The 139,868-nt window shown below is 45.9% G+C and overlaps 11 protein-coding genes across 11 annotated transcripts in view; 5 read left to right on the top strand and 6 right to left on the bottom strand.

Moving 5' to 3' along the window:
* The first annotated feature begins 23,906 nt into the window (after positions 1–23,906).
* cibar1 (CBY1 interacting BAR domain containing 1) lies at positions 23,907–28,339 on the top strand. The gene is made up of 9 exons (XM_068747434.1): positions 23,907–23,935; positions 24,189–24,423; positions 24,560–24,628; positions 25,162–25,263; positions 25,510–25,515; positions 25,895–25,999; positions 26,210–26,323; positions 26,969–27,088; positions 28,014–28,339. Exons 1-9 carry the CDS (start codon positions 23,907–23,909, stop codon positions 28,122–28,124), a joined length of 891 nt encoding a protein of 296 aa, XP_068603535.1. The 3' UTR covers positions 28,125–28,339.
* Positions 28,340–50,568: 22,229 nt separating this feature from the next.
* On the top strand, positions 50,569–56,732 carry trib1 (tribbles pseudokinase 1). The gene is made up of 3 exons (XM_068746969.1): positions 50,569–51,315; positions 51,915–52,207; positions 54,654–56,732. The coding sequence occupies exons 1-3, from the start codon at positions 50,995–50,997 to the stop codon at positions 55,129–55,131; spliced, it is 1,092 nt and encodes a 363-aa protein (XP_068603070.1). The 5' UTR covers positions 50,569–50,994; the 3' UTR covers positions 55,132–56,732.
* A 15,076-nt stretch (positions 56,733–71,808) lies between these two features.
* On the bottom strand, positions 71,809–72,854 carry lratd2a (LRAT domain containing 2a). Its single transcript, XM_068747432.1, has one exon. It carries the CDS (start codon positions 72,852–72,854, stop codon positions 72,018–72,020), a length of 837 nt encoding a protein of 278 aa, XP_068603533.1. The 3' UTR covers positions 71,809–72,017.
* Positions 72,855–76,645: 3,791 nt separating this feature from the next.
* Positions 76,646–89,830, bottom strand: fam91a1 (family with sequence similarity 91 member A1). The gene is made up of 24 exons (XM_068747310.1): positions 89,691–89,830; positions 88,989–89,073; positions 88,026–88,177; positions 87,196–87,253; positions 85,658–85,725; positions 85,284–85,397; positions 84,862–84,952; positions 84,234–84,296; positions 83,941–84,047; positions 83,644–83,682; positions 82,783–82,895; positions 82,497–82,606; positions 82,168–82,280; positions 82,002–82,088; positions 81,749–81,878; positions 80,030–80,178; positions 79,657–79,791; positions 79,386–79,499; positions 79,186–79,258; positions 78,828–78,974; positions 78,319–78,420; positions 78,097–78,220; positions 77,920–77,989; positions 76,646–77,056 (listed from the first exon to the last, which is right to left on the bottom strand). The coding sequence occupies exons 1-24, from the start codon at positions 89,760–89,762 to the stop codon at positions 76,871–76,873; spliced, it is 2,502 nt and encodes an 833-aa protein (XP_068603411.1). The 5' UTR covers positions 89,763–89,830; the 3' UTR covers positions 76,646–76,870.
* Positions 89,831–91,890: 2,060 nt separating this feature from the next.
* On the top strand, positions 91,891–96,300 carry klhl38a (kelch-like family member 38a). Its single transcript, XM_068746893.1, has 4 exons — positions 91,891–91,989; positions 93,621–94,977; positions 95,170–95,275; positions 95,473–96,300. Exons 2-4 carry the CDS (start codon positions 93,622–93,624, stop codon positions 95,760–95,762), a joined length of 1,752 nt encoding a protein of 583 aa, XP_068602994.1. The 5' UTR covers positions 91,891–91,989; position 93,621; the 3' UTR covers positions 95,763–96,300.
* A 149-nt stretch (positions 96,301–96,449) lies between these two features.
* spire1a (spire-type actin nucleation factor 1a) lies at positions 96,450–112,163 on the bottom strand. The gene is made up of 18 exons (XM_068746892.1): positions 111,752–112,163; positions 109,294–109,325; positions 105,878–106,147; positions 104,529–104,654; positions 103,958–104,029; positions 103,358–103,522; positions 103,189–103,275; positions 102,891–103,020; positions 101,775–101,822; positions 100,875–101,029; positions 100,607–100,688; positions 100,295–100,441; positions 99,872–99,900; positions 98,822–98,959; positions 98,657–98,727; positions 98,452–98,479; positions 98,202–98,365; positions 96,450–98,118 (listed from the first exon to the last, which is right to left on the bottom strand). The coding sequence occupies exons 1-18, from the start codon at positions 112,077–112,079 to the stop codon at positions 97,878–97,880; spliced, it is 2,313 nt and encodes a 770-aa protein (XP_068602993.1). The 5' UTR covers positions 112,080–112,163; the 3' UTR covers positions 96,450–97,877.
* Positions 112,164–114,289: 2,126 nt separating this feature from the next.
* Positions 114,290–115,431, bottom strand: si:ch211-215i13.3 (brain and acute leukemia cytoplasmic protein). The gene is made up of 3 exons (XM_068747668.1): positions 115,305–115,431; positions 114,944–115,065; positions 114,290–114,406 (listed from the first exon to the last, which is right to left on the bottom strand). The coding sequence occupies exons 1-3, from the start codon at positions 115,429–115,431 to the stop codon at positions 114,290–114,292; spliced, it is 366 nt and encodes a 121-aa protein (XP_068603769.1).
* An 831-nt stretch (positions 115,432–116,262) lies between these two features.
* Positions 116,263–120,349, bottom strand: atp6v1c1b (ATPase H+ transporting V1 subunit C1b). The gene is made up of 12 exons (XM_068747073.1): positions 120,218–120,349; positions 119,545–119,612; positions 119,352–119,437; positions 119,145–119,239; positions 118,964–119,055; positions 118,668–118,766; positions 118,267–118,335; positions 117,892–117,984; positions 117,670–117,763; positions 117,306–117,403; positions 117,104–117,227; positions 116,263–116,952 (listed from the first exon to the last, which is right to left on the bottom strand). The coding sequence occupies exons 1-12, from the start codon at positions 120,347–120,349 to the stop codon at positions 116,854–116,856; spliced, it is 1,149 nt and encodes a 382-aa protein (XP_068603174.1). The 3' UTR covers positions 116,263–116,853.
* Positions 120,350–125,275: 4,926 nt separating this feature from the next.
* On the top strand, positions 125,276–129,581 carry azin1b (antizyme inhibitor 1b). Its single transcript, XM_068746984.1, has 9 exons — positions 125,276–125,377; positions 125,508–125,681; positions 125,950–126,122; positions 126,325–126,538; positions 126,647–126,721; positions 127,285–127,450; positions 127,662–127,768; positions 127,955–128,160; positions 128,243–129,581. The coding sequence occupies exons 1-9, from the start codon at positions 125,276–125,278 to the stop codon at positions 128,316–128,318; spliced, it is 1,293 nt and encodes a 430-aa protein (XP_068603085.1). The 3' UTR covers positions 128,319–129,581.
* Positions 129,582–133,733: 4,152 nt separating this feature from the next.
* On the top strand, positions 133,734–137,802 carry adnp2b (ADNP homeobox 2b). Its single transcript, XM_068747480.1, has 3 exons — positions 133,734–133,841; positions 134,042–134,146; positions 134,240–137,802. The coding sequence occupies exons 1-3, from the start codon at positions 133,734–133,736 to the stop codon at positions 136,946–136,948; spliced, it is 2,922 nt and encodes a 973-aa protein (XP_068603581.1). The 3' UTR covers positions 136,949–137,802.
* A 162-nt stretch (positions 137,803–137,964) lies between these two features.
* ggcta (gamma-glutamylcyclotransferase a) overlaps positions 137,965–139,868 on the bottom strand; it is a 2,074-nt gene continuing 170 nt past the window's right edge. The window contains exons 2-4 of the mRNA XM_068747260.1: positions 139,112–139,257; positions 138,900–139,032; positions 137,965–138,824 (exon numbers count right to left, since the gene is read on the bottom strand). Of these exons, the coding sequence (XP_068603361.1) occupies positions 138,699–138,824; positions 138,900–139,032; positions 139,112–139,257 (405 nt within the window). The 3' untranslated portion in view covers positions 137,965–138,698. The remainder of the gene's footprint in view (positions 138,825–138,899; positions 139,033–139,111; positions 139,258–139,868) is intronic.

The raw sequence follows: 139,868 nt of genomic DNA, 5'->3' as shown, positions 1-139,868 counted from the left end.
TTAACGCGTCGGCCGCTGCTGGCATCGACGCTGTAGCTCCGGGAGTCAGGCAGCGGCCTCTTCCTCTCTCCTCTCCCTCTCTCCTCCACGCTGGCATGACTATTTTACAAGCAAGCAGGCTCATTATGGAACCATATGCTTGGTAACGATGAAAGCTGTGGGTGCCCCCCTTGTAAGAGCTGGGATGCTTAAATTATTAAATACACCGTCGAGGCTTGATTCAGATGTGGCAAGCAGCCCAGTTCACTCGTACACACACACACACACAAATGAATAAAGGCGTGAGGAAAAAAACTTCAAACACCTTTTCTATGCATTCGGTGTAATGAACAATGCCTTAATTGAGATTGGCTAATTACCCAATTTCAGCATAATTAATACGCTCCTAATTAGCATATGTAAATGACACATTGCATAATTGAGGATCCCCGTTTTGAATGAGGTGGCTCTAAAGTGAACCCCCACGTTAAAAAAGGTGCAATGTGTCGGAGCAGCCATTAAGAGTCCGACGCCGCAGGCCGTCGTTCGCCACGCGCCGACGACACGTTCGGCGTCACGCAGATGGTTCAGAAGCATTATGGGATGCGGTTGATTATTGTTGATACGTATTTTTGGACACTGATAATTAGGAGCCATTACCTACTTATCACTTTTGTGCCAGTACTTAAGCAGGAGTGAAAACAATCTTGGCACTCGAGAGGCCGCTCTTGCACAAAAGGCAAGCGATGGTGATGTGCACATTCAGCATTCAGCTCGTCTGTGTCCTTGGAGCTTTGTCAGCAAAAAGAGTTCCTGCAGCCAAGACGTTGCAGTAAGACGGTCGTTACAGTTATGATGTGCAAAAAAACGCAGCTCTGGCTGTGGGCACTGGTTTGTCCATATTCTACCGGCTCATAAAGCATCACTGCACCAAAAACAAAGACGCCTGAATATAAATCACGTGTTCCTTATACTGCTTCTAAATGCATTTTCACATTGAAGCATTAAAATCGCTTTTTTTTGTGCTAAATCTGAATCAAAAGTACCGAACATTCTGATTCATTACCGTCCCCCGACCCGGTTTGTACCCGATAGCGCCTCACAACGGGCTGCCCGACCCCTCAGCGGTGGAATGACACGCTGTCCTCCAACTGAGCTAATATTGATTTGGTAGCAAGTGGCAGTTGACTGAGCGGGCCTGGAGGGCAGTAGTAATGGGAGGGTCGGGGGGCATGGCGGGGCAACCGAGCACCTGGATCACCCAGCTGGTAGGGAGGCATACAGAGGACCCCATGTTGGTGTGTGACACACATACACACACACACACACACACAGACCGAGACGTATACACTCTCTTCCTCAGTCTTTCTCTTCAGCTCTCAGTCACTCATACACCCCGGGCGCTGTCCAGACTTGTGGTATTAGCGCTATCAGGACATGGGACTCCATGTTGGATTCAATCAGCAGCATTGTCAGTCAATGGCGCACACACACACACACACACACACACACACACACACACACACACACACACGGGTCACCACTGCATTCTGTTGGACAGAAGGGGAGCATGTCGTCCTTCCAGTGTGATTTCCTCTTCCCTCCCGTCTGCCATCGCCGCTCCCGCGGCCCTGTCAGATTTGCCCCCTCTTCTTGTCAGCAGCCATATGGCTACCCCCCCCGCCACCCCAACACCCCATGTCATCCTCCAGACTCCTTCCCCATGCCTCTGTCCCCGGTTGGAGCTTCAATGACAGCTCTAAGTGCCCCACTCAGCGTCAGATCACTGGGCTTTACTGTCCATCCAGCCGCTGCTGTAAACATTCAGCTCATGTTTCCACCGGCGATGCAGAAGAGCCCTCTTTAATACGCTGGTGGGTAAACACAACGTGACTCTTCACTTCAATGATGTTTTGTCCTGAATTTAACTCCATAAATCCAAAAGAAGCAATTCTCTTTTCATGCTGAACCTTCTTCTGCTTTTATTCCCAGCTAACACCATAATATTTTTCAAAGTTCGAAGTGTATGCAGGACATGTCGTGTTCTTCGTTGTCCTCTCTCTCTCTCGGATGAGACTGGATGCGGCGGTGCGTGTACTCGTGACTTTGTGATTGTACTTTTGCGTGATAGGACGCTGGAAGCATTGAAACACTGCAGTCCACACAGTAATAAAGAGTGTGTGATGGGGAGGGGGGGCTCTAGACCTAAAGACATCACGAGAGAGAGAGAAAGAAAGAGAGAGCAAAAGGGCCCATGCCACCATTGCCGGATGACAAATTTGACATCGAGTCTTAAGGGTCTTAAAAATGTGATAGCTAAAAGCTAATGTCAGTCGTTATGTGGAGCTGTCGTCTGCTATTAGACAGGCTTGTTGCCACCGTCTTGACTCCGAGGAAGATGGGGTGAAGGGGACAAAAAAGAGAGGGATAAAGAGAGCGGCAGAGAGGAGAACAAAAGACACGAATGTTGCTGAACTGAATGTAGAAAGGTGACAAGCTGAAGGCAAACTTTAAACTGCACGGGTCAGCGGTCGTGGCTGCAGGCGCCTCTTAATAACTGTCACCGTGTGTCAGAGCAGGACTGACAGATTGCTGATAACAAGAGCCTTAACTCCTAATGGCTTTCTAACTGGTCCCAGCGCTCAGCAGCAAAGGAGTGGAGTAGATTTCATCCGAGTGTGCCGAAACACAGGAAAGAAGATGTGTCGTAAGAGAAGCAAGAGATGCACCACATCTGCTTAACTGCGCAGAGGAAATGTTCAACGCTTTGGGAAATCAGGTGACTTGGGCTCTCATGTCTGAATGATAAGTATACAGTTTGTTAGCTTAGCTAAAGGCTATGTGTGTGTGTGTGCGTGTGTGAGATGCAGGAAAATGAGATTCTTTTTGAACCTCTTACAGTAAAATAAAAGGGCACCGCGGCATGTTAAGGGTTAAGGGTGTTAAATGTAAGTGCGATTCTAATTTACATGTTTTAGATAGGTGACATGAATCTTTCCTTCAATTTCATTAAAGATGCAAAAATTACACAAGTGAAGCCAATTTCTCAGCTAATTTAAGGAATCCTTCATCCTTGAAATGGTCTTTAACGCATCCGTTGCAGAGAGACTCGGCAAAGGACAAGTTTTAATTAGATCCCGTTTACTGTTCTGTTGGTTCCATTAAAGCTGCCAGTGAAGCCCCCCCCCCCCATCAGTCATTATCGCCCACCACATTCCAGCACCAGCTAATACGTAAAAGATGACAGTAAAACCACTAAAGGTCCGAAGCGCCGGCGTCATAAAGGAAATCGGCTGCTTTATGTTTACTGTGCTTCTGGTGGCTGGGGGGGGGGGGGTGCAGGGCCAGAGGGAGATTGAGGGCTCTAAATCTGGAAGGGTGATGAGGAGGGCATCAAATCAGATCGAATCAGTGCACGCATATATGTAAATGGAGAGAAACTGGACTCTTAATGCATGGATGATTAGCGTCATTATTAATGACAGGGTCCCGTTATGACAGGAGAGCACGTCACGCACACACACAGACACACACCGCAGCGCAAGTAGCGTCCAATCAGCCATCAAATCACGTTTGATTATTGTTACCCACTCTGTCTCACACACACACACGCGTCATGATGTTGACATCTGCGGCTCCGTGCGGACCTTGAAGGCATCGCCGCTGTGGAGTCTTCTCAGAGAGGAAAGTGAATGGGTCGCATGTGGCTGAGCGATGTCTCATCTGTCATCGTCGATTTGTTTGACATTATTGAATCCAGAAATGTCACTTTGTTTATTTCGGACTATTAACCTTTTAGAAACTACAAGCGTTACAAATTCCCCTTGCCTTTGAACAGAGCGGGGGGGGGGGGGGGGGGGGCTCCCCTGTGTACCTGGCCGATGCATTTTCTGCATAGGCTCATAAATGTCAAGGATAAAATACGCAGTGCATCCGGTTACAACGTCCGAGAGGCTCCAGTATTTTACAGCACTGAGTTGTGCACAAACAGAGCCGGGCCTCGACCTGCTGCAGGAGGCGCATCCGAACGGTGTCCCCGTATATAACGGCCTATAAAGCATCACTGACTGTATCCTAACTGTGCATTTACATGATTGATGCATTCTTGTGTGAGGATTGTGAGTTTGGGAAGCAAGACACCCCCACACTCTTACATATTATTATTATTGTTATTGGTTTAGTTGAGATATCGACATGCAGGCAATATACATTGACGGTGTATTACCGACATCCGCCACAGGAGGGAGTGTACTGCTAGGTGAGCACGCCTCACAGCGCTCATAGCAGCAACAGAGGCACGCAGAGCGCTTGTAGAATGCGGTGCAGGAGAACGATGGCGCATGTAAAGATGTTGTTTGTATCTTATGTTACAGGTAAGCAGGCATAACATGTTATTAATAAGCACATGTAAGTTTAGGCAGAGTCACAGAAGGGAAAAGTCGGCCGTTTGTTCCCATTGCGCATGTGTAAGCAGGTATTAATTGTGGTTAGCCATGTTAGCATAGTAGCTAAGCTAAGTGTTTACCTGTGATAGCGTGACCTGCGAGGATGTGAAGTGTGTTTATAATAGTGTTAGATAATTATAGTCTGTGTAACTGGGGAAAGGGAGTATATATATTTTATAATTAAGGGGATTGTATGTTAAAAGGTATTCAGGGTTATGTTTTATACTTTTGCTAGGTGAGCACGCCTCACAGCGCTCATAGCAGCAACAGAGGCACGCAGAGCGCTTGTAGAATGCGGTGCAGGAGAACGATGGCGCATGTAAAGATGTTGTTTGTATCTTATATTACAGTAAATTCATTCCAAGACACACTGAGTCATTTTTGAAGTGTGCAACAAAATTGGGGGCTCGTCCGGGATCAGCGGTGCAACTGGAAAGACGGAGTGAGATTGCAGAGTCAACACAGAAGCCATGGAGCTGGAGCAACTGCAGGACCAGCTGAGTGAGATTCTGGTGCAGTTACAGTTTGAACAGCTACAAGAAGTGTGTTTGCATGCTAAAATCTCCACTGAAAAACAGACCAGAAAGCACACGCTGATCAGATTAATAAATAAAGCGGCTGACACAGCTATTGAAGATGAGGAAGAGGAGGTGGCACATGAGTTTCTGGTCCGCTTAATAGCAAGTGCGAAGGAAGCAAGAGGAAGTGATGGTCAATCACAGGCAGCAAGTGACAGTGACAGTCGAGATGCTACTGCGCTTGCCAACTTACAAGAACAATATGCAGCATTGCAAGTAAGTTTCCAGGCTTCCACAAAGAAAATAGAGGAGGAAATGAGAAAGCTTACTAATAAAGTAAGTAGCCAGGAATCAAGTCATGTTCTGCCCCAACCAGCCCATCACTTAGTTGCTCAGCCACCTGAAGTAACCATAAGGAGAGAGTTTAAAATAAATGGCCAAATTGGAGAAAGGGGCCAGAGAGACAAGCTGTCTTACTCAAACCTGGTGCATCAAATTGACATGGGACTAAAGAAAAATCACAGTGAGGCAGAGATTATTGAAGCTGTGGTTAGGGCCATAAACCCAGGCCTAAATCTACGCGACATGTTGGAGATTAAAGCAGACCTCACTCTTTCCCAACTGCGCACAATTCTGAGAGGACACTACAAAGAGGATAGCTCCACTGACTTATATCACCGCCTGATAAATATTACACAAGACAGTAATGAATCACCACAGAACTTTCTATTCAGAGCAATTGAGCTAAAAGAACGACTCTTAGCATCATCCAGGGAGCCTGGCACTGATGAGCAGTACAGCGCTGAATTGGTGCAGAGGAAGTTTCTGCGGGCTGTGGGAACTGGACTGATGAGTGACAATTTAAAGTATCAGCTCAAGGCTTACCTGGATGATCCAGCAGTCACTGATGATGTGCTGATAGCCAAGACAAATGAAGCAGCTAGCATTGAGTGGGAGAGGCAGCAGAAATTCAAAAGGAGCACCAAAGAATTGAGAGTAAGGGAAGTGAGAGCTGAGGCACAGACAATCCACGAGGCAACAGTGGGAGCAGCAGGTGGGCAGGAACGTTCATGTGCAAAAAGTAAAGTTGTTAAAGTTCAACCAGCTTTGTCTCACACAGAATCTGAGCTCCTGGATGCCATTAGACAGCTGAGAGGAGAGGTGGAAGAAATGAAAAAAATGGTGAATGAGTCTTCTAGGCCTCCTCCCCAGCAACAAGCAAGCAGAAAACGGGGCTGCAAAAACTGCCAAGACAGCAACAGAGGTGAGCAATGCGACCACTGCTTCAAATGTGGACAAAGCGGTCATTTATCCAGGGGATGCAGAACTGGAAGGAGAACGACAGATAAGTCCGGACAGGTTGAGATGTCAGCTAACACGGTGACACCCATGCCAGCAGCACCTGTAGATGAAAGGAAACAGGATAAATTGCCCAGAGATGTTTACAAGCTCATCACTGACAGCATCCAGCATTTGGAGGGAAAAATAGTGACTGGAACGCCGAATACAGCATTACAGAAAAATGAAAGAGTCAGTGTTAACCTTCTCTCCCCAACACAAAGACAAGGCTTGCTCAACCTCATTGGGAAGAAATATATAATCACCTGCCTATTGGATGAAGTGGAAACAAAAGCATTGTGGGACACCGGCTCACAGGTCTGTCTCTTAAATGAGAAGTGGAGACAAGAGAACATTCCACACACCACAGTGAGAAGCCTCACAGAGATAATTGGTCCAGGCATCTTGGATGGAAGAGCAGTGAATAAAACACCAATCCCATTCTCAGGGTGGGTTGAAATTAAATTCAGATTACCCTCTGTAAGTCCGACACTTCTGGAGCTGGTAGTGCCAGTTTTGGTATCTGAAGAAGAGGGGGTGGGAGAAGAACCAATAATTGGGTACAATGTGATTGAACACTTACTGCAGATGGGTATAGACCCACCACGTGCGGTTAAAGAGGCAGTCAGTGCAGCATTTTCTTTTGACAGTAAGAAAAGTGAAGTGTTTCTCAGAGTAATGAAAAATGGAGATGATGGACTCGGGAGTGGCATAGTGAAAGTGGGTAAAGAGAGCATGACCATCCCTGCAGGCCAGACAAAAGTAGTGAAGTGTAGTGTGAGAACAGGTCCACTCTCAGATCCCCAAGATGTTCTCTTTGAACCGTGTTCACTTCCGCAGCTGCCAGAGGGTTTGATTGCAGAACAGGGTGTAGTACACTTATACAGAGGCCCCTGGTCCCGTCTGACTATGCCAATTACAAATAGTACTGCTCATGATATACTGCTGCCTCCAAAAACCATCATTGGGAAAACTCAACCAGTAAAGACAATATACCCTGCACAAACCGAACCAGCGCAAAGACGTGATACAGAGACAATAATCCAGAGTACCACAGAAGTGAACACACTAGTTACAGAAAAGATCAAAGTGGAACAAAAAGACAAACCAGAGATTGGTAGTGGCAGTAACTGGGACCCTCCGGTCCCCCTCAGTCATCTTTCCTTAGCACAGCAACAGCAGGTCAGACAGCTTCTGCATGAGGAGAGCGCAGCTTTTGCTCAGGATGAATATGATGTGGGAACTATACCATCACTGCAGCTTAAGATCCGTCTGAATGACCCCACTCCAGTTACACGAACCTATGTATCAGTACCCAAGCCTCTTCATAAAGAAGTGAAAGAGTACCTGGAGGATTTGTTGAACAGAGGCTGGATAAAGAAGTCTAAGTCCTCGTACTCCAGTCCCATTGTCTGCGTGCGAAAAAAGGATGGCAGCCTCCGCTTGTGCTGTGATTATAGGGAGTTAAACAGGAAGTCCATCCCTGACCGTCACCCAATACCCCGCATACAAGATATGCTGAACAGTTTGATGGGAAGTTCTTGGTTCTCAGTCCTGGACCAGGGAAAGGCCTATCACCAGGGCTTCCTGGAAGAGTCAAGCCGTCCTCTCACTGCATTTATCACACCCTGGGGCCTGTATGAGTGGGTGAGAATCCCCTTTGGTTTGTCGTCTGCACCTGCAGAGTTTCAAAGGTCAATGGAGGAGTGTTTGGTGGGATTGCGGGATGAAGTATGTTTGCCTTATTTGGATGACAACCTGGTTCACTCCAAGACATTTGAGGACCATCTTCACCACCTGAGAAGTGTCTTGCAACGTTATCAGAGTCATGGAATCAAGTTGACACCAAAAAAATGTGAGCTTTTCAAAAATCAGTTGAGGTTTCTTGGCAAGCTTGTTACAAAAGACGGTTACACAATGGATCCTGCAGATGTCGCTCCTGTGCAGGCACTGAGGCAAAGGACACCCACCAACATAGGAGAGCTAAGGAAGTTATTGGGATTCATTTCATATTATCGCAGTTATATTCCAAACTTTTCCCGCATAGCCAAGCCGCTGTATGACCTCCTCTCCTCAGACAAAGCTGAAAAAGGGAATCGCAAACCAGTAGATCGAGGCAGAAAAAAACAAAACAATGGACAGCTGCCATCATCTTACCCAGTTAAGTGGTCAGCTGAACATCACCAAGTACTCTGTCAGCTAGTAGACTTTCTCTCTCAGCCACCAGTGTTAGGATATCCTGACTTCGAGCAGCCATTTGTCTTGCATTGTGATGCTTCACAAGACGGGCTTGGGGCGGTGCTTTATCAGAAACAGCAGGAAAAGTTGGTAGTAATTGCATATGGGTCCAGGACTCTAACTGCACCAGAGAAAAACTACCACCTTCATTCAGGAAAGTTGGAGTTCCTGGCGATGAAGTGGGCCATATGTGAGAGGTTCAGGGATTATCTTTACTATTCTCCACCATTTGTAGTATACACTGATAATAACCCTCTCACATATGTGCTCACCACAGCAAAACTGAATGCCACTACTCATAGGTGGGTCGCTGATCTTGCTGACTTTCAGTTTTCCATCAAGTACCGTCCTGGCCGAGCTAATGGGGATGCTGATGGTCTGTCACGCATGCCTTTGGATATGGAGCAGTACATGCAGACATGTACGCGAGCAGTGGCGCCAGAAGTCATGAGCAGTGTGACTCAGGCAGTGTCTGTTCAGTCGCAGGAACCTGAACCTTGGTTGTGCCCAGCAACCATCAACCAGATATTAACTGGGAACAAAGATGTAGTGATGTCAGCAAGGGCAGATATCCCTAAGACGGTTCTCAGAGAGGCCCAAAAAGAAGACCCTGTTATTGGCGAGATACTGAAATATATTGCCAGTAACAAGTGGCCAAAAGGTGGAAAGCAATTGGACAACAAAATAGCTGCCCTGATGAGACAAAAACAGAGACTGCACATTGCTGATGATGGACTGCTGTACCGTAAAACTATCAGCCGTTCACAGCTACTCCTTCCTAAGAAGTTCCATCAGCTGATTTATAAAGAACTTCATGAAGAGATGGGTCACCTTGGAGTAGAGAGGGTTTTGAATCTCATCAGGGACCGCTTTTATTGGCCTTACATGCAGAAGGACATTGAGCATTATGTCACTCGGGTATGCAGCTGTCTGAAAAACAAGCGCCCTAATAAACCAACCAGAGCGCCACTCACCAACATCGTTACCACCTATCCTTTCGAGCTAGTTTCTATTGATTTCTTGCATTTGGAGAAATGCAAGGGAGGGTATGAATATATCCTTGTTGTGATGGACCACTTCACGCGGTTTGCACAGGCATATCCGTGTCGAAATAAAACTGCCAAAACGGCTGCAGACAAAATATTTGGAGATTTTGTGTTGAGATTCGGATTTCCCACAAGACTTCATCATGACCAAGGAAAAGAATTTGAAAACAAATTATTTGCCAAGCTTCAAGAATACAGTGGAGTCACAGGGTCGCGGACCACACCATACCATCCACAGGGGAATGGGCAGGTGGAAAGGTTCAATAGAACACTATTGGCCATGCTCAGAACTCTACCGGAGACTGCCAAAGCAGATTGGAAAGCATCCTTGGCTAAAGTGGTCCATGCTTACAATTGTACACGTAGCGAGGCCACTGGTTATGCACCTTACTTCCTGTTGTTTGGTCACCCACCCAGGCTTCCCATTGACCTCATGTTTGGCCTCACCCCTAAAAATCAAAGCTCATCCCATCAAGAGTATGCTGAGAAATGGAGGTCGAGAATGGCCGAGGCATACCAATTGGCCTCAAACTCAGCTGGCAAAGAGGGGATACGAGGTAAAACGGCTTATGACAAAAAGGTCCATGGTGCAGAGTTGTACCCTGGATGTAGAGTGCTGGTCCGAAACCTAAATGAAAAAGGAGGGCCAGGGAAATTGAGATCATTCTGGGAAGATCAAGTGTATGTGGTATCGCAGAGAAAACATCAGGACAGCCCATTGTACGAGCTGAAGCCAGAGGGTGGCAAAGGACGTGTCAGAATCCTCCACCGGAACCTCCTGCTTCCATGTGACTTCCTACCAGCCGCAACACCTGACGTACCAATTGAAACACAAAGGAAACGAAAAGGTAAACAAAGACACAGGGAACCAGAGGACAGCTCTGAGGACGAAGAGCAGTGGATATCTCTCAGTGGATCACAACCGAGAGATTATGATCAGTTCCAGAGCCATCTGAGGGCAGACGCTCCCGAGTTCCACCCTGACAACGAAGCAGCAGCAACTGAGGATTTTATCAGTGAGGAGGGAGCAGAGCAACAACTGCCACTGGTTGAAGAAGAAGTGACACCAGAAGGGGTAGTCAAGACATTAAACACAGAGAGTGAAGAGGAGTCTCTCCAGTCTGTTCCCAGTGACCAAGACGATGCTGAGCAGCTACCTGTCAGAAAGAAGAGATATCCTTTTCGTAATAGGAAACCGAGAATGATATTCACATATCACGAGTTAGGGCAGCCTTCTATGTTACATGCCTAGACAGTGAACTTCAAGATAAGTAGAATGATGCTATGCAGTTAACGTAAGGCTGTAGAAGTTTGTTGTGTTGAGATAGAGTTATGATTTAAAACACCGTTTGTTCAAGAGGTGTCCGACATGGAGGTGTACAGTGATAGTTATGATGAAACATGTTATTGAAAGGGCGGGTTACTACTATGTTGAAGTACCTTACTCTCAGCAGAGATGCAGATACCCGTGTACGATGCGGAAGTAGCAGTGGACTGTCATAGTGCACGATGACAGCTGCTGCATTCATGTGACATTAACAGGAGATCGGTGTCATATGGTTCACTGAGGACAGTGCTGCATCTTTATGGACTTATGGACTGAAGAATGCTGACTCCTACTTAGAAGTCATCTGCCTATATGTTATGCATATCAATGTGTGGACTCATAATTTCATAATGTGAACTGGTACTCATAATGTCGGGACGTCATTACATTTTGGAGGGGAGAGTGTGAGGATTGTGAGTTTGGGAAGCAAGACACCCCCACACTCTTACATATTATTATTATTGTTATTGGTTTAGTTGAGATATCGACATGCAGGCAATATACATTGACGGTGTATTACCGACATCCGCCACAGGAGGGAGTGTACTGCTAGGTGAGCACGCCTCACAGCGCTCATAGCAGCAACAGAGGCACGCAGAGCGCTTGTAGAATGCGGTGCAGGAGAACGATGGCGCATGTAAAGATGTTGTTTGTATCTTATGTTACAGGTAAGCAGGCATAACATGTTATTAATAAGCACATGTAAGTTTAGGCAGAGTCACAGAAGGGAAAAGTCGGCCGTTTGTTCCCATTGCGCATGTGTAAGCAGGTATTAATTGTGGTTAGCCATGTTAGCATAGTAGCTAAGCTAAGTGTTTACCTGTGATAGCGTGACCTGCGAGGATGTGAAGTGTGTTTATAATAGTGTTAGATAATTATAGTCTGTGTAACTGGGGAAAGGGAGTATATATATTTTATAATTAAGGGGATTGTATGTTAAAAGGTATTCAGGGTTATGTTTTATACTTTTGCTAGGTGAGCACGCCTCACAGCGCTCATAGCAGCAACAGAGGCACGCAGAGCGCTTGTAGAATGCGGTGCAGGAGAACGATGGCGCATGTAAAGATGTTGTTTGTATCTTATATTACAGTAAATTCATTCCAAGACACACTGAGTCATTTTTGAAGTGTGCAACACTTGCTAGCCCCTTTACGGCTGACCACAGATTATGTGCTGCTGCATTATCCTGCCTCCCAGGTAAGCGGAGACGCACGCTGTGCATCCTCCCACCTAACGGAATCCCAGAATTCCACATCCTTAATGCGCCTTCGGTGGAGTTTTTGTGCACTAAACACAGCGCGATCATTAAATAGCTCATGAATTGTGTGTTCTGCGTAGCAACATATTTGCATACAGCAAACTATGCATTGTTGCATGCAATCCCCCCCACACACACACACACTCCAGCGTGGCTGCTGGGGGGGCTTCGAGCTCATTAAGCGGAACAACGGCAAAGCTGACAAACACAACAAACGACAATGGGATTCACTCAGAAGGGATATTTATTACAAAACAACTCTTGTAAAAGGAGAACAATGAGCTTCTCACTTGACGGTGAAAGAGCCGCACGATGCGTTCATGGACCAACAGGCAACAGCTGGACTTGAAGCAACACGTCTGGGCTAGTTTAGCTGTCTTAAAGGTGATTGAGGTTGCTTTAGCACTTGGGCGGGGGGGGGGGGCAGGAAATAAAAAAATGTTATGCACCCATCAAAAAAAGTCTTTGGATTCAAGCAAAATCTGCAGAACTCCGTCAAAGGGAGTACTTTGAGCAAGGCCTCAGGTTTTTTCTTGGGTTTTCATTAATGTCACACTATTTCCGCTCAGCCACACACACCGGTACAAACCGAGTTTATTAAAGATTGCATTGTGCGACACGTTTGTCGAGCTTTAGGTTAGAAATAATCGCATCTCGCGTAACGGCAAGGTTCTCTTCTGTCTCCGAGACGGATATCAATAAGCAATTAGCTCAGAGGTCAAATAAAGGTGGTGGAATGAATGAGAAATAAAGAGTTAGACTAGAGAGAGAACGTCGCCGGTGCCTTTTGTCCTCGGTGAAACGGTGTTTGTTCTTTTGTCGTGCTCTGGGTATGGAGGAGTGAAGTTCCTGCAGACAGCTGATTCTGACCTTGTACATGGAACTCAGGCCTGGATAGAAACAATACAAAGTGTACAGGAGAGAGAGAGAGAGTGTGTGTGTGAGCGTGCATGTGTCGTGCCTGTGCAGATGTGCACACCACAAGTCAAGTCTCGGCCTGTTTGCCTTTCTTATCTGTGACAAGTGTCTGGTGTGACTGCACCTCTGTGTATATACGTGCATTCACGGATAAGTGTGATGGGTGCTTGCCATGTTTGCGTGTATGCTCCAGCATGTGTGTGTGTGTGTGTGTGTGTGTGTGTGTGCATGTGTGTGTGGCAGAAATGAAAGCCAGGAGTCCCATCTGTTGTGGTGTAATGACCGTGCTATTTGGAGGCAGGAAAGGTTTGGTGCGGGAGCAGCTGGTATCTCGCCCGGTGACCTTTTAGCATTCCTCCTCTCACCATCCGACAGATGTGTCAACTCGATTATTTCAAAAGACTCGGAATAAATACGCGATTGTGCGGGAGCGGCGCCCGCTAACCCGAAGAGCCGACGGAACGCGCGCACACGCGCAAATATAGGTGAAGGTGGACGCAGCTATTAAACGCACCTCCAAGGAGCCCTTGATGCTTAAAGAGCACATGCTCAGCTGAACGCCATTGCAGCCCCCCCCCCTTCCTCGCTCTCTCTTTCCGTTTCCATCATCGGCTAAATAGCTCTCGAGTCGCCGGTATGGGGATTGGTAAACTGGGTACAATGCGGGTGAATTGAATGCCATTGTGGTCCGGGTGCCCTTGGAGCGCCGCTATTAACTGACTATGGTTGGAGAAAGAGGATGGGGGGGGGGTGGGTGCTGGGGTCGGGCGGGGCCGGCGGGGGCCTCAGGTGTTCCTGTGAGGCCGCCAATGGACTCTCATTCCCAGGCGGAACCCACACCGGTCGGAGGGGAATGGGAGTCTGCCGTGCATATTGTAAGTGTGTGTGTGTGTGTGTGTGTGTGTGTGCAGGGGCAGGGGGGCTAATTGACTCACTGAGTGATTGGGGGACTGTGAAGAGGCGACCGCAATCAGACCTGCCCTGATAGAGTTTGATGCCTCCCTAAATAGTTTTCAAATGGAGGAGCAGGTGCTGTTTTCCAGACGCAATCCCCGCCGCCTGAGTGTGTAAGCGAGGCGTGTGTGTGTGTGTGTGTGTGTGATAGCATGTCTGCACACGTGTGCTAATAAGACTGCATCCAGGTGATTGTGTAGGTTTTCTGTCACTGCGTGACCTTTTCTGGTGCAGTAGCCAAGACATGCGGCTGAAGCGTACAAACATATGCAGCACTGTCAGACATTGATTTCGTCTTTATCTTTCCTGATCGGAAAAAATCGCATCTAACTAAAAATCGTCCCTGGGGGGGGGGAATTAATGTTGGGCCTTTTTGGTCCACTGGGTCAGGGACTGTGCGCCGTAAACGTGGTAATTCCAGGACTCCTGTTTTAGTTGCATGACAGCCAGCCCTCCCCATCTATCATCTGCACTGATCTCGCCTAATGGCAGATGGTCGTTATGGGTGGGGGGGAGACGGATTGCCTCCAGCACAGCGTGGCTTCACAGGCACGTTCAGGCAGCACAGACTGCGCGTGTGTTCTCTGGGCGTGCTGGAATATTTGATATCTTATGTCCTCTGATAAACAAAGTCTATTTGGACTCTTCATCATATACCAACTCACCGAGAGAGAGAGAGAGAGAGAGAGAGAGAGAGAGAGAGCAGTGCCACTTTAGGATTTGAAGCACTCAGATGGGAGCCATGAGGACAAAAGCATCAGCAAACCGGATCATTACATGAAAAATGGACACAGTTAGTCTTTCTGCGTTCTTCTCATCAATGTTTTGCTGGTTTAATATATATTTATATCATTAGGAGGAACATCTGTCCGAGTTGAAAGGAAGACACCTTAAATCCCGTTGGAGAATCTGGGTCACTAACCCAGTCACTCACGTAATCCACCCAGACACTCTCCAGATGCCTCGCATGCGGGACGAAGCAGAGACGCCCACAGTTCACTCCAACATTTTGCTGAATTGTTGCATACTATGCATTTTTGCATGGGCTTGCTTAACAGACAGAAATCGCCTTTAAAGATGCACAAAGCCACGTGTGCATCTCGGCTGTCTTTTTTTTTTTTTTTTGCTCCATTATCACAAAACCAGGACTTACCAGTTTATTAACCGTGATGATTCTTGGGGAAAAAAGTAGCTCAGGTTGATTCATTCATCACAATCTGCATAAAGTCGTGTCGATGCGGCGGAGGCGGAGCTCCAGGAGGTCAATAAGTGGTCAATAAATATGGTGCTTACAGGGGCGTTATTAATCACTCTTTCTGACTGTTCATTTACAATCGCAAGAGAGGATGTCAATATTCAACTGTATTTACCACGCTTATGCAGGGAGGTTGGGGGGGAGCTGCCATTACTTTTGGTCAGTTGTTTGATGCATTAGCAGATTTTTCTGGATGTTCGGTCGGCATAATCAATTATTCTGTCCCTAGCGTAGAAGGTCTACCCGCCGAAGGCACACACATGAATACCAATACCCAAAGAGAGGAACTTCAATGCAAAATACTTAAAGGGTTTATGAGAGTTACTGCCAATTATTTTCAGAAAAAACAGAAGCCTGTGGTTTCATCTAGTCCCTCTGAGCAAGTCTAGATCTTGTCGTGAGGACGAGTCGGAATCCTTTTTGATGATTGATTGATTTATAGCCAAATATGTACATATAATTTTAATGTTTAAAAAAAACCGACAAGCGTGTCTGTTCATCAGAAGGTAGCGATGACAAGTAAATGAGGTGACGGGAGCAGAGGTTGATTCTTCTATAGATCACAACTTCCTGTTGTTTGTGGAAGATTCAATTGGACAGCTTTAAAGTTTACAGGAAGTTCCCCCTAGAAGCTAACTCGCCCCGCAGATTAAAATCCAATGCATTTTGGCTACATCAAAGACCAGGAAGTGTAAACCTCCGTCCTGCGTACAGCAACTAGAAAAACATCTAGACTTCAAAATGGTTATTAAGGGCGAGGTGGAGCCTTGATCACAGCGCCGTCCCAACGCTGACTAACCACCATTGTCTTAAAGCCCTGTGCCCTTATTGGGTCCCGGGGGGGGGGGGGGGGTCTGCAGCAGCCGGCGGTGCCCCACGTACCTCACCACCAGCACCAGCTCTGATTTAGATCAGGCCATAAAACTCCAAATGGAGATGGGAGGCGAGTTGCTTAATTGACCTTTATTGGGCTTTCTGCTTCATTTGAAGACTGGATATTAAATTAACTTGATAATTCCGTGCCCCACTCTCACACACACACACACACACACACACACTTTAATATTGCCCTGTAACTTTTATGGTTCCCATTGATTTAGCGCTGCTTTTTATTAACTCGCTTCAATTTTCCAGATTGACACAGACTCACACAAGGGTTTTATTCAAATTACAGGAGTCCGGGCTTATGAGGCCACTTGTATTAAAAAACCTCCCCTGTTCTTACTGTGACATATATATAGGCTGTAACACGGAGATGAGCTGGAATATGAATGGGGGGGGGGGGGGGGGGGGCACAGTGGGTTGCCGGCACCGTTGAATTCGTGTCAGTGGTGGAAATGGAATGATTTGTGTATTTGATTAAAAGAGTGACAGTGTTATACATATACACACTGGTGGGAATTCATATCATAAAGTAAAGATTCCAATGCAGCAACTGCAAAGTGTCGAATAAGGAGAATGCGTGGATCAACCCATTTCTGGGATGTTAGCTGGTAAACAAATAACGAGCACCGTCATACAGTTATGCAGTGCCAATAGTTTAACGTCTGTGTGACATGCCTAAGTCTTAGGCACCTTTCTTTACATGAAAGTAGAATGTCTAGTTATCGCCAGAGTTACCCCTCCAGCAGGTCCTCCAGACACCTCAGGAATCTCAGCCAAATAAATGCAAATTAGCAGAAAATGCACCTTGCTTGGCTGGTTGTGTGGATCCTTCACAATACTGCTGATGTTTAAGTCATGCAGCCATCAGAGTTGAAATTGAAGGTTTTTGTTCTGTTTGTTTTGTTTTTGTTGTGTCTTTTTGTCTGGCCTTTACAGGGGACGCTGAAGGAGCACTACTGCCCTCTGGTGGAAGCAATGGAGCTGACATCCGGTGACAGTGGAGGCGAGAGCTTTCAAAAGGAGGAAGGACTCGAAATAAAGTTAAATAGCTGTTTAAATTTTTTTTAAAGCGTGCTCAATAGTTGACATCATCCCTGTTTGGCTTCTGTGCGACTTCCTCCTCTCCCTAGTCTCCTCTCATATTAACATTTAGCACATATTAAAATCCTCTTACATTCACTTGGAGACAACATCGGGAAGGATTCAATCGCTGCCTCCCTCAATGTTGGCTTGCATCACACAAAAAAAACGAAAGCAAAAGTACCTGAATGGGAAATGAGATGCAGGCGAGGAAGGAAGGCCGGGGAAGGGGAGTGGGAACAGGTGTGCAGTTGGTTGGTGGGTGGGGGGGGGGGGGGGGGGGGGGCGGCAGATGGATGAGGAAAAAAGAAGGGAAAGTCAGATGGCACCTGATGGATGACAGAGAAAAAGGAAATGAAGGAGCTCGAGGAAGCAGAAATGCAGATAGGACACCGCCACACAAATCCAGACGAGTCAAATAGGGACAGGCACACACACACACACTGTCAGTCTGACAAAAAGCCAATAACCTGCCAGCACATTAGAGGTTAATCGCTTCCCGGATGCAGCCCCCCCCCCACCCCACCCTCTCCTAAGAGGATGCATTACCATTTTGTCTGTCACAAATAAGAAAAGAGGAGCCAAAGAATATGAATATTCGTTTACATCTGTCTGCCATTAATATGCATGCCTGAATCCACACCTCAACACAAAGCCAATTTTCCAGCCATCTGGGGGGGTGGCTGGTGGAGGTAATGAATATTCTTTATGAATACGTTTTATTTTGCGAGGTGGCGATACATCATGAGCACGGCGCCATCGTTCTCTACTCTCGCTCGGTCTCTGCCTCTCTGAGGCATCAGGAGACGCCATTGTACAACGTGACGAGTTTAATTAGACTGTATAAAGGAGGGATGGCTGGATGGACAGATGGAGAGATGGTTGGATGGAGAGAGTGGAAAAATACCATTTGCCTCTCTCTCTCTCTCGCTCTCTCCCTCTCTAATAGCAGCCTTAATAATCCACACACCTGCTCTGAACGGTGATGCCGCGGAGAGAAATACGACTTCAGCTAATAGCCATCATGATTTCTGCAGTAACTCGTCTACAGTCCTGATGTTCATTTAATTACCAAAGTGAATTATGACTGAGGCTCACCTCACAGAATACTCATCACTTTCAAAACAGTTTCTATTTTTTTGATCACGCACGCACACAAATTCCTCTTAAGAGAAACTATTTTACCTGTAAGGTCTGGGAAAGGGCTCCATGGGCGGAGTCATGAATTGAACTTTACAATATTTCATGGCATTATGACTATAAACCTTCAACTGCTGTAAAATATTACACAATTACCGAAATGATTTCGGGCACAAGTCCACCAACGCTGCATTGAGGTACCTGTTGCTGATTGAAGGACGCACGCGCGTTAATGATGCCGGGTTATAGCGAATGAGGACAGAGAGCTGGAGTGTGGGATTTGTCAGTCTGCAGGCGCTTTTATATGTCACATGGATGATTTAGATGTCAGCGGCAGCAATACTGTTGCTCACAGGTCCCCGGGGGGGCCTCGGAAGGGTACGCTGGCTAGTGGTGTCCTTTAAAGATTTATGATTGAAGTTAGCCCGCCAGGTCCCCGGAGGATCCCTCGGAGAGAGAGAGAGAGAGAGGCACCGGGAATGACCGGCTTTATGGCAGGACTGGGAATCAATTATGCTAACAGAGGCTAATGAATGCACTTGAGGGAACGGTTCCCTGCACTCAAGGACCATTTTTTCCCATTTGCATGTTGATGGCAGAAGGACAGTAGTCGCCTTTGTCTGCCTGCGATGGAGCACCGAGAATTAAAGCATGTTCCTTTAAATTTACTGTGCATCCTTTTTGTTCTTTATGTTTTTGTGTTGGTTTCATAGTTATATAAAGATACAACATCGTAAATTAAACTCTTTTTCCTTCCTTCTGCATTACCATTCGAGTCTCCTCTTCTTCAAATAGTCTGAAGTCATTTTCAATTAGAGCTCCTCTGCGGTCGGAGGTTGAGTAGGCCTGGAAGTGCTCCAGTTCCTACCCAATGGACACACAAGCCCGGTTCAGGAGGAGTAATGGTGCCGCCATCCAAGGTTAACATGCATTAAAGTCATCTGTTTGCACAGATGGACCCCTGGCAACACTCAATCGCACGCCGCTAAAATGCATTAAAGTAAATAATGTCAGGGCGAGCGAGAAATCACCAAGTCCCGATACGTCTCGGTGAAGTAAAGAAGGCTATGACTATGAGATGCGCTATGAATAACTTATGCGATGATGAATACCGCTTTAAAAGAAAAGCCGGCTGCAGGATCAAGGCTTCTTAAGAACACCGGCGTGGGTTGACGTCCTCGTTCAATTAGGTGATGAAAAGGACACGGGAATAATTCGACACGTGGCGAGGAATGGCTTGTTGAGTTAGAAGATTTGAGACCACCCTCATATTCCACTTGATAACTGTGGAAGTTTAATTTAATGCCGCGTCTCTTATATTAAACCCATCATATTAGATTTGCCGTTTATATGTATATTATCAAATACAGATTTAATTTTCATCTCATCCTCCAATGGCGTCAGTCCTATCGATGAACTAATGAAATGTATTGATCATGTGGAGTTAATTATTGGATCTACCGCACTGACAGCGCTACTGCAGGTTGTTGTTGTTGTTTTTTTAATCGCTCAGTGGATTAGCTCCTGAATTAATTGTCAGACATGCTTTTAATGTGCGCTTCCCCCCGGATCACCGAGATCCTCCGGCTCTGCTCCCCGAAAATGTTGCTCAGACAAGGACAAAGGACAAAGAGCTACAGCGAGGCGGCTTTTAGTGTCTTTGGTCCTCGCCTCTGGAACGTCCTGCTGAAGGAGCTGAGGGCATCTCCATCTGCACAACCTTCAACCTTCATTTAATACGCCAGATTCGATTTTTTTTTACTTGATTTATTTTTCATAGCTTCCTCTGAACCCATTCTCTTATTATATTTTACCATAAAATTCTACTCACCCAGGGTTAGCATTTTTACTTATTCTTATTATTTTAATTTTAATATATTTAATGTATTATTTATTACCTCCGACAAGGAGGTTTTGTTTTTGCTGGCGTTCATCTGTCTGAAGCACCTAAAAAAGATTATGGATGGAGCTTAATGATATTTTCAGGAAATGTTGGGAATGGTACCGGGAACAGATGATTACATTTTGGTGATGATCCAGAAGAGATCCTGGATTATGGATCATTATAATCCATAATAATAATAATGATTATGGATTATTGAGATTTTCAGGGGAGGGGGGGGTCTCCAATTTACCATCGAATTTCATCTGGATCGGATCTGGATTCCGTATATTATCGAGATTTCCTTTTTTTAAAATGGCGGTAATAATAATTTAACAATAATAATAATTTAAAAATGTGAAAATCGGCTTTAAATAAACTTCAATACAAAAAGTTTTTTTTTTAATGCCACAGAGTGTCGTATCTGGGGAAGATAAAGTTTGTGCACAGGCAAACTGTAAGAAACTTCTATGAGTGACGCCATCACTCGGCGGAATAGACAAGCAGACAGGCAGTGTTTCAGGCTCCCACTAATTTGATCTGGTGACATTTTCTTTACCAACTCCTGGGGGGGAGCAGCAGAGTCGGAGTGAGGCATTTAGAAATAGGAGGTGCTGTAGAGAGAGTAAGAGAGGTCGAGATGGAGAGACGGAGAAGGAGACACTAATGAACGCAGACAACAAAGACCCCTAACCTGCAGCTTCAAGTCGCTGGAGACAGAGAGGCTTCCGATTGGGTCAGGAAAAGCACCGGACCGTGTCTGCATCAGCTCGGCCTTCAAGCGACCGCTTAACTGCAGAGGGAGGACTTTGGTTCAAGGTTGCTGCAGTTTGAGGGGAATATCACGGCATTTCTTATTTGAAACAGGAAGAAGAAATATCTGTGACATCTCGTTTGTGTGTGGAGAGAGACGACAAAATATTGTCGTAGACTGAAACCCCACGTTCGCCCCAGAGGAGCCTTCAGTTGCATATAAAAAGAAATAAATTCTGAACTTAAGGATGAGATAAAAGCTATAGAGCTGTAAACTGGGTTTAAGTACACAAGAGAGCTGCGGCGTGTCATTTTGGCACTAGTCAGAGGAATGTCTAGCAGAGGAAGGAGGGAAAGGTTAACCAAAATCAGCGTGACGGGATATTGATTCCTGGCTTGTGCTGCCGAGTGGAAAACAAGATGTCACACTGTTCACTGTCCTCGGCGTCCCTGGAGACGCACGAGTGCACACGCACCTCCCACAGAAAGCCATACGTGTGTATGTGTGAAGACAGTCACACCGGGACTCACACCTGAGCGGGGTGTCAAGACACCCACAAACCCTAGCATGCTAGGGCGCGCGCTCTTGGTTCCCGCCAGTAATTCCCTCCACGCCTGACATATGTCGCTTGCAATCTGCTCGACAGTCCAGACGTGGCTTGGTCGCTATGGCGGCGTGGAGAGCTGCAGACATCAGGCAGAGGCTGAAACAGTAAAGACTAGACAACAAGGTGCGCAGGAGGCTTGGAGGCCCGGCGGCGGCGGCTGGGCTGGTTGCTATACCGCTTCTTGCTAATTGCTTTTTCTGAGACGTTGCCATCTGTTCTTTATCTCAGATGCACATTTTAAGAAGATGCTACTCCTGGATAGATTCACCCACAGCCAAGACAAATAACTGGAAGACTCAACACAGCCCCGGGCTTCTTTCAACACAGCGATCCTGGAGGACGCTGGCTAACAGGCGCCCGCTAAAGTTAAATGTTTAGGAGGCTCTGAATCCAGTCCTGGGCTACTGCCAGAGAGATGTGAATTATGTAACCATGACGATGATGAAGGCAGAGTGGAAGGAGCTCAGACATCACCTGTTAACTAGCTGAGATTGCCTTCTGTGAGAAGACGAGTGGCAGTAGACTGCCATCATGTGGCTGAGTCGTGTAATTACAAGGCAAAAACAAAGGGCTTTGAAGGCTGTCGGTGCTCGACATGCGATGCCTTTATGTTCCTATGATGGCTGTGGGGGACCCCCTGTGGTGGACCCCCTGTGGTGGACCCCCTGTGGTGGACCCCTGGCTCTGGTCCTGATCCGGTGCTCCCAGGGTCAGAGCCCCTACGCTGACCTTCTCTCCGGAATCTCCGGCTTCTTTCCATCACCACAAACTCCTTAGAGCTGAAGTGGTGACTCTAGAGGTGAATGTCAGAGTGAATGTGATTGGTTGTTTGTCTTCCTATGTGTCGGCCCTGTGATGGAACTGGCGACTTGTTCAGGGTGGACGTCTCCCCAGCCACAATTGGCTCCAGCCCCTCTGCTAACCCTACACCAGATTAGAAAGGACAGGAAGAATCCAGGAGCAAGTCCGATTGTTTTATACAACACTATAGAAAATAAATCCTAAACCCACATCAGCTGAACCCGGAAATATACTTCATACCTGATCCTCTTACTATTCCAGGCACACAGATAAATGCAATGGCCGTGTTTTACATCACCAAGCTGTTACCGTGGGATCTCCCTCGCTTCAATCCCATGGATGATTAAGCATGATAATTACGCTTTTTGGACATTTTCCACAGAGGGCCAGACGTGGCAGCTGGTGACATTCATGCATTCCCAAACACAGAGGAGGGAAATACGAGTCCTCCATTCATTTTGGTTATCACGTCTGCTCTTGGCTCCAGCTCAAAAACAGCCAGGCTGTTGCAATGCAGGCAATGTACCTTGATCTATTTGAGGAATTATAGAAACCATAAGAAGCAGACCCCCCCCCCCCCCCCCCCCCTTTTTTTAGGGGCAATATATAGCTCTTATTACCCGGGAAATAAACCACAAACATTATCAAATGTCATTTCAAAACTACTTGTTCGCTTAAAAGGATTTGAACTTTTAAATGCCCATCAAATAATTTGTATTAAATCCTTTAATTCTAGACATTAAATATTTATTTGAATTATATAATTTGCATAGAAATTGTTTTATAAATTGCTCTGTGTGAATCAGCCTAAGTGGCCGTGGATTCCTGACAAACTTCAGCTGAAAGTGACTCATTGCTCCCACAGACAAGATTTGTGTGAGTGTAGCGTTTTGCAGCACAGTGTGTGTCTCTCAGGGCACACGGTGTATTTTTGTATTTTTATTGGTTCAATAAATAAAATAATAAATAATAAAAACAAATAAAACAGTAACACATTTTAATTGACCGAGTCTGTATTGATTCTAGTGTCGCATTCTGCTCTTTCTGTCATATCAGGAAGAGTTTAATGTCTTCTTTGCCAGTTTCTCACTGTGCAACTTTCAGCACAATGTTATGGAAAGTGAGAAAATAATTCCTTCTTAACATCCGTACCTTAATCTGCCTCAAAATGGAACCAACTATTCCTTTAACAAACATCCACCCGTAAAAAAAAATCATCAAAATCCAGTTTCACGTAACCTGTCGGCGGAAGTAACGATAAAATCAAAACATCACTTCACTTTCAAAATCAGAGCCGCCGAAGTGAAAAATGGCTCAATCTCCCAGAATGCACTTCTCGAACGTCTATCAACGGAAATGACGAAGCTTCCATGGAAACGGCAGGTTGGCGTGCTAGCCAAGAGACAGCCGAAACGAACTGCAGCTAGCTAGCGTTCAGTTTGGAACTGGTTGAATACACTTTGCTGTATTTTTTTGTCAAGATGAATCGTATGCCCGATGCGAGTCTGAGGTAAGAGCTAGCAAACCGTGTGCAATCGGTACCGTTAGCGGCGCAGTAACGAGCAATTACACGCAGTAAGCTAGCCGTGATTCGGTAAGAGTAGACACAAAACACCGGAATTGTACCAACTGATAACATTAGCGACAAATCATCGAGAAAAGACACAGTTACGTTACTTAACATTTTAGATGTAGGTTTTTGTTTCAGTCATTGAATTAATACGAATTGACTAATATTAATACATTCTTCACTCCGTCTCCAGGGACAATCAGACAAGAAAGATGCAGGAAAATATCTCCAACGTGGGGAAACATTTTGGGGAGATGTGCCAAATATTTGCGGCCTATGCTCGTAAAACAGCCAGATTGCGGGACAAGGCAGATATTCTCATTCGGGAAATTGGCACGTACGCGGACACAGAAACGCCAAACCTAAAGATGGGTATGAAGGAGTTCGCGGACCACCTGGCCAAAGTTGGAGACTACCGCCAAGCGGAGGTAAAACTAGTGTAGAGATGGTCCACCGTGCGGTGTCTGCCCACTGTTCTTAATACATCAGTGAACGAAGAATATGCATTCTCGGTATACGGTTGTGTGTGTGACAACTTTGCTTTAACCTGAATCTACTTTACAGCTGGAAAGACTTGAAGACAAAGTCATAGAGCCATTAAAAAGCTATGGCGCTGTGGTGAGGCGTAAAAGGGTAAGTGTGCTCAATGATTAGAAATATCAAAAACGTCCACATGCCTGTTCGTGCCACCGCCACACGGGGGCGCTATTGTCGCAGTAATAATCCTCTGGCATGGAGTTTTTTTTTTACATTATTATTACATTAATAATTTACATTATTTATTACATTATCTCGTTTACAACCTTGTTTTTCTTCCACATATCGCGTTGCCAAATGATTAAATTAATCATGTCAACGTGTGTGCTACTGTCACTCACAGTTGCGACCCAAAGTGTAATTAAATCTAGCTCAAATATTTAATAACAAAAAGTGAATTTTTTTTTTTTTTTTAAACAAAGAAAAATTATAAGATGTTTGATGGAAACTTTCATTAACATTACAAACATTACAAAGTTAAGACAACACAGAAATCTGCCCAACAGGTTGGACTAGCTACACCAAACATGAATTGGGTTATATCCTTCAGCATTTTAAAACCTCAAATGTCCACTTCCTAAATAATTATCCATAATTGTTGATTCCCATGTTATCGCGCGTCCATGCAGGAGGATCTGAAGACTACTCAGAGTGCCAGAGGCAGAGAGGCCAAACGGATGGCTCAACTCGAAAGGACCAGACGGAGAAATCCCTCAGACAGGCAGATCATTGTATCCTTATTCTGTTTCACAAATGTCTTCATATCAAAAGTGCTTTGCAAACTCAGCGGAATAACAACCAGATATGTACATTGTTTTTGTGCAGATGACAAGTTTGTTTTTTTGATATTAAATAATGTTGAAATGGAAAAATAAAGTCTGATCCCATTCAATCGTTTGGATCAGGATTTCTGAGCACGAGTTGAATAAACATAGATAGCAGCTCAAGTTCATGTTTCCTTGACCCCGATCCTTCAGTCGCAGGTGTGTCCCGTGTCATCGGTTTATCCACAGTGACCGACGGCCTCAAAGGCGGAACGCATCACAATTCATTTGAAATAGATCAAAGAATCCCCCTTAATGGATGCTCACTTCCCAAATGTCAGCGACAGAAATTTTTATTAGCATTCACACTTTATCAGTTGTGAAACCCGGTATGGAGGTGTTGTAGCGATTAGTCATTGTCGGTCCAGTTCTACACGTCATCATTATCGAAATGAGGCAAATAGCAGCAGATTATTTTCTCATTTTCAGTCTGTGCCTCGGTTTGTGTAACGTCCGGGTGTCAAGCAGCATCCATGCGGTTTGAAAGGAAGGCAGAGCGATCTGGTAACTTTGTGGATTGTCATTTTTCACCCGTCAGGCTGAAGGTGAGCTCCAGAGAGCCACCATTGACGCCACGCGAATCACCAAGCAGCTGGAGCAGACCATGGACGAGTTTGAGAGGCAGAAGATCCGGGACATCAAGGTTTGCTGCTCTGAGATCTCAGTTCATCCATTCAGCGTGTCCGTTGCAGCCGTGAGTGACGGTAAAGCTGTTGACGCCGACGCTTCTCTTGACGTGGTCGATTCAAAATGCTCTCGTTTCCTCCCTTCTCCTTTTCGTGCCTTTTTACCGTGCAGCCATTTGTGATAAATATTTATATTTGAAATATTATCCTTTGTATTCCGCCTGTAGAAAATCTTTGGTGACTTTGTGAAGGTGGAGATGTCGTTCCACGCGAAGGCCGTGGAGATTTATACTTTGGCGTTCCAGAGCATTCAGAACGTGGATGAGGAGGAGGACATGCAGGTAGGCCGTTTGCTCTGCCTCAAAACAGTAATGAGCCCATTTTCATGTTTATTTAAAGCATATATGAATTGAAGTCTCATCATTGATGTGTATTTAAGTTTATATACTGTGCCCTGGGTGAAGCTGACGGCTGTGTATCTATTCCAAACAGTCCCACACTGTTGTGTACCCATTACTCATCGACTCGTTGCTCATGGCCCGCACCCTTTAATCGATGTGCTGACTTTGCTAGCGATCCGTGCAGGATTCAGTCGTCCGCCGACTTTCTCCAGGATGTGGTTTGGTTTTAGAATTCTGAGATACTTTAAGATAAACTGCAGCGAGAAAACGAATTGATCGATGATTCAAAAGTGCAAATCCCTCTTCTGCTTTTCTTTACTCCCCCCTCGCCGTATCATCTGTGTGTCTTTTTCACTGAATCATCCACCCTTAATTCCATTCACACTGAAGGGAAGCCCCTCACCGAGATGAGGCCATTCTTTGGTGACTCGTACAACGAAGCGCGACAAACTGAGTCCTAGCACAATTTATTTTCCACACACTGCTGTGTTATCAGAAGCAAATTGATGGAGCTGCTTTGTTATTAAAGAAAATTCTTTAAAATCATTTTATATTCCTCGACATTGCTTCCATTGTCCTTGGCAGGTGTTCAGGACTTTGCTGCACCCACCTCACTACCAGGCCCGCTTGGAAATAGTGCGAGGGGATTCCAGAACCTCCCTCGATCACACCGGGTCCTTCCTGAGTACATCTGGGACTTTCCAGGTAAGACGCGGAACAAAAAAAACTCAAGTAGAATTTCCTGAAAAGATCCCAGCGTGCTGGCGTTTCTGTTACGGCATTGCATAATCAAGTCGCAGCCTGTGATCACGCTGTCCTTCAATGATCGAGTTTGGTTTCTAAATGACAACACACACACTTTTGATTCAGTGACGCTGCTAGAAAAGCAACTTTTAGGCCCGTTTCCAGGCTTCTCATACATTTACCATGAAAAATAGCTGAACAAATTGTCATAGAAATCCTTGTGACAACTGACATAAAGAGGCAGAGGTCATTTCATTTATACATTTTGTGCAAAAATATAAATGAACGCTTTCACGCGAGAGGCGAGTACAGTGTACAGCTATTCAAAATCTGTTTCCTTGTACAGTAAAGCATTAGTTTCGCTGGCTTTCAGCCACTCCAGTGCTGTTGCTGTATCCCATACACTGCCCCCTAGTGGTCAGCCATTGCAAGTGAAATAAGAGCGAAACCAAGATGGCAGACAGATACAGAAAGGCCAGACTTGTAGCAAATTGCACAGTGTAACAGAGAGAGCAAGAAGATAGTGGAAGAATCACTGCTGTTTAAGTTAGGAGGAGGATGTTGGTAGCAGTGAGGAGGAATGGCTGCCAGAACAGGAAGGGTTAGCAAATGCTAGCAGCAGTGACGGTGGAAGTGAGGATGCTGAGGGAGCCGAGGATGCAAATAGTGGTTATTTCATCTGATGACTTCGACACAGAATGCTTGTTCTCTTTGTCAGACCTCATTCTCTTAACGGTAATTAACTTTGAGCCACGTGTCAGATTTTGCTGCTCGACTTTAACCTGGAAATTCCCTGAAATTGAATTCCGAGAAGGTGCGCAGATCCCACGTATCGCATCTGCCCTTCGCCGTTATAAAAATAGTAACTGTTTATTTGTCGTCACAGCAACAGAGGGCCTACAACCGGCAGGCAACAAGGGAGGAAGAAGAAGAAGATGAGGAGGATGACAATGAAGATGAATCTGAAGAGGAGGAGGAGGAAGATGGCACAGATTAAATGCCATCCTCTTTTGTCATTTTTTTCTCCCCCTGAAATGGAATACAGGAATATCAACAAGCTGTAGGAATGTGTTTTTGTTAATTGTGACGGCAGTATTACCCCGGAGGTGTGTGTAGTCGTGTGATGCCTCGTTGTTAACGGTAGTCCTAATAAAACCAGCCTTTTATTCTCTTAAACTTTATATATAAAACACACAATGCCAAAGTGCGCAGTATACATTCACGTGTGTTTTTAGTCCATTTTATTGTTTTTCCATGTTTTGAAATAAAAGTTAATGTTTTCACATTTTCCGCTGTTCCAGTGAAGTCCTGTTCCACAACGAGCGCGCGGCGTCCAATTTGCATAGACATTGTTTTATAAATCGCTCCGTGTGAATCAGCCTAAGTGGCCGTGGATTCGTGACTCATTGCTTCCGCAGACAAAAGTTGGACGAGCGAGGGCGCTTTGCAGCACAGTGTGTGTCTCTCGGGGAACACGGTGTATCTGCATTATCAGTCAGCGATGAGGCGGCGATCGACGCCGCTGTGTGAGCTGATGGCTCCTATGTCTCTCATCCATGAGTCAGTGGATGCGTTTTTAGCGTTCCTCTGCTGCCCGTGTCGCGATGAATACATCCCTGGACCTTACAGATATTACAGGAAAGTTAGTTACACTAACACAAAATAAATCCAGAATCTTGCAGCCAAAGCAGCTGCAAGAAGTTTGGTAGCTCATTTATATGAGCTACCAAACTTCCCTTTGAGAAGCCCTGATTATCCCAGCGGCTGTTAGATAACAGCGGTGCAGGTGGTGTGTCATCAGCCCTCCGCACAACAACACCTCAATGCACATAAAGGTTAATGTGTATGCAAACAAACACTCACCAGTGTGACTTTGGTGTGCTGTGGATTTGACCGGCCCGTGTTGCGATGAGTCATCGTCTATAAAGTGCGTGTTTACGCCGGTGAGTCACAAACTTTTTCCAATTGCAGATAAACCGTTGGGCTCCACTCCCTGATCGGTAAATAGAAAAATGGAAGGTGACCAGCGAGAGATCTGAAAGACATAAAAAAAACAATCGTGAAGCGAGTTGTAAAGGAGAACAAAGTGTGGAAAGGTTTAGTTATGAATCATGACTTTAAATAAAAGGAAAACAAAGACTTAAAAAGCAAACAAGGATGCCCATACATAGATCCAGATGTGAATGGAGGGGGGGGGGGGGCAGTTGAAAGAGGTCAGTTATGGCCTCGGGTAGTTATCATTGACTCTGACTCATTGCGCCTCGGTGTCACGCCACTCCCATCAGATCCATCAACCTCTGCACACACTGATACAGCTGTTCCTATATTTAGCCGTTTCTCCTTTAGGACGGTGTCACTGATCTTACTTTCTAGAAGCCTGTTCAGATGCCACAGGTTTCGTCTTTCATTAGCATCAAACGAATCTGATAGTGTCTTCATATCTGGTCTTTCCATAAGCACCAATAAAAAAAAAATACACATTGAATCAGCAAAATAAAAGCACCATAAATGCGTTTCTATTTTCTGGTTCATTTCCCTTTAGTCACCACTAGGGGGCGATGCTTATGAATGATGAAAATTGATATGGAGACATTGTGTTCTTTTCAACCTGGAGAGCTGCAGAGTGTGTGTGTGTGTGTGTGTGTGTGTGTGTGTGTGTGTGTGTGTGTGTGTGTGTGTGTGTGCGCATGTAGGTGTGTGTTTGTGAAATACTTGCGGTATCTAGAAAAGCAAACTGATTACAATCTGAAAGGCAGAAAACTCTGGTTTGAACTGACAGATAAAAACATCCGGATGTGTAATGCGTGTTTTTCACTAACGGCTGAATGATTTGAGTCTGGGTTGATTCTACTGCTATTTTCTTTCTGATCTCTCTTTGCCGTCTGTCATATCAGCGAGAGGTTTATGTCTGCTTTGCCACTTTGTCACGGATGGATGTATTGAACACATCCATCCAATCTTAATGGAGCCAGTATCGTTGAAGGAGAACCCCGCAAGAGGTAAACAATCCCCACTCCTCCTTCCTGGCTCATCAGCAGTCATCCCCAGTGTGTGTCTGTGTGTGTGAATATAACTCCTCAATCTTATTGTGCATGTGTATTTTTAAGGAACATTATGAGTGTGCACTTGTGTGGAAGTGCATACCCAGCACATGCATGCGTCTATACGTGTGTGTGTGTGTGTGTGTGTGTGTGTGCGTCAATGTGTGGAATATTAAAAACAGTGCCATGCTGGCGGCTGTTATAAAACCGAGAGGCAGCATAGCCAGAGTGTGACTCATGCACTGACTCATTGACAGGGCTGCCATGGCGTGTGTATTGTTGTGTTTGTGTACGTGTGTGTCTCTCTCACTCTCTGTGGTTCTTCTGGCAGACCCGCTGTGTGTTGCTGGCGTTCTAATAACTCTGAAGCGCCACCACAACCCCTGGATTTCACACCACCAATGCACGTGCATAAGTGAATGTGTGTGTGTGTGTGTGTGTGTGATGTGTCCGTGCAATGATCAGACTCAATTAGACCTCATCATCATGAAGGCGATCTGTTATCCAGCTCTAGATTTTAGTGTTCATTTTACTCTGTTGTTTTTGTTTCCCATTTGGAACCAGCTTTCTTGTTTGCCTCATGATCAACGTACTTATCTGATATGCAATGACCTATTTTCCCAATCTGCGGCTGCACCACGTTTCAAAATGTTTAAACCGTTACCAACCCATAAACAATGAATGAACTGAATACGTCACATCTTTATTCTATGATTTCTAATTCATTTTTGTGTCTCGTGCGCCTCCAGACTGGATTGTGCTTTTAGCCGTTTGCTTTTGTGCGTTCCATCTCAATTAAATAATTTCCTTCGGCCTTCTTCTTTTCACAGACTGGACCAATCAGAGCGGAGCTGGATAATATTGTCTGATACTCCCACACGTTACAAAAATAAAAAATGGGCCTCTGTGAAAAGAGAGAAAGTAGGAAACCAAAGCTAATACATCACAGAGTTAGCACAATGTGACGCACAAACCGCTTAAATTACACAATGGTCATAGAAACCACTAGAAATACAAACCGTTCAAGTATTTTAAAGGATTTTGCATGACCAATGGGCTCATTTGTAATTGTGACTCAAACAGGGCTATAAATCAAAAATGAAAACATGCCCCCCCCCCCCCCCAAAAAAAGATCAGTAATGTATTATTATTAAAAAGTCTCTAAAGGAGGTGTACAATTTATTTCCCATCTGGGAAAAAAACCGCAAAGGTTCACCAAAAGCCAAACGTAAATGTTAAACTTTAACCCTATAACAACCCTCAGAGAATCACATGTGTGTTTCTGGTCACATGTTTGTTATCGACCAGCTACTTTGGTGTCTCTTCCTGACTCTCAGTATATTTCAGCTCCTGCTTATCCTCCCAGTTCCCTGATTTACACGGTGGCAGTGAAGGCAGCATACCTGTTGTCAAGAGCGGTACAGCATCTGACCCGTGTTCCAGCGTCACAGGTACAAACATAAATCTAGAGGCGTCTGTGCTTTAAACAGAGAACCGTACTGTGTGTGTGTGTGTGTGTGTGTGTGTGTCAACCTCATGCTGCAGAAGATAATTCCATGGCGATAGTGATGATTTACCTCACAGGGACTGATAACGATGTCATTTGGATGTCCCTCGTCATAAATAATAAGAATAAGAAGGAAGTGGGAATGCGTGTGTGTCTGTGTGTGTGTGTCTGTGTGTCTGCCCTCAGTCTAAGCCAGGTCACATTCATAGTCTGCTTTGGTTGTGTTTACATCACCAGGCTGAAGTGACTAAATTCAGATGTTTTGGCCTCAACGTGATGCAAATCATTTTGTGTGTGTGTGTGTGTGTGAACCCAGGTTGATTCCAGTGTGTGTGTGTGTTTGTGTGTGTTTATGCAAGCATCCATTACGTGTCAGACTCGGAGCGTTGGCCTTAAACTCTGCCTGCCAACCAACTTCCTCCGCCCTCTGCCCCATGGCTGTTGTTAACGATTTCGAAATCATCTGCTTTCAAAGGAATGGGAAGGAGGGAGGGAAAGAGCGCCGGCTTGCATCTGTGTGTTGCGCAAAAACGGCTTATCGGCCTCGCCGTGTTGTGATCAGCGAGGGAGGCCTTGGGTAATGCCTGATCAGGAGCTTCAGCCTTGGCATGTAGCTCTGTGTGTGTGTGTGTGTGTGTGTGTCCACCTTGTTTTTCTGTCCCTCGTCAGCCCGGGTGGTTTTGGGTCATTATGAGTGTGTTTTGTAAATTCTGCACGGTGAGCACCGAACGTTTAAAACACATTCCTGTCAGCCATGCAGGAATAAAGGACCTAATGGGAGGCAGAAAGAAGAAGACAAGTCAAACGCACGGTCCCTCCTACTTCCTTTCGTAGTAAAGCCAAGTTGGACACAAAGAAGAATGAACACAGTAGCGCCTCAGACACTTCTCCAACTGAAAGCCGTTGCTATTATTCAAATGGCAGCCTCATTTTTATAAGCAAATATGATAAAGTAAGTGTCTCCACTCTGCCAACAGAAACGCTGAGGCTGCTGCAGACTTTGTTTCTCAGGTAAGTTATAATTCACAGGAGAGCGAGAAGCGTCTGAATGCCCACGGGAAGCCGCGGAGAATATTTGTTCATCCCTCTCGCACAACAACGAGAGCATTCTTCTTCTACATTTAACAAAAAAATAATCCAAAACGTCATTTCCCTTAAAAAATCCTCCGCGGAGCGACGTGTCAAGTGTCCCACGGAGGGAGGTGGGGAGGGGGGGGGGGGACGTGTGCTGAAAAGAGAGGATGCAGTTTGTCATCCCCAGTGTGTGTGTGTGGCAATGAGTCCGGCAATGTGTGGAATATTTCAACAAGGTTGAGAAGAGTCCACGAAGAAAGCCGGTCCCTCGGGTTCGTCTCTGTGTCCGTCTCTGTGCCCGTCTCTGTGCCCGTCTCTGTGCCCGTCTCTGTGTCCGTCTCTGTGTCCGTCTCTGTGTCCGTCTCATCCCCGTGTGGACTTCGCTGACCTTTCCGTGGTCCCTCGCTGAGCATCGCACGCCGTTCCAGACAGAACGTAGGCAGGCGGCCAGCTACGGACGTCCAACCCGTCTCACGACGAGACACTCAGACGCACGGCGGGTTGAAGTAAAGCAGCCAAGAGGATACGGGCACAAATAAGAAAAAATAGTGTGAACATGTAAACAAATGCTTTCATCCACACACACACACACACACACTGCGGCAGCCTCTGAGAGACAGCCTGAGAACAAGTCGTCCACTAATGAGGTCTATCCCATGAGGATTTAGTACTGCACAAAGGAATGCAGACTCTGCTCTCATGACTGACCTGCCCTAACACACACACACACACACACACACACAGCGCTGCTCCGCCGTCCGAGAGCTCCCCTCTTACACATGAATGAGAGCTGATAGAGGCCATCCAAGAATAGGACGCCTGTAATCCGGCCGATGCCGCATCAGAAGCCGACACGACTGGGGAATCTGACACTAGTTTGAGACGAGCAGGGCAGAGGAAGGCTGAGAAAACGGAACGAGAAGGAGGACCAAACAAAGAAGGGCAGAGCGAGGTCAGAGAGAGGGACGAGTTAGCGTGCGATATATATCTCAGGGTTCGTTCTCAGGGGGCTAGCACGCGGTTCGGAAGCGAGAGCCGACTCCAGCGAGTTTTACCAGGACAGGCCTGGCGTGTGAAGCAGAAGGCCCCCCCGTCGAAGTCCACCAGCGACGGGGGGGGGCCTTCTGCTAGCTGATAGACGAGAGGCCAAGGGTGTCCGTCTCCGTCACGACTCCCAAAAACGCAAATGAGTCCGAGAGAGAGCGGAGGGACAAAGTAGGAGTTGGTGATGAATCACTTTCTGCGCGTGTTTTGAAATGTTTTTGTTTTTTTACGCCGGTAGTTGCAGAGCCGTCCCAAACTGTTAGGAGTCTCCGTAAATCAGCTGAAAGTACACAAACGGCACGGCGTTCAGACGGCATAAGCAACACTGCATCTTCACGCCGAGATGAATCGGAGGGCGCCGGTGAAGCCGTGGCCTTTGCCTCAACCTTTTGTGTCAGAGGTTATTCTTGTTGAGTAATGCTCAGAATGAAAAAATGAGACTGTGATGTGGAATCTTTAAATCACCCTGTTAGCATTAAAAAAAAGAAAGTAAAGGAAAGGGGCGGGGCCAGTCAGTGTTTTATCTCTCCGGGATGAGCGTTGGGACGTTTCTCTTTGGCTGTTGGCGGCGTGTCTGCTATTTATTCAGCATGGATTGTTAGAATCCACTGATAATATTAAAACTCTAACAACAGGAAGAACATTTTAATGATCAGAGAATGAGACGAGCTCTTTGCTGGAACATCGTTTTCAACCACGGTGGCCGATCCATGTTGATGACGTCTGCAGCACTTTTTAGCCGAGCGGATTGTCCCAGCGACAGGGAAACACGGGCTCCCGCCCACATTTAGACATTCCATTCTTGCTTTAAAATGCATTTAGTCAATGTGGTGCAAAATGGTAGCACGAACTAAACTTATTGTGCACTTTGATGGTGCTAGCGAGGTAGCGTGAGCTCGTCGAACCGAAACACTGCGGCCGAGGTCGATTGGATTCAGAGGACAGTTTGGAGGGATCAGTTCACCTACATTGCATGTTTTTTGGAGAACCCGGTACCTTCTTGCTCTAAGATGGCAATGTTATGAGTTATAGCTATAGATCCAGATATAGATATATATATTTCATGCTCTGTGTGTTGAGATTTATCCTGAGAGTCAGTGTCCATCATCGTACACCCATCCCTGGGAATAAACACCGAGCCTCTGCTACTCGCCGCCGTGTCAGCCACGCGTAGCGCTATGTCACAGCCGCCGCGCATGCTGAATGCCTCGCAGGCCTTTGTTTTGGAAAATGTGGCGAGGGTTGCCATGGAGCTGGTGTTTGATCTATCATAATTAAGCAACCCCCACTGATTGCACAATTCCTCTCCCTGGCTCGTCTCCATGAGAGGACAGCTCCTACTGGACGCCTCGGCAAATGCTAACTGTCGCTTCCTCGGATTGATTTGTCCTTACATGGCCTAACAGGAGCGCAGGAAGGGAAGGGACGGCAGAGCAACGGGGGGGGGGGTCATGTGAGGGTTTGACAAAGCACACTGTTTGAAATGGTTTTGGTTACTGAATATACTCAACACAGCTGATAAGAGTTAAATGATTATTGTTGATTGCACACGTGTGTGTGTGTGTGTAGGTGTGTGCGCGTGTGTGTGTGTAAAGTGAGTGGCAGTAAAACACAAAGCACCATATTTGTCATTTTAGGCTTCCAACAGAAACAAAGTGCTTTACAAACGAGTCCGTAAATGAAGGACTTGGTAATGAGGTTGCTTCTATAATTTGTCCTTTGCCGTCGCGGCCCAGTCGCCGTGGACTGAAGTCAATTAGCCCTGCTTCCGTACCCGAGGGGTGGCAGTCTGGGGTTCACATGTCCCATCAACCTTCACACGGAGGAGATACGGCCGAACCCCCCGGAGATGAAAACTGACAGTTCTGTCCAAGGGCAGGACTGTCCGTGAAGGGTGGACGCGATGGCTAAACAGATGTGGACATTTCATTTCTCTTGCTTTTCATCCAGCGAGGGAAATTCAACGATGAATTCACGTGGATTGAGAGATGGTTTTTCCACAAGATATGAGGAAAAGTAAGGGGATTTCCAGTTTCATGGACACGGGGCTTTCTCAGAACCTACTTTTAGAGTGGCGTTGCTGCGCTCCGGGATAAATTCATATAAAAACCACTGTCATTTTGTGGAATTTAGGCCCTGTTACTTCAGAGTGGACTTTCCCTTCTCCGCTGTGGGAGCACTTTCAATTTTCCCCTCTTTCTTTTTAATCCAAGGTGGTTCAGGAGCGGTATATCCTCCCCCCCCCGCCCCCCGAGGCCGCAACCTGAAACGACTCTCTGATTCAAACACTGGGCATTAAGCATAGAACAGAAGACCACCCATCATCAAACTGCTGGATGTTAGGAGGTCCAACTATAGCGCAGCTAATTCAGACCAGATTTTCAGGATTATTAATGTAACCAATCCGAAAGATGAGATTTCTGAGAATCTAAAGTGCAACCGGACGCGAGCCTTAATGTGTTTTCATAAGCTTCGGGGTTCACAGAGTCTTGTCGTGTTACAGGTCACTAAAAGCATGGAATCAGGTGTGTGAGATGGCTCACAAAGCAAGGTGCTCCTAATTTAAGGGTCTGTTAAACTGAGCTGTGTGTGCGTGTGTGTGTGTGTGTGTGTGCGCGTGAGTCTGATATTTTGAAATGTTGGCTGCACAGTTGAGCAACTGCAGCCCAAAGCAAATAACAACATTCTAAGAAAGGACGGGGGCTTTCAGCTAAAGTTTATCACATGTTTTTCTCTTCGATATTTCACATTCGTGTCATTGGCATCCCGTCTGGGGAGGGGGGGGGGGGCTTGCACAATTTTCTGTTGCATTTGAAGTTGAGCAACACATCGATAGAGGTCAAACGGTTGTGGCACTCCTTTCAAAAGCGTCTGGCCCTGTGATGAACTGACTGCTTGTACCCTTCTAGCAATAATCATCGGGGATAAACCCGGGCCGCCTGACGCACCTACGGAGGATAAATCAAATGAAGGGATTAGAGTTTATTTTTCAGCAACTGATAGCTATGGAGTGTTAGCCGGTGTCTGTTTGTTAGCATGCAGGATTACTCCCGACGTTATGAATGGATTGTGATGAAATTGTTTGACGGGGTAGGGCGTGACCCAAGGAATAATCCATTCACTGCTGGTGCCGATCCGGATCTGAGACCGTTCTGCAATGTCTGACAGAACTTGCACAAGGACATCCAGCAGGCATTAAACATGCAAACTGAGCTGATTCCGTCAGGCGTCACACTCGATGCGTTTCACCATGAGTGAAACCCTGTTTATCTCGAGTCGCCGGTGAACTAATGATGACGTCATTCCAAATTCTAGGGGTTTTCATGGTCAGGCTAAGATTGCCAAACCATCAAGGCGGTATTGCATTGAAGCTCGGTGACATAAGGAGGAAACTGTGGTTTGTGCTATCGTTGTCTGCTTTTATTTATTTGATTTGACCTCCTTTAAATAGAAAAAAGGGATAAATCCCAGTAAATCTGCAGCTGTAAACAAGATTTATTTGAACTCGCACTAAATCCAACTCGACCCTGGCGAGCAGGAAAGCTGAACGCATGTCGAAAGGCAAATATGAAGGGTGACGACACACTGGTGTTTCAGTAACAAGGCAACTCTGTGTGTGTGTGTTTTTGTGCGCTCACGGAGACCTTCCGAGCCTTCCCGGTAAATCCGTGTTGACCAAAAGGGCCGCAGAGGGACTTCACCGGAAAACTCGTGGGTGTGGGATTGCTAATTCTGATTTCTGAACACTGTAAGAACTTAGCCAGGGCAATCTGGCTTCAGCTCCGAGCTGACATTATCCCGGAGCCACCAGAACTATTATCTCTGCCAATGGGAATCCTGTGTTTACTGAGCACGCAAACAGCAGGCAGCACCTGGCACCAGAAGAGATTACAGTCACTAAGCATACATGCTGTATGCCAGCCTGTTAGCCCGTGCACTTCCCCGCGCGGTGACATGCGGATGTCTGCTCCTCTTGTAATCAGGATGTAAGCCGGTTGACTGGATATGGACTGGAGGAGGAGGAGAAGAAGAAAAGGGGACACTGGGAAAACAGATCAGCTCTGGCGGGGGATCAGAGTCTCGGACGAGCCGAGACATCGCCTTTCATAAACCCTCTTTGTTTTTCCTGACATGTTATTTGTCTCGCTCGTTGCATTTCTTCTCTCAGGGTCGCACGCCATACTTTCAATAATTCAACATATGATGCAAAACATGCTCCACATATCACCCTTTGCAGGGTCACGTTTTAATTGGCTGCAGCGCGGCGCTGAAGCTAATGCGCTTCATGGTAATAATGGCCTCCATTTGTCCACTGGTCTCGTCTCGCCCTGCAATCCTTTGTCTGCCGTCCACGATGCCCGGCGGAAACCAGCAACACTGAAGCCTTTCAAATGCAGGCAAATTTGAAATGTAAAAAATGTTTCCTTCTTTTTCCTTTTTTGATTAACGCCCCAGACCACACACTGTGTGTGTGCGTGTGTGTGTGTGTGTGGGGGGGGGGGTATTTTCCCTCTTAATAAGCATGTTTGTGGTGAAAACAAACTGTTTTCCTTTCATTCATATTCATGTTTGCAGTGTGTGTCAAAACGTGCCGCGTCTGAATCGTCCCCAGCAGCACATCACAGAGCGACTGCGCACGGGTGGCAGCTTCAAAGTGAATTCACCTCCTCGCATCAACGTCGCTGGCAATTACACTCGTTAGGAGGCTGAAAGCGAGGCGCAGGGTTTTCTGAGGCTTCGTGCATCCCCGCTGTGTGAAATTACTCTTTTGGCTTTAAGCCACAGCTCAAACTAATTTATTGCACAAAAGTTGTCTTAGTAACAGAGGAATGCAGACATGCCATTTTCCCCTCATATAGCGAAAGGAGCCCCCCCCCTAACTGGTTCTTTGCAGCACTTTATTATCTTTTGTTCTGAGCTTCAGATATTTGACGTTTCTGTGTATATTATTACGTGGATTTGGGCAGACAGGAATGTAACGTTGATTCACTAAAGGGGTGCAGAGACGTATAAAAGCACACCAGTTATAGGAGAGTAACAAATCTCGGTGTTAGCATTAGCATCCAGCCTCAGACTCAGCATGGCCTCTCTGCAACCTCTCTACTTCAGGTGAAAACTCCCCCACACCTTCCAGTCAGTCCCGCCGGCCATTACTTCCCTCCGATTGCCTCCTTAGTAGCGTAACTCTACGCCACTGACTCCGGAGCGAGACGCTTGCATTTCATATATGGCAGCTTGGAACATGTCCTGTCTCCGTTTCATTAACCCGCCCGTCAGTCAATCGTGCAACGACTCCGTAAACATCCCCCGAGCATATTGCGTCGCCGAATGGCTTCTACAGGAAGAGCTTATAACAGAAGGAAGGAGAACAAATGCACAAGGATGAAAAAAGACAGACGAGAGCATGAGCTGGAGACAGACGGAGGAGAGAGGAAGAGAGAGAGAGAGAGACACCGAGTCAGAATTCAATATCCTGAATGAGATGTATGTGGAGATTTCTATCCGGTTCCAGCCAGCGAGGGAGAGTTTGTTTGGGCTGGACAGGATATAAGGGAGGAAGGGGGGGGGGGGGGGAAATCATCTGGACAGATTCATCCCGAATACAGTTTACAAAATCCCTCGTCTGGCGATTGCAGCTCGCCGTCTACGTGCAGAACCTCTTCCTATTAGCATTTATCATCGGTCTAATACCAATCGGCACCTGGAGGACCCTTTGGCCAACACTTCATTCACCACAGGTGAAAATCGGCAAGACTCCCTCCAGCGTGAACCGGCTTGAAAGCGTAACCACGACAACCTTCCACCGATATCTATCTCTCTTAATCCGTAAATCAAAAAACCACGTTAACCTTTTTTTTTGGGGGGGGGGGGGGGGCCTCAGTGGATGTAATTACAGAGACGGAACTGTTCCAAGCCCGAGATGTCATCATGTCCAACAGAATGATGCATTAGTTGTAATAGATATTGTTTAAAACAGCCCATGCAGAACAGATCTCCTTCGTCTCAATGTGAAAATAACTCACTATTAGACGTGCGAACTGTAATATCACAGGAATGGACGTAAAACGTTGAGCGCAGCCCGACGGAGGGCAGGTGAGAGATCACGGTGGTCTACTTTTTGCTGCGCGTGACTTTCGTAGTCGGCGCTCGAAAAGAAAATCACCTTCTCCTCCCTCCAACTGTTTCCAGTTATCTTTCAGATGGTACCAAATATTTACTCCTGAAAACGAAGAGGATAACTTTTCCACCTCCGACGCTATTCCAGGAGACATCTGGCTTGTGTTAGGGGCGCTTCAGTGTGTGTGTGTGTGTGTGTGTGTGTGTGTGTGAGACAGAGAAGTGCATTGTTTCACTGTACTCTCCCATGGGGAAGTCAGCTATAGTGGATTTTGAATGCACACAAGCCACAAAGTATCCTGACAAATAGCAAGAGAATACACACGCTATCGCACACAATGGACCTCCCCGTTGTGTGTGTGTGTGCAGTTCTGCATGTGTAGGCGGATGTTCTTTTTATACTTCACCTCTGAATGTCCACAACACGCAGACACACACACACACACGCATGCAGGGAGAATCCTGCCGGTGGAAAGCTTCATTCATGCGTGCACGGCTAACCTCGGAGGTTAAATATCGTGCGAGCCGTCTTCCTCTTCCTCTTCCTCTTCCTCGCCCGGGGGAGCTGGCTCGGATTCGTCCCTCGTCTGCTCCTCCTCGGTGAGGAGCTTCCAGGCTGAACTCATCCTCCGGACCTCGATTCGGCTCAGTGTGAATCGGGTTCTTGAGTAAAGCCGTTTCGGATTGTTTTCTCCATTGATTCACGTCGTGCGTTTAGAACATCCTCTGCCCAAATGGTCGTGATTTCATCGCCGTTTGTTCTGGTGTCAGCTCAATTCCTTTAAAAGTCCGATTTCGATCATTCTAACGGGGAAGACGGGGTTAGATTTGGAGACCGCTCCGGGTCAAGGTGTGGATGTTGGCCTCTTTTAGCCTCCCCTCCTTAGCATTTTGTCTTCATTCCTCCATCATGTCGTATCCTGTCTTCATATTTGACATTTCACTTCCTTTCACACAACTGCTCTTGATTTGTACGTGTAGAACTTGGTATGTAACAAAAATTAAAACATGATCCACGATTATCTGTTGTGTCATCGCAAAGTCAAATTAGATGTGGTTTTACTGAGGTCAAACTTAAGGATTACGCAGGTAGGAATAGTCAATAAAGATGGAATTTTTGGTTTTATGTTTAATTGTTTTGTTTTTTTAAACACACACCTTCCATAGATCTTCCTCACTCTGATGTGAAATAGTAAAAATCCTAATAAAATGAGTGGCTCTTGGGCCGAGGACGTGTTGATTGGATTCTGAGTCAGACTCAGCGACACATGTGGATTCGAGCTCACAATTAGATCCAGATATTTTGGTTGCTAACTGAAGAACTAACTGCTAATAAAGAGCACATGATTCTTAATGCGAGGAGGAATTTTCAGGGTCAAAGGATAAGGTGGAATCACTTTGTAAATGTGTCTCCGTTCGTCTTCATTTGGCGATCTTTTATCTACTTCTGGCATGAGCTGCAGAAAAGCGGCGTGTGGAATTCAGAACAATCGACTGTCTGGTTGCAGCCTGACGAGGTGCACTTATCTAACCGTTGCCTGTTGGGTGGAACACGTCAAACCCAGATTCATCTTCTGGTAAAGGAGTCACTCAACTATTTTAATGACTTTACTTCCATTAAACAAAACAAAAAAAACAAACATATAAACAGGTTTGGCATGAAAATTCAAATGTTCAAGGATTCACGTCTTTCAATCACCGTTCGGAGGAGGAGGAGGAGCCGCTTCCAGTTCTCCAAGCCTCCGTGGTCTTTGCTGATTTCCAGACATTACCGGATTGATTTGTAGCCTTCAGAAGCTCAGCAGCTACTGCAGAGACTCGAAACTCCCCAAAGAGAGCCGTGCCCCACCTCTTCCTTCTTTCCACGCCGCGAATACTTCGCCCATCTGTTGCGGGCGAGCCTCCGTGCCGGTTTGATCCGTTCTCTCAGATGCACAGCCAGGTGCAGTAAAGAAAGAGAACGTGTCAAAGGAGCTCACAGCGGCACAGAGAGGAGAAAGCGGAACATGCCTGAGGGTGGGAAAACCCTCCAAGGTTTCGCATGGATGCCGTTGAATTTATGAAGCAGCAAGACCCCTGACTGTTCATAATCAGGTAGCGACAACTCCTAACGCCATTAGCGAACTGCAGCATGAGACTGTGCAAAGTTCCTTCTTTGCATGCAGTACTTATAAAAGAAAAAAAACTGCAGTGGCAAGGAAGATTAGGGATGATGTTTCTGGCTGCCATGCTGACTTCAGGAAAAAAACAAAGGGCTTATTCCTGCAACAATCTGCATGTCTGTTTGTGAAGGCATCGTAGGAACGAGACGGCAGCAACAAAAACCACGTCTATTCTATTCTGAAGTGACTACAGTCTGCATAGCGTTCCCAAAACGCAGCCTTCTCTTATTTCAAGGCAGATAAAGAACAAATTCTTGCACCGTTTTTTTTTATCCTCGTGGATTTCGCTTGGCTCCGTTGACGTGACAACAACTTTCCCTTCTCCCTCAGAAGTCTCTTGTTCACGTATGTTATACCATCGCTCGAGCTGGGATTTAAAAAAGGACGAGATCCACCCTTTTCAAATTCACCCTGAGGGGGGAAAATGACATAACAACGCTGCGAGAAAATCAAAAACCAAACATTGAGTCACAGCTTGGTAACTTCCCCAACACCTGAGTCCTGTTTCAACACTGCAGCACGGCTCCTTCTCATCCCGCTGATCCACAGATAATCTCTGCGCGAGCTTCCTGTCACAACTACACAGGGTCTATTATAGTGTGCTCCTGTTGCTCTAAAGCAGGCATTTACACATGCACACACTCCGGATCTTCTTTGTCTGTTAGTTTGATCTTTGGCAAAAGAACAAACTTGCCAAAAACACGCTAGAAATTACAAACACACAAATAGCCCAGGGTTGTAGAAGCAGCCAGGGCATGACAGATCACGCCTCCCCATTATTATGTCGCATTACAATTAATAATGCATGTTTCCTGACACCTTAATTACCTCCGCCCGCACCCTATCCACACACAAACCATCAGTCAGCACAGGCTCTGGCACATCAACACACACTCTCCCTGCAGAGGGAACACATCAACGGCATCGCTAACCCTGAACGAGGTACGTGATGTAAGAGCAGCTGGCTGTCCCTGAACACACGCTGCAGGACACGGCGTTCGTTCGGCTGTCACGCACCCACATTGTCAAAGCGTCTTTGAGCTTTCAGAAAAGCGCTATATAAATAAAATGTATTATTATTATTATTATTATTATTGTTCCCATAACAACAAGTCAGCACAGCCCCTTTTTTCTGCTAGCCTGACTGATTGCTGCAATAAATCATTCAACAAACAAGAAAAAAAAAAAGTCCATCACTATAAAGTTAGTTAGAAACTGACCTGAGGTCTGCAGTAATGATATATATATGAGATGGATTTGTAATGACAGCTTCCTACTCTGATCCCCGTCATCCCATGTCCAGGAACCTCCAAACAACTTATTCCTAAAGGTTCAATAATGGCTGACATTTGTGCGTAAAGTTTCTAGCTTGAGTTTGAAGTGTGAATGATGAATCTACGGTGGCCCTGAAGTGCAAAACACAACAACAAATCGTAGCGCACACAATAAAGAAGGAATCGCGCAAACAAGAAAAAAACACGCACACAAATAAGAAATCACGCAAACAAGAAAAAACACACACACAAATAATAAATCACGCAAACAAGAATAGAAAACACGCAAACAAGAATCGAAATCACGCAAACAAGAAATGAAATCACGCAAACAAGAAATGAAATCACGCAAACAAGAATAGAAATCACGCAAACAAGAAATGAAATCACGCAAACAAGAAAACTCCAAACCGGAAATGCTAAATATCGGACATGCAGAGGTCCGGATGCTGGTTGCTGAGAAAGTTCATTTGTAATTATGGCTGCCACCGAAGACATCATCAGTAATTATTTTGATGCGGGACACACTTATGATGCAATAGTTGACATGCGGTTGGTTCATTGTCCAGAATCCCTTGAAGTCTCTTGCCGCAACCACTGCAATAGTTCAGCCGTTCTTCTTCGGGTAACTTTTTACCACAATGACGGCAAAACATATTTTCGTATCTCACGCTGTTCTCTTACCTACTACTCAATTGCTACTAATTGCTGCTCAATTACAGGAAACCTGTAGCGAAAGTTAGAATGATTGACAGTGCTTCTGTCCAATCAGCAACCAGACCCCTCATGTCCGATATTTAGCATTTCCGGTTTGGACATGTCCGATATTTAGCATTTCCGGTTTGGAGCTTTCTTGTTTGCGTGATTTCGATTCTTGTTTGCGTGATTTCGATTCTTGTTTGTGTGTTTTGTATTCTTGTTTGCGTGATTTCGATTCTTGTTTGTGTGTTTTGTATTCTTGTTTGCGTGATTTCGATTCTTGTTTGCGCGATTTCTTATTTGTGTGTGTGTTTTTTTCTTGTTTGCGCGATTCCTTATTTGTGTGTGCGTTTTTTTCTTGTTTGCGCGATTCCTTATTTGTGTGTGTGTTTTTTTCTTGTTTGCGCGATTCCTTATTTGTGTGTGTGTTTTTTTCTTGTTTGCGCGATTCCTTATTTGTGCGTGTGTTTTTTTCTTGTTTGCGCGATTCCTTATTTGTGCGTGTGTTTTTTTCTTGTTTGCGCGATTCCTTCTTTATTGTGTGCAATACAATTTGTTGTTGTGATTTGCACTTCAGGGCCACCGTATGAATCTTGCTCAGGCATGGGCAAACTACGGCCCGGGGGCCACACATGGCCCTTTGGGCTTTACAATCCGTCCCGCCAAACTTGTCCAAACATTCAATTACATTTTGTTATAATTAAATCTCATTCATTTTACCTTTTCCCTGTAAGGCTACCTGTAAAAGGCCAAAGCCTTACATGTAATTTACAAAGGCCTTCATATGCATCAGCCCACATCAGGATCTTATCATATCCTGTACCGATGGCAAACCAGAAGGAAATTTCTGAAAAATAAGAACTGCTGATGATTAAGAGCAGGCATGTTGAGAATAAAACACTTTATACGTGTCCTGAATGGTCAAACTCAAAGGCCTTTGAGATGGTTTGGTGCGTCGGCTTAAGCCGTTGTCAGGACTGTTTTAAAGTGTGTTTCTTCACTGCTTCGTAAAACACAAAGTCTTTTTACGCTATTTTAGAAGTGACAATAGCGTCAGAAATAAAACTAAAACAGAAACGTATAAAATGTTCTAATCGAATGAATTCCTTGCACATCTCGGGAGACGAGTGTGGTTTGACGATGCGCAGTTCAAACAGAGCACGGGAAACGATCTCTCTTCTAAACGTCTTCAAATATTTGAACAAGGTCTTGATCAACGGCACAAAACACGAGCCACATTCTGATCGCCTCTTAATTGGTGAGTTCTGCCATCAACGAGCATCTACAAATGATTCCTCTCAAATATTTAAGTCCCTGATCCAACAACAATTTGCGTGTTCCTTGATGATGACATTCTGATGCCGAAACTCAAACACAAACTTCATAAATATTAACCCGCATTTTCAACATCCTTCAAAACTGATGAAATGCCAAGAAACGCAGGGCCCTAATTTTCAACAGCAAGGAGGGTGCAGTTTGTGGAGCAACGCTCGGCTTTCATCTTCCTCCTGTGAGTTGCGTGCAATCATATCATTAAAAGCTCAGCGTCGGGTCATTTGTGACGACTGACGGCTTGTTTTCTTGCCGGCTGAATGGTAAGTTGTTGTGAACGCACAAACTCTTTCCTGTCTTTTCCTCGCTTCCTTTCTCCCGCTGGCCTCGCCCCAGTTTCAGGCAGGCTGTTCCAATGCATGGGAAATAATTGGTCACCCCTTTCATCATGGGATTATGAGAATAAATCTCCTTTTGGAGCGGAGTAGCGCTAACACCCAATGAAATCCTGTTACATGGGGTATTATCCTGCAATTAATTACTTTTTCCAAGCGCTAAGCTCCCCTCTCCCAGTCGCGTTCCAACGCTTTGATAAAAAGCATTGCTTCACTCACTAGAAAGAGTTTATGAGACTTGTAGAAGCGATTGGAAACAAATAAGACCCTTTTCTCTCTCTCTCTCTGTACTAGATCCATTTCAATCAGTCACTAGAAGTGTCATTAACGATAATCAAATCTCTTGTGCTCAGGCTGGAGGACGTGCATTGCATTCTCTTTTATTAAAATAAAGAGGAACTGAGAATGAGCTCACATGAGAATTTAATTTAGTGGAGGTATGTTGAAAGCAGACGGCAGCTGATCTTTCCTGAAGCGACACACGGAGGTTAACGTTGGATGTCACTTTCATGTGCCCGTCCTCCAAGACACTGTGCAAAGAATGCCTTTATGCGCCCGATATAATATGCTGTCAAAAAGCATCCAGTAGAAATTCACTTCAAAGGACTAACTCTTACTTTTATGAGTACATTTCAGATGATGTACTTTTCCATTTCTAGTTGAGGTACAAAGTTCTACTGTTTTTTCTTCTTTACACAGCTAACTGTGCATCTTCTCCAGCAGAGAATGTGAGCTGCACTTTCTTTTCACCCACAATGTCATCAGGTAAAAATTCCAAGCAGCATTCACACTTCAAAAATCTTCCTCCTCTCCCGTTTGTACTTTCCCACTACCTTAAAAAAAAAAGTGAACGGTCACCAACCAAAGCCAAAAAGTCTCCCTTTATCCTCAGCTCAGCAGTAAATGGCGAGCGCGTCTCGTTTCCTTTCCGTGGCCTGTTTGCTCGTGCCCGAGAGGATGACATCATGGGTTTGGCTTGGCTAAGCAGAGACAGCTTGTGTAACCTCGCTGGTGACAGTACTGGAGTGTGTGTGTTGTGGCCACAGCACAGCACAGCACACACACACACACACACACACACACGGACATAAACGCACAAACATATGCAAGCACTTTTGTCATTCACTTCCCATTAGCGGCAGGAAACCCTTTGAGTCATTCTGGTCTGGAGCTTTAAGGTCAGGTTTTGTTTTTTCACTGAAGTCATGTGTTGATGTGTGACGAGGAAAGGCAGTTATGAAACAACAATTTCGATACAAAAGTGAAGTGAGCGGGTGAAATGCTGCTGATTTCTGATGCATGAATGGCATTTCCAGTGAAATGTCACAATTGTTTTCTTTACTTATTTATAGCTTTTGGGCTTAAAATGGAAAATAGCATTTCCTTTTTCTACTGTAGGACAAGGGAATAGTCTCCTTAAAAGATACTCTTCAACAGAAAGCGTCTCGGTTAGCCTTCACAGACTCATATTAGCATTTATGGCAGTCCAGCAGCACTTTGTTACAACAAGGTAAATACAGATTGTCTTTTTCTCAATAAGACAGCAAAAGAAAAAAATTACACTTCACAAAATCAACTGCATCAAATGCAAACAGTGAAATGTATTTTTTTTTGAGGAGGGGGGGGGGGGTGATGAATCTCTGCAGATCGCTAACGCTAGCAGTTTATTGTCAGCCACAATAATGGTGAATAGATAAATGACCTTTGTAGGATCGATCCACGTGGTTCCGTCATGCCGTTTCCAGCGGGAAGGCCGAACAAGTTCGCTCACCTGCTAGCAACTATAATAATGAATAATGAACGGGAATGAGCGGGACGGCGTCGGCGTTGTAAAAACGGACAACAACGTCTCTGTTTATGGCCGGTCGGCAGAAGAGGAACCGGCATTGAGAAATCTATTATTCACACAGCAATAAAACAAAAGTCCCAGCGCGCCGCTGTGATCCGCTATAAATCCGGTTTCTTCTTCTGACGGCTTCGATGAAACACCGCCAGGCGCTCGGGACGGCCGCTGTGCACGGACTCAACGTGGACTGCAGATGCAGAACTGTCAGCCGAAGTTTTACAGCTTCCCCCAAAGACCTTTAGGAGAGTCTTTATGCTGCGTATGTGCCAACATGACAACTCCCCGTATGGGGGGGGGCATGTTTTTGATCCATGGAACGCACGGAGGCTCCCATCCACCAACAAGGACTCGTCTTGTGCTGTAAAATATGATCACTTTGCGTTGAAAAGTTCAATCATAAATGTGTCTTCGTATTGCGCTTCCAAGAATCCAGTCCCTCTGATCTAACTGTGTCAGATTTGAGATAACAGATCAAAGAAATAGTGATGGACAGATTGGGATAACTAGCGAAGGAAGACGGACAGCTTTTGGCCGGACTACAATCCACATGGAGCAATCCTGAATCCCGGCTCCATGGTTTGATTGATTGATTGTCCTTGGGGTCAGCCAGGGTTGTGTGTGTGTAGAGCACATTCAGAGTCGTTGGTTATAGTGGCGCGATGACTCGTTTAGGATGAGACTAGAATGCTTTCGTTCACGGCGTTCACAATGTCGCCCTGACAGAGAATAAATTCAAACATTTTTATTGCTAATATCTGGTCAAATATTCAGCTGTTATCTGACATTTGTTTGTTCTCCTTTACAAAATAGGTGGGAACCCAGCAGCAATCAGTATAAAGGCTAAAGAGGAAGATGATATACGGACGCATGCCGTGTCCTTAAACCCTTTATCCTCAAGTGACCTTTTCAGGTGCTCCGACACGGCAGCAAAAAGCAAACTGTGCACCGTGAGAAAACGAGAAATGACTTCAATTCATTTCTATGTCATTCCTACGCAGACTGACTCGGGGCTAATAGGCCAGCCCCCACTTTGCTATGCCCCTACCAAAAATACACACACACAAAAACCCAAGAACAAATATGCAGTTCCCAAACTGGAAGAGCCGACAGTATATTAATAAAGACATGCACTTGACCCCCAAGATGGCCCCTTTCTGGTTGCCAAAAACCATAGCTGTGCCCCTGTAATTAACAGCGATGTCTGGCTGTCAGCCAGATCACAACGAACTCTAGTCAGTGCGGATCAATTATCATCCTCCCGTCTCTGCTGCTGAATGACTCAGCTAATTACTACATGGGAGAGAGCATGCCCTGAACCCTGTTTACACTATAGGGAACACAGCCACACACACCGGCATGGTACACACACACACACCATGAGGTGCACCCTGACTCTGCAGCAACATCTCGCATCAGGATAACATGAAGCCTTGCGTAATGATTGCTGACTTAATTACACTGGAACACAAACACACAAACACACAAAGCGTGTCGAGTCACTCACCGCCAACGGTAAAGAGTCATGCATTGTTCTTGACACTCGTCACCCAGATTATTGTCAAACAGCAATGAACCTCCGGGGCTTCCGTAGCTCTGCCGCTCATTCCCGCAGCGACGACTCATTCTGTTTATTTCAGAAGTTCTTGTAAAGAACGAGAGAGGAAACCTGTTCCCGTGCCGGCTTGACGGCATGACAAATGCACTTGCTCACACACACACACACACACATCGGTTGGTGAGTCAACTTATTCATCAGAACGACCACTGCACAAAGAAAAAAATGCAGCGCCTAAAAATAACAGGCCATCATTCCTATGGAATCTGCAGCTCGGTGTGGACGGCCTGCAGAGACAGGTTCACACGACCCCCGTGAGTCACGCCGAGCTGAGCCGAGCCGAGCCGAGCCGAGCCGAGCCGGGTCCCTTTGACTTCGTTCGATCAGACGTATCAATCGACATCCTATTCCTGTTTGTCTGCAGGTCATTAGTGGAACACGCCCAACTTCTCCTCCACCTTTGCTGCAATCCGCCGACCTTAAAACCTTAACACGATTTGAGAAGCTACAAATGGGATATTCTCATCGTCTTAAATCTTCTTAAGTCCTTAAGTAGGAACCATAAATCCGAAAATATATATAAATAAACGAGTTGGTTGAGAGTGAGGAGGCTTCTCGTGGAGAAGAAACTATTTGGAGCTTCTGTTTGGCACCAGGGCTTGTGCTAAAGAGGGGCTGGGAGTGCGCGCGCGCACACACACACACACACGCACACGCTCACAGGCCAGCTGGTGCTCCGTTTTAATGAACGTGCAACGAGCCTCAAATGCAGCCACCACGCTTGTTCAAAATAAAGCAATAGGTGTGGGGGGGGCTCTTGCGCAACGCACCGGCGCGTGCGCGTTTATAATTACAACAGTGCGCAACAGTCATCGGCGCAGGAATGTTTTTCAAAGTGACTGTACTTTAGCCTTCGATTTCTGCTCTTAGGCAACATCGTCCAGTTCACCGGCGAGACTCTTCAGGAAGATTGCGCGTTCATCGCAGCCATTGTGTGTGCGCGCGTGTGCGCGCGCGTGTGCGTGTTTATTATTATTATAGGCCCGTTTAGGCCGGGGTTGTGTGTTTTACGCGAATCCTTTATAGCGCAGCGCCACCGAGGCTTTACGACGGTGAGTCATATCCAGACAACAAACAGGCTCCGCATGGGAAAATGTCTTTTTGTGACGTTCCAGCTGGAGTTTCGGCGCCTGCGCTGGAGCTTTGTGCTGGTGCGTAATGGTGCGTGATGGCGCGTGATGGGAGCGCAACATTTATGCACCCTATATGTGTACCTCCTTCGTTCTCACACGACCCGGATTTCTGCGCGTCACAACAGCGTTAATGTTTACACCAGATGCGCGCGTCTTCTGTGCGCGTCTTCCGTGAAAGGCAATCGGCCTGCAGCAGCTCGGAGTTTCATCAGCGCCGAGCTGGAGTCGGTGCCGTTACAGGATTGCTCAACGGTTGAGTCACCAGGAGGAGGTTGGACTGGTCCGGGCGGAGTGTTTGAGGTCTGAGCTCAACATCACCGGAGCGCACTCGCTCTCCGTTCCCTGGTGTGAGGCGGTCTCTCTCTCTCTCTCTCTCTCTCTCTTTCTCTCCCTCTCCCTCTCTCGCTTTCTCCCACTATCTCTCCACCAGCCTGAACTCTGGATTTTCTCACCGAACACGCACGCACAGACCTCAGAGCCACGAGCAGCCGCTTTGGATTTGGATTATCCCCCCCCCCCAAAAAAAAGACGCCGCTGCTTTATTTGAATCCGCAAAAAGTTTCATTTAGAGAACGAGCTTTACGCGGAGAAATGGAACGCGCGGACTGCGGCGTGTTTTAGCCCCTTCAAACCAGACGAGAGTCCCGGTTTTTATTTCTTTGCTGCCACGGCTAATCGTTCTGTCGGGATGGACTTGCAGCGGAGCAGCCCGGTGCCGGTACCGGAGGTACCGTGCGTCCGCATTGGGAGAGTCGCGCACAAGCGGCTGGACTCTGACGACCACCCGCCGGCCAAATGCGCCAGGCTGACCGTGGAGGCGGGGGACGCGCAGGGGGGGCTCCTCGGCACCTCTCCGGGGTCCCCGGTCAGCCCCGCGCCGAGCCCCGTGCCGGCGGCGACCCGCGCGGGGCCGTCCAGGATTGGACCGTTTCTGCTGCTGCCTCTGGCGGACCGGGAGAGCGCGCACAGCGCCATGAGCACCGACACCGGCGATGAGCTACTGTGCAAGGTATGCGCGTTAATCGCGTCGTTGCGCAACAGCATCAGAGTGGACGCCGTTTAAAGACGCCGCGTTGCTCAACCAACCGATTATGACGTCACGTCAGGATCTCACCGACTTTATCAGCCGCTGTCGTCCTCACGCGAAATGTGTGACACTTTGCGCAACAGCCGCGGCGTTGCGTCATGACTTTAAACGGTGCGTGCGTGCGTGCGTGTGTGTGTGTGTGTGCGTGTGTGTGATGGGGGGGGGGGGGGGGCACCGATTCACGTCCACTCATCCGCGGCACGATGCGGCTTCACGCTGTCCGTCAACTCGGGCTCATTTACATGCACGTCATTGCAAATACGCCACGCCACGCCGTGCCCGTGACACACGCACGCACACAAAAACGCACGCGTGCGAGACAAAGAGAGGCTGTCGCGATAAGGACAGGGTTCCACATCCGGGTGTTTATTCCTGCTTCGGAGCCCTGAGGGCGTTTAATGAACTTCTTCATTAGTCACATTGAGCCATCAGCACATATTCTAGGGGGGGGGGTAATGATCATCTGTTAGCTCAGATGATCATTAACCCCCCCTCCCCTCCCGACCCATCTCCTCCTCCAGGTCTTTGACATGGGGGTGTACCAGGAGAAGATCAGAGCCTACGGGATCCTACCGGCCCACCGGAACGTGGCTGGCGTCCGGGACATCATCCTCGGGGAGCGCCGGGCCTACGTGTTCCTGGACAAGGACTTTGGGGACATGCACACCTTCGTGAAGAGCCGCCGCAGGCTGGACGAGGCTCACGCCCGCAGGCTCTTCCGCCAGGTGGCGCACGCCGTGGCGCACTGCCACCAGGCCGGCGTGGTTCTGGGCGACCTCAAACTGCGCAAGTTTGTCTTTGCCGACGAGAAGAGGTGAGCAGCGCACGTTGAGCTTTAGTGCACGTTGATGCAGTGGGGACGAGCAAACATGGCAGCAGCACGGGCCACGTGCGCGGATATTCCTGTGCGCAAAGTAGGAACTTGTGTACTTGTGGAGGCACATCCCGTCCCTTTCTCGCCCTCTTGATGCGCCGCTTGGTGTGCATGTTGTGTATTTGTTTTGCGTGTGCGTGCGTGCGTGTGTGCGTGCGTGTGCACGTGTGAATGTGGTGGGAGGCCGTTTGGCGGAGCCGCGAGACGAGGCTGCTGCTGAATGAGACAATCACCCCCTTCTGCAGTCTAAATCTCACAAGCGTATATTTATCTCTCATTATTTATTCACTAATTACATCATAACTGCAGCATGAGTGATGCTCCAAACCAGGATTCATTCAAATACACGTTCCTCCGTGAGCCGGCTCACACACACGCACACACACGCACACACACACACACACACCATCTTTTTCCACAGCAGTGACCTCCGCGTTTTGCAGGGTCAGACTGGATGAACGAGAGCAGACAGCCAGCGAGAGAAGTCCAAGTTGCTTGTGTCCCTCTGATGGCTGCACGGCTGCAGAGCGGTGACTCACAGTTTATATTGTGCAGAGATAGAGGGGGGGGGGGGGGGGGGGCGTGCACAGCTCACTTTCGGTCTCTTTGTGCGTCCTTACATGCATGTGTGTGCCGATTACACATTCAGACCCGTACAACTCCGGTCTGGCGAGCTCGGCCGTCCCCGTCCGGTATTTTGTTTAGCTGCCTGATAGCATTGCGGCACGATGCCGGCAGACTGGCCGTCTTTATCGTGGCGTTTCTCAGGTGACATGTCATGTTTTCATGTTTTCACAATGACTTCTCTTTGGGCTAACATTCCATGGCGATGCTACAGACGGGTTTTACCACGGCGCTCTGTGATTGGACGGCTGCATGACGAGGTGGAACGTGGATTCTTCCGTTTCCAGAAAAGCTGTTTGATTTTCGTTCTTTTTTTTAACGCTCGAAGACTAATGTCAACCCCCCCCCCCCCCCCTTGTTAAATGTTTAGCTTCAGCATGACCTCATTAGTTCTGTCCTACATTCCTCCAAAACACAATCAGGCATCTTTCAAACTCCAACAATCAAACTGTGATGCAACAACGTTCTGGCCAACAAAGCAGCCGTCCAGCCAAGAGACAGAGAAAGTCACAACAGTTTGACAAATGCAAACTCCAATCACACACGCACGCACACGCGCATGCGCACACACACACACACAGTGTATAGTTGGAAAAGCCTGTTTAGGAAAGGTGACTCGCGCCGTGAAGTATGTAGCGCTCCGCTGTTCCGCCAGCCTTCCCGTGCGTCACTGATGTGGCAACAGCCATTTGAGGGTAAATTATGGGATGGCTGGCGCCGTGAATGTGGGACCCAGGTGCTGATAGCCTTTGCTCAAGAGAAGGAGAGAGAGGGGGGGAGGAGGAGAGCAGATATGTACTCTGGACAGAAGGATGAGTCACTCTCTCCACCCTTCCACCTCTCTGCTCTGCCTCCTTTTCTGTCGCCATCTCTCGACTTATCGCCGCTGCCATCTCGCCGTTTCGATATCTGTTGCCTTCCGTCTCGGCCCTGCGTGGCGACTGTCTCTCCCTCTTCATCCTCTCTTTCTCTCTTCAGCCACTCACGCCATCAGCTTAAGATCCGGCTGTCTGGATCCGAGCTGAAGCGGCACGCTTCACGTTTGTTAGACCGTTTTGAAGTTCTAAATGAATAATCCCACAAAGACACACTCACCGCCGTTGCCGTGGCGCCGGACTGAGTGCATCTCCCGTCTTTAGCGCGTCTAAATATATAGTGTGGCGGTGCTGGGCTTGTGTATTTATGTGTGTGTTTATGTGACCGTGTGCGTTTCCAATGACGGGAAGTCATCGCGTATTTACTTTTAGCGCCGTTTCTACTCAATACTGCGAGTTCTGTCAGAGTAAGTTCACTTTGTCGTGTGTGTGTGTGTGTGTGTGTGTTTGTCTGCACACAGTCCGGCTAAAGCGCGGTTGATTGTTTTTCCATGATGCAGCCGGTGACTTATATTTAACAGATCTCTGAAATGTTTGACAATGTTAAACAAAGCAACTGTCGGGAACACACACACACACACACACACTGTATGAGATCAAGGAGTGATTTAAATATTGTTGTCCACGGCAACGCTTGGGGAGGTAATCAACAACAACAACAACAACATGACCTTCTCCTGAAGGTATTCCACCGGTGAGACGAGGATTTAGGTGAACATTGAGTTCTGACCCTTCATCACTATGTGCAGCGTTGATTTCTGCACAAGATAAACGATAGCACTGTCATCACATGCGTGATCAGCCCGCCGACACGCCAAAGGAAGCCCCCCCCCCAGCTTTGTGTCATCCCGACGTCCTTAGAAATGACCCGATCTTTATCTCCGCAGGACGCACGTGAGACTAGAAAGCCTGGAGGACTGCCGCGTCCTCGAGGACCCCGCCAACGATTCCATGTCCGACACCCACGGCTGCCCGGCCTACGTCAGCCCGGAGATCCTCAGCAGCTCCGCGCCTTACTCCGGCAAAATGGCCGACATGTGGAGCTTGGGCGTCATGCTGTTCACCATGCTCGTCGGCCGCTACCCGTTCCACGACCCCGACCCGGCCACGCTGTTCTCCAAAATCCGCAGAGGCCAGTGCTGCTTGCCGGAGAGCCTGTCGCCAAAGGCCAAGTGTCTGCTCCAGAGCCTGCTCAGGAAGGAACCCTGGGAGAGACTCACGGCAACAGAGCTGTTCGCCCACCCGTGGTTCCACCAGCCGCCGTCGTCACAGGAAGCGGCACCACCTGGGGAACAGGAAGTGAGCGCTGCGGAGCAGATGGTGCCATCCTTTGACGTGGAGGAAGAGGACGATCTGTTCTGTTGACAGACTCCATTCAGCGGAGTTTGGCTGAGGGACCAAATCACAAAAAAAGGAAAAAGAAAGTGCTACGAGGGGACTTTGTTTTTTTACGTTGGCACTTTTAAGAGACACTTTCGTGTACCCTTAAACGTAAATAGACCCTCAAGCTTTCTACGAAAAACATACTGTACTGTATTTTGTTGTATATGTGTTACTAGCTAAGGGCATTGTTCACAATGGCCATTCATTGTGGGGTTGTTGTTTTTTTACTTAATTGGTGCTAAAAAAAAAAAAAAGAAAAAACAAGGACAGATTACGCAAACAAAAATCGTGTCTGCAGGGCTTCTATGAGTAAATCACAGAAAATGAACACGCCATGAAGAGTTGATGACTTGCTCCAAGTCGAGACTCATAAGGTTCCAAAAGGCATCGGTTTGATTCCTGAGCGGGAGGCGAGCGGAGAGGAATGTTGTTCCTCTCACCCCGACCGGGGCTGGAGGCTCCACCGCTGACTCACCGGCTCGAGGAAGGCTTCGTACAAGCGTGACATCTCACAGCGGGCAGCTTCACGGCGTGAGAACGACGGTTAGCAGCGGACTGACGCGCCGCCCTCAGAGGGCGATGCTACCGCGGCGATTAGCAGGTCTGACCTTGTAAATGTAGCTGAAAGCAATCCGTTTGGCTCTTCTGAAATCCTGCATGCAAATAGCCACAGCTAAACTTTAACGCTACCGGTGGTTTCAAAAGACTGGATCCGAGTCAGATTCCAATGGAAAGCTTAAAATAAATACACACAATTCCAAACTCATGCAAGACAAACAAAGTCTCAGACAATATTTGCATCAAGAAAGAATCAGAAACAAGGCATCGCAGGAAAACGTAAGCCTTTCTCGGCGGAACACACGTAAAATAACATTGTTATTTCACGTCCGAGCGTTGTGCGAAAACGAGATCGCCGTGACGACAAGCTGTGCCGCGTTGTGCCCGTATCGCTGTGTTTTGTAAACTGAACGGCTCCGACTCCGTGGCCGTCTTTGATGTTGGTTGTCTGACGATGAGTCATCACTTCAGCGCGTCGGGTGCAGAATAGTTCTGACCTCGGCTGAAGGAATCGGTTCCGTTTCACCTCTTTAATGGGACTATTTTTCCATTTCTTTTTTTTGGGGGGGGGGGGGGGTTAAAGCAGAAAGCAGTGGCTCCATAGAGACTGGTGATCACACGGTGTGGCTCATCTAAGAAGCACTGTCCACGAATAATAATAATAATAGTAAAAACTCTGTTGCAATACTTTAATAATAATCCTTTCTCATCTTGCTCGAAATAACAAGGCTGGTGACAATCTGAATTGTTCCCTTACAAGAAAGTAATTTAGGATGATTTATGGCTTCGTTTCCGGTTCATGTATTTAGAGTGAGTCACGCGTTCACGTGGCGTGCAGAGTAAACTGACACGGGTGCACAAACGTCATATTGCACTGTGAATTATGTATTTGTGACACGACCTAGAGGCTGTCAGTGGCCGAGAGAGGTTACACACGAGAAATATATTCATTGTACAAAAGATGCAAATATGTATATTTGAAATAAGTGTGGAGATGTTGAATAAAGATCACTTTTTTTAATATATCCATATAGTTTTTTTTATTATTATACACATGCACACACACACCGGTGCACATGCTCGCATCATGCAGCTCGTCTCCGTGCCTCAGAGGTTGTTTTATTTACGAACTCTCAATCGTTCCGAGAGGAAATCATGTTTTCTCCTTTTCCTCGCAGCTTCCAATTTCATCCTTGAAAGGGAAAAAAAAAAACGATTCTCTCCCTGCGTCTCCATCTCTGCCTCAAACCATTTACTCTTCTTTGGCCTTCGCGTAATGTAACATTTAACTCCTCAAACACACAAATGTCAACAGTGGGTCAGTGTCTTTTCCTGGAATGCAGCAGGTGAGTAGAGGCACCGACCTCCATGCACTCGGATTCTTATTCATTTCGTCCATAATTTGACCCGGGGAAGCTTGGCATGTCTCCACCATCTGTGTGTTTTGACTACCCCCCCCCCCCCCGGAGGCATGGCGGGCCGGGGCTTGCGTCAGCGCCGTTTGGATGTTCGTGAGCGTACCTGCCTGGGTGTCATGGCCGGCGTGTATTTGGGCGTGTGAGCACACGAGTCAGGTCAGGCATCGACGGGGTTGCTCGAGTGTCTCAGCTGATGGGGAGCAGCCAAACCAACAAGTGTGCAACGCATCACGGGATCCTCCAGGCTTCATAACTTACACCCCCCCCCCCCCCCCACACACACACACACGCACACAGAAAGCTGGCTTGTAATTAGACGGGTGATGAATAGGTCTGCTATTCATTGAACATTAGAGGAAGTATAAATACCTGCCACCACAGATTGCTAAAGTTTAGCTTAGTTTACCAGTAGCTTAGTTTAGCTTAATTTAGCAAAAGCTAGGCTACATGTAACAAAATCCACCTCCAAGCACCTGTGGGCCTGTGTGTGTGTGTGTGTGTGTGCGTGTGTGTGTGGTCCAGCAGCCAGTTATTAAGGCAGTTTTTTGGTTTTAGTTTCTAGGGGGGTGAATTCTTATCACACTAGTAATTTACATATTCAATACCCTTTCTGCCTTAAAGTCAAATAAAACATTTCAAATAAGTATTCTGTGTTTATTCAGGTAAAATTTTGTTTGAAGATCTGAAACAGTTATCGTTGCCCATAAGTTAGCGTCATTATAGATTTCTTTTTAAATGCCCTGGATGGCAGGTTTAGCCGTGCAATGCAGCACACACACACACGTCTGCCCTCTTGTCAAGTTATTCCGTCTGTTAATTATTCTTAAAAGCAGGAACGAGGAATGATCATCATTTCGTCTTTCTTTTTAGAATGAACAGGACAGACTGGAAAGTGACACTGATGTCGTAACGGTTATTTGTTTTACAGCACAAGTCGGTGGAATCCGTTTTCCAACCACTCCCAGTATCGCTTCCACTTTCTGACACGTCAGCCGGGAGAATTTAAATACTTTCTGACAAAGCCCGAGCAGTTTTTCTCTCTCTCTCTCTCTCTCCATTCGTTAGGACTGAAACAAAGGAGTCTAGTGATGAAGTTAGGTGTTCAGACTCCGGGGGGGGGTATCGTGTGTCCCCGTCATCCTTACCTTTCCAGGGCTACCAAGTGCAAACGTTAGCTTTCCTTCTAATCCTGGATCATCAATGTTTCGCAACCACATGAGAGTTTAAAACAACAAGCGTCACGAAGTTCCTCATTGTTGACTGTCAAACATACCTGAGCGTCATCAGATATATTTTTTGTATGACCTCATTTGATAAAGAGGTGAGTTTACAGGTATTTTAGGGGACATGAAGTCATATTAAAAGGTAGATTTAAAAAAGGCAGCAACGCTACAGTCGTGAATGTTAGAACATGAATTGATAAATTAAACATTTGAAGACAAAAAATATATACATGTGAAAATGGGATAACAGCTGTGTTTCCCCCTCCCTGCCTCCTGTTTACTCTTTTTAAGTCGACCATGGATGTGAGGGAGATCTTTGACAGTAAAGCACCCGTTTCACGCGCTGCTCTGTGATGTTAAGCGTTGTGATTCTTCCTGGAACGATTTGGCTCACACCCGACACTTGACTGATGCAATGGAAAGTGCCTCCATTGTTCAAGTCACTGATCTGACCTGATCAATCACGTCGCACGAATTCCAGAAGGAATTTGATATATTTTGTTCATGATAACTCAGTGAGGAGTTTCCAATAAGGAAGGCATTTTTGACGGGAATCATAAATCACAAAGGCATACCAGGAATTAATTTGAATTGAGGCCAATACAGCTCTCTGCTGCCTCATTGCGGATATTTGAGGAACTGCTGCTTTGAGGCACAAAATTGAAAAGACCCCTTGGATAATTATTCAGTATTAATTACAACTGCAGACTTTCACAAGATAAGAGAAGTGGAGTGGAGAGGACGTCTTGGAGAAGTTCTCTGTGGACATGGTGAAGAAGAAAAAAGAATACTTTTTTAAATCTCACTTTATTGGCCTTGCAGGCTACAAGCCCGCTTTCGTCTCTATTTTTCTACATTATCTCATCCTCCCATAAATCACCATTTTTGTTGTTGTGAAAATTGTATTAATCACTGCCACCTGGTGGATGTATTGATATCACAGGAAAAGACGACAAGGAGGAAAGCGTTTGCTGACAGAAAAAATTAGCATCTTTTTAGTATATAAATGCTGTAGAAATTAGCCTCCCGTGCTACAAAATCTGTGTTTATTGTGATTGCTTTCTATTCAGGCAGATAAACTGAACAGAAAAATAGTGTTGATATATTAAAAAAATCTGATGATATGCCCTGGGTATATCCTACGTTCAAATTGTTTGTTTATCATGACTTCTCAATCACAAATCTGGTTTAATCTGTCGTCATCCGCTCCATGATCGATACGCTGAATCGTTTAAGGAAAGAATACGCCAACATAGAAATGATTTCCAAAGCCGCACTGGTCTCAAAACAACTTATTATAATGATTAACCGGAGATAACATTTTTAACTTTCTGAGTCTTGAACCTAACCTGGAATATAATCAGTAGCATTACATGCAAAGGCTTGTTCCTCTCAAGGCACACATAAAAACAATGCATGGACTTACTTTACTGCATCTGAACACATTTTACATTTTAACACTGGGCCACAAATATCCAGGAGGTGGCGATGTTTTCATCCACCTGTAGTATTCATCCAGAAACATTCTTATATCACATGAAGCATATCATTGCTGCCTCAACAGCCTTTTAACTTATCTACTCTGCTCATATTTTCGCTGGAGGCGAAGACCATGCTATACGACGTCAGATTTGGGGTTTTACGAGGTCTTAAAGAGCAGCACACCAAAATAGTTTGAATTGTTTAGCAGTAAAAAAAAAAATATCCATCTGCGTGTGGTCATTCCCGGCTGAACTCGGGCTGTTAAATCTGTGGCCGCATCATCAGAGTAGAGACGCTCAGTAGCTCGTAGCGTTATTACGCTCTGCGGCACCTTAAGACGCTAACAGTGTGTATTTAAGTCAACCGGACTTATATTGTACTGCAATGATCAACAGGTCCATGTCAGAATGTTTTGAACCATAATAAAAAAATGTCTACAGACAGTGAGGGCACCCATGATGGACGGCTTGGAGACAGTTGAGGAAAAGACAGGAGGCGGAGCTAGAAGTGGTGGAGATGAAGATGCTGAGGTTCTCCTTGGTGAGTGAGGAGGTTGGATTAGAAATGAGACAAGACGAGGGACAGTGAAGGTTAGATGTTTATAGAGATAAGGTCAGAGAGACCAGACTTTGATGGTTTGGACATGTCCAGAGGAGACTATATCGGTAGAAGGATGCTGAGGATGGAGCTGCCAGGGAACAGGGCTAGAGGTCGACCCAGGAGAAGATACACGGACGTAGTGAGGGAGGACATGAGAGTGGCTGGTGTTGGGGAGGACGATGCAAAGGGACAGGGTGAAGTGGAGAAGGTTGGGTTGCTGTGGCAACCCCAGATGGGACAATCCGAAAGTACAGCGGTAGTAGTAGTAGTGGTAGTTTGAGACATAATGAACACACATTCCAGAAGTAAAGATGATCCATAGATGAAATAAAAAATGTATTTACCGGTATGTTAAGATATGAAAGGGGCACCTGGGCAGGTCGTTTGGTCGGTAGTCAATGGTTCGGTGTGAACAGTTATACAGACTGAAACATTTATTCCCCACAGTGTTAAAATAATGGAACCCTTTTCCTCGCTATGAAGCCTCGTCACCAGAGCGCCGGCCCCTGCTCGGATCTTAATTAATAATTGACTTCCACATTGATTACTGAGCTAGTTTGAGATAAATGCTTCTCCTGCTGTGATATTTTCACACTGTCAGTCTAGAAGCAATTCTTAATCAATTGGATTTTTTAACCTTGAAATGGTGCGTTTATAGCAGCAGTTCTCATTACTGAGCATATAAGAATAAAGCTTCACAAACAAGCTGCAAAACCGTCACAAGTTGATATTTAGTGCCCCTCTCAAAAAAATCTATTTACCGTCAGCTGATTATAGGTTTAACCCTTCATGGTATTCTACAAAAAGAACAAACCTCAGCGGGCGCTCTCGCCTAAATTGTTCTGCTCCGCTCCTCCAGCGCTTTTTCTTGCTTTGTCTTCCGAGAAATACGGAAATGAAGCAGTACTCTACTGTCATCATGTGGAGTATTTTCACACACACAAAAACCTCTCATGCACGTCACTCAGGCTCTTCAAGGGGTTCACGGCAGCTTACGCCTTCAGCGTTGCCTTGCTCAAAAGCCACAGCGTCAACCTACCCTGATTCCAGGCTTTTTAGTTTCACCCTGCAGACCTGAGAGCTCGAACACAATCAAGCCCGTCACTCCACAATCGACCCGCATCTGACAGGAATATAAAAAAAAAGAAGTACGCAACTTTACGTTTAACGTCACCCAGGCTACGAAGGTAAAAATAAAATGAAAGATTTACGATGCAAGGGGACACAAGCCGGAAGGCCAAATATTAGACCAGTCAGAGAGACCTCGCGTTTGGATCGTTGAATGGGGCCAAGCTGCTTAGTTCCCCGTGCCCTCCAGAATGACAAATCAGCACTTTTCCTTACTCGCGGCAAGAAAACGGTGCAGCGGCCAAGACGATTACCTCAAACTGAAACAAAGAACTCAGTGTGAGGGGATTTTTGCTCTGCCACAAAGCGCCATACCTTAAATGGCTGACCTGGGATTTGTGATTACTCTTATTCTCTAGAAATGCTCGTTAGCCAGCTTGTTGCTAACTTGAAGGGTTTGAGTAGGACGCGGAGTTCATACACAGATCGGATTAAATCGCCAACCTGCACGGTGGCACAGCGGCCTCCGGCCTTTTCACCGCGGGAGAGCCTCGGTTTATGAGGGGGGCGGCGGAAGAATGGTTAATCTTTCACTTCTCTGCATAGCACAGATGCTCAGGCGACGGTAACGCTGCAAGCAAAGTACTCGAGCTAACGACGATGGCACAAGCGCGAGTGTGCACGTGCATAAACGTGTGTGTGTGTGTATGTGAGGCCTACATTCAGGCGTCAGGAAGCTGGTTTGACAGGGAACCAAGGCCAACTCTTCAGGGGATGATGGAGAAAAAAAAACCACTCGGCGAGAGGAACGATGGACAGAGAGTTAAGGGAGATGGCCGTGGGTGAAGCAGGAGTCGGTAGCAGAAAGATTAGCAGCAGGGTGTGAGAAAAAGGGGAAGGGAGAAGGAGTGAGAGAACAATCAAACGAGGATGCATGGCTCCACTCCACAGGTGACTTTAATTACTTTTCAGCCTCGCTGCCTCTTCTGGTCACGGGCTGCATGCACCAGTCACCCGCCTCCTGATCGTCGGGCCTTTGTGAAAGTTTCTGCGAAGGCTTTAGGAGCCCATTTCCCTGGGACTTGAATTCTTTAAGATGTTAAGCTGTACGGTGCAGCGGAGTCCAGCGGCTGCGTCTAATTCATGCGTAATGTAAATCGCAGTAGATGGTGTTATTTTATGTGTAAATATTAGTTTCCATTCATCCTCTGGAGGTTAGAAGAGTTTAGAGGTTAGCAGCTTTCAAGGCTGGTTTGCAAACAAAAGTGTAAAACAAAGAAGGAAACAGGAACCGACGAGCCAGTCACCACGACAGGTTCAGCTGCTCTCACAAAGGAAAACCACTTCATCACACCGCCAGCTTCTTTCACTGTGAAAGAAACAAGGTGATGGTGCTAGAATATATATATATATATATATATATATATATATATTCCTTTCATTTTTTATTATTCATCCGTCTCGAATCTCTCAATGATTTTCTTTTACCGAGCCTCATTTACAGTAAAATACGTTACTATATAAGAAGAAACTTCTATGTAGGGTTAGAATGCAGAGAAGTACCATGTCATTCCAGATCGCACAATTCCCCCCCCGCCCCCATTCCAGTCCCCTTTCTCTGAACCCAAAAATGGGGGTGGAGGGACGCTATGGCACAAAGACAGAACTGCAGGTGTCTATTGAAGTGCCCTCCTACCAGGCGGCCCTCCACCGAGCATCCACGTCCTGCAGGCTCACCATTTTTGTGAAGGTCGCCCCTCACCAAGCGGCTGCTTGGGCCCCCCCCCCCCGAGCCCCATCTTGCAATCAAGCACCTGCCTGCTTAGGAAAGCTTTCAATTACACCAATGTCAAAATATTGTTGCCTTGCTGTGCATCTGTTAGCAGCAGAGCTAAGCAGGTACGCCAGCAGGGAACTTCCCACCAGCGTCCTCTTTGTGTTTGTAGCTACTCAACACGTTAAGGAAAGTCAAAAGAAAGGTTTACGAGGAAAGCATTTGCATGTGAAAGACAAGAAATAACCGGGTGGAGTCCTGCAGAGAAAGAGCCGCAGGAGTTCATATCAGGAAAGGTTACGTAGCGCTAGCGTTCCATTAGCTTCACCGCTCTAATAACTGCTGCTGTCGTAGAAGCGTGAACTGCATCACCAACTACATTATATTGCCCATGAATTCCTGTCATACTTTTACATTTACACTCGAATCACCAGCTTCTTTTTCCTGGATATTGTGATGCTGCGTCCGATTTAGCTCAGTCAAGGACCAAAAGATATTTACAGCTTTCACTTTAATCTGCCGTCCACCATCCGGCCGTTGTTCAAGTCTGAAGACGTGAGTAATTGCTGAATTTACATCCCTCATTGACAAGAATAATTTACGAGTCATCGCCCAACGATATCACAATAAAAAAAAAAAAATTAATTGTGGATTGTATTAGTACGAGATTGTTTTCCTGGAAACAAATTCTGACCTTTAAACCTGGAACGTAAGTCACAAACAAAAAGGAAATAAAACGATTCGCTGCTGCTGTGTGTGATGTTCTGCAGCCTGAAAGCAGCCACGCCTAGTCCAGATTCAAGCTAAAACACCCCCCGGGGGAGATTGTTGCTTCACACATGTGCTGGTGAACCTGATCATGGCTGTGTCTCTCTCTGCTGTAACAGAGCATATTTAGATTGTCGTTATCGCCCACCAATCGGAGGCACCGCTTGTAAAAAAAAAAAAAAAAGTAACTGTCCTGACACATGGCAACTAGAAGGCTGCAAATGCTACCAATTACCTCCGTGGAGCCGGCCAGCCGGTTTGACAGACGACTTTGACCTCGGCAAACATGAGGACCCCGTTCATTGGTGGTTGACACATACGCCTGCTGTTGAAGGCAGAGGTTTATGGGTTGCTGCTGCTTATTCTCAGATTGCATCCTCAGGTAAGCGTCAGCGCGCTTCTCAGTCGGTGCAGAGACGCAGCAGAGTATTTGACATCTAAATGAGATCATGCAATTAGAATGTGTGATTGGGGCGGACTGTTGCCGTTTTTCCAAATTGCGACACTGTGTGACTCCTCATGCTGTTATTACCGTTCTCTGATTTTACATGCTGCTGGAACACCCTTGTGCTAATCAGAATAAGCTCCTCGAACCCATCCTTTGTTTTCCGGGGGGGTTGCTATCGTAATCAAGCTTCTCGAAGCCCTGCTTTCGCTGACCCACCAGGCAGAGAGAGATGAAAACGCACCTCATGAGTGTGTGAGCTGTGAACACACACACCGAGAATATAAAAACAGACCCGACATACCTTGGTAGACTTCTGGCAAATATAAATGTGGACTATTGTTAATCTGGTGGGTCACAGAGGTTCTTTGGATTTATTGACCTTCCAGAGGTTGAGTACAAAGATTCGAAGGTATATTACGCTGCTTTTTTTACTTTTACTGTTTTTAAATCCTAATCGTCTTCAACCGGCACTCTTCTTAGCTTAAATTGATATTGGATCATTTACTGGCTGCATCCATTTCTTTTTCTGCAGATTTTATCCCCCATGTTCACGAGAACACTGAAAAATTATTGTTACACAAACCTGTTTCTCTGGACCTTGAATTCAAAAGTAAACCAGAGCATTTTATTCTAAATGTTGCACTACTTTGACATTTGGGTGATTATTTGCTTTCAGCAGTGATTTTACAGATCTGAATATTTTCTTCAGGTCAAGCCCGATTGTCTTGACTCACTACGTCCTGTCGCGGCAGCCTTCAGTGAATGTTGCATTTCAAGGTTAGGATCTGAAAGGGGCTCTGCGCCCACCTGGCAGCCCCCGCAGTGCAGGAGCAGGACCACATGGTGAGACACCAGAGGCGTGAATCTAAAACAGGCTGTGTCAGTTTGCCATCTACCCTCTCTTAGCACAATCTGCATGAGAAAATAATCAGGTTTGTAGTCTTCGGTCCATCCAGCGATGTTAAGACAGATTTAAAGATGAAAAAAAAAAAAACGTATTTTCTGTTGTTCGAGGCAGCAGAAACCGCCTTGAAAAGTAGCATCTGTGGGAACTTTTTCTCGTGACTCCTACCTTTGTTTAGATTCACAAAACCGCAGCAGTGCGCATTTCACCGCTCACTGATAATGCATGAACTCATGTGAACTGATAAAACGTTCGTCACACTCTGCTTTATTATTACAATCATCTTGAGTTTAGCTACCATGTGCAAAGTGTTCTGGACGAACCACATTTTCAGACACAAAAATGACAAACTGGCGCTTGTGTGGCGGTCAACGTTCTTTCACAGAGGCCGATCCAACCAGCTGTTACTCCTTCTTGCCTCAGTCCTGGCATTTGGAAGGCAAGTGATGCAAATGAGCAGCAATTAGTATGTGGAGGCTCATTTGGACTAATGCGCTCCCTGGACACAACGCGATCAAGGTACACAGAAACGGGAGGAGAGAAGATTTCACAACTGGTGCACGTCATCGTGTAAAATAAAAATAAAAACTATCTGGCCTCGCCGTAGTCAAAACTCCTCAGGATTCTGTATCCAGAGGAGTCCGTTCTCTCTCTTTAGGCTGAGCTATTCGCAACAACACCGACTGTGGAGGCTCAGCATCCTGACACTATCAGAGTAAATGGCCTCTGTGGAGAGACGGGCAAGGCAAAGCCCTTAACTCTGCAGATAAGACCGCTAGCTCCTGAAGCTGGTTAAGTCATGGGGGGGGTGCACCTAATTCTCAGGCGAGTGCCAGGCGGAGAATCCATATTTCCCTTTGTCTCTCTGTCTTTGATTTCAGATCACCTCAGCCGCCAGGATTCCTGACCTCGGCGGCATGGAAATCCTTTAGAAATAAACCGGTTCAGCTTCGGGGAGAGACCGAATGACATCTTTCCTCCAATTTTTTTACAATACAGATTACAGCGGCTTGCACTTTGAGCAACACCTTGGTGCCCAGTTAGAGCATCACCTCAGACCATCAGAGGCGGGCGGTCGCACAACAATCCACCAGAAACAAAATTATATATCCAGCTTTTGCTCTGTTTCAGCAGAGGCTCAGGAGGATACGCTATTATGGCCTATTTTGCATCGTGTGCTCTTCCAAGCAAATAAAAGAACGTCTGAAAAGCAGAGTAATAAGATTGAAAACTACAAGAAGACTACATCTTGGAGCGATTTCTCCGTTGTGTAAAGCAGTAGCTTCTTTTTTTTATGACAATCTTTATGTGTGCATCTGGGACTTTGTAAACAGGAAAACAGGTGGTGCAGTGCAATTGTGTGTGCTTTCTAAACGATCACACTGCAAACAAGTACGCCCGCAGACAGCCTCGTGAAATCTGCTGTTGAGTTTGCCGGCCGCACAAGGACAAAGGTCAGGAGGCAAATCGATTTTTGGAGTACCTCCTTCCTTCTCATTACCCTTTCCTCATGAGATGGCTTAGCTTTAAACAGCCTCTGAAGACTCTCAGAAGGGCTGATTATTCCAGACAGTAGAACAACTGTGGCCAGAAGGGATCCGAACCTACGGCGTCCATGCGGAGGCCGTCACTTAATGAGCTGCAGAGATCGGCTGTAACATGTCCCCAACACTCTCGTATTGCATATTTATACACAATTCACACACTAATAACTGTTATGATCTCACGTATTTGTATGTTCATGTAGGATCAGCTTTATGCAGAACACTATGAATGATTCTGAGTACTCTGCAAACGCGGATAATTAGCACCAGAGCTAATAAAACACATCAGCGCCCCAAAACAGCTGCCGAGTCATTAAACAATAAATAGGAAATTATCGTCAGATTAAATGTCTGAACCTTCCAGATGTCCAGACAGGAGCTACTAAATGAACGGACGAAGGCAAAAAGCCCATTGCCCTTGCAGAATGCACACAATCCAATGAGACTTGCTCGTACTAAAGAGCCGGTTTATTTGTCGTGGCGTTCTCCCGTTTGGAAGTCGATCGCCGCCGGCACGTGCGGCTGCGTAAACAGAGAAGAGGGCGATAAGAAGAAATGGTCGACCTCGATGGTCCTTTGACGTAGACGCTCTGCTCCAGAGTCTCGCGGCTTAATGGCGCGTTAAAACCAAAGAGAAAGGCCTTTGCTGTCGGGCTACAGTGCGCACATTTGCTTTTTGACTTCCTGGCCTCGCGTCAGAGACTTGCAAGGTGACTTTGACGTCAAATATCCACGGCGGAATACGCTGCGATTACTGATTGATTGATAGCCGTTGATGCAGCTGATTGAGATCATTTATAACAACTCAATTGTTGTGACCCGGCGCACAAAGCCCTCTCATCTCAAACGGCCGGCGAGTTCTGGACGGCAGAGGCAAACAGAGCCGGGGCAAACAGTGATGCCACCTGCCTCTTTGGCATTTCGCTTGTGTGACTCAATGATGGATATTTCAAATGAAGGCAGCCTTGCTCGTAATGGGGAAGGGAATTGTTCAGAGAAAAACAGATTAAACAAGAAGAAAGCTTTGACGGTACGGCCGGCTCATTTGATGAACGGTTCTGCAAGCACTTAAAGGGTGAAAAATAATGATTAAACTGATGTATCATTTTCTCTGATACTTTGAATAACTCTAGAATATACATCTACATAGTATAACTGTATATAAAGAAGAGCTTCAATTGTGAATTCATTCATGAGAACACATATTGGCTAACGCTCTTGTTTCAGTGTTTTGTTTTGCGGTTGATTGAGACATTTGTTTGTGTTTACTTGAGACATTTATTAGTGATCTTCACACTTTAAAACCTGTCATGACATTTATAAGGTTCCAACATCTCTTGTGTTTCATGGTTGCAAAATAGAAATGTTATTGTAATGATAACAGCACAATTATTATATTATGTTCTTCCATTGTCTATTTTTTTTTTTAGGATCATTAGATGAACCGTCCAGCCTCGGGGGGGGGGGTGCCTATTTGTTTCTTACCAGGAGTTAGATTGAATACCAGGTTTCACCTAAAGGGAATAGAATGTCATTAATTAACATTTTATATCTTGTTTGTTAATCAAGTACAAAATCCAAACCATTAAAAAAAGGACTATTTGACGTGTCACGCTGGTTAATGTGGTGGGATTGTGTCTTTGGCCAGGAGCAGTTGCCAAGCAACTGGTGGGAACTTAAGTAAGTTCTTGGTTGTGCTGAAACCTCCAAGCTACGGCATCCAGCTTCAGATTCAGCGAAACAGAATGATATCACTGTTCTCATTTAATGATCAGCAGGAGAATTATGGGAAAATGTCTGATTTTACAGACTCGGCCTGAAAAGCGTCTCAATAAAATGTACTCATAATGGCTCGCCCTGCAGGTGGAGATGGGGCTTGTTGGTAAAGTATAGGAGCATAAAACTCATTGTGGTCAGACCTACTTTATTAAGTATAAAGATAAGAATCCAATAGAATTGATTGCATCTTATCTTATCTTTTCTAAATATCCAAAGGCCCAGCTCCTTGTTATGGTGTAAATTTGGGTGAAGTTACTGTGTATTATTCAGGGCAGTAAATAGCAAAGGAAAGTCAACTTGTGAATCCCCTGAAATGTCATGTTCGGTGATTAAAAAGCTGTTCTTCTAGTTGTTTTTAGGATGTCGCAGCCTCTAATCTGCACGTAGATACATGAAGATAGAAAACAAATCGTTCCTACGTGTGAATTAATGAAAGCAAGACTTTGTTAAGATTCTGCTTTTCACTGTCTCACTTTGTTCCAATGCAACCAAACTGATCCGGTCAGAAGGCAAAGCTGACCCGGCGGCGGCGGAGGCGGCGGCCTGAGCTACCTGTAGGTGAGCGCTGACAGTTGATTATAATTGGGTTGCCTCTGCTATGTCTGAGCTTTCACATCCTATCAAGAGGAATGGCCCTGGAGACAAGTTTGTGCTGCTGCTGCACAGTAACAGCTGTGAGAGCGTTGCCGATCGACAAACCGCAAGAGAAAAACGGGCTGGGTAAAAAAAAATAGACTACGCGTAACGCTAATACCTCAGAGGGTACGGCGTGCGTTTATCAGTGGGACACGGATAACACACATTCATGTGCATCAGCAGGCCTCTCACCTACCGGTACATGCATGACGAAGAAGCCCGAGGAAGCGAGCCAAAAGTTCATTTTGTTTCTCGTGTGATAAAACGTTTCACAAAAAAGGGCGTCATACAACACAGAAACAGAAAGTCATGAAAGTCACGCTGTGTGCAATCTGCTCAATCGCAGCGGAAGATCACGGCAGCAGGCAAACACCGAAGGCTTTACTGATGGAGGCTACATGCTACCAGTGAGCAACGGCCAATGGACTCCGGAGTCCTGCTTGTTGGCAAACAGTTTGCTCATTTCTCCGGTTATTTCTCCAGCAGTCATTAGGAGTTATGCTTCGGGCCCCACATGGCAAATTTACTTCCGAACTTCATGCTGTTTTAGCTTTTTTTGTTTGTTTGTTAGCTGCCAAATGCTCCACTCTGTTCGCCGGCTAGTCGTTAACTGCACCTGGTCTCTTGTCTGGGTTCTCAGCAGGTTAGCGTGCAGAAGGATTTCAGAGCCAATTCGCTGCCGACAGACGCTTTCTGCATGGGGCCACACAGACGCTTTCAGAGGCCGACAGACAAGGGGCCACGCAGACGCTTTCAGGGGCCCACAGACGCTTTCCGGGGCCACACAGACTCTTTCCGGGGCCACACAGACTCTTTCCGGGGCCACACAGACTCTTTCCGGGGCCACACAGACGCTTTCCGGGGCCACACAGACGCTTTCCGGGGCCACACAGACGCTTTCCGGGGCCACACAGACGCTTTCCGGGGCCACACAGACGCTTTCAGGGGCCACACAGACTCCTTCCGGGGCCACACAGACTCCTTCCGGGGCCACACAGACTCCTTCCGGGGCCACACAGACTCTTTCCGGGGCCACACAGACGCTTTCAGAGGCCACAGACGGACGCAGATAAATAAATGGTGGTCGTAGTTTTAAACGAGGCTCTACCGGTTCTTCAGCTAAATTTCGTTGGTAATTAGAAGTGCCTCAACCTTTTTCCACTCTGAGATGACTCAAACAAACAGTTCGGGGGCCCATGAAGTACAAAGAAATGCCCGTTTGTTGATTTTCACTCCTCACCATCATCATCATCATCATCATCATCATCAAGCAAGCCGAGACAGACTTCGGCAACTTCCGTGACCCGCTAAAGCCGAGAAAGCGCTGGGAAGTGAATATAACCCACATCCAAATTGTGTTTAACGCAGCGCTTACCGTATTCCGGTTCTTGTCCCCTAACCGGGAGGGGAGGGGGGCAGGAGAGCTCGGTCTCCCCCAGGGCTGAAGGCGCTAAGTCCCTTCATCAAGTCCACGCTGGTCAAAAAGTGTCCAACAATTCCTGACATGACGCGCCAGGCTTGTCCAACACACGTGGCTTTAATTATCTCCTGCTGTTAGCTGCTACCTGCGCCGGTCAGAGCACGCACGCACACACACACACACACACAGACACACACGCACGGTGCGCGCAGCTGAGCCGCGCGGACACAAACGCGTTTAATTAAGGTCCTTGTGAGGAGGGACCAGCTGTTGTTGGTCTGAGGAAGAACTCAGCGCGACATTTTGGAGAAAGACTTAATGAGGGGAGCAGGTGTGTGTTTTTGTACAATTCAAGATTAAAAAAAAAAAAAATTAATCATAAACTGCTTGATGGGTTTTCATGAAACTTGGGAGAAGTATTTAGTTTTGGAGAAGATTGAACCATGATCCTTTTTTTAATTTAACTAAAAGGGACTCTCTGGCCTTGGCTCCTCTAATTTCTTCTTTAAAACCGCATCAACCACTTATTTCAAAGTCAGACGGACTTTCCTGCATGAGATGCCAGATTTCTTTTTTTTTTTGCTCCAATAACTTTGCTTGTAGTTGTTGAAGAAATAGCACATCGGGGAAAACAAAAAAAAATCTCTAATGATCCATAGTTGAGAAAATGTTTCCGACCTGATCCGTATTATATTTGCACTGCATTAGGTCCAACATAGTTTAACTTTAACTTTGACAAGCAGCACTTTACACTCATTTCTGAGAAACTCTTTTATATCAACTTGGTGATTTAAAACATTTTAGACACCATTCGTTTACTAAACAGGAGACGGATGCGTTCCAGGAGCTGAATTTCATTCTCATGTACGCGAATATGCAGCCGAGACCAGAACCTTTTTACTTTACGTCTGCGTTAGACTTAAGACACTTTGATCAGACAATTTCTTCAAATGTTCTGGGTGTAACAACTTCCCTTAAAAGCAGGAAGACCTCTTTCCTGGTAACGGGTCGCACTATATGAATACAGAAACACTGAAGAGAGGCAAAGCTTTTATAGAAAAAAAGGTTCCTTCTTTGAGGATTTTAAGGCAATATCATCATTAATCAGAAATATAATAGACTTATGAGCATGTTCAGGTTTAAATAAACCAACACAGACTTGCGGGGAAGAATTGTGAAACAGTTTATTTGTTTTTTGTAAAAGCGACTCTACTGGTAGAGCCTCCGCTTTGATGACGATGTCCTTTCATTCGTTGCCCTGCTGACCTTTGATCTCCTCCACGCTGCTGAAATGAGAGGCCAGCTCCCGCAGCACGGCGCTCCTGCCCAGTTGATCGTTCCTCCGCTTCTCCATGATCATGTCCTCCAAACTCTGAAACTCCAGCTCGTGTGAGTATTTGTCCGACATGAATACTTTCAACCTGTACGGCTGTTTGCCAATCCGGATCTCGGCTCCCATTTTGAACTCCCTCCTGCCGAACGCGCACCAGGCTGCGAAGCACTCGGAGTTCCTCCAGCTCAGCTCCCGGTCCTTCAGGCCGACCTGCTCCATGGCGTTCTGCACCACCACGTCCGCGCCCAGGGGCTTGAACTTGTAAAAGCCATTGGCGAGCCGGCACCTGCGCCCCTGGCTCGCGTCGGTCAGGAAGCTGTTCTTCACCTCGGCTCTGTGCAGGTGCACCACCTGGAAGTCGCCCACGTACACGGCCCAGTGCGGGTACTGCCCCGCGGCCACGAACTCCACCAAGTCGCCCGCTTTGCACCGGTTCAGCAGGTTCTCCGGGGTGGAGACCTCCAGCTCGGCGCACGCCGCGCTCTTCTCGTACACGCATTCGTCCCGGTTGAAGACGGCGCACTCCACCTCGTCGCGCCGGTCGAAGCGCTTCTCTTCCCGACCCGGGTCCCGACGCGTCCCGTCGGTCGCGCAGCCGTCATCCTCCTCCAGCTCGTCGTCGTCGTCGTCGTGAGAGAAGATATAGGAGACGCCGACCCGCGGGCCTTCCTCCGCGCCCGCGCCGTTCGGATCCACAGTCGGAACTTCCGCGTAACTTAGATGTGACAGTTTGTCCATCTGGTTCCCCATGCTGCGCGCCCCCGCTAGGTAGCAAGCCGGTGTAATACGAGCTGGCGGCTGTTACCGGAGGACGAACATCGCCGCGCACCGTCTGCCGCAAAAAGAAAACTCCTCACAGGTGGAAACCTCCTTTCCCTCCTACCATCGGACGGAGGTTATGTCCAAATTACGCGCCCGGATGCGACAGCCTGGGTTGTCTCTGGCCGCCCCATCAACAAGTGGCGCTGGGAGGAGACCAAAGTGGTTTCAAATTCATCCGATCAAATAAACGCGCAGGTTCAGCCCGCAGTTTTCCTTTGTGCGTAAAGTTCCCTCCGCTGCCACAAAAACGGCATTAAAAAGCAAATCCTCCTCGACACACCCCACTCGCTTGTTTTTTTGTTCTGTTCCACAACGGAACTGTATTCCACGGAGCGCACGCCGCGCGTCAGAGAGCTGAACGGAGGGATCTGTGGAGGTTTCCGCGTCGCCCGGCGCGTTCTTCTTCAGCTCTTCAGCTTTTAAAGAGGAAGTGCGCGTTATTTCCATCACCGTCGAGTTCGAGCATCCGGGTTGGTAATAAGCGTACCGTCGGATACTTTTCCCTTTAGTCAAATATAATGCAAGATTTTAATTTTTTTTCTTTTGCCTTTTTACTAACTTTGGAAATTCCACGTTAACTACTCGAGGGATTTTCATGAAGGGCTGGGGAATGCCCCTAAAAAAGGAACTACTGGATTTGGGAATAGATTAAGATTAAGGGATGGATCCATGAATTACTTTTCAATTTCTTCAGTGTTGAAAGAAGCCTGAAGGCATCTTGTTTGTTTGTTTTCCTCATACTTAAGAGAAAATGTCTATCTGACTAGACAAGCTCTCCAACACTTCGGAATCTGACGTGGATCCTTCCAGAGCTGGTTGACCAAGCCTATTTACTATAACAAATATATTGATTTGTTTCCATTTGGAATGGTCCTTGCAGAATTTGGTTTGATTACAAATTTGTCATCTTCTGGAAACATCACTATACGTTAAAAGTGACAATATTTTTTTATTCTGTGTTCAAAAACTGACTTTGCAGAAACAGAATGCGGATTAGACAACTGTCCTGTCTGTATTTATTGTCTTCTCGCTCCTAATTGGAACCGTGAGGGGGGGGGGGGGGGTCTAACAACTGTTCTGACCACCTGTCTCTCCTTGAATGTACCAAACTCCTGGTGGGATAATAATGTCTCCATTACGTTTGTAGTGGCCCCCGCCCTCTCTCCGTTATGGGCTATTTTTCTCACGCCTGTATCCCACAGGCAAAGACAATGTGCTCACCATGCCCCCGAAAAATGGCACAAGCTGCCTCAGACAGCATCTTTGCCATGGAAACGGTGTGGCCGCTGGGGGGGGGGGGGGGGGGAGACTGAGGGAGTAAAGGGGTGAGAGCGTTGGACAGATCGTAAAGGAAAACAAACGTCCATCCCGGTGAAGAGGGGAGACAGTCGGCGATAAAACTTTCACAAAGCAGACGAACCGGAGTTTGGACTCTGCGCTGAGGAGGGACAGATTGGTTTTTGCCATTTCAGTCAATAACTGGATTACATTGTAAACTGTGATTGTTCTCGCGAGCCATTATCAATACACATCAATAATATCACCTAAATAATCGGCTTCTCTGAAGGGAACATCGTGGACCTAATCGAAAAGATGTTTGTCAAAGGGGTGGAACGCTGAACAGAACGTTCAGTTTTTAATATTCTTAAAAAAGGTTTTGTGGCATTAAAATCAAATTTCCTTTCATTCCTTCTACTCCAGGCTTTTCTCCAGTTTCAGCCTGAAACCTTGCAGCGGTTCGAACTCGACACCACACACACACACACACACGCACACACAATGAAAGTCAAAACTAAGAAATGTGTGGAATGAAGCCAGCAGATGTATCATCATCACCATCCCCCGGGTGACACACTGTAATTTGTAGTGGTGGGAATTTACTGGAGCATGGAGGCCTGGGAGATAGTCAATTAGGCGGGGGCTCCACCTTTCCTGTAAGGGCCACAAACAGACACCTTAATCTTAGGCTTTCATCTCCACATCGATGCATCGCCGCCCTCCAGATCAGCGAGCGTTCAAATCTAAAAAGGATGGGCTAACAAAGCGGGCCCGCTTGAAGCAGACGGGCCGTGCGCATCCGCTCCACCCCGGCCGGCTGTGGAAACGATCCACCAGGAAAGACTCAAAAATGTGACTGGCTGTAATCCGGAATCAGCGACATGAAAAACCAGGCAGAAGCAGCAACGGGAGACGCTTTCAGGGAGGGAAAAGTTAGTTCGTATTTATTTATATTTTCATAGACTTTTTACATTTTTATGTGGAATAATCAGAGAGGAGATGGAGGAGGGTCGAAGGAATGTCACTTGCTTTCTTTTTTTTGAATCCATCTAACCCGGATCATCAAACAAGCTGCAACAAAGATCTCCTGAAATATAAGCTGACATGTAAAACCAGCATATATATTTTTTTTTGAAACATTAAAGTGGGAGGAAGATGGGAGAGAACGCTGCAACCGGGTAACAGACAGGTTAAGGTGTGTGTGTGTGTATGGGGGGGGGGGGCACCGAGTGAATACGCACGCATACACACAACAGCCATCATGCTAGTCTCTTTTAGTCTACTTCAGAGTCACATTATTAGAAACAGCCACAAGAGGGTAAAAAAACAAAACAAATTCCTTATTGATCCGAATGCAATCGGAGCCAAACTGAAGACTGAGCTCGACTTCACATCCTTGAAGACATGAGACAGTGGACAAAGATTAGCATGTCCATCCAATGAGTCTCTGCAGCCAAAGCGCCCTTCTCTTTTTTTTTTTATTAAACAAATCCCATGGAGACCGCTGAGATCCGGCCAAGCGTCCCCTGCACTGCACGCAAGCTGGAGCCAATCCAGGGAGAGATACTGGCAGGCAACGGCGGCGACGGGCCGGACTGTTCCCGCTAGGTCAAAGACTCGCCCAGGGGTCACTGCGGGTCGTTTGATCCAATCTTGCTTGTAGTGTTTATATACACATAAAGCCTTTGAATCCATCCATTATTAAATCTGAAAAGGCAAAAAAAAAAAAAAAAAAAATCGAGAGGCTCAAAGTTTTTGATTGGCTGGAAATAATAAAGCAGAGAAATTAAAGGCCAGCGAATGTTTAAAAAAAAACAAAAAATCATTCTACAGGAAAAGGGAATAGTCTTTGGTGTTCTCTCCTGTACCGAGAAACGACGCTAACAAAGGCTTGGAAAACAAACAGCGGCTCATCTGATGATTTCCCAAGAGGGAACGCTTGTGCTAAACGTGAGCCCGACGGTGTGTGTGTGTGTGTGTGTGTGTGTGTGTGTGTGTGTGTGTGCGCGCTCTAAGACGAATCCGACGCTTAAATAAAAACTTTACGTGACATTACTTCATCCACGTGTTTGGACAGAAATGCTGCACAGTGCAAATAATGAACGGCCCCAAAAATTGATTACAATAGGAAAGTATTTCTTTGTGGTACAAGTTGCATCATGCATCAGATCAACAGGGAGGCTGTTGGGGGGGGGGGGGGGGGGGGGGATGCAGCCAGAAGATTCCTGAAGACGTCCATTTAATACTTTACTTTGTGTGTCGTTTATAAAACAACTGCCTTCCAGTCTGCGCTCAGGGATCCTGACATCCACTGATTGAAGTGTCGGGCGGGCGGGGGGGCGGGGGGGCTCGTTGGCCGTTCCAGGTTTTATGCCGTTTACCTGCATCGCTGACATAAACTGTGATCCTAGCGCCGCTCCAACCTACAACACTGTAGGCGAGGATGTACAGCGGGGAGAACGGCGTGGGCGGGGTCGAGCTCGCGTTAGCGACGCTGTCTGAGAGGTGATTCGCCGTAATGGAGGTGAAGGGCGAAGTGCTGGTGGGGCTCAGTCGCCCTCGACCTGAAACCGATGGACGAGAATGTGAGACGGAATGAACATGGTTGGACCGCGGGTACGGATTTCCTCCTGATCCAATGTGGAAGATGTGGAAGGGGGTGGGGCTTATGTGGGTTGGTCCTTCTGCAGAGCTGAAATGTTCAGAGGAGGAGGGGCCCGCCCACTCCACTCCTTCAGCTGCCCTTCCTTGAAGAGGAGGTTGATGGCGGGCAGGGGGACGCCCGACTCTGCCTGAATCTGGCTGAGAGGGTTCGACACGCCGCTGTCCAGGTCAGAGGGATGGGCGCCATCCTGCCAACACGGGGGGGGGGGTCAAAGGTCAGAACATCAGGTAGCACAGGGAGAGACCACTTACAAACAAAAGGTCGGGAAAGGCGAGTTACAAAACGTCTGGAGACTGAATCCGGAGGCGGAGAATGTTCGACAGCCTCCTCGAAGCATTTTACAAATTAAAACAAGAGCTGGTTTTTATCGCCGCTCATCTCTCACACAAATGCCTTCCTGAAGTCAATCTGACCCAAATGCTTTGCTTTTTTGGTTTGGCACAAATCTTTCCAGTCTCCGACATGGCTCACGGGATTCGACTGATACAACACACACCCCTTTGTGTGGGTGTGGGTGTGTGGGGGGGGGTGAAGTATCGCCAAGCGCACTCGTGCATGCACCGATGCGCTAACATGAATCACGGACTCCCAACGCAAGATTTAATTTGACTGTTGCCTCAATTCAATGCGACTGAAGCCGACTGAACCAGATTAAACCAACAATTCCATTAATTCCAGTTTAACAAACACAGAGAAGCATAAATGCTGGCGTTTTAGTTGAACTGGTGTTACCTCGATTTTATTTTTGCAGCTCTACATTTGCTCTGAAACAATTTTTGCCACAATATTTCCTAAAACTGAAATCAAAATACTTATGTTTTTGATTTTCTTGGTTGTTTTTGCATTGTTTTGGGGCAACTTTGCAACAGTTAATTGTCAATGTACATCCCTTGTTTTATCTGAATGCAGGTAATATTAATGTTGAGTAAATCCTTGCAGACTCCATCTGTTTAATCTCACTTGACATCGCCGCTTTTCATTTCTGAAGTGTTGCTGAACTGGCATCGTGATAAAAAAATAAAATAAACCTGCATAGTGTTTGTTTCTTACCTGGAATGATTGAACGAAGCTCAAAACCTTCAGCGATAGCTTTCGGCTCGAGTGAAGCAGCTCTTGAAGGCTGAAAAGAAGTGACAAAGGCGCCGCTGAAACGCAAACCTCCGTGTTTTAAATGAAAATGGAAACGCCGGCGGCCGCTACCTGGCCTTCATATAGACCGTTTTGTACCTTTCGTTGCTGCTCAGTTTGTGCGAGGCGATTTTCCGGCACACTTTTCGGTTCAGCTCGGAGCTGAAGAGGGGCATGCCGAAGCACAGCTCAAGAGGGACCCACTCGTCTTCAGATGAAGGGGCTGAAAAAGAAAGCGATTGAAACGTTGCGTTTCTGGGAAGAGAAATACACCCGGACGTTTCCGTTCAAGTCCAGCTCAGAGGTGGGACCTACCGGTACTCTCCGTCTTCACTTTCGCATCCCCGTTGTTCTCTTCCGCCACCAGCTCAAAGGACTCGGTGCTGCCGTTGGTGTCCAGGCCCCCACCGAGATGGGTGTCCCCTTTGAAGATGGACACACCTTTATATGAGCATCAAGGCTGCTAATTAAATTATTAGATTACATCTTAACATCTATTCACGTAGGAAGCTCCCTGCAGCTTTTTTTTAAGCGTTTATGTGCGTGAATATTAACTTAAAAAGTCAAATCTGCAATTACTTGCGTCAAAAATAATCACAAAACCTCTAAATAAAGCTGAAACGTTGTTTCGATCCGCGTCCGTTAGCAAAAAGCATCCCAGAATGAGGGAGACGAACAGCGTAATTAAGCCGGGCCGTGAGCAGTCTGGGTAATTTGCATCATCCGTCAGTGCCAGCGGCCATTAGAGGAAGGACATCCTCGCTAATGAATTTAAGTCTCTCCCAAACGCCCGCGCGCACACACACCTGCACCGCCCCCCCCACCCCTACCTCTGCACTCGGTGCCGTCGCTGGCCCGGCGCCGGTGCCGGTTGTTGCCGTTCAGCATGGTGATGTAGCCGCACTGGTGCTCCAGGTCCACCTGCTCCTTCAGCTTCTGCAGCGCCTTGTGAGTGCACATATTGGAGGAGGAGAACTCTGCACCGGAGGGGGGGGGGGGGAGATTAGGCATCAGCAGGACGTGATCTTCTGAATGTAAATGTGCAGAGGAGACTAAATATAAGAAGAAATAATGACTTGATATTAACAAGTTCATCCTGGTGAACCCTCGTAAATAAACTGATCTTTAAGGCGATCGAGTTGTTCTTCCATTTAATTCCACTGAAAGGTTTATCTTCACACAACTGACCTCCTTTCAGGTCATCCTTATCAAAGGGGAACGGGATGTGCACCGTTTCTCCGTGACCATGCATGCCGTGACCCTGAGGGTTACACACACACACACACACACAGGCTAGGAACAAAATATGCTTTTACTGAAAACACGTCAAAAGTAGGTTCAAAACATTTTAGATGAAAACAACAACAACTCTCTTGGGCGCCGCTTGCCTGGATTAGTACAGCCGAGTGTGTGAGGGCATCGTTCAGCATGGTCAGCACGTTGGACGTGGGGACGACTCCGGGGTCGTGGCCCCAGGAGGTGATTAACAACCTGTCGTAAACCTGGACAAACAAAAACAGCAGATCAGCCAAATGGGATTAATCATCTCATTAGTCGTGTTTGGGTTAGAAGAGTTTCAATGTAAGCAGAGAAAATTCTGGAGAGAAAACATCCCTCCCTCCATCCATCCCTCCATCCTCTCGATTAGTCTGGGCTAACCTGGAATATGTCCGGTAGTTTGCGGAGCCTGGAGCCTTTGGAGAGCAGCAGCGATGGGGGGCCCTGACCGGTCACGTGGTACAAGTACATCTTGAACCAGATGGAGCTCACCTCTGGGATGGCTGGGCCAATGTGCTGCAGGGAAAAGCAAATACGCAGACATGCATGAGCTTCCTGGAGTGGGAATGCTGCATGTATGCGCAGACAGTCTCTTCCATCCCGTCTCCCTTTTTGTAGTTTTCTTGACAGGAGCAACTGCAGGCTGAACGCACACAGTCCCAAATCACTCCGGGTGCACACCCAAACTAAATCGACTAAAACCACCGATCCCGACGCCCCCGCGCACTACGCATGCGCCTCCCTGTCGGCGTACCTGGGGAGTACAGCTGCTAATGGGTCGGATCTCGTTGCTGAGCGGCGCCATGGAGACCAGGAGCTTGTAGTTCTTGTTGAGGACGCGGCTGCAGGTGGCCTGATCCAGGCCCAGCAGGCTCTCGCAGCGCAGCATGTCTAAGGGGAAACCTAGCAGGGGGGGGGAGGGGGTCACAAAAAAGGGGCAGGCAGCTTGGATCATCGACTGAATGAACTTCACTCATTTTTTGTCTGGGTGCTTCCTGTAGCCTGAAGAAGGCGGTCATTTTCCAAAATGTTAAATTATTACTTTGTAAGAAAAGAAGTGAGGAATGTTTTGGGGGTTTTTTCCTATCGATTCTAAATGTAGAATATATTCACGTATATTAGCTGCCTTTGTGCGTAGAGAGCTGTCCAAGAGAGAAGAGTCGGGATGCGTCTGAGGAGCCGTGGATCCCATCCAGAACACATAGTTCAGATTCTCTCCCCGTTTATAGCCGTGGCGTGGAAAGCAGCGCCACATCAAAGGTCCGTTTGTAAAGATGGTCCTCTTGGACACTATTGGATTTAAGATTCACCCCTTTCATCCTAAATATAAACCCAACAGGCTGTCTTCATCCAACGTTAACACATAAACCCAGCTTTGCAGATGAAAAGATCTGAACCTCAGCAAACAGCCTGAGGTCTATTTTTTATTCATCATTCTATAGTGATGCGATGCTGCACAGAGAAGAATAGCCGGCTAAATGAACACGTTGGGGGGGTGGGGGGGGGGCAGCCAGCTCCTCAGCAGACGGAGAGCGAGCAGCAGCAGCAGCCGAGGACGACCGAGACACAAGACAAACAGCAGAGAGGCACGCGGCCAAGGCAAACAAGCAGCATTCGGTGTCACGACGGATCAGCAGCTGCGTGGAAACTCTCGGGTTGCACCGCTTCAAAACGAGCTGCTCCCCCTACAGGCTCAAACAGAACAGTGCAGCTTTGAGATCAGTCTGAGCGCACGAGACGGAATCCAGAAGAAACCGTTCCGACGCTTCCGGACCTTATCCAGAACTCCATAAATGATACGTTTCATCAACTGCTGATTTTCTGAGAACAACAACAACAACAACAAAAAGAGTTTGTATAGGAGTCATTACTGTAGATGCTTTCCTTCCATGCTTTCAGCGCGTATTCAAAAAGATCTCATCTGTTTTCCTTTGAAGATAACGAGCCGTTCCTTCCCAAGTCCTTCGCGTTCACTCAGCTCTCACCTTAAATCCCCGTCTGTCTGTCTGTGTCTGAAACGGGCCGTTTAGAGAGTGATTTTGAAACCATTACCCAAGAAAACCTGCGTCTTCATCGTGGATATTGTCAACCGTTGGCAGAAAAATAACCCACAACAACAGTCATTAGCGGCTAGCACGTTCTCCAGGGGTCTTTGGAATCAAACCGAAATTCTTTGCATGAATAAATATCAAAAAACCGCATGTATAGGTAAGGGCTGTTGCCATGGAAACGCGACACAGAGCAATTTCTAAATGGCATCGTGCCAGTAATGCGGTTGATGTACGGGCACGATATATGAAATCTATGTGGGAAATAAAATTGCGGAGAGAGAACCCGGAGAAAAACCGAGTTTCTCCGGCATCACCTTCGCCGTGCAGAGAAACACACCAGGTGTATAATCATCGACGGATATCAGCAATGTACAGACAAATAACAGCCGGGCGGCGCAAAGATGATGGAAGCGTATGGATACCGATGTTTGGCATGTCGGGTCCCTGGTCCGGAGTGAGCTCTTTGTTGTAGCGCAGGAAGAGGATGGTGTTCTTCAGGGTCAGGGCGTGGTCAAAGTAGCGCTGGGCTTCCCCCTCCGCTGTGGTCTCCACCTGGGAAAAGGGGAATATGTTGTACAGGTCCTCGGTATAAGCATATATCGAGCTGCGTTTTAGCCGAGATGTAAGCATCACAAAAACACACAGTAAATCCACGTCCCCATTTGTTGTTCTCACCTTTTCCAGCTCCGCCAGGAAGCTGTCCAGAGTCTCATCGGACAGCTTGCCAACTTCGAACATGGTCACAGCGTGGCTCTTCAGGTTCTGGGCAGCGACACGGAGGGAATCATGACGGTTTACTTTAGCCTTATCGTAGTAATTTAGAATCTGGCCTGTCACCCACCGGAGACAGGTTGCCCATCATGAGGAAGGCCGTGAGGGTGGAGTCAAACAGGAAGGCGATCCTCTTTGTGGGTGCAGCTGGGATGCTGAGGCTGCTCATGCTGGCTGTGTCTCCTGCAGAGATGGTGCAGAAAAATCAACGCACTCTCCTCCTGCATCATCCCTAAAGCGAGGGGCTTGAGCCCGTGATCTTCCTGAAATGTATTTAACACACCTTTTTCCCACAAATGGCCACATTTTGGTTGATTGCAAGAAGTAAATGTTGTGCACAAACGTACACAAACGCATTCAAACTACTGTGTGAGTGTGTGTGTGTGTGTGTAGAGAGACCTTGGTCTTCTAGACTGGTGGTGTCAGTGTCAGTGGCTGAGGAGCCCCCCTCCATGACGGGACTGCCCTGCTCCCAGGACAGCAGCATCTTCTGGGGGTCCACGGTGCTCCTAACACAGACCGCAGATTGACACACAAACTGTAAGCGCGGTCACACACGTCAGCGTGGCGGTTTTAATAAGCTATAAGAACCGGAAAAAAAAAAAGTCTCAAAGACCGTCTGGACAACTTTAACATTATCAGGGATGGAGGCTTCCTATTGGCTGCCTGTGCATTCGCCACGCACCTGAGTCTGTTGATGGACGGGGCGTTCTTCCAGGAGGGATGGAGCTGGTCCGAGCTGAACGCCTGACCCTTCTTCACGGCGAATCCGAGGCGACAGTACATTGAAACAGCGTTCTGATCAAACGCAGACATTTATTACATCATTAGGCTGCGAGCGTTGCATCATCAAGCCTTCACCCGTCACCTCCTGGTCTCTTAGGACCGAGGCGTTCAAAAAGAGAAAACCTTTGCACGCTTGCTACGTCACAATGCCCCCCCCCCCCCCCCCCCCCCCCCACACTGCTCCAGCAAAGTGCCTCAAGGCCTGAAGCAGTGAAAACGGCGACGCAGCTCCACTCTGAACCCAAAGCGGGCCGGGTTCTGCACAAAGTAGAGCCATCAGGCAGCGACTATCAGCCCTAGAGTTAGGTTCCTGCAATCACTCCTCTCAAGCGCTGCTATTCAGCTGCAAGAATGCAACGAAACCGAGAGAAAGGAGGAGTCGAGCTCTTCAAACTGAAGGTCAGAACACCGAGAGGCAGTTCAGCTTGACGCTTGGCACAGAGGGAGGAGGAGGAGGATGGGGAGAAGTGGGTCAAACCAAAGCCCCGACTCCACTGCAATGCCGATGTATGCGAGCGGTTTTGGCTAAAATGTAATCGCAACGATTGGCTCCAAATCACAAAACACTGTCTCACAAAAAATATAGAGGCAAAAAAATAAATAAAAACCACGTCTCAAAATCTCAGAAGAAACGCAGAACGTTACCTCGAAATATTTTGTCAGTATCCAAACCCATTCCCAGGCCGCCCATTTATTTCCCCCTCCACTTGTGAAAAACAGTATTTGGGACACTCCCATTCTGCAGCAACGGGAAACTTACCTTTACCAAGTCCAAGTCAATCTCCAACACATTCGCCAGCTGAGAGGCGCAGGGGAAAGGGGGAGGAGGAAGAGGAGGAGAGGAGGAAGAGGCACACAACATGGTTGAGAAGCCGATCGATAAAACACACAAACATTCAACGTGCGTGGCAGGAAAGCAAAAGACATCTCCTCCCCGGAGCCTCCCTAGGAGCCTCCCCGGTGCCTCCCCGGTGCCTCCCCGGTGCCTCCCCGGTGCCTCCCCGGTGCCTCCCCGGTGCCTCCCCGGTGCCTCCCCGGTGCCTCCCCGGCAGCCTACCTCCGCTACGTTTGTCTGCTCATCGATGGACACGAAGATTTTGTAGAGGAGCGTTTCAAAGTAATCGCCCTGGACTCGGTTCATGACAAATCCCTCCAGCGGGGGCACTAAAAGACACAAACTGTGAGGAGAGACTGCAAACATTTCACAGAAACTAGTTTCACTTTTTTTTTTTTTTTACATAATTTCCTGTACCTATAATAACACTGAAAGCACTCACTTCTAATTCAGCCGCAATACAGCGGCATTAGGCACGCACACACACACACACACACACACACACACACACACACCTGAGATGCAGCTGTCATCAGATATGGGAACATCCAAGTAGATAAAACCCCGGTTGTACAAGCCTGGAGTACAAAAACAAACACACCATCATACATTGTTAGAATAATTAAGATTAGGCTAATAGGAGCTTCACCGCTGCTGCCATGTTCAGAAAACAACAACATCAACATAGTTATGCAGCTTGTATTCCATACAACAGGACTTTGTACTCATTGTGGAACAAACGTCAAGACAATTAAATCTCATTTATTCAGCTAATTGTGTTCAAATTGCTCAGCGTTCCTGCCTTTAATTGCATTAATTCCCCTTCCATCGGGGGCGCAGGTTCACCCCCCCCCCCCCTGTTATCTCTAATTGAAGTTTAACCTGCACAGACACAAACCCGAGTCCGTTGCTCCGCTTTCAGATTCACACCTGCATGCTGATCTTCGCATCTTTGACCGCCGCACGCTTCTCATAGTTTAGATCGAAATCTTGCAATTTTCCTCAAAAATTAAGATTTAAATGTTAATTAATCCTGTCCGAGTCTGCGGCTATAAAAACAAATAGTTCTGTCTCATCCTATTTAAAATAATGATAATTTTTGTGCCGATTTATTGGGGACTATAACACGGGGCAGGGACTTACTTAAGACCACATTGTACTCCACTGACCCAGCCAGCTGAGGACCAGAATCGATCATCTTATCAATGGATTTCTTCTCTCCTGGAGAACACATCTGCAATTACACACACACACACAGCAATTAGTGTTTCCAAGAGGCAGTGTAATCCATGTGGATTTGTGCTTTCCATTGTGTTGCTCCTGGATGGGAGGAGAACTGTGGGGAACTTGGCAGATATTTATTTTTAGTCGTGCGAGATCTCGACACGCGGTGCAAAGGATCATGGGATAAACAATTATAGCTTTGTGGGTAACATAAAGGAATCTCGAAGGATTTATTCCGTAAATCAATGCATTCCGAAGGAAAGTGACGTTGAAGCAGTGAAATATTCTAAACGCCTACATTCAATCTGACGTGAAAAGAGGACAAGAAGCAGACGTCCTACCCGGATGTCATCCTCCGTGATGTAGCCCGTCTGCACCACCCACCACGGCTCCACGGAGATGTCCGCCGGTTTAGCCGGCAGCAGATCCCGCGCTGACTTCCTCCGGAAGAATTTCTGAGGCAGGAGACAGATAGGAAATCAGGTGAGGAGAGAAGCGCTGATGTCAGGAAAGGTCTGACAAATATTTCTACTCAAAGGTGATTTCTATTCTTGATGTGTCTGTAATTCAAATATCATCATGTGGGTTTTTTTTTTTCCTTTTTATTAACCTGCCAATCAGGGGAGGCGCAGCTGCATTACATATTTACTAGTCCTTTTTAATGTGATGTGATATTGATCTTTTTAAAAAAAGACTATATTAGAAGATGCCTTACTTTGGAAGACCTGCATTGGTTCATCAGGTCAATGTATTGGTTTCTCCCGATGCCGAGCAGCCGCAGACCTGGAGAGGGAGAAAATCAGTCGACCGGTCAAGATTACATTAATGCACATGCTTCAGAGTCAATTACAACACAGGAGGAGAACGATGACTCATCTAAAACCCACCGAGGGGATCAGTGCACAAAAATACGCCTTCCCTTCTGATGCAATGTCCCGACACACAAAGGCACCGCCTCAAACACACACTTCCATCTATGAACACACACAGATTTTTCTAGAATCGCATCGTGCAGCACATTTCACGGCTCTTATCGGAATGCAACATTTAGATCCAGGATCCACCGCTTCACCTTCAGTACTTGAGGCGGACTGGACAAATGTGTTGGGACGGTAAATTGGGTGTATTGGTTCCAGTGTAGCCTCCTGATTGAGCTGAACCCTACACACACACACACACACACACACACACACACACCACGCTGCTTTCCTGAGACAACACGCATGGATTTCCGCCCACGTAAAACTCTCGCTGCCTCTCCATCCGCCCACTTCTGCCTGACACACTTCCAGAGCTCCCGGGGGCGTCGCAACCTGCCGGCAGCCGTCTGTCTGCGCGGCGCGAAGCTGCCAGAACCGGTCGCTCTCAGGCCCAAACGGACGCCGGTTTCAGGGTAAAAAACCAGAAACACTCGGACACAATCGGAATGTGGTTTAAACTCATTTCTGGGAGAAGGCAAGGAAACAATTTCTAACTCTCCGGACTCCATGAAACACGATTTAGAGCATCAGTCAACCCAAGAACCAAGCGACCCAAGCTCTGGAAATAAAAAGAAATGCTCTATGTTTGTTTATTAACGCGAGTCAGAAGGTTTTAAAAAGCCTTTTCTTGGCGTTATGTAGCAGAAGCAGCACAGGACGGGGGCCATCGTTAAAAACTGCAACACAGAAGCTAATGAAAAAACACAGCCGCCAAAAGAGACTTAGTAACAACAGGCATACGCTGCACCTGCCACAAAAAACACAAAAAAAGAACAAACAAGGCACATCATTTCACAATTAATTAGAAAAGCTGAAGGTGGCGTTTTTAAAAAGACTTGCTTGTTTTGTCTGACCAACAGTCAAAAACACTGAAAATCCAAAATTCTGCAACTGCAACATTTAAATCTGTAAATATTTCGAATTTGTTTGCTAGAAATGTTATTTATACACAATATCACAACTGTTTTCTGTCAAATAAACCATTTATTATTCGAGCTGGAGTTTCGTTATACCGCTGAAAAAAACTGATTTTGACTATGAGCTCAGCCAGAAGATAACGTTTCGCGTTTTAAGTAGCTCTTTGTGACGGTTCTACCTCCTCGCAGATTGTCAGCGCTTTAAAACAATAACTGTTAGAATGAGGGTCGAAACAATTCAAACAGAGAGAGAGAAAGACCACAGGCAAGGGGAAAGCAGTTTCTGCGGTGCACAGAGACTAAGTGAAATCCTTTCACCAGCGTGGAAGAGGAAACTGCGGTGGAAGAAAACTCACAGTCAGCAGCAGTGAAGTTGGGCAGGGAGTCGTAGCTCTTCTCGCTGTTCATAATGTCCTGGAGGTGAAAAAAAAAAAGGAGATAAAAGACTTTATAAAGTCGAATTGAACTTGTTTTTTCCTCCCCGTCTCTGATTAATAACAGGATTAGCAAATTTGTGCAGCCGTGCTGCTTTCCATTCCTCATTTTCATTAAATGCTTAAGTCGGATTATCAGAATATGTCGTAGCCTTTGGCAATTCAGCGGCCACATATGAAGCTAACTCAAGTTTCATTTAGCGCGCATGAGAAACTGGGTTTTAAATGAAACAGAAATTATTCCTGTTTTTAATCTAAATCGCCAAATAGGAACACAGGGGGACGCGTTCGTATCTCATGAAACAGAAAGAATGCTGACGCGGCAGATGGGATGTGTGAGAGAAATGTCAATGCATCAGAAAAAACAACGTCAGAAAACAGATTATATTTGCTGCAAACGCCTTATTAAAGTTAGCGTTCTTTATTTTTCCCTTTTCAGTAATTCCAGTAAAGGCTAAGGGACTCGGATCTTTCCTTTTATGTTCTTCCTGTTACCACCCCCCCTTTCTGCAGTGCTTTCCAGGAATGCAAAATAAATGACATGGTTCTCTTTCAATTAAAGGGGGACTCTGTTTCCAAATCAGTCAGACAATCTCCTGCGGCTGCTCAGCAAGAATTCCCACGCTGTGCTTTTTTTTGTGTGTGTGTTCAGAAGAAGCTGCTTATTGGACTCATGATGAAAGAGAAGTGGTCAAAGCATTCCAACATGAAACCCAACCTCCCCTAGTCTGCTGGGGGGGTAGCTTGCTTACCTCCATGATTCCTATGTAGTAAGAGAACGGCGTGACCCGCAGCCCTTTGACCATGATGTCAGACAGGTGGTAGGGGTACAGCATCAGGTGGTCACGGCTGTACTTCAGGAGCTCTTCGTAATACTTGCGCTCATCCTTCCTCACGTGGCGGACTTGTGACAAAACACGCAGCGGTAGAAACAGGTCAACCCCGGTTTAAATAAATTAAAAAAAACAGTACTGTCAAGCTTCAAGAAGTTGATTACGAAACACTTTTTTATTATACAGTGGTCCCTCATTTATCGCGGGGGTTACGTTCTAAAAATAACCCGCGAAGTCATCAGCTTTATTTTTTTTACAATTATTATACATGTTTTAAGGCTGTAAACCTTTTAGCACACACGCTATATTGTACACGTTAAACACAAAAGGACTTCCACCCCTGCGCCCTTTAACTGGATATCTCATAATCGCTTGGAACGTTTCTGGTTTCTTTTCTTGAATGGACACCTGAGCTGTCAGTCAAAACCCTCAAACCCGACGTGTCATTTTCTTCCGTCACCAAGTTTGTGTGAGAGGACAGATGTTTGGAAAGTTAGCGAACAGCGTTAAAACATGAAATTAGCCCCAAACATCTAAAGACACGTAGCTGTTGCGTTTATTCAGCCTGTTCTGTTTTGTGTGTATCAATAATAAGTTGTGTTAACTGTTAATCTTTACTGTTGAGTGGTCCATTCTCTCCTGATTTGACGCGTTCAAGCGCTGTAAAAAAAAAAAAACATGCAATATTGCATTTTAAAAAATCTGCGTTACAGCGTGGGACCTCTGTACTACTATTTAGAGACTATCGCTTTCCATGCCATACTAGATTAGCTTGTACTGTAAATCAGTTTGAGTTCCATTGTTCTCTGGCTGTCATTGGATCGCGTCCCACAAGTACCGGCCGTTTCTTTCAGCGCCGGTTCGGCGATCGAACTCGCTCACCTAAGTTATTGCGGAATCGCAGCTGGTTGCGGATGCTGTACAGCAGAACATGCTTCTCATATTCCCGCTGGGAGTTCCCCAAACTCTGCAAAGGAGAGGGAGGCAGAGGACCGTGGGTCGGTTAGCGTGCAAAAGAGGCAATAAAAAAAAATTAAAAAAAAAGGTCATTACTGTCAGGTGATGAAGAACAATCCACAAAATGCTGACCCTGCAGGGCTGGTATTTAGTCACAATGTGGCTATTCCACATTCAATTTAGATTCATAATGGCGTCATTGTTTCAGCTAATAGTGCGTTGACCCGGTCCCAGCAGGACACCGGTTCCGGTTCAGGCATCGCTGTCCTCAGGAATTCTGCAGCCACACAATGCGGAATGTAGACACAATGGTGTTCATTGGATCTTTGCATGGAGAGGAAAAAACGCGCACATGCACGCGCACGACGTCCACTTCCACCACATTAACCTCGGCATCGCGCGTCTACGTCGAATTGTGCTCGAAGGATTTTTGTGCAGCGACTGCGGATGACCCCCCCCCCCCCCCCCCCCCCCGGTACATCGGTCATGTGACGCGGCGCAGCTTCAAAATCTAACGATGATCATTCTAGTTAACAATTATGGATGCGCGTGAACGTCCGGCGGTGACATTGACCCCCCCCCCCGCCCCCGTTCCCACCTGTCCACAGACACGCTAAGACACAGTACCTGCTTGACATTGGCTGGGAGCTTGTTCCACGGATAATTCTGCCTGATGTGAAATTCCACGTCCGTGTTCATCGCTAGCTAGCTGGCTAGCTGGCTAGCTAAGAGCAGAAACGATGAGTCGAGGGCGAGTCCACGGTGACTTCCCCCCCCCCACCCCCCCCCCAAAAAAAGAGGCGCAAACCGACCCGCACAAATGAAGAGACTGTTCGTCCGGAGATTGTTCCCTTTCACAACCAGCGGCCACTTCCTTGTTGTATATTCGTCACGCTCGTGGCCACATTCGTCACTTCCTGTCAAGGCGTGAACGTGAATGGAGAGAGAGAGAGAGAGAAAGCGAGAGAGAGAGAGAGAGAGCAGAGATGATGGGGAACGTCACACCTGGAGGAAGAACGTTCACCTCCGATGACGCGTTTACTGAGGGGGCAGACCGGAAGCGGCGGTTCGGGAGTCATAATGGACCGAACCGGGGAGGGAGGGGGGCAAACGCGACACTGGTGGAAAAGCCCCCATCATTTATTTCCTAAATGTCTATGAACTGTGTTATATAACGCTATTAATGCATTATAATAATAATATTAATAATAACACACAGCAATATTGGTCATTATCAAAGTATTTATTTCAACATAGATCTAAACAATAACAATTTATGAAATTACTGAATTACAGTTTGTTTGTCCCAGCCATACCTATTTGTGTATAATAATTACGGTAATATGGAAATTATGAAAACCTTGAGTTTATCATTATTCATTGTGACAATCTGTAATAAATACTGCTTTAGTTATGATATATGTAGTGGATTTCAACAGATTTTAATTTTATTTCACTTCAACCAGCTTTTTTGTTTCTATTAAAAAAAGAAAAAAAGATTTAGCCTCCCCCTGAAGAGGTCTAAACAAACTATGATTTATGAGCATGAAGCTGTCATTCGCTAGCTGGAAGCAGAGTGTAACATTTCAGTGTTAGAGCAAGTCCACAAACACTGGCTGCGTTTGCATGTCAGCTCTGGCTTGCTGACAGTTTCCTTGCAGCTGCGTCACACAGTATTTCTAGTTGTAACTCCAGGTCTTCGCCGTGTGTCACTAAACATGACAATATTTCATTTCACCGCCTCCAGAGTAGCAAGAGCTATGAGACACGGCGCATCTGCTGTACAAAATATAACAGAGATAACAGCTCAATTGCCTCAGAGCCACAGCCATTGATCAGAGACATGACCTGAAAGGTAGATGTTTAGTTCACGCTTAGCCTTGCCCTTAAGTGAGGTCATATGAAATCTCGTTCTTGTAGCTTTCTGAAAGGTATGAGAGTGTAATGACTGCTCCTCTGAGTCACTGTTTCCAGGGCTTTCTGCCCTCCCAATGACGCATCGTCTGCTTGTAACCTCCTCACCCGGCTCTTATTTTGTTGTGGGCATGTGCTGTGAACATTTTTCCATCTGGAGAAGAGAAGGGGTGATGAGAGAGGAAAAAGAAAACAAAACAAAGGCATATTCGTTCTTTATAATGAAGAAACAGTTTAATGTGTTTTTGCTGTTGTTCTAATTTTATTTAATATATTTGACTCCGAAGTGCTTTGTTACTCGTGTCATGTCTGTATAAGGTGCTGTTTTAATTATTTATTTATTTTATTGATGTGCAAATATTAAAATCTATGCAATCCATTGATTATAAGATAACGAAATCGTCATAAACTCAAATGAACAGGGGCAACTAACGGTACCCAACAAAGCCTGGCGTGTTCATCGCCACTATAGACGTAGGATTGATGACAGCACAGGTGTCGTAGCGGCGCTGTGCATGCTCACAGAAGCACCATCACACCCTGAGGTCTTACAGCTGCTTCTCCTCCATCAATCCGGAGCAGCAGCACTGCTCTATCTTTACCTCAGCAGCTCGTGAAGATGGACAAGAGTTAGCAGCCCGGGGACACTTTAATGTAACACCAGCCCGGGTGGGCTCAACGCCCTGAGTCGGGAGGGACCCTCTAATGACTCTCCCTCCCATGGGCATTGTAAACACGCTCTGGCAGAACTGGGTACCAAACAGCTCTGTGTCACATGAGAGGCCTGGCCAAAGTCAGAGTAGCCTGGGATACTATTCTTAGCTGCAGGAACGTATACAGTGGACTCGTGGCGAGCTCCACAACGGCTAAATGGAAAGCTGCGTCGTTCCCGTGTCTCTTTCTGACCACACTGACCACTATCACTTTGGAAAATGTTTTGGTTCTCTTGCTGGGACTGACCGGCTGTTCTGACCAGGCCAATTGGGCATTTTTCATAATTTTCTGACAAGAGGTAAGGATCCAAATTGAGGCATTGCTTATGTCCAGTCTGTTACAAGGAATTATAACTTCTTACTTTGTTGTTTTAATCTTTGGGATATACGTTTACTTCACAGTGACTTCACTCTCAATAATGAATGTTCTCTTCCTGGTTTCAGAGAGTCAGACATGTGGTGATGTGATCCATCTCTGACATTTTTATAATGGATTATTAATGTAATATTTTTGTCTTGATAATGTGTTCATAAATCTGCTTTAGCATTTTGGATGTAATGTTAAGAATTTAAGTGAAATACAGACAATCCCATTGGTTGCATCTGTCCAGAACCATTACCGGTTAGTAACCAGATAATCATGTTATCAAAGCATGATATAAAGTCAACTTTTAATTATCTACCAATTTTATAACAGGAGTTATGAAACTTGAGTCGCTCTCAGTGAGAGTAAATGAGTCGGCGTCGCAGGAGTAATTAGAAGACTTAGTGTTGCTAATAGCCTGGTGAGGATCCAGTTCTCTAAATGATCGTCACAAACCATCCTCTCAGCGGCAGACAGGCTATTAGAGAAGAGGAACGTGGTGGAGGAAAGACATAACATGTAGATAACAGAACACTCAAAGAGATCAAACCTCCATCAAGCCCCACCTCAGTTTCCCCTTTCTGTTATTGCACCTGAAAGAGATTATCCCTGTAATAATAAGACTACCGGTAATTGACTAATTGAGATGACAATAGGCAACATTCACTGGCAATAGGTATTTATTTATTTCAGGCAATGACAAAAGCAAACAATAGTTGTTGCACAAGAACAAGAGACCTGATCTTGCATCCATTTCTGCATTCTTAAATTTGAAATCAAATCTTCCTTGGTCCAAGATCCACCCCTGCACCAAATGTAATCAAAGTCTTTAGAACTCTTTGAGTCATCCTGCTAGGGGGAAATCATCACCTCCTTGGTGGAGGTGAAGAGCAACAGTATAAGAAGGAGGGAGACACAGAGAGAGAGAGCGAGGATGGAGAAATAAAAGCAGATGGTCTGTTGAAACGGCTGCGTGAATATTAGCAATGATGGAGTTCCAAGCAAGGGAGACGTGCATCAAGATAAAAATAGAAATTGATGAGTCAATAATTATACCATTAAGGACAGCTGAAGAGTTTTAAACTGGATTCATAAATGGAGCAATCTGCAGGGGTTAATGTTAAAGCCTGCATCATCGTACGTATATATATAGCAGCTAACCTCCTGCAAAGTCACGAGATGTGTGAAACGGTTCGAGGAATCTAGATGAAGCAAATAGGAGATACGATGTTTAACTTGTGAGCAGTATAAATACGAGTGTGTATTTGTATTTCTGTCTCCCTTGTTTCCTGTCTTCATGCTAGGCTAAGCTAAATGTCTCCTGCCTGTAGCGTGAATCCCGTGCTCTTGTTTCAGTCAAACAGTATTTAACACTATTTTCTAAAATGGAGCCAAAAGGGATAGAACTACGGCAGGTAAACTTCAACAACGCAGCCTCTCAAGTGCTTCTGATGTCAGCGTAATGCTACCATTTAGCATTGCTGCCCATGCTTTGGTCCAAGGATCAATACAAATACAGCACAATGATTACAGTCTCTCTCTCTTCTTTCTTTGCCATTCCCACAGAATGGCCTGTGGACCAAGAGAAGTATTCTCCTTCAAAGATTCAGAACTTCCCTCCCACCTTCTCTGCCAACTCAACATTCTGCGTCAGGAGCGCGTCCTTACGGACGTCCTGCTCTGCACGGAGCGCCAGGAAATTCCCTGCCATAGGAACGTCCTGGCGTCCAGCAGCCCATATTTCCGCGCTATGTTCTGCAGCAACTTTTTAGAAAGTAGCCAGACCCGAGTCAATCTGAAGGGAATCTCTCCAGAAGTCCTCACTGGTATTATGGACTATGTCTACACAGGCTGCATCACCATCACGTTGGAGATCGTGCTCCCGCTCATGCAGGCAGCGTCCATGCTTCAATATGGAGGGCTCTTTGAGGCCTGCTCCAGGTTCCTACAGGAGCAGCTGAGTCCAGAAAACTGTCTGAGCATGACGCGACTCTCTGAGATCCTTCATTGTGACAGTTTGAGAGAGCGGGCAAAGGAGATGGCGGTGAGGTGTTTCTCCGATGTGGCTGCTACAGACGACTTCTGTGAGTTATCTCTTCCTGAGCTCCTGAGTTACCTAGAAGATGACCGACTCTGTGCTGAGGAGGAGCAAGTGTTTGAGACCCTCCTGGCTTGGATCCACCACGACCCATTCTCACGCCGCGGTGCCATCCACGATCTCTTCAAGAAAGTCCGTCTACGGTACATCCATCCAACTTACCTCTTCCAATTTATTGCCAACGACCCATTGGTGCAGTCCTCCACCCTCTGCACGGAGATCATTGAGTCGGTGCGTCGTCTTATGCTTACAGTCGGCGCCAAGTGTTGCCAAGAGCTCAGGCCACTTTGGACAACGCCGCGGCGGTACACATGCCGAGAAACACTGGTGGTGGTCGGAGGACGCAGAAACAACGAACAGACCTCACGAGAAGCTCTGCTATATGATGAAAGGACTCATCGCTGGCAGTGGTTGGCGAAGCTCCCGCTGCGCCTCTACAAAGCCGCGTACGTGTGTATCCATAGCATCCTCTATGTGCTTGGAGGGCTCAGCCTTTGCGTGGCGCCTGGTGACAGTTCTGTCAGCAGCACAGTTTACACACTCTCCCTTAAGACCAACCAGTGGAGAACTGCTGAGCCCATGCTAGAGCCACGATACGCCCACCAAAGTGTGTCCCATCTGCATTTCATCTTTGTGTTAGGTGGTATCGGGGTGGACAAGAAAATCTCCCAGTCAATAGAGCGATATAACAGTATGTTTAATCAATGGGAGGCCATGGCGCCTATCCCCACAGCGGTGCTGCATCCGGCCGTGGCAGCCAGTGATCAAAGGATCTATGTTTTCGGAGGGGAGGATGCCATGCAAAATCCGGTCAGGCTGATTCAGGTAGGTGAGGCTCTCATTTTAGCATTGAGATTCATTTCATGCCATTTCAACACTATTATGACGGAATCTTGGAAGTTTTTTTTTGTAGGTAGAAATTTAGAAATCAAACAAGGCATTACACAATCGGACAGAAACCACAATCTCTTAATGCTGTGGTAAACAGATTGCTCATGTTCTGCCTCGTGTCAACAGGTGTATCACATCTCTCGCAACTTATGGGCAAGGCTAGAGACAAGAACAGTGAAAAATGTTTGTGCCCCTGCAGCTGTCATTGAAGACAAGATCTACGTTGTAGGAGGTGAGCTCATTGAATCATGCCAAGCACATTGGCTCAGGAAGAGATTAAAATCAACAATGCATTAATTTCCTAGTCTGTCCCTCAGTGCTCTGAGCCCCATGCTCATCGGCTCCTATTGGAAAGAGAAATTGAATTACAGTGCCCATGTTAAAGATAAAATATCACCTTTTATGCTCAAAAAACAATCTTCTTTCCAGGATACACCAGGCGAGTGATTGCCTACGACATCAAGGCCAACAAATTCATTAAGTGTGAGAACCTGAAAGAGCGACGGATGCATCACAGCGCTACAGTGATCAACAACAAGCTCTATGTCACCGGTGGACGCGTCCTCAACGGCCACGATGCCATCGAGGACTCGGACTGCTTCGAGTGTTACGATCCAAAGACAGACATTTGGACCTCGAAAGGTTCTTTGCCGTACAATTTGTTTGATCATGGCTCCTTGCCACTCGTTTCTGTTTCCAACAGACCCCATCCCCCGTGACCCGATTGGTCACCTGGCCAAAAGCTTTACGGGACGCTCTTTATCGTCCTTTGCCATAATTTAATGGCCTCTAATCCAACTGCACAAATGGAAAAGCCATTTCAAGACCAGACACATTCCTCCAGGCTGCTTAACCTGTGTTCCTGTTTAGCAGCGCGTTGAAGCACTTTGATCTGAATGAATGGAGGCAAAAAAAAAAAACCTTCATAACATGCAACTGCTCACATATGAACAGCTGTTTTTCACTTCCTTAACAATTAAATGCATAAAGAAGTAGCATAGCATAGTATTTTACAAGCAAACAGTATAAACCTACATGAAGCCAAAATCTGAAACATTCATCAGGTTTAAAATACTTTCTACACCTGTTCAGCCGTTCAAAGCACAACAGCTGCGTAACATTGAGGGGGTTCCCCGTCATCTCATGTGAGGGGAGCCTATTGCCAGTCTGTAAATGTACCCCCCACTGGTGGATTAGTTTAGAGGTGCCACTCAGAGAGAGAGAATTTTTAGACCGATTTGTCAGGGATCACTTTAACTTTATCGGTTGCAATACACACCTTCCACCACTTGGGGGTCCCCATGACCACAGTGTGGTGCTAAGTGCAACTCAAAGGTTTTCTTTCACTGCACCTGTGCCCCCTCTGCTGTCCTCTGGTATAATTTGGTGAAACAAATGATAAAGGATAATGTACGAATCATTTTATTTATTTATCTCCAATTAAAACAAACTGATCACAGTACAGCATGCAGTCGTTCCATACAGATGTCTTAAATCGAACCGGTCAGACTTACAGCCGCCACCGAAATGCGTCATCAGTATTTAACAGGCTGGTTTAGAAACACATGAATATGAATGGGAATAAAAAAATTACATTATGCGTGTTGAATAACAGCTAAAAAATAAAAAAAAATACCTACATTCAAATATGTTTTGTTGTTTAATTAGAGCCGTTATTCCATTCTTAACAGCCATTCACACGGACTTTCATTCATGAGGAACACCTGGAACTACTGACCCCCTAAAACTTCAAAAACGAGATATGAATCTTTATTAATTAAAAAAAAAGAAAAACAAAAGAAATTGGTCAAAGAAAAGTGCATTTTATGATCTGGAGGGGCATTAACACTGAGAATAAAGATCTAATCACAATGGCAATAAAAAAAATAACACTAATAAAAGGTTTCAGAGAAGAATTTTAAATAAAGAAAATCTGAATATAATAAAATTATGCTTCTCGTTTGCTTTTTTTATATTACATTTGAATTTGGAACAGTTAAGATATACAGCATGTACACATTCACAACCAGACATATGTGTGCTTCTATTGCCCTGCTGGGAACATGGAAGGGCAAAAAATCACGGATTACCCCAATGAGTTCATCATATATACAGCATGTGCAAAAGTACAAAGGCATTCAAAGAAAGAAATGACGTTTTGGCACCAGGCACAGATCTGTACATACATTAAAATGAACAGCTAAAACCCGAAAATGGATCAGAATATTCTCGCGCTGCGACACGTTGTCCCCTACTGAATGAGAGAATGCTGAATATGGATTTAAACCGTCTGGAAAACGATGCAACTTTTGGCATTACTGTTGCCGGAGAGGGGCCGGAAACCATCCCAACAGTCCTGACAGCGGGATCTACAGTGCATTTTTTGTTAAAAGACAATCAACATTGTTCTTCCTGAGCTCTAGAAGTAAACAGGAACTGGAGCATTTATTCAGAACCAAGATTAGGGATGGATTTTTACACCGCATGACGTCCTCGCGCAACTTTGAGCTTGCTGCAAGATGTGATCCTGCTCCACAGTCGATTATCTTGTCCCAGCATTAGCTTTCAGATGATCCATTCTACTCACCGGTTCCTGAATTAGCGCTGATGTATAGAAACATGGCTCTCCTTTGTTATCTGGCTGCTACTCTCAAGTCCTGACCAGTCGTGACCAATCATAGCATGCCGACGTTTCCTGAGACAGGGCAAGGTCAAAGAACCTTTCTTCGTCGTTTCAGTCAAAACAACACCAAGAGGGGATTTTTTTTTTTTTTTGTTTGTCCATTGAATGACTCGGCTCCAGCGGAGGCGCGAACAGAAGGAGACGCCCCTTCCTACACCTCGCTGATGGTGCGCTCAGAGGGCCTGAAGTTGACCGAGTTGGACGAAGACATGTAGAAGGACTGCGTTTTACGATTGAGCCGGGCGCGCTTGCTGGCCATGCTCAGGTTGCGCCTGCTGGAGGAGATGATCTCTATGACAAACTTCCTGCAATCCACGCAGATCTCCATGGAGACCCAGTCCTCGGTAAGCTCCTTGGGAAAATCCAACTCGTCCAGCGACTGACGATCTTTGCTGCCGCCGCTTCTAACACGAAGAATGAAGTAATGAAAAGGCGTCGTTATCCGAAAAGAAACAAGCGCTCGGCTTTAACGTACCTGTGCGTGCTACTCCGAGAGCTGTGTCGGCTATGTCCAGGACCAAACGGGTGCCTTTCTGCGTCAAGTGAGGCTGGGGCGCCGCTTGCCCCCTCTTTATCCACGGCAACGGGGCCCAAGGAATAGACGGGCAAGGTGGAGTAGGGCTTAGATGGCAGCCGCATCTGATGATTAAATAACATATGGGAGCTTTAGTGTATGCAGATTATTATATATATTCCTAAGTGTCAGTAAGTCAACAGCACCCTACCTTTTTACAGCACTGGGAACACACGGGCCTGGAAGTGATAAGAAGACAAGGTGAAACATTCATGCAGGAGAACAACATATACAATGTATTTTTTTTTTATACCAAGAGCTATAAAGGGCTTTATGCAACCCCCCCCCCCCACACACACACACACACACACAAAACCTCTCCTTAAATTCAGCAACTCCACAAAGAGTGACTTTACCTTTTGCAGAACTGACAAATATAAGCCCAGGTGAAAAGAGAGAACCTCTTGGTCCGACAGGAAAAGCAAAGCTAGAAGACACAACGGGATGAGTCGTCGCAGGGAATCCGTTATAATCAGTGATGGCTAAAGGGAAAGGATGTTAAAAACACAACAAACACGCACCTTTCCTTTCTTGAGGGCGGTGTAGACGTCTTTGTACTGCTGGAACTTCTCCAGCTCGGCCTTGACAAGAACCTGCCTGATGTGCATCACCTCCTCCACCGTGAGGGCCAGACACTCCACGGGGTAACGGAACTCCTCCTGCAGGAAGAGCAGGAAACGAAACAACCGTCACGTATCCCAGATGTGATCTGCCGATGGTGAAACTAACAATACGCGAGTGAGGAACGCCGAGAAATAAGCCGACGGTGAACGTGCCCTCGCATTTATGACTAAACCTACATGAAGCTATTAGAGGATAGTGAGTGGTGGATATTTAAATCATTATTACACACCTAACTTCAGAGAGACTTTTTTTTTTTCTTTAAATGATAAACATTTGTTTTCAATCTCTCTCCGAGAGTTAGCTCATTCTGCCAATTCTTATTTGCCCTCCTGCTGCATGAAATGTAATTTCGCAAGACCAGAACTTCGTTATCGGACGTCTCATGACAGAAAAACATCTGACTCAGCAGAATCTCATCTCGTGATTTCATTCAGAGCCGCTCAATCAGAGGCATGAAGAAATACGACTGATGGTTCGCATCTCACGCGTCCTTCCTGTCTCTTCTCTAATCCGTCCTGTTTCCTATTCTTCATGCAAAAAAATAAAGACAATTTAAAAAAGGCTAACATGCGTTAAAATGAAGATGGTGATGGATAGACATGGGCTTGACCGGGTTTTACCTTGGTGCTGCGGTCCGTCATCAGCTGCAAGGAATTGGATAAAGTAAGAAATGACTGGGGGGGCCGTCGGGATGAGACAGCTGCGCAGTTCAAACATTTGAATGAAATACTACATCAGGATCTTGGCGTGTTCAATTCCCAAGAAAAACTCAAACCCTGGTAGCTGCACGTTTCAACACGAGTAATCTCTGAGTCGCAGCCTGGTTCTTTAAAACAGGAGTACAAGAATATCTGAAAGTAATGCACGTCCCACGGAGCGTTTAAAGATTCTGGATTTGATTTGATTTGAATTCCGGTTTTGTGCCACACGTCTTAGAATACTTCAGCTGCGTGTGGCGAGGGTGAACTAATCGCATCTGAACCCCCCCCCCTTCATACGGCAGACGCGTGTCCTGTGGTTCCAATCACTCCAATCGACCTCGCTGGGACTGCGCAACCAGTACGGTCACTCGGAGAACCAGTGAGTGTGACTAACAGGCCAGTCACGAGGGGGGGTGGGGGGGGGGGGGTGAAGTCAACAGGTCCAGTATTGTGTGCCCGGTGCTGGAGGCAGATTTAATCCACAGTGTAACGTCTGTTCTGATTGGACAACTTCTGCGTCACCACTTAGAGTAGATGTAGATGGGGGGGGGGGGGGTCATAAATACTCATACTCTATATTTCATGTAATTATTTATCATGAATAAATAGAAGCTTTGATGTCTGTTTTCAACCGTTTCGTTAAACTCGGTAGGAACTTTAACGGTCGACGTACCAAAGACTTGGAGGTTTGTTTTGAAGGAAGCGCGGCGGGGCGGACGCTGGTGGGGGCCTCCTTCTCGATAGAGTGCCTCCTCCGTGTGGAGTGACACCGTTCTGACTTTGGGGTGGCAGACACAGGCAGGAACTTTGGAGGACCTGGAGATAGAAAACAAACAAACAGAAGAGCATCATATAAACAGGCAGCTAATGAGAGGGGCATCATAAAGACGTGGCACCGGAACTCCTATGGGATTGCCTTCATAGATAAATTCATGGAGCAGAAAATAACACACAGCAACCCGCTTCCAGGCGGACCCTTACCCTTCCTTCCTACGACGGGCCCGGGAGACGTGTCCTCGGTCAAAGACGTGGATTTGCTCGAGCTGCTGCGTGATGTCTCCTCCTGTTTTTTGATTTCAGCGATTAAAGACGATTCATGCGCTCCAAGTTCGCATTTACATGCCCAAAAGTGTGAAACTGATTCATGTCTTTAGAAATAACAGAACTGATTGAGCTCAAGTGTGCAGAAAGTGGAAATCGGACCACAGGTCATTTTTAACGCAGCCACTAAAGAGGCGGGTAACCCTACGTCGGATTCAGAGCTGTCCAGCTCGGCGAGCGTCGGCGCTCTGAGGAGCCTCTTCCTCTGGCTGAGGGGCGGCGCTCCGCCCCGACCGGGTCCGGTGGCGCCGCTGGCCAGGGACTGGGTGCTGACCGCCAACTTCCTTCTGGCATCAGGAGTGTCTAACGGAGATGAATGACGCCGTTTCACAAGCTATAAATTCTCATCGGCTTTAATGTATAATACCACCATGTTAAACTACGAAAGCACTCAGAGAGCGCAGACCTCCGCCACACAGCTCATTCCCCTCCTAATTGGATCTATACCTAATTGGATCATCACCAAAAGGTTCTAGATTGTTCTTGGTGTCTTCATACACCAACCATGAAACGTAAAAGTGAATTAACCGATTTTTGAATCCATAAATGGAGTTTTCAATGTAATTTTTTTTTTTCCTGACCTCATTCTGGATCCAGAAGACACACAAACAGCTACAAAAACAGAACCTCCTTGACGGAGGTGACAAATCCTTTGACCTGCTCCGATGTGGAATTGCGACGGTGTCAAATTCCATAAACATCGGTCAATAATCAACCGAGATATTGAGGAACAAATGCTGAAGCGCCATTTACTGCAATGTTAACGAAGGTTTCAAAGTGATCCAGAATCCGGGATCTTTTCTGGATCATCACCAAAATGTTATCATCTGTTCCTGGTAAGATTCCCAACACCTTATGTTACCTTGCGAACAGCAGCCATATGTGGATATTACAGATCCCGCCTCCAATTTATCTAAAGGAATGACCCTGGTCTTAAAATCCTTAAATATATTTGTGGGGGGAAAAAAGCCAAAACTACAGATTTCATTCACATTTCATACGACCTTCAGATTTAGAGGCAACAGACATCCCTCTGTGACGGTTTTACCTGAGCTGCGGTACAAGTCCTGAGGTGTGCTGATGCTTTTCCCTGCTCCTGTAAAGGAAAACAACCGTCAGTCACGACACGAAACAAACACAGAAATATTTTGGATCTCTTTCACCGCTAGAAGCAACAAGAGCAGGTGTGAATCACGGGGATGCGGTGGGTTCATGTCATACATCGACGAAGGAAGGCGGAAGCGAGGGGAGGCGTAAAAACAAAGAGTGTCGCCACAGAGCTAAAACGGTGATCCCTGGATTACAGCCATTCAAGTCTCTGTCTGAGGGAGGCTGCTGCTTCTAGCGTTTCATAATGTTTCATATTCAACACGAAAAGCAGATTAAAGACAAAAAGAAAAGCAGGACAGACTGGCGGCAGAGGCAAGGTGATGATCTGTAATCTCGCCATGCAGGCTCTGGTTGAATGAATATACCGATTCAAGCCAATATTCTCAATTGTGGCTGTACTGAAGTGTTTTTAGACTAAGATCTGGTTACACACAGCAGGTGTGTGTGTGTGTGCGCAACACAACAGCCAAGGAAGCGACAGCAGCGTAACACGAAACACAAAGAGGGCGGGAGAAAACTCGAGAAGGTCCTGGAATGAAAAAGGTGTACGACAAAAAGGAAAAAAAACAACAAGTGGCGTCAAACTTTACCTGATGAGTCAAAACTGAAAGACATGCTCAGAGGCCGCATGACTGACAGTTAGACCCCGGGGTCAGAGGGCGAGAAGCAAGGAAAGAGACATCTTAATTGGACGGCTGCATGATGAGAAGGATTACCCCCCCCCCCCCCCCCCCCCACACTATCGAACCCAGCAACAACAATGGGCAGCAGGAAGACAACAAAAGTGCGCCAACATGTCTTTTAAGTTCAAACCAAAGCATTTGTCAGTCGGCCCTGAGAAGTTTGGGTCGAGCAAACAGTCTAAGATCACAGCTGCAGCCAAGCGGATCCTTATTTAAGCTCTGCGAGTGAAAGGTCGGGATCTTTCAGAGCAGCCGTGCAAGTCGAAGGTTCCTCAGGTGCAGTTTGAGCAAAAAATATCTACAGCTACGGCGTGAATTCTGTCCAGAAAAAAAAAAAAAAAAAAGAGTCGGCCGAGTTTCACGCATCTTACCCAAGCGGCTCCTGCGGATCACATCTGGCGAGACCGGCCTGAGCTTCCTCTCGGCTTTGATGTCCTCCAGCAGTCGCTCGTGGAGGCTCGGAGGGCGAGCCGGGTGGGGCTTCAGCTTACGCGCCGAGACCTGGACACGGCAGCGCCGGACGGGTTATCGTCACGGAATCCAAAGGTGAGACACTCCCCTTGCGTAACCCACCGCGTCTTGTGAAATTGCACGAAGTCATCAAAGTCTTTTTTTTTTTTTTATCTACTTAGTTTATCGCCACGCGGCGGTGCGTCGTGTGTGACTCACGGGGTTGAGAGGCGGCCGGGATCTGATGAATTCTAGAATGATCTCATGCGCGTTCTTCTTCAACCTCGGAGGAACGTCTCCATTCACCTGGAATTACATTGTAAATCTTTAAAAAAGAAAAATGCCCCGGTGACAATAAAGACGCGTCGCTTCCGACCTGTGGCCTTACCATGACTTTCCGCAGCTTGTAGCGTTTGGAGCGGATGTCGTCCATCAGCATTTCGTACGGAGTGAGCTGGTATTCGATGGCCAGTGGGTTGTACTGGCGCTCCTGAACTTTCTTCAACTTAACACCGTCCCGTAAATCTCCCATTACCTGCACCCAGAACCGTGCCTGACGTGCACACACACACACACAAAAAAAACTAAATGGAGCATAGCGTTGTTTTTAAAAGACTGATTTACAAGGCATTGTGAAATGTGTTGGCTGAATATCAGGCTATAAGGTCCAATCAGAACCGCTTGATTCAAACAACTCATTGATTGATGTGTGATTGTTTTAACCTTTTAAGAATATATTCATAGATTGTTTATTCATGATATAAATTTTTGTACCCATTTATTTACCGTTACAAGATCATTTTTATTCAATACCTTTTAGCTTTTGCCTGATTATTACATTTGTCACTGTTGTCGCTTTTATGATATTTTATGTTCTACTGGCTGGACATTATGATTCCCCGTGGGGAATCATAATAACGTTTCTCCTTCATCCTGGTTCAGGCAGGCTACGGAAGGTAGTGCTGTAACAAGGATGTCTTCTTCTTACCCAGTCTGAATTTTGCAGCTCGTCGAGGTCTTTCGCAGGTTCCCGAGTCTCACTTTCCATCCTTTGAAGGTTCTATACAAGACAGGGACACAGGAAAAAGGAGGAACGTAATTCAAGAAATGTCCTCCATCGCGGCATTCAGGAGGTTTTACCATTGCATTCATCGCAGTCTTTTAAATTCATTTTAAATTCATTTAAAACACTTCTTTTAACCATGGCAGCACGGAAACGCTCGCACATTTCACAAGAAAGAGTTTATTTCTAGACTGGCAAGAAACACTTGGGAAATCCTCGGAGGCGATGGACACAGATGGAGCGGAGAGGAAAACAAAAACTGTGAGAAACACCCACCGAGTGGGCCTCGTAATCTGCAAGCCTGCGTGATACTATGGACGGTTGCTCATTAGTAATTACCCGGTAACATATGTGTGTAACTAGGACGCGCAAAGCGCCCCCCGTAGGCTGGCGGGTCCCCCTTTAAGCTGCTTAAATCCTAGTGACACGGTTAGATGTAATTCTATGACTATATATTACATAAGACTGCATGCATGACGCTCTCTCTCTCTCTCACCTCCTTGGCACTCTTGATTTTGTCCAGAAAGGTGTGCAGTTCTCTGGCCTCGGCGTAGAGGGCGCGGCACACAGCCTGGTAATGGTTGGGGGCGTCCGAAGGGCTGGGCAGGTGGGAAGAGCAGAGCTAAGAGGAAGGAGAAGAGGAAGATTCAAAGAAGGGCGCACGTGAAGGAATCACAGAGTCGACAAAAAAGAACAACAATAGAATCGATTTACGCACTTGTAGCTAAATGCTAAGAAGAATGCTAGGATGTTTGCTAGCATGACGAGCACGTCAAATGTTGTCTTGCACGCCAAAATATTTGTAGTCCAATTAATTTCATTTTTTAACTCAACTGCTGAAAATATTGAGTTAGAAGAAAGAAAGAACTCGCTCCGTAACGACGTCTACAGCCCCGCTAGCTGCTCAAACGCATGCTAATGTGCTGAGAAATGTCATCAGCTTCGGTGTTTATGTTTGAATAAACTTTTATCCCGATGTCTGCGCAAAAAAAAAAAAAGAAATTAACAATCCATCCCAATAGAGACTTTTCCCTCCCTCAAAATGTCTACCGATCAAACTAATGGCATAAGAGCTGACACAACCATTCACAGAGACAACGTGCAAACCAGAACTATGCACGAACCGGTTTGTCCAGTCAGAGCAACGTTTAAAAGCCGGACCTTTAAATCATTTGGAGCAAAGTCAAAGGCTGAATTGCCAGAGTTACGGATTAGCCGTCAAATTTATCCCTCCGGTCACACGAGGAAGAAACCAGAACGCTGGCGTGTTCTCAGTTCAGTTTGGTCGGCCGAGGGAATCTCTGAAGCAGAAACGTTAAAAGACGCCTGATCAGCATCCTTAAAATAAAGCTGCGTCAGAATGTTCCACTAAAACAAAGATGGATATCACCAAAAACAAACGTCACAGCTAGATGATCGAATCTCCAGACTTTTAACTTCCCTCCATTTCACGCGAGCAACGAGGAAACCGATTGAAGAGCGAGTCGTGTTTGGTGAACGTCTCGTCTCGCCCTGCTGGGCGAACGGGCGCCCAAAGGAAGCTCCGTAGGCCAGCCAGGAATGAGCAAGTTCATTCTAAGAAGGGGCCGCGCTGTCGAAGTCTCTGAGCCTGTTCCCTGCGCTTTGGGAATTTACAGCATGACGGACCCCAGCGGGGGGGGGGGGGGGGGGGGTCTGTTCAGAGCTGGAGCGATAAAGTTGTAGTTAAGGATGAAGAGAAAATGTTTGAAAGTCAAATATGAATCTGCACATTTTAACAAGAAGAAGCATTGTCGTAGATTGTTGCTATGGTTACTACAGGACTCTCCTTTAGTCCATAACCCCCCCCCCCCCCCAACAACCCACCGTGATGATATCTTTGTAGCCACGAATGCAGCCGACTGCGTTGGTGGTGGGGATGACAGGCTGTTCTTCCTCTTCCTCTTCCTCACATTCATCCTCCTCCTCCTCGGTGGCTTCGTAGCCTTCGTCGGGACAGGGGTCGCTCTCCGTTTCTTCAATGTTGGTCATCATGTCGATCAGGCGTTCGAGCGGCGGGCTGAGTTCCCGCTCCTCGTTTTCCTTGAGGCCGAAGTCCAGGGCTTTGTAGATCATGACCCCCAGCGAGTCGATGACCTGGGAGACAAAGGACGCAGGTTGTCATGCCAACAAGCGTTCGTATTTGATTCTACCTCGCTGTTTGTTTTGGTGTAAACTTGGCAAATATGGTCCAATTGTGAATTCATAGGTACTGACGACATTAATTAATCGATGTGAAATGAGGCCAAAGGCGCCTCTCGTTGGAATTTTTAGGTTCCTAGTTTAGGCAAATCATTTTCTTCTTCTTCGTCATACTTGATACTGTGAGTCAGTATTGCAGCGTGTGCTCGCATCTCAGAAAGGAATGACGCAGCTTTGTTAAAAATGGGTGGTGTCCAAATGAAATGAGGGTGAAGGAGCGCCGCAGAAAACCAAACCTCCTGAGCGTGCGTGTCTGGGCTCATTTGCTTCTGCAACGGAGGCGAAAAATCATTACTGACACTTCAATTGATTGCATCTAAATATATATATTTAGGCATCTTTTCATGGGATCAAGTTTCTACTTTAGTGACGATGCTTTATTCAGATGGTTTTTCAAATGCTTACATATTTTACAAAAACAGAAAAGATGTGCCTTTTTGATTGGCTTCATTTAATTTCTCAATAGTGTCCATTTAATTCAGATCCATATTGCCCTTTTATACGATGAAAGAAAATGCCAGAGATCGATGCCATTATAAAAATAAATAACAGTTTGCTGATTTATCCGCCATCTCTTTGCGCTGCTGGTAATCCCGTCCCGTGGTTGAAATAAACGCTCTATTCCTTGAGTGTTTTATTACGTAACCTTATAATCCATCTGTAGGGATGATGGAGTGACCGACAGCACAGACGCCGAGCCACATGGCTTCTTGTTTTCATGTATAATCTCAATTCATAATAATCTCAGTAGCCACAGAAAGGCTCATTGTTAAATATCATTCACTAAAACATGCAGCGCTTCTTATGAAATTCAACAGAATGAGTCACGTGTCAGTGGGATAAGACTGAAATCTCATTTTAGTGCATTTTAGTGGCGTGTAATGACATACAATTAGTGTAATAATAAACTAATGTGTTCCATTAAAATCCGTCCAAAATGCCCGCGTCCTCCCACAGAAGCAACTTTTCTCCCACAGCACAAATAAATAGTTCTACCGGGCTCTTGCATGGCATCGTTTCAGCTTACGCTTTCCAACAATACGTCGTTTCATACTCAAGAATCTCAGTGTCCCATTAAGACCTGTGACAGCAGCGTCATCCTGAGAATCGGGGGACAAATGCAAAGTGCATTCTTATTGTTGAATAAACCTTTGTCTCCAATTGCATCAATTGTGTAATTTAATATTGGTTTTATTTTTATTTGTATTGTTAATTGTGGATGATTTATGTACGAAGGACTTTCAACGGAAACAAGCCCGCAAGGGCTTTTTTGAAATGCTCCTCTTAGACAGGATGTTTGACGTTATTTGTACTGTAATACATGCTACTGTGTGACTGTACTTGTACTCTAACATTCTATCTAATAAATATATTCATCATTATCAAGGAACTCAAGCGTTTCATATGGGATTGAGAAGAACTTTACGCCACGACCAGGTCCCAAAAAAATTAAACAGCAACTCGGATTGGTTCATACAGAATAAACAACTCCTTCATTTCCAGTCAACTAATTATCGACCCGTACGTGTCACCAATATGACATGAATTCATTTGCCTGTATCAAATGTAGCTGGATGAGCTCCAACATTCTGATGCGCATCAACGCAGCAGCAAATGTCTGCGCAGAAATGTCACTTGATAAAACGGTTCAATATGCACGTATTTTAATATTATTTTAAATGTAATATTAAAATTTGTCTGAAAGGACTTTGCAAATTAGAATATTTGGGCTAAGCGTTGTCTTTGCAAGCCCGGCCCAAAACAGCACCGTCAGCAGTCAGTTTGGCGGCGTTCGGTATTTGCTGAGTCATCACAACACCGTTACATAACCAGAGCTGAAAACCTGGAGGTCTCCCACTGACAGGGAGGAGATGCTCGGCCTCCTCCGGTCTCCTCTGCAGCACATCTACTGCAAGATAGTAGCGGTACAGAACACGATGCTGCTCTCGTGCATCTCCTGGTCCAAAACCGTCGAGTTTGCATTTGAATGTGAAGTCAGGCTGGAAAAATGGCCCTCGAGATCAAAAACCAGCACAAAAGCATGAAAGCTGACGCCTTGTGCAAAAACGCTAAACTTAGTATACTGAGACATTTACAACACTGCAATTTTTACTTCTCTTAAAATTCCATTTAGCATGTTAGCATTCTGATGAATAAAAATCTGGATTAAACTAGCCACCGGCTACACCATGAGCTAACAGAAGTGACAAGAAATTAATGTACGACATAACAAGACAAAATAAATAATAAATAGTATTTAAAGCAAGGCGTTGCCTCAAAGTTTAGGCCTGTGGTCGATACTGTGGGTCGATATCTGGGCAAGATGTTGCTAAACAGCCGACAAGGCAAACACACCCTGTTTAGCATGGGATTAGCATAGATTTAGCTTTAGGCTTCACCGGCCCACTGTTTACCATGATATTTCATCAGCATTTTGACGGGCCGTCAGCTGATCCAGAGGAAGGCCGTCCCTAAGCCACAGAAAAAACAGACGACATGCACGCCTGCAATCACACGGAGGACAAGACAAACACGGCGGTCGACCACACCGCTCAGGGCTGACAATTAAAGGACTCGCCCGCTAATTAGTCTGCGTATTATTTCACCATGCAAAATACAGAAACAGAAACTGCCCCCCCCCCCCCCCCCTGTGTCCTCCTCGCGTGGTTTTGGCAGTGATGTTTGAGTTCTTAATAAACGTTTGAATAAAAAGCGACGACCAAAATAGTCCTCTTAGAACTAGCTGCATTAGCGTGCAGCGAAACACAATAACTGCACAGTAAGAAAAGGATGTCTTTTATACAGAAGGCATTCATGTCAGTCCATCACAGGTCAGGGCGCAATCTGCAGGGTGAGGAAGTGCAATGATCTCATGCCTGGTTCGTCTGCACGGCCAGCTGCTGTATTTTAATTATTCTACCTTTATCAAGCGGATGCTGCAAAAAAAAATTATATATATATATCTTAGGAAAACGTCCTTCTTTTCATAACCAAAAAAAAAGAAAGTGCAAATGTTAAAAAAAAGAAAAAGTGAAACTCACCTCTAGTGACGTGGGGGCTGGACCGTATTTATCTGTAAAGACACAGCAGAGAACGACTTAATCACAACACTGGGCTTTGTGCAAATTAGGTTTTCAGTCCTGCAAGACATCTTGACAGTAAACTACCAGAGAAAACACGAGCACGTCGCAGAACATTAAGTATTTAGTTCTCATGCCAAGAGACTGAGAATCAAGAACTGACTGAATGAACACCCGACAGCTCCAAACACGGCTTCATTCATCCGACCATTTCCCCATTCACATTCTCGAATTCTCTCTCTCTAATAGGACAAAAGTCAAAGACAAGTTCTGATGGTCTTATCTCTCTTTCTCACGGTTTACTCGGCACCACGCCCAAGCTTCTATAGATTCAAGAGATTAGAATCACATAGTCTCATAGAGTTCACTAATCGCCTGCAAACAACGACCGTAACGGGGCATCAAGTGCCGATAAGCGTGGCATCGGGGGGGGGGGGTGAAAGTACAAACAGGGTAATATATCAGCAGACTTTAACACCAGTCCGGGATGTGGTATTTAGTCCACTGCACAAAAATCAGATACTTTGGTCCGACCAAAAGCTTCATCCGGCTGCCACTTAATGGAAAAACGGTAGCTTCATAGCGTAGCTCAGTTCTGCACAGGTCACCGTGGATCAGAACTAGCTGACAACAGGGGGGGGGGGCAACTCTTCTGAGAAACACTAGGTCCTCTGTTTGTGTCTTGGCCTGGGCGCTAGTCGCTAATGGCCGAAGTAAGCCTCTGAGGGCATATTTGGAGCAGGATGTCACCCTGACAAGCGTCTAGTCACAGAAATACCAACCAGCACCGTTTCACAGAGGCAGGGATACGTAGCAGCAAGGATTAGTCCCCCCCCCAGAATAAATCCCAGAGACGCTTTTTAATCAATCTGGTGGAGAAAAAACAAAAGTTCTATTCAATTACACAACAAAACCAATCAAATGTGTGGAGGAAACGCTAAAAGATGCCGCGTGCTGCATTGGATTTATCGGCCTTATCAGTTCCAAAGCAGTTTTCCCACAAAATGCCGGATATCAACCTTGATTAATGAGTCTCACAACTCTCTCTCGTCCCTAGGACTAAAGAGAATCAGGAGCGCTGTCCAAAAACACCTTAGACACCCAACCGGAGCGGCAGCATTCCCCTCCTGCTCTCCCGACTGTTCCGCAGTCTGAATTCCGTGCATACCATCTTTCACCGCGTTTGTTCTATTTCTGCCGGCAACAATCTCGGCAGCGGGGCTGGATGAAGGTGGCTAGACCGGACCCTACGGCGGTGCCTGGGGGCGTTCTGGCAGCCGCACCTCCTCCCACGTCCAGCGTTATCCCACGCATATTTATGATATTACGTTAAAGTGGGTTAATAGAGTCTTGAGACGCTTTGTACATATTCCTACTAACCTGGACCAGTGTACTAAAACACGAAGTTCTTGCAGGAAGACCTTTTGAATTGAGGATGTTTGGATTTTTAAATAGATTAACAGAGCCACTGAGAAACCCTTCAGGTTCCAGAGTTCAAACCTGAGATCCAGCTTTTCCCCTTTAGTTGATTGTTTTGAATTAGCAGATGAGAAAAAAAAACATACGTTTCCAAGGAAACCGGAATAGCATTAATCATTCTCACACTTGAGAATTTGACAGTTGAAATTGAACGAGGGCTGCAAGTCAAAGTCACATCTGCAACAAAAAAAACCTAAATAATGATGTGTGTCACTAAAGGTTGCTGCGACGGGACAGAAAAGTTGTTCCGCGACATATTTGACTTTTGTGTGACGTGACGGTGTTTGTATTCCGAATTGAATGATAGAAGTCAACTTCAATTAATAAATAGTCAATGAATTTCCTTTTCCTTGACGCGAGCCATGAAAACCAGTTTTACAGGTGAAGCTGCTTCGATGTGAAAACGATGTCGTGATATGACGTAAAACCCAAACAGTGAAAAAACAACCAGCCATCATCACAGAGCATTAAAACGTGTTCACACTGAGGAGGAGCCATTTAACGGGGTAAATGTAAATTATATATTAATATAATAATGAGTGCCTTCAGCGCAGCTTAAAATGGGGACAAAATGGGGCCTGTTAGCAGTGACTCATTTGCGTCTCGCCCTTTCTTTCTCCAGCAGTAAATTCTGAATCAAATTTTTTCTCTCTGCAGTTTGAACGCATCACGTGGTTCATTGTTTACCGTGGCTAAACTGCCCGCTGCAGGACCGTTTAGGACCGGCCCTGCTCGCACACCAAGCGACCACATCCACCACATTTAGAATGAAAAACACTGTAAAAAAAAAAAAAAAAAAATCCCTTCATAACTCGATAACGCATCTTCATCTGTCATTGATGTATTTATTGATCACCGCACTGCTGGAGGCAGACAGCAACATGGCCTCTGCTTTAAAAAAAAAAAAAACACGTTTGAGGGTGAGGCTCGTTTTTGTTACCTGCGTTGCCCTCCAGGTGCAGCCTGACAGTCCCGTCCCTCCACATCATCACGTCCCCGGGTCCCTCGACCCTCCGCTGGCATTCGGATGCAGACGCGCCGGCAGACTTGGAGCTTCTCCTCCGGTGTCCCTGCGCTAAAGCCCGGCAGCACTGGTAGCACACCGCCCACGCCTGCTCCTCGTTTATCGGCTGGTTGTACAGACTCAGGATTTCTTCCAAGGAGACCTCGACGGCTCCGTCCGCGGAGTCCATGTTCGCGTCCCCGGCGTTCAGATCCCGGAGAATGGTCGGCGAAGTCCCGTCCTCAGTCCCCGGTCGTTTCGACATCCTCACCGCATGATAAACGCGTCGGATACGGAGAGAAAGAACAAGAGAGGCGCGGTCTTTCGGACTGTTCGTGTTTCAGACAGACGTCAGACTCTCAATCTAATGTTTGATTTTGAGGACGCGCAGCTCCACCGGCTGAGCGAACGTCTCCCCGCGTTCCGCGAGGTCTCAGAGCCCGCCGGTTTAACTGATACGTCGTCACGAAACTGAAACCTGCGCACGGCACAGGGACTTTACCTTTAAGAAATTTAAATTTAAGACATATAAATTTACGTCTGAATATAAATGATGCATTTCTGTAATGAAAACTTCCGTTTAAAAATTCAAATCTCCATTGATTTTCCGGTAGATCAGACACTGCCCCCTGGTGGCTATTATTATTTCTTTTGCCCACTTTATATTTTGCTTTTTAATTTTCTTTGTCTTACCCAGCTGCATGCAAAATGCTCACTTGTTTTGGACGCTGGATATTAAAGGTATTGTTGGCTCACTCCATCTTTGTGTTTTTGTTTTTAAATGCATTCTAAATATATACAGTATTACAGATTTTATTACAGATTTTATTACAGTATTACAGAGTCTGTTTGAACATCTTGGCAGGTGGAAAGTATTTATTCTCATAAAGCTTTAAGTTACATATAGTTATTTTTCTTTATTTATTCTTTGTTGAATAAAAACATCTTTATTTTTCTTCTTGTGCTGCTCTGTGATTTGTCATCAGAGTTGTCATTTTATAATTATACTATTATTGCTACTTTATACTAGCTCATAACTAGTTACCGGTACATTATCAATCAGAACTTATAAGCAAATAGCTTGTTTCCATAACAAGGAATTCTAAGTATTTAAAATGCAACAATTTAAATAAAATTATCATAAAGTTATATAATTTATTTAGCTGGAAAAATTGCCTATAATTAAAAATGAAAAACCTGATTACACAATTCGTTCATTTGTTTTAACCAACGTCCAATAAAAACAATACATAATTAATGTATTTTGTTTTATAGGAAAGTCACAAGATTAACAACATTCATATAAACCGTAAAATGTGTATTTTGTAATGCCGACTGTTTAATTGTTGTTAATAAGAAATGAACACATCAAGAATTTGACATTTTAAGTGCAAACAAGAAAAACGTGGCAGATCCTGTGTCGTAATGATATCCAACAACAAGCATTCAAAATCACAAACGTGTAGAATGTTAGCTCCGACTATAAGTTTTATCGCTTTCAAGAAAAGCTGACGCGAACATCCTCAATTTACTGGGCAGTAGCGCCATCTGCTGGTCACACATATTCAATTCCTGTTCCATTCCTGCACTTTTTAAATAGAGTTGTTATATTTCCATACAGAGCAAATAAGTATATATTTTTTAATTGTATTCCTTCTCCTAAAGTTTTATTACAATTATCTTATTAAATTGAGCTTGATTCATGCATGCAGATAATAATCCACACAAATGACACATCATAACAACATCACATAAAATATAAAAAAAACAGGGCAACACAGGTAAGGAACTAGAACCCGTAATGCTAAACAAAGTTTAAACAAAAACAAAAAAAGAAACAGGAGCAGAACGGATCGAGAAGAATCGTAGGCACATGCGGGTGTTTGTTTCTTTTTCTTGCAAAAGCTGGAAAAGACAGTCTTCAGCCATCAAGCTTCAAAACCTTCAAAAGTTTCAATTGATAAACAGCACTTCAGGGTCTTCTTAAATTAAAATCAATGACAGCATTGACTGAGGTTAAACAGTATGATCATTCGTTCCCACTCCATTCCCAAATGAAACAGAATATATATAGTTGCACAAACAACAGGAAGCGTTTGATGTGCAGATTGTGATTATCGTGTGCATATGGCGTGGTCTCTGCTTCAAAAACAGCGTCATGTGTCCCGACCAGCACCGTATTTATAAGCATGGGAGAGAAAAGCACGGTGGGAGAGCGCGTGGAATGTTTCGAACCCTAACCCTCGCACATGCAATTGCAATGGCACCGACAAAGACGCAGCAACTGGAGGTCTTTGGATGAAGACACGTTTTAGAATCACTGAGAGCCATGATCTTGCAAAAGTCTCAACCCAATCATCATCATCATCCACAGACTGTCTGTAAACCGCCATCGGCAGCTCCGCCGGTCTTTGATCCTCTCATGCCGAGCCCCCCCCCCCCCCCCCCCCATGCATGGCTTATCTTGGAATTTCCTCAGACGCATTCCATCGGTTCGGCGTCTCTGCCGCCGCTGATGTCGACAGGCTGGCCATCCTTAGGCGGAGCCCCGGCCTCCTTTGACGCCCTCGTTTTGGAGTCACGAGTAGTTGGCTATAAAAATTTAAAAAAAGATGTCACAGCATTTAAATGTCCACTCAGACAAGAGTCTGAGTGGACAAAGACGTCCAACTCCAATTGTTCTTTTAATCTTTATTGATTTTCTATATAATGACACGTGTCTGTCTGTCTGTCAGAAACTCTGCATTGTAATGGGGTTTTATTTATTTTTTTGCTGTTGCTATGGAAGCACATTTTTTAAAAGGTGCACTGAGAGCTGATCATCTTCTCGATAGATCATTCAGCAAAAGGGGGGGGGGGGGGGGGGGGGTTATGTCATGCTATGCACTAATGTCATCGACTGATTTGTTGTGCAGCGTTTTATTTGCCGTCATCCTCGGATGAGTTTACTGATGAGGCCACGGCTGCAGCCCCGCGTTCCCCATCCACTATTCATCTTGTCTATTTATGGTTTTGCATTTGTTTTTGTTTCGTCATCCCTGGAAGGATTGAAGTATTTGTCATATTTATAAAGTCCAGTTCTGTGTGGGAAGCTTTTTGCACGTGTTGTTCCTGTCACCTGTCACCTACATCACTCTGGGAGCGTCTGGCTCTCCTCTGCTGGTTGCAGCCCGTGGATGGGGCCTGCTTCCCACACTGGGTTCCTGCGTTCACCAGCCTCTTCTCCCTCAGACTGGCCTCCAGAGCTTTGCCTTGGGGGGGGGGGGGGGGAATAAAGTGTATTAATGATCGCTTAAAACATCCAGATTCCTCCATGTGGCTTCACTTTTAATGTAGAGATGGTAAAAAAAAAAGGGAGTTGTGTTTTGAGTGGTTTCCTCCGCCTCTTGTACGCAGTATTTCATCATTTTAAGGGGCTTCTTTTATTATTAATCTGGTTAATCTCCCATTTTCATTTCTTGCAGACGGAAAACACGACGCTGTCTCTTACTGGCTGCCGCTGGTAAAGCCGTCTCTACGTCCGTGTTGGTGAGCCATGTCGATTCCGTTTCTCTGGTCCAGCTCTCGTGGTATCTCGGCTCGATGATCGCGTCCGCCCGGCTCCCTCCGCAGCCCATCGGGGAGAATCATCCACGGCAGGCGCAGCTGGCGCGGAACGAAACGCGAAACGCGAAACGGCTCACAGCGGCCGCAGCAGCATCCTCCTCTCCCCGGGTCGCTACTGCAGCTCCATCCGTGTTTCTGTTCCCATCTTCCGCCTCAGCTGCAGGGGGGGGGGGGGGGTCAACAGCTGACCAGCGTGATACCTACGTCATCCAGAGGGGAGGGGTTTACACCTGCACCATAACACCAGCATGCACAAATACCCGCTTAATATCACTAAAAAGGGGGGAACGATTGCAGTTATTTTTGTAATTGTTAAAAATATATATAATAATCATTAGAATCCATCACGGTTTCCCCCCAAATTGTGAGAAAACGTCTTACTTTGAACAAAAACACAATAAACTCTTTTTAATAAATACGGAGCTTTTACGCTGCAGAAAATAAACGTTTCCGTTTTCATTTTCAGTATTAATCCCCTACGGAACACATTAAAGCTATTCGCTCAACATAATTATGTTATCTTCAATATATATATATATTTAGAAAACATCTTTAGATCATAGTGTGACGCAAACAGAGGGGGGCGGGGTCAGAGTCCCATCTGGAACATGATTGGGTCCTGTTTTTACCGTGTCCTGTCACTTCTGGTCTCATAAGGGAGCTCTATTTGTGGAAGAAGTCTCTTTTTTTTATCAGTCATTATTCAATGAATGTCCAATAGAATGTAATTTTCCTTTAATTAATGACGTCATGTTTCACGATGGGCCAGGCAGTGATTGTAAAGTCGGTTTGTCTTAGATACGCTGCAAGTAAAAAGAAACGTGAGCCAAATTCAAGTACATGTATATTTATTGTAATCACATTTATTTTAAATATGCTGTTCAACTTTTCTGTTATACTGACAATACAGTATTTGCACATATTTCTCTGAGACTGATGACGATATAGGAGAACACGATCAGCAAACATCGTTTCTTTACAGTGTAAAGTGACCTTTTGTGAGTATTTGACTGGATCACAGCTTCAGACGGAGAACAGGTGGTCAACATCCACTTTTAAACACAGCTAAAAACACTTCACTTTCAAAAACTGAACGAGATCATACAGTCACTGACTTTAGAGGCTTTAAATAAATTCTGATTTTTCCTCCTCCCATCTGGCGGGGGGGGGGGGGGGGGGGGGAATGTGTGCATTGCTTTAAATTGGCAAAAAAAAACAATAAAAATGCAGTATTTTTACCTCAGATGCCACAAGGAGAAAAGAAAGATCATCTAATTGGAAGTAAAGGAAAAGAGTCAGGAATGCAGGAATACGGAAAGAAATAAGAACACAAAAGATTAAAACCAGAAGAAACAACACGGGAGTCCAAATGAATAACAACAATATGGCTGCACACAAGGAGAGAGAGGTGAAGAAGGTGACGGGGAACGTATCTAGACTTTGAAGTCCAGCAGGTTGCAGTCGATCTTGTAGTAAACATAGGGGTAATACTCCTGCTGGCTTAAGTTCAGTCCAGGGATATCCATAGAGGCCTGCAGGCACAACAGAGGAACGGAATGGCACGTTTATGAAAGTTTCAACAAGCCAAGAATGGATTTACAGGAATAGACGTGACAATGGGGGGGGGGGGGGGCAGAGGAGTCGTCAATGAGCCAGAGGAGCTCCTGTGATTTTCAGACTCACGTCAATAACGGCAGCGCTGCTGTCCAGGTGCTTGTACAGGTCGGAGAGCACCTCCCTCAGCTTCTTCATGTTCTTCTTGCTTGGCTGAAGGAGCATGGCCTGGAAGTTCACGGGAAGCCCGTATCTATACGAAGCACAACGAGTCGGTCAGACTCTCCGAGGCGCGACGCGTTGAATCGGACGGACGGGCGAATCGTCCCACCTCAACACGGACTCCACAAACACTCGCAGGGCCTTTATGTGGATCCATGCGATGAACGCTTCGCTGAAATTCACTTTCAGCCACCGCACCAAAGGCCCCTGCGCGGAGAGGAGCGTCAGACTTTAACGGCTTTGAAACAGAACGTGCCATTCCCGACGCCTTCTTCATTTTCCTTTTATGCAAGTACAGTTTTATGTAAATGATCCGAGCCTTTCATTCGTAATTCACAATGAGCTGCAAGTTCATGTTTCCACAACTCAATCACCGAAAAAGAAATATAAAATATATATATCTCCAGAGAAATATTTGAAAAGCCCGACTCCTGTGCGTAATCAGCCCGGTAAACGCAGCACAGCCTTCATACAAACAGCTTCTTCTTGTCGGTGGACAAACGGTTCATCTCTTCCTTGTCTGCCCTCATCTCCTCCTCGTTGTACTGGAAATCACGCACCACAAACCTAGGTTAGGAGACACAGCAGAGTCAACAACACGCACACGCACACGCACACGCACACGCACACGCACACGGACACACAGGGGTCGAGCTCTTCAGACCGCTCGCGTTAATTATGGAGGGATCGTTTACTTGTTCTCTCTGGCCTTGTGCTTGAAGTCATCTATAGCCTTCCTGAACAGGGTGACGCTGAACAGGCCGCTATCGTTGTCCTCAAACAGCAGCCTGAGAGAGAGAGAGAGAGAGAGAGAGAGAGAGAGGACAACAGATGTGAGCTGAAGACACAGTTTGGTTCACATTTAATTTGCATCCAAGTTTAAAATGATGCATGACATGGCTTTTGATTAATAGCCTGACGACACCAAATTTTGGGGCAAAATGTAGGTCGGTTTTAGCTTCTGGCTACTTTACAAGTTTTAAATTGTTCATACAAATACCTTTTTTTTTTTGTCAAGTATTTATACACTTGAAGGGATCATTGAACCGATTCGTTTTGGCTAGCCTTACTTCGTGGAGCGTGGCACCACCATCTCTGACAGCGTTTCGTACATCTTCTGCCAGTCTGCGTAGCTCGTCCTGATGAGGGTGAAAAAAGAGACGTTTTTCAGCAATTAATCTGGTTTTTATTACATTTTATGCCCCATTCTAATTCCCATGCTTTGAATACACACGAGGTTATTACGATCTGACCATTTGCCTTGTTTTCATTGGCAGCAATAAATCACGTTATGCTTTTTAAAAGGATGATTTTTAATTTAATTCATGAATGAACAAGGGAAGTCAATATTACTACTAATATAAATAAAGAGCTTCCTCCACTGCCATTAATCACATCTTCGATGGCCACTATAAGATGTGACTTTCTAGGTCACGGCGTATATTGGATATGAAGATACTGGCGTTCTTACTTTGGGACGACTGCCAGCATAGTAATCAGATATTCCGAGTCCAGAACAAAGTCCTCTTTCTTCACGATGTCAGCCAAACTCCTGGTCAACAAACTCCCCCTAGAGGACAAGGCAGGTAATTCACTCTGTAAAACACAGGCAGAGTAAATAATATCTAAACAAGCAGTATTTTAAAGCAGCCGTGTATTCCATGCAGTATATATCACACACCCTCAACTGCATAGGCAAACATCTACAGATACAATACAAGCTAATCCACATGGAGCCCGTAATAATGCTGCGCTTATGTTACGCACGCGTTCTTCCGCTCCAGGTTCTGCAGGTTTCCCTTCAGGTTGTTGTATGCCGAAGCTCTGGCCTTCAGGTCGTTGTCTATCTGACTCGCTTGCTAGAAGCCAAATAGGACAGATGCTAAATCGATAGAAATTGACTTCTCTTTTTAATCAGACAGGTAAAAGGGTTGTTTCCCCCAAATACCTTGGAGATGATCTCGGAGATGTTTTTCAGCGACTGTTTGATTGGATACTTGGCCATGTCCCACTGGAATCTGGTGATGTAAGTGACCAGATCAACTGCAAAGGTCGAAAGGAAAAGGCCATTCAAAGTCATCGGCGTCAATTGAAGATGCATCGGCCTGAATTTCTATCAAAAAACACTTGATTGATCCCAGCTATTAGATATTACCTCCATTAGCCAGTAAGTTCTCCTGAACCTTGTCTCGACTGTCCTCCAGAACATCGGCCATGTACTGAGCGACCTTCTTCACCACGCTGAAAATCAACACAAGGTGTAAAATATGTGACATTTAAACGACAAGCGAGAGACTCGAACACACACATTTTTTTTTTTTTTTACAGATGTAGATTTTTACGTTTACCTTTCCACAAAGGTATCTAGTTTAGTCAGTTCATCCGACAGACCTACTAAGACATCTAGTGTTCCGACCTGTTTGAGACAAAAAAAAAAAAGCAACATAAATAAACAAACATAAAAATACTAGAATGTCACTAAAAGGCCAAAACATTTCTTAATGTCTCGAATTGTCCAGCGGCTTGTTAAATATCTCCATATCTTCATATTCCAAACCAGCATGTTTGATCCAGATTATTATCACCCTCATCGGTCAACACCTGAATATTATGATATTGTTTAACTTTATATATTTTATGAAAATTAGGCAAAATATTTTAGACAGAATGAAATAAATAAAAGGACCCTGATCTCCTCCTCTTGGATTCCCTGCCCAAACCTTCAACTAGCTGCACCTAGAACTCAACAAATCGGCAAAGGATTTGCAGGATGAGGGAAATTTATGAAAAAACAAATCTCACAATTTTAAAGCAAGCTCTAATAATTAAAAAAAAACAACTTCTCCCTTAATCTGGAGCACACAAAAATGTAAAAACGCTTCCTTCCTTCCCAAGCTTTTGTGGAACGCTACTCGCCATTTTTGTGCGATCCCTGCTTACAAAAAAACAACAGGCTAATTCAGGACTATGGCTTCTAGCAGGTGGATTCTCTGTCGTGTGGAACACAGACGACCCTTTGACCTTGAGATCAGGGATGTTGAACTTGTTGTTAGCAGATAGGACGTTGGTGCGTGTTGTGGCCACCATCAGCTTGTCCCAGGTCTGCTGGCATGTCTTCTCCCCCGGAGCGGAGATCAACCAAAATTCGGTCATGGCTCGGGCGGCGAGGAAGAGGCTGAAGATGAAGCAGAACAAACAGCATCATCAGAGCTCTGTTTTTTAGGCTCCAGGGGCTGATCGTCTCGCATTTACTGTGGAAAATGGATCATTTCCAGTTGAGGATGCTTTGGGGGGTTCAGACACGGATGAATTTTGCTCGGACTCTTTTCACACAGGGATGACATCAATAAAGGGGAAGTAGAAACAGCCACATCCTCGTGGATGCTGAGTAACAGTCATATGATCAGTTTCCTCCTCCTAATGACACACCACATGAATAAAAGCCGGCTTTTTTGGGGGGGGTTTGACCCGTTAATCGTTGCTAATTAACCGATAACTATAAAGGAAATTAAGCTACTTGGTTTAATGCAGTATGTCAACGTTAGCTTGCTTGTTGACACTTAGCTTGTTTGCTTTGCAGTCCCGCGTGATCACGACGTGCTCGTGTATGCATGACGGTTTATTTTCGCACTTACCAAATATGTTTAATTGTTTCGCAGCTCGGTCCACGCGGCGCAATTCAGTTCAATAATAACTGTTTCCCGTTCATATCGCGGATAATCGCACGGTTTTCGACTCAATGGTGCTTCAAGAAAAAACAAAACAAATCTCACTCAGTCAGCTGATCAAGACAGGGAGCTTGGTGCGCATGCGCATTAGCCTCTGCTGCGCGCGCGATGCCTTCACGTGACGCAGAAAGCTCGTTGAGTTCAGGATCGATCTGCGCCAGAAAGCAACAACAATGGCTGCGCGCTCGCACGGCTGAATACGGACTTTAATTACAGGGAAAACATGTCTGTCGTCGTTTGCAACGTTTGAAAACCACAAGAGTCCTTACATTGTGTTTTTAGTACATCTTAAAGGCTGTAGCCAGCATGAAGATGGGGGGAAAATGCGTATTCGAGACAGTTTCATAATGCATTCATGTGGTGTCTGAATAATAAGGGGGGGGGGGGGTTGGAAATTGACTTTATTGCCGCCTGAGGTCGGAACACAGTTTTCTATGGTTGTTTGTATTGAAGTGGCTTTCGGAAGAATTTTCCCGTTGGGGTTTACCTATTTCCGGGTATTTCATGAATGCCCCATTAAGAACTCGCAGCCCTCTGACGCGCCCGCGTCACGCATGATCTGTATCAGCTCCGAAATTTAATCAATACGTCAACGTGTATGAAGCACAATGTTGGATTGGAAGTGATGATTACATGATTTCTTCATGCCCAGCATGTCAGACATTTTCATCAATAATTCCAAAGGAATCAAGTATAAGCATTATAGTATCATGTATTTTGTCAAAGCATCTGTAAATAATGAAATTAGGGGTGACTGACTTCTCTTGAGCTGCTTCAGCGTTGTGGTTTGTTGCTGGTTCACTTCCAACCAGTCATAGTTTACTGGGAGAATTAAGTTAATAAAATTGTTAATAAAATTAGTTACACCGGTGCTTTTCCCACAGTGAACGTGTCAAATGTAGACAATAACAACACGTGAATAAGATTACAGTGAGTCTTGACTTCATTATTTTAAAATTTATTTGATTTGGACTAGTGTTTATCAGATCATTTCTTGTTAATCATTTTATTTGCTTTTTGGGGACAAGAAGTAGAACTAAAGCAGAAAATCACATTTCCTTCTATCCTTTCTGACCCAAATATAAACCTTGAACTCACTTTACATTTCACTTTAAACTTTACTGTATTATTTATAGAATGATGATTGTTGAAAGAAGCAACAACCATGACTAAAAAACAAGATAAGGCCAATAGGACTGCCAAACCTTTATTGACATGCAGCGTGTTGTTCCAACGCTCTCTGCTTCCAGCACTAGTCACAGGACTAAGGTGGCTGCAGGCTGAGTTTTTGGGCCCATTTTACCAGTCAGTCAGCATTGAACTAAACTCCTGACTACCATACCAAATTTGATTAATTTAGCTGAATAAATTTTTGGTCCATTCCCAAACTTGAACCAAGGGGTAAAAGTGTATTAATAAGATGAATCATAATAATCCCCAAATCTTCAGGAAACACAAGCAGGAATTAACATTAAAATATCCTCTTCAAGAAGAGATACAGTATTTTCATCACTTTGTTTTTCCTGATATGTGAAAATGTATCAGTTCCACGTATGTTTGTTTTTTTCTGAACTGGAATATATGGTTGTGGAAATATTAATGAGACCTAGCTGACTCAGACGTGTGTAATAATTATGTATTTTAACTAGATTTAGTAATAAAATAAATTACTAAGAGGGAAAAGTAATTAGAAGACATCTAAACCACTTTCTCACACCATTTCAAACCTTTCCATTGATCAGAATAAAGGTAACTAATATTAGTTTTATTGGTATTGTTAAATGTTGATGATTTATTTACGAAGGACTTTCAATGGAAACAAGACCGCAAGGGCTTTTTTGAAATGCTCCTCTTAGACAGGATGTTTGACTGTACTTGTACTGTAATACATGCTACTGTTTGACTGTACTTGTACTCTAACATTCTATCTAAAAAATATATTCACCATCAACTCATGCTAATTGCAGAAAATCAGTTCTAAAATTGTTGTAATAAATCTTGTAATGATAAATTAATTCAATAAAGATCTTTGAAGGAATAAGGCAATATTATGATTTCATAATTCTTCCAGAATTTAACCATTTTAAAAATAGCCTCAAAGCATCTGTAAATGCAGAAATATTTAGGCCAAATTGTTTTAGATTTCAGGTGGACAAATAGAATATAAATACAATTTTCCTAACGTCCTAACAGCAAGGCATAGTGGAAGGAAAGAAGAATGAAGAAAATACACACACAAAAAAGTTATATAAGTCACAGAATGCTTATAGATAAATGTATATTTATACATAAATTAAATAATGACCGGTGATGTGTTAAGACGTTAATGTGTGCATGACCCTTGTAAATATAGAGTATGGGTCAGCAGAGGACAGGGTATTGTGATAAAAGAAAATCGTTCTGTTTTTGTTTTTTGTTTTTTTGCTATAATAAAGGCTTCTATATGAAAGATTTGTTTGAAATTTTTAATATTGTCTGAGCGTCTGAATGCATTGCAAATCAAACATAAATGTTTTTGCAAAATATTTTACTTTGCACTCAAATCCAAACAGAGCCATAATAATAACTGAGGTCTGGCTACGGAGAGTTTGCGCTTACGTAACGTCATTAGTTCGGAAATGCATATTTGGCGTGTTCTTTACGACTCCGTGATCTCATTGGTGGAAATGAACGCTTAGCACCCGCCCACTGACCGTTGATCACGCCCCTTGCCACTTCCCCTGCTTTCGCTCCGGTCGTTCTCGTCTCATCTCCACGCCCGTCAGTCGAGTCGACGCGCACGGAGAGAGAGAGAGAGAGAGAGAGAGAGAGAGGCCGATGATCAGCAGCGACGCCGCCGTTCACCTATCCAGCACACATATGGCACAAACAGCCATCTTTCTTTCTTTTAACGCTGTGTCCACTACTCTTTAAAAATTCCGCCGAAAAAGAAAAGACGATTTTCCAAAAGCTACTGGCCGTTATCTCACGTAAGTAAAAACCGCGATTGAAGCGAGGCGGACGGTAACATGGCGGGGCTAGTTCTTCCGAGCGTCTCCCGCACATGACAGATCCGATTCATTGAATTCCGTTTTCATTTTGACATGTATATATATATATATATATTTACTGGTAACTACAGCGGCGTAAATATATTATTAGCACATCTTAAAACCCTTTCCGTTGCGTTAAATGAGGCGTCGTATCGACGCGAGGGATTTGTTTTCGTGGTTTGCTAACAAATTACGGCGCTAGCCGAACGTGTAGCTTCGCGTTGTCGGCAAAGCCAGGTGACCATTAGCGGCTCGCTCAGTCAGCAGATTACGGTTTACTTTCAACGGCGTTTCTTTAATAAAAGGCCGTCATCAATCAAATCCGTGGCTTGTTGTATGGCGCATTAATTGTCTCCCATTTTCCATTTAAAAGAAAAAATGACTTGACAGAGTCGGTCGACTGATTTTAAATTTAGAATGATTCATTTAGACAGGAGTCGTACACGGGACGTAAAAAAAATATCAAACCACGTCAACGGGAGCGTCAATTTGCTTAAAGTATTGCTGTGATTGTGTGTGGGAAAAGAAGTAGGTGTTAAAGGCAAAACGTGGAATAATTTGATTTCACGTCTTTCATACTTATTCCATCTTTCAGGGCTCCCCCGTCTCTGCACAGGCGTATGAGCGCTACCCAGAGGGCCTAGGGGCGGCTCTTTACAGGGAGCAGTTTGACTTCAACGCTGAGCCACCTTGGGATCCTAGCTGATAGCGGCACTGGGTCCTCCTCCTGACTTGTCCATGTGAGTGACTCAAGGTGCGCACACACACACACACATACACACACACACGCACGGTTACTCATGCGTGTAGCAAAGTCCAGGGCCATTGTGTTCTGTCTAGGAACCACAAAGTCAGAAAGTTTTGATCTGTTGAAGTATTGGGTGTTGACCGTGACTCGTTTAAATCCACAAAGTGAGAAATGATACGGCAGGCGTGACCCGACGGTTCACCTGCAGCCCAGATTCCACACGTTTGGATTGCTGCTTAAAATGCACCTCTCCTCTCCTCTCCTCTCCTGTCCTCTCCTCTCCTCTCCTCTCCTCTCCTCTCCACTCCTCTCCACTCCTCTCCTCTCCGTGGCTTTCGTTAGCTACGTTGCTAGCTGTGGATTTTAAACTGGAGAAACACTTTGTAGAAGTTCCTCACCTTTTGCGTTCTGCCTCTCTGATTAATCGACTAAAGATTCTTATTGGCTTTTTTTTTTTTTTTTTGTATGCGTGTGTCTCTGCAGTTTGTTGCGCACCGGCAGGACCCCATTGGCTCAGTCGTGACCCCGCCCCCCACCCCACCCGTGACTTGCTTATCTTAAAACAGCAAATATGAAAGCACTCTCTGACAAACCCGGCTACATTATCGAGCTCCTGGAGGGAGGAGTGACCCTCGAGGACGTCGTTGATGGACACGTCTGCGAACAGGCTCTGGTCAGTTCAGCTTGCTTGTCTTTAAGTGCGTTCGGGTTCCGGTGCTCGGCGCTTGGCTCGGCTGTCGCGGCAGCTTTTTAATAAGTTGTGAGTAACCGAGTCCCGGGTGTCGCCTCGTCCGTGTTCCCAGGTGGAGAAGAGTGCGTTTTTGGTGGGAGATCTCGGCGCTCTGATGCGGCAGCACGTGTGCTGGCAGAGCATCGTGCCACAGCTGCAGCCCTACTACCCCGTGAAGAACAACAGCAGCCCCGCGGTCATCGAGGTGCTGGCCTCCTTAGGCCTGGGCTTCGTTTGCGTCAACAAGGTGGGCTTTAGGCTGCACGTGACCAGATTAAGCTATGTTGTGTTTTTTGTTGTTGTTGTTGCAGCATTTATGTGTTTATATCCTCACAAAAAGCACTTGATATTTTCAGGCAATTTCATTACAAGCACTCTGTGGATTACTATTTGGCGGATGACTGATTACCCTTTCGAATGATGCAACAAGGTTTAATACGTTTGGGTTGTTCTCGATGAGCCTCTTAGCTGTTATTGACCCGTTTTCACTAACGCGTGTGTCTTTCGCGTGCTAGGCTGAAGTGAACCTGGTGCTGGAGCATGGCGTTCCACCGGAAAGCATCATTTTCTCAGGTGTGTGCAAGCAGCAGGCGCACATCAAGCACGCTGCCAGGAACAACGTCCAGCACCTTGTGTGTGAAAACGAGGCAGAGCTGAGGAAGATTTCTCGTCTGCACCCCGACGCAAAGTAAGGTCACGCTTGGCTGTCCTGACTAATTTTACTTTTTAGTAATTTTTTGCAACCTGAAGTCATAGGGAAGTGCATTTTATAAATATGTATTTATCTAGTTCAGTATTATGCTTGGAAAATACATAAGCGAATAAACCTTTAGTAAAATCAGAAAGTATTTGGCTAGCTATAAAAGGGTGTTTTTCTTATTTGCCTCTAGATTGTTGCTCCAGTTGGCCACCCAGGATCACGCAGCCGAGACCAGCATGACCTTCGGCTTCTCTCTGAAGAGCTGTCGGCACCTGCTGGAAGCGGCCAAGGAACTGGGGGTGCAGGTGGTGGGGGTGTCTTTCCACATCCCCAGCACCTGCCAGGACGTGCAAGACGCTTATACCCACGCGCTGTCGGACGCCCGCTGTGTGTTTGACATGGGGGTAAGAAAATGTTCTGATCGTATTATGGCGACTTGGTGGGAAGTCGGTGGCTGTGGCTCAGCGGACGTTATTTTCACTCGCTGTTGACCGTGCGATGTTTCCGTTCAGGTGGATTTGGGCTACGACATGAACATCCTAGACATCGGAGGTGGATTTAGCGGCTCAGATTTCCAGCTCAAACAGGTTGGTGTGAAACGACCGTGATTTTTGGATGCTCTTATTAATTAGACCTTAAACCTAAAAAAAAAAAACCAACGCAGATTCATGTAAGTTATGCTGAGTCTATTTGTATCCCCCATCTGGCCGTACAATGAGAGCTTCTCCTCGACAGATTACTGAAAACCTAAAAAGTCAGGACACTTTATTGGTGGTCTAGCTCGTTTTCTTAGTTTGTCCTGTAGATAGTTATTTTATTCACGACCTCAAACCTTGTAACTTCCTTTTTTTATTTGTAAAAGCAAAATACTGCTGTGCACTTAATTTTTGGTGAAATGCTCCAAACAGGTCTGCAGTGTAACCTGTTGCGCAAGTTTTGGAACTGGAGGTGTTTGCTGTCAGTTATTAGAAAAATCTGTATCGGCCGGAATCGGAAGGTCCGGCTTTTTAAAGATCGGTGATTGGCCAGAAAATGTACAATCGGTGCACCCCTACTTCAAACATTGTTATTCCCAGCGGGCCAATATTTTTGCACATATTCTATTTTTAGAATCACCATCTTAATGTACATTCCCTCTGACCTTGTGCAGGTGGAGTCTGCTGTCAGACCACTGCTGGATGCGTACTTCAGCCCACTGTCTGGCGTGCAAGTGTTGGCCCAGCCGAGCAGCTTCTACGTGGCCTCGGCGTTCAGCCTGGCTGTCAGCGTGATTGGCAAAGATGTGGTGAACCGGCACTGGGACGACCTGCCTCGAGGTACGGAGGTCCTGTTTCCTAGTTAAATCTTGACTGTAGAACCTGTGTGACTGCCCCCTTCAGGTGCAGATAGCTGCGCTCCGGCGGACTTGTTTGTCGTCATATTTGTTCTGAGGAAATTTAAATGTATATTTTTTTGACGCTTCGGTGCTGCATGAACGAACGTGTAAAGACGCTATATTCATATTAAAAATCTGCGTTTACACAGGAGAGAAAAATGAAGGGACTGAATTCCTATACTACATCAACGAGGGTGTTTATGGCCCATTCAGCTGCAAGCTGCTGGGAAACTCCATCGCTGCACCGTCGGTGCACAAGGTTAGTAGAGCTGCACCCACGAGAGTCGACCCCATTCGGAACCGACTTTTTACTTGAGGGTCATCCATTGTTGGAGATAATAGCATTTGGGATATCTAGATCTGATCCTTTGGACAAACTTTTACCTCCTGTCCCACACGTCATTTATTCATTCTGGGGTTGTTTTCTTTTTTTCATTCATTGCAGCATGGGCTGTGTGGCGAGGAGGCGGTGTATCCCAGCAGCCTGTGGGGTCCATCACTGGACCAGCTGGACTGCGTGATGGAGCGCTGCCTGCTGCCTGAGCTCAGTGTGGGAGACTGGCTTCTCTTCTCTGACATGGGAGCGTGCGGCGTGGAGGAGTTCGCCTCCGTCGGCCTGCCCGTCTACTACACCGTCTCCGCCTCTGACTGGTGAGTCTAGAGGGAGTTGCAAGCGTCCGCCATTCGACACTAATGCGAACGACTAACTCGCACCGTTTGCTGCTGCACGCAGGTTCAAAATGCAGGAGGCTGGTGTGGCACTGGACAGCGCTATGAAGAACTTCTCCATGGGCCAGTACAGCGTGTGAATCCCCTCCTTTGCCTCTGCTTTCACCGTCTCACAGAGGTAGACGAGGGCCTGGATGTGGTCGACATTCCCAAATAAAATAAAAAAAAATGCAACTCCCCGTTATTTCTTCTAGTGGCGATTTACGTCTTAAAATTGTAAACGCTAAAAGTTTATCTGGAAGGTCTTCATTTTTGCTCCTCCCTCCGGTGAGTTATAAGAATCTATCAGCTAAAAGAACTCCTGTCCAAGCTGAAATGACATTATGCAACAAAATGGACAACTCCTTGGAGATGGGACGCCCCCCCCCTCTCCCCCTCCACCACCTCGATTGTGGTGGTTTGTTTCCTAAATTAAATCCATTTTACAAAATGTATAATTGATTTAAATCGAGCTCTCTATTAAATACTTGTTGATGGTTATGTAAATCTTGTCTGTTCGACACCGAATACATTTTGTCTGTAGAATTTTTCAAGCATTTAAACGAACCAATGCCACATGTGAATTCTCTTCTTCAGTCCCCTCATTTTTCAGCATTGAAATTAATTCAGGAGAATGGCGGGACCTCATTTCTTTCTACGCTTCCACACGATGTATTTTATTTATTAGATTCAGACGATAACGGGGCATGTTTAAAGCTCCAATACTGTTTTCCCTTGTTATTCTGCTGTCGCCCATCTTACAGTGTTTTCCTGATAAGGGTATTGGTGTGTTTTGTAACGCTACATGGGAGTCAGTGTGGTGTTTGTGACCTCGGTGGTTTTATTCACACCCTAATGCACTCCTTGCCTTTGGTGGAAAGAGGTTAATCGATTCTGAAATGCACAATTATGTTATGGATTAAAAAAAAGACTGACTTGTAACAAAGCAACCCTGATTATTCAGATCTTTTGTTTCAGTGTCTTTTTTTTTTCTGTTGGGCTCTAAAATACCAGCAAAGGAGAGATTTCTGGAGTGCTTAAACATAAGATCTGGATATAGATATACATGTCCTTATTTCTCCACTGAAAGGCATAGTAGCTGTACACAGACTTCTGGGGTAGTGCAAAAATGATGCATAGCATGCCAGATCATTCCTCATGCCTTACTTTAGTTATGAGGGAAACGATGCCGTCTCTTGTACAGCTAAATGTCTATTAAAATGACCTGACCTAATTACAGTTTTGGAAGAATCCTTCCCTTGTGTGTGTGATAAATAACTAATGTATTAATTACTTGCTCGTCTAAGGCACTAATGGACCATAGCCTGTTTTCGACTGTAAATTGTGCCTGTTGAAGTAGATAAAAGTGATAATTTAATACAATTTCTGAAATTATGCCTCGTGTGTTTTTGAAACAGTTTAGAATGCCACACATTTTGATAAAACCATCATTTTAGGCCAGTATAAGATTTGTAAGGGGCACAATATGTTATCAGTTTGAAAGCTGCCAGGAATGAGCTTCAGCTTCTTGTTGCAAATTAGTAAAATTAATAGATGTTGAAAGTCTTAAATCTAGCAATCAAAATCAATTTAACTCGGATAGGACTCGGAAGTTCCAAATCATTTCTAACGACGCCACAGTAGTCTGTCGAACTCTGATTGGCTTGGCATGGCGGTGACGTTTCAATATAGCCCCCTCACTAATAGCCAATCAGGCAATATTGGGTGGGTGAGAGCGATGCCATAGTAGGAAAATAAAATAATCTTCTATTACGTTCGTTCAGGTTCATCTTTCCAAGTAATAATATGGAAATCACCTACAAGCATCAACAGATATCAATACGGGCGATGAACATAATGTTCGTGGCGTGGAAAGTCGGCGAATTTAACCACGAGACCACCGCTCTTTCCAAATAGACCACTGTAGAAAGTTAAAAGTCTGTAAAAAGTTATATAAAATGCACTCGAACAGTTCAAATTTGTATTTAAACTGAGGGTCAAGCTGTTTCTATTATTATTACTGACTAATTATATTGCTGTAATCTCTACATCTTTTCCCGCTGGGTGACTGGCGCGGCGTTTCGTGACGTGGCAAATTCCTGCGTGGACCCAAACCGTCCCGTCTTACAGCGATCCCTGCGGCCATGTCGTCATCAGTCTGTTCTTTCTTGGAAGGATGAGGCCCTCGTGATATATTTTTATTCCCTCTCAAGGCCCTTTTCAAACGAACCAGCCATCTTCAAATTCCCTCCCCCCCCCCCCAAAAGAAAGATTGAGAGGTGAAATGTTCGCACTCGATAATGATGTGATACAAAGTGTAGTAGACATTTTGATAATTACCAGTACTATCAGATATCACACACCCTATCGGTGTGTCCCTGAACATTTTGGCTTCACTTGCTTGTCAGAAGATTGTCAGAGTACTGGGAATGATGCATTTGATAGTAATTGCCATGACAGTAGCATGTGGACATTTTATTATTCTGCCACAAGAATGAGACTACACACTTTTGAGTACACGAGTAGTACTATTACAACACAGCGGCGACAGGTCTGAAATTACCTGACTGAGAAGACCTCTTGTTGGGCATGACTGAGCAACCTTTAACTATCTCCAGTTAGATTTTGAATGGGGGATCATGCGCTAATTTGCACACCTTAGTTTGTATTGGTGAAATCTCACTTTTCTTTATGCTTTTGGATTGGAGGCGTGACCATACCTTCGTTATCCTTCAGTAGTCTTCTTACCTGCTACTTGTGAATGCTCTTCTGTGGCACAAACACCTGCAACACAGACATGATGAATTTTAACTGTACGTTCTTTCACTGTTTCCCCAAAAACTATATAAACTATATTATCCTGGTTTTCGTAGCCTGACCAGATTGAATACGCCATATGAATTCCATTTCTCCCAACCAACTAAACTTTGTACGGTTTGATTTATAGACTGTAATTAGTTCTGGTAGTGGCTTGAATTTTGCTCAACATGTTCATGTTTGAAAGCTGGTAGGCGAAAATAACAAACACAAAGTATGTTGCAAAAATTAGCTTGAAGGCACATTGATGTCGCCAATACGAATGCCTTCTTAAGGCATTTTGCTATTCGTATTATAACGATGCGACAGCAGCTAGCCTCTTGGTTTTTCTGGTATCTTTGCCAATGTGGCGTTGGGCATATGGGGCTAGACGATGTGTTGCCAACAACGCCACTTTAGGACTTTCAACCTAAAGATCTATTTTTCCGTACCTCAGTCCCCAAGCTCGTTCTAGCGGGTTTCCCGACAGCACAGGTCCGCCCACACTGAAGACCAGCACGGCATTAGGAATTCAGAGTCTTTATTTAATACTCTAAAAACAAAAGAAAAGGAGAGACAAGGCAGTGACAGTCTACGGCCAACCTGCCTTTGACGGGGAAAACGCAAAGAACCAGGGAACGAGGGAAGGGAAGCACCTATATACGCCCCCCCCAATCAGTGGCAAATGGGCCACAGGTGCTCCCTCCCACACCTGCCTGCCTAATTACATCCCATCCGGTTACACCAATATTTGATAGTCGTAATACTTTGTGCTATGCTAGCTATTTTTTTTTTTAATCTAACCAACCAATCAACTCTCTGCCCTATCTAAACTGAGTATTAATTTGATTGGATGAAAAAAATCAGCATGATATGACGTCAGGCCACAAGAACCACCCATTTAGCTCATTTTCTCGACAGCCCATTGGTTGGCCTTAGTCATGTACCACGTGACTCTCAGTGGCGTCTCATTAGCCACGCCCCCTAGACCTAGCTATCTCTTGTATAATGCAACATTTTGAGTAGGAAGTCACTTTTTTAGCTTACAATCTGAAACACGAGGATAACATTTGGCACCTGTACACAATAAAAGAATGTTCAACAGTCATTACAAGAGAATAAAAAGTTGTTTTCAGTTTTCAGGCTGAGAGGCTTCCCATTGGTCAGTTTGGGTAATATGCAAATCATGATCTAAAACGTCACATCCTGAACTTGAGCGCCATTTTTTCCTCAACAGGGGAAGAAAGGGACAAAAGCTGTTACAAAAAAAATAATAACTTATCTTAGGAGGAAGGAGGAGGGCGTTGCAAACATTTACTTAATATATTTCACTCCATCTGTCTTACCGCGGTGTCCGGTAGACAGAGGATGCTGCTCGTATGAGTCTCAGCCCGCGGCACCGGGAGCGGACGCAGAGCCCACCGGGACGCACACAGTGAGGGCCGGTTGAAGTGGAACGCGTTATCCCGTCGGGGCTGGCACAGCGGCATCAAACGTTGACCTGCACCGGGCAGTGGACGAGGTAAATATCCGCGAGGACTGCCGTGGGCATCCCCACGCAGGGAGGACGCGGCGTGGCCGCTGCCGGCGTGCTTTTGATGCTTCCGGCGTGGAAGGATTTATTAAACTGCAGGCGATTAAAAAAAAAAAAACCAAAACGCACACTTTAAACTTGTTTTTTCGGTCCCGTCGTTTAATCGATAGACACGAAACACGTGACGGACATGCAGGGTGAGGATACTTCAAAGTGACTTCATCTGTCGGGTCGTGAATGTTATTTGCATATAATCACAGCTATTGGCAGGAACACTATTTTCATTCTGTCATACAACACACATCACCAAGGCCAGGGATGACATGGATATTACTGTGATACTATCATTTTATTTTACAAAAGTATAAGTCTTTCTTTCCAGTTCTTCAGGTGCAATGTTTACATCCCATTCTTCCCAGTTATGTCATATTATTATTGGTTTTGTTGATTTCTAAAAATCTCCCTTCACCACATAACAATAATGTAGTTATGGCAGCTGTGAAAGGTGGAACACCGTAACGCCACGTTTGTCTCTTTACGTGAATATTTGTGCGACACCTACGTCATTAACGTTCAGTAATTACCAATCAAATTGATCAATGTGGCACATGCTAACTTCCCTCTAGTGGCTCTTCAGTGCAACAGAGGAGGCAGTCCTTCATTCAGCTAATTCAAAATGGCTGCTTCCTTGGTGAAAGTCACGTGACTTGCAATTTCCTGTGACTTGACCTATTTGAGAAAGTTATGGTTCTATCAAAATGGTTTTCCCTTTTAAAGAAATTAACAATAATAGGTAGGACTTTTACCAGTAGGCGGGGAAAGAGCACGAGAATAAAAGCTCCTCTAGTGCAGCTAGGAATATTTTGGAATTATTTTGAGACGGGGTCTTTGTTTAAAGTTTTACCCAGGTCATGATTTAAACTATTAACTGCCAACTATCAGTTAAAATAGGGTAGATATAAATCCCTGCTGTGATGTCAGTGAACTCTCGTATCTGTAATTACGTTTTTATAATAATAATAATAATGCGTTGGTCTTATATAGTGCTTTTCTGGGCACTCTACATTGTGCATTATTAATTCACTCCATACTTGGTGGTGTTGAAGCTACTACTGTAGCCACAGCTGCCCTGTGGGCTACGTAACGTTAGAGCTTGTTTCTCTTTTCACAAGGCTCCTGAGGAATAATGTATCAGGTTCCAGTTGGAAATATCGAGAAGATCCGAAAGGCACGCAAGGCAGTGAAGAACATCTTGAGTGAGATTGGCCTGGAAGACTGCCAAAGCCGGCTGAAGGTAGGATTTCATGGTCCAGAGTAACTGGAAATGCCTCAGAGATTTGTGTCTGATATTATAAGAAATGCTGATCCTGGTCATTGTATTATTTGTAACTCAAAAAAATAAAATAAATGCTAATCAATGTTTGTGCCCAGAAGATTCTTAACCTCCGTAAAGGACTTTTTGTGCTTTTAACTGATGTGACACTTGCTCTGCAGGAGCTCGAAGAAAACTCGGAGAAGAACTCTGATGTGGACGAGCCCTTCAACAAAACAAACTGGTCTGATTTCACGGATGGACACCACGGCAGGCAGCACAAAAAGGTAGACGAGGCGCTGCTTCGACATTAACCTTAGTAGACTTCCCAGTTTGTGCGTTTGTGAAATCGCTCATTCCCTGACTTCCTTGTCTTCCAGTGGTTCTATCGCTCCAGATCTCTGTGCTGCACCATGTGCAAGTACTCTTCACAAAATATCTACCACTTCAGGAGCCATGTCTCGCGCTGCCACGCGTATGTGCAGTCGTTGTGCGCGCTGGCGTCCTGCAGTCGGTGCCTCTTCATCGGCCACCCCAGGGTCGTCAAGAAGCACATGCTCTTCTTCCATGCCAAAATGGCCATCCAGTCGCAGCCGCCGAAGGACGTACCTGTAGGGTCCCATTGCGGAAACGACAGGTACAACTGTCGGAGATGCGGATTTCCCAGCTCTTCTATCTTTTCCATGAAAAAGCACATCATTCTGAAGCACCTGGACAATTTGGCGGAACAGTACATTGGCTACAGATTGAGCCCTCAAGGTAACGCGTCTATAAAAGTCTACTGCTGCAAGGTGTGTCGAGTGAACGCTGGAAGCTTGGACCAAATTTTGCATCACATGCTGGTTGAGCCGGCGCACTATTCAGTCAGCACACAAGTTCAGGGTTTGATTTACGAGAACAAGAACTTCGCCATCAAACCAACCCCCAACGGGAACGGCCTGTTCGTGACCTTTCCAAGCATTGCGCCTAAACCTCAACAACCTCAGCTGTTCAACAGTAAGTCCTTGGTTTTACCAATTAATGGCCAACCTACAGGGACTGTGGTGGCGCTGCAGCAGGTACAGGGTACTACCAATAGCGCCACTCTGATCTGCGCTCCCGGAACCAATCAAGCGTTTCTTCCACCTCAGGCGTCGGCGCTAGTGCGACTGGCTAGCGCTGAGGCTAAAGGTTTGCTCCAGCCTGGTGCTACAATAGCTCTCCGGGGTGCTATGCCCCAAGGGGCATCCATGGTGCAGCTGTCCGCTCATCAGGCGAAGATGTCGCTGAAACAGGCGCCGCTGACTTTCGCTCCGGCTTCTGTTCAACCGCAACAAAAGCAGATCCTCGTTCCGTCAGGAGTGCAGGCTAACGTGGCGGCAGTGCCGGGACCCGTATCGAAGCCTGCCGCGATTACACAAAACGCGTCTATGAACCAAATCACCCAACATGGTACCATGCTGACATCGCAGTCTCTGCTAAGTCACCTGATCCCAACGGGCAACAAGGTGAACGGCTTGCCCACGTACACGTTCGCTCCGCTGCAAGTAGCAATGCCTCTGTCTCAGAGCACAAATACCCCGCTCAAGGCTGTCGATCAAACGATCAACTCCTCGCCGCCAACCAAGAAATGGATCACCTGTCCTCTCTGCAATGAACTTTTCCCGTCCAATGTCTTTGACATGCATACGGAGGTAGCCCATCAGACAAAATCCAATTCAAAAAAGTCAGAAAGCGTAGCGGCAAAAGCGGCGTTCTTGAAGAAGATGCCGGATAAAACTGTCAAATGTCTAACATGCAAAATTCTACTATCGGAAAAAAGTGTCTTTCAACACTTGCTGCATGGCCTGAATTGTTTGTACTGCTCGGCCTTGTTCTTCTCCATCAAACAGCTCGCCGAGCATGTGAAGCTGCACAATCCTGCAAGTAAGGCCTACTGTGATTTTCTGAGGCAAAAGTACCGAGTCTATTCCAAAGGCGCCGAAGGAATCTTATTCCCTTACTTTGACGTCCACACCACCGCTCCGAAAGACATCCTGGGAGAGACCGAGGTCAATCTGGCCCTCGTCACGAATTCCCTCGACCTGATCTTCTTCAAGTTGCAGCCCAGCAGCCAGCCGGATATCTGCCCGGCACCCGTGAAGATCAACGCTTCCTATTGTCCCTTCTGCGATGAAAAGTTTTCCGACGAATTCAAACACGTCGAGCACCTGAAGCAGAAACACTTTGTCGCGCCCACCATTCACGCCATCCTCAAGACCGAGGCGTTCAAGTGCATTTACTGTCATGGTGTCTACACGGGAAAGGTCACCCAGCAGGCCGTGATGCTCCACATTCAGCGATGCCGGTGTTCGCCAAAACAACCGCAGCTCCCCAAACCCGCGGCGGCCCCACAGCCGCCGCCGCCCCCGCCGAAACCGGTTCAGCAGGTCAATCAGCCAACCGGACTCTACTTCCTCCAAGTGCCGCAAGGGATGACGATGAAACAGCTGGTCGCCCCGGCCCGTGTGATTCCTGCCGCGCCGCTTGCAAAGCCCGCCGAATCGGAAGCAGAGGTGCTTTCTAAGAAGAGGCTGGAAGCGGCGTTGAAGCAGGTCATCGAGGCAAATGCGCTCGAACGAGAACAAAAGGCTGCCATGCGCAAGAAACTAGACCAGGAGAAGTTGGTGCCTCCGCCGGAGCCTGTGGTTCAGATCGACCCCACGGTGAAGCTGGCGCTGGAGCCCGCCGCGGCAGAGCGCCGCAACGGCGAGGAGCGCAAGGACTTCATAACCAAATACTTCAACCGAAATCCCTACGCCACCAAAGTCGAGACCGAGGAGCTGTGCAAGAGGCTGTCGCTCACCAAAGTGGAGCTGGCGGCCTACTTCGGCACCAAGCGCAGCAAGTGCATGAAGAGTCTCAGGCGGAGCTCGGCCGCCGTTCTCCTCGGCTTCAACATGACCGAACTGAGCAAAGTCGAGCACAATCTCGTCAGCCCAGACCCGCCGGCTTCAGAAAGCAAACGGCCGCCGCCCCCGAACGCTGAAGGTGGACCAGAGCCCATGGATGAAAGTGGGAATGAGAAGCATCGGGACACGGAACGGGTGGAGCCGATGGAATGCAAATAATACGAAAGCAAAGTCGTCCCTGATTTAAAAACGTCATGGCCTATTAGCAGAAGTCCGCGAATTTATAACACATGTTTCCTGACTGTTAACGGAGGGCAGTTTGTTCTTATAGTCTTCAATACGGCGTCGTTTCATCTCCGCATATCGTCACTGGTCCATATCCGAACTGCCGCATGAATGCAGAGCCGCCGTGGCGCTAGTTTAGAACGTGGGCGCCATTGCTGCTTGCGTTGTGCCCGCTCTACGCTAAGCTTATTCCTACGCCATCATTTGCTCTTTGCGTGCACACTTCATCATAGATTGATTTATTAATATATTATACTTCCCTTCACTGATTGATGTTTTACATATTTGGACCTATTTATATCTTGTAGCACTCCTTTTTTCCTCATTTTTGTTTCTTTCATATTCACATTTATATGACATAAGGTGTAAAGCTGGTGGGGGTGGGGTGGAAAATAAAGTTAAACTCCCCCCACACACGTTTGGACAATGTTCATCACGTAGTTTGAATTAAAATTCAAACGACGTACAAATGAGTCGTTGGGTTCCCCCGATAAAGGACTCTTATAAATCTCTGATCATGTTGCTGCATGAGCTTTTGTTTTATTGCCGGGTGACATTACAATTGCTGCCATTGTGGAGTCTACATACTGTATTTGACATTCAAGACTTAGAACATGTTAGTGGGGTATTCAGCATATATTGCCTATTCTCTTGACAGCTGTTTTTTTTTTTTTTTGAAGTATGATGCGTGTTTTATATAATTACTAGAGGATAAAAGATGTTGGGAGAGGTTGGAAATCTCGTTCTGTTCAAGACCACTGTGTTGTAAAGTAATAAAGGTTTCGTTTACATACACGATTCATTATTTTTTTACTTTGTAATAAAGAACTACGTTTTAAAATCAAGCTGTGTGAACGCACCCCAAGGCTTTGGTTCTTTGATGTGTAACTCGTATTGGGGGGGGGGGGGGGGGGGGGGGGGGGAGAAAAAAAATTACTGTAAAACATGAAGCCACTTTGTCATCCTTTATTAGCAGGAATAGATCATAATTTACAATCCAAAGGAAATGTTTTCCAACAGGTCGGTTGAATTGATTTGACCAAAGCAATTTAACAGAACTACGCCCCCAGGCGGTTTTTATAGCTAAGCGCGTGTAGTGACAATTTATGTCCACACGGGGGTGCAATTTCAACTCACTTGACAGTCCCATAATTTTTCACATTTAATGATTCATAGCTTTTCCCACTTTGTTAAAATCATTGCAAGATTTGACATTATCATGCAGAACTAATCAAAATAGAAACCAATCCCCAGGTGTCAGAATGTTCCAGGATTGTGTGTAAGATAAAATATTCACTTCATCCCAAACTGGGATATTTGGATGCACTTTTAACTGGATCTAGAATCCGTATAAAATACATGCAGTACTGGCTTCAACGTAACCTGGAAGTCATTTGGGTTATTACGATGCGGGAAAAACAAATGACGTTCCCACAGTTCCCAAACCAGATGGGACGACATGTTGCTGGTGACGCTGGTTAACTGGTCCTTCAGTTTCTCTCAAAAATGTGGTGGCTGGAACGAAAACATTTCAGATTTAGTCTCAAAGTCCGGACTTCCTTTGGATATTCCGTCTGTTCCTGTTGTTCCTCGGCCGGGAATAATCCCCTCCTTTTTGTTGGCTGCCCCCGGTGGTGGCCCCCCGAATGGATTCTGTGAGTTTATTTTTTGACGGCCGACCTTTCTACCTCGTAACTTGTTTGATTTTATCGATCATGGAGGGGCCGCTGTAGTTGTTGGTTTCGATGGCCTCCAGCCTCTTCAGATACTCGGCGGGGAGTCCGTTCTGCTCCGCACCCAAGCAGATCACCTCGTAGAAGCGGAGACACACGGGGATTCAAACTCGCATCCACAGGTTTCTTCGGAACCCGATTTCGGCGCTCACCTGTTTATACTGCGGCGACGGAGGACAGGCGTGGAAGTTGTTGATCTGGTAAGTCCTGCAGAGCATCGCTCCTTGATCCGTCTCCACTAAAACCTCCAGGGGGGAGTACTTCCCCACGTACACCCCCTCCTGCCTGACGAACACACAACCGCGCGTTAGTGGCGACGACGGGCACGCCGGCCGGACGACTGACGGACGGCGCTTCGTCTCACTCGTCGAGGCTTCGGAGGTTTTCGTTGCCCAGCGTCCAGATTACCCCCCAAACTTCTGCCCCCGGGTGGGACTCGATAGTGGCCACTCCACCATGCCAAATGTTGTCTGCGTGTTCCTCCCACAGGCCAAAGTTCAACCCGTAGTCCTGTGCACGTGCACACACACACACACAGGTTATGAGGGGGGGGTCATCGGACAAAAGGCTGAAGAGGCATTGTGCACTTAAACAAATGCCTTTTATTTCACGGTGACATAAAGAGGGGGGGTTATTATGTTGGTGCTTCCAGCACTGCCCCCCCCAGTGGGCCCAGTCATCCCAGTATGGCTGCGCCCCCTGGGACATTTATAATTTCTAATGTGGCTCAAAACAAGAATAAGTAACTGTAATCAGATTACATCAGGTATTTAAACGGCATCGATCGAAAATCACGGGGACTACTTGACGCCGCGGATCAGCCGCGTCGTTACTCGTTATTCTGCGCGCATTCGCACACGCACGTGTTTCCGTTAAGACTACCGTGCCTAACCTGCTCTTAATACGTTAGATTCACGTTAGATTTAATTTGTCATCGAATAATGATGATTCAACGTTTAAGGGAGAGGTGCGGTGCGTGTGTCCCTGTGGAGTTGCCGTAGGGCAAGATAAAGAAAATGGCTCCCTGCGCAACACGGTGTTCAGTGTAGAAAACATTACACGTATAAACTACGATTAATACGCTGAGTCATGATTACCGGTAAGCCAGATGTACCGGTACC

The sequence above is a fragment of the Brachionichthys hirsutus genome, chromosome 13 (genome assembly GCF_040956055.1).
Source record: "Brachionichthys hirsutus isolate HB-005 chromosome 13, CSIRO-AGI_Bhir_v1, whole genome shotgun sequence".
Taxonomy (NCBI): domain Eukaryota; kingdom Metazoa; phylum Chordata; class Actinopteri; order Lophiiformes; family Brachionichthyidae; genus Brachionichthys; species Brachionichthys hirsutus.
This window is presented reverse-complemented; position numbering and strand designations above follow the sequence as displayed.

What these genes read in the sequence shown, in the direction of transcription:
- lratd2a (XM_068747432.1), bottom strand. Translation starts at nt 72,854, where the DNA reads ATGGGGAACCAGATGGACAAACTGTCACATCTAAGTTACGCGGAAGTT.
- spire1a (XM_068746892.1), bottom strand. Translation starts at nt 112,079, where the DNA reads ATGTCGAAACGACCGGGGACTGAGGACGGGACTTCGCCGACCATTCTC. An exon ending in AAATCAAGAGTGCCAAGGAG is followed by an intron (nt 104,030 to 104,528) that starts GTGAGAGAGAGA and finishes TGTCTTGTATAG; the next exon opens with AACCTTCAAAGGATGGAAAG. An exon ending in GTTCACCCTCGCCACACGCA is followed by an intron (nt 98,960 to 99,871) that starts GCTGAAGTATTC and finishes CTCTTCCTGCAG; the next exon opens with GAGGAGTTCCGTTACCCCGT.
- atp6v1c1b (XM_068747073.1), bottom strand. Translation starts at nt 120,349, where the DNA reads ATGACCGAATTTTGGTTGATCTCCGCTCCGGGGGAGAAGACATGCCAG. An exon ending in ATGCTGGCAGTCGTCCCAAA is followed by an intron (nt 118,336 to 118,667) that starts GTAAGAACGCCA and finishes CACCCTCATCAG; the next exon opens with GACGAGCTACGCAGACTGGC. An exon ending in CACAAGGCCAGAGAGAACAA is followed by an intron (nt 117,764 to 117,891) that starts GTAAACGATCCC and finishes CTCCTAACCTAG; the next exon opens with GTTTGTGGTGCGTGATTTCC.
- azin1b (XM_068746984.1), top strand. Translation starts at nt 125,276, where the DNA reads ATGAAAGCACTCTCTGACAAACCCGGCTACATTATCGAGCTCCTGGAG. An exon ending in CAGATTTCCAGCTCAAACAG is followed by an intron (nt 126,722 to 127,284) that starts GTTGGTGTGAAA and finishes GACCTTGTGCAG; the next exon opens with GTGGAGTCTGCTGTCAGACC. An exon ending in CTGCACCGTCGGTGCACAAG is followed by an intron (nt 127,769 to 127,954) that starts GTTAGTAGAGCT and finishes CATTCATTGCAG; the next exon opens with CATGGGCTGTGTGGCGAGGA.
- klhl38a (XM_068746893.1), top strand. Translation starts at nt 93,622, where the DNA reads ATGGCCTGTGGACCAAGAGAAGTATTCTCCTTCAAAGATTCAGAACTT. An exon ending in ATCCGGTCAGGCTGATTCAG is followed by an intron (nt 94,978 to 95,169) that starts GTAGGTGAGGCT and finishes TCGTGTCAACAG; the next exon opens with GTGTATCACATCTCTCGCAA. An exon ending in CAAGATCTACGTTGTAGGAG is followed by an intron (nt 95,276 to 95,472) that starts GTGAGCTCATTG and finishes TCTTCTTTCCAG; the next exon opens with GATACACCAGGCGAGTGATT.
- cibar1 (XM_068747434.1), top strand. Translation starts at nt 23,907, where the DNA reads ATGAATCGTATGCCCGATGCGAGTCTGAG. An exon ending in ATGCCCGATGCGAGTCTGAG is followed by an intron (nt 23,936 to 24,188) that starts GTAAGAGCTAGC and finishes CTCCGTCTCCAG; the next exon opens with GGACAATCAGACAAGAAAGA. An exon ending in ATGAGGAGGAGGACATGCAG is followed by an intron (nt 26,324 to 26,968) that starts GTAGGCCGTTTG and finishes TGTCCTTGGCAG; the next exon opens with GTGTTCAGGACTTTGCTGCA.
- fam91a1 (XM_068747310.1), bottom strand. Translation starts at nt 89,762, where the DNA reads ATGAACACGGACGTGGAATTTCACATCAGGCAGAATTATCCGTGGAAC. An exon ending in CAACTTCACTGCTGCTGACT is followed by an intron (nt 85,726 to 87,195) that starts GTGAGTTTTCTT and finishes CTCCCTCTCCAG; the next exon opens with GTCTGCGGCTGCTCGGCATC. An exon ending in CGACGGCACCGAGTGCAGAG is followed by an intron (nt 78,421 to 78,827) that starts GTAGGGGTGGGG and finishes CCATCTTCAAAG; the next exon opens with GGGACACCCATCTCGGTGGG.
- adnp2b (XM_068747480.1), top strand. Translation starts at nt 133,734, where the DNA reads ATGTATCAGGTTCCAGTTGGAAATATCGAGAAGATCCGAAAGGCACGC. An exon ending in ACTGCCAAAGCCGGCTGAAG is followed by an intron (nt 133,842 to 134,041) that starts GTAGGATTTCAT and finishes CTTGCTCTGCAG; the next exon opens with GAGCTCGAAGAAAACTCGGA. An exon ending in ACGGCAGGCAGCACAAAAAG is followed by an intron (nt 134,147 to 134,239) that starts GTAGACGAGGCG and finishes CTTGTCTTCCAG; the next exon opens with TGGTTCTATCGCTCCAGATC.
- si:ch211-215i13.3 (XM_068747668.1), bottom strand. Translation starts at nt 115,431, where the DNA reads ATGGGCTGCGGAGGGAGCCGGGCGGACGCGATCATCGAGCCGAGATAC. An exon ending in GGCTTTACCAGCGGCAGCCA is followed by an intron (nt 115,066 to 115,304) that starts GTAAGAGACAGC and finishes CCCCCCCCCAAG; the next exon opens with GCAAAGCTCTGGAGGCCAGT. An exon ending in CCAGACGCTCCCAGAGTGAT is followed by an intron (nt 114,407 to 114,943) that starts GTAGGTGACAGG and finishes AAATTTTTATAG; the next exon opens with CCAACTACTCGTGACTCCAA.
- trib1 (XM_068746969.1), top strand. Translation starts at nt 50,995, where the DNA reads ATGGACTTGCAGCGGAGCAGCCCGGTGCCGGTACCGGAGGTACCGTGC. An exon ending in GCGATGAGCTACTGTGCAAG is followed by an intron (nt 51,316 to 51,914) that starts GTATGCGCGTTA and finishes CTCCTCCTCCAG; the next exon opens with GTCTTTGACATGGGGGTGTA. An exon ending in GTCTTTGCCGACGAGAAGAG is followed by an intron (nt 52,208 to 54,653) that starts GTGAGCAGCGCA and finishes TTATCTCCGCAG; the next exon opens with GACGCACGTGAGACTAGAAA.